At 38.1% G+C, this 117246-nt stretch overlaps 4 protein-coding genes and 1 long non-coding RNA gene across 9 annotated transcripts; 2 read left to right on the forward strand and 3 right to left on the reverse strand.

The window, feature by feature from the left end:
- Positions 1 to 16052: 16052 nt before the first annotated feature.
- LOC127974355 (uncharacterized) lies at positions 16053 to 43785 on the reverse strand. The gene is made up of 10 exons (XR_008157277.1): positions 43559 to 43785; positions 21945 to 22065; positions 19768 to 21115; positions 18280 to 18405; positions 18059 to 18193; positions 17929 to 17959; positions 17792 to 17839; positions 17597 to 17673; positions 17319 to 17372; positions 16053 to 17156 (listed from the first exon to the last, which is right to left on the reverse strand). It is a non-coding gene; the product is annotated as an uncharacterized LOC127974355 (long non-coding RNA).
- A 19396-nt stretch (positions 43786 to 63181) lies between these two features.
- Positions 63182 to 80495, reverse strand: LOC127975061 (zinc finger protein 721). Of its 4 annotated transcripts, none has more exons than XM_052578825.1 (4): positions 80381 to 80495; positions 79221 to 79436; positions 73636 to 74568; positions 63182 to 65267 (listed from the first exon to the last, which is right to left on the reverse strand). In XM_052578825.1, exons 2-4 carry the CDS (start codon positions 79279 to 79281, stop codon positions 64111 to 64113), a joined length of 2151 nt encoding a protein of 716 aa, XP_052434785.1. In that variant the 5' UTR covers positions 79282 to 79436; positions 80381 to 80495; the 3' UTR covers positions 63182 to 64110. The 4 variants fall into 4 exon arrangements, with proteins under 4 accessions (XP_052434785.1, XP_052434787.1, XP_052434784.1 ...); XM_052578827.1 differs by having other exon boundaries at positions 73636 to 74550; positions 80330 to 80469; XM_052578824.1 differs by having other exon boundaries at positions 80330 to 80469.
- Positions 80496 to 83892: 3397 nt separating this feature from the next.
- Positions 83893 to 95312, forward strand: LOC127974450 (protein lin-28 homolog A-like). Of its 2 annotated transcripts, none has more exons than XM_052577689.1 (4): positions 83893 to 84171; positions 85221 to 85396; positions 89496 to 89680; positions 92971 to 95308. In XM_052577689.1, exons 1-4 carry the CDS (start codon positions 84162 to 84164, stop codon positions 93179 to 93181), a joined length of 582 nt encoding a protein of 193 aa, XP_052433649.1. In that variant the 5' UTR covers positions 83893 to 84161; the 3' UTR covers positions 93182 to 95308. The 2 variants fall into 2 exon arrangements, with proteins under 2 accessions (XP_052433649.1, XP_052433648.1); XM_052577688.1 differs by lacking the exon at positions 83893 to 84171 and adding an exon at positions 84207 to 84496 and having other exon boundaries at positions 92971 to 95312.
- Positions 95313 to 98853: 3541 nt separating this feature from the next.
- smpdl3b (sphingomyelin phosphodiesterase acid like 3B) lies at positions 98854 to 107511 on the reverse strand. Its single transcript, XM_052577853.1, has 8 exons — positions 107286 to 107511; positions 105404 to 105617; positions 104343 to 104440; positions 104123 to 104266; positions 103822 to 103991; positions 103538 to 103718; positions 101169 to 101302; positions 98854 to 99520 (listed from the first exon to the last, which is right to left on the reverse strand). The coding sequence occupies exons 1-8, from the start codon at positions 107365 to 107367 to the stop codon at positions 99158 to 99160; spliced, it is 1386 nt and encodes a 461-aa protein (XP_052433813.1). The 5' UTR covers positions 107368 to 107511; the 3' UTR covers positions 98854 to 99157.
- Positions 107512 to 110478: 2967 nt separating this feature from the next.
- On the forward strand, positions 110479 to 113932 carry LOC127974512 (zinc-binding protein A33-like). Its single transcript, XM_052577846.1, has 6 exons — positions 110479 to 110976; positions 111824 to 111919; positions 112010 to 112240; positions 112319 to 112341; positions 112416 to 112534; positions 113130 to 113932. Exons 1-6 carry the CDS (start codon positions 110587 to 110589, stop codon positions 113672 to 113674), a joined length of 1404 nt encoding a protein of 467 aa, XP_052433806.1. The 5' UTR covers positions 110479 to 110586; the 3' UTR covers positions 113675 to 113932.
- Positions 113933 to 117246: the final 3314 nt, after the last annotated feature.

The raw sequence follows: 117246 nt of genomic DNA on the forward strand, positions 1-117246 counted from the left end.
CAGTGGTTTCCGGAGCTTGCGCAGACTAAGCCAAAACACCCGCAAATGTCACACACCAGGAAGCGTGCACCCCCTAAGCTCACTTGGACGAGGTTGTGTATAAGAGGTAAAAACGATATAAATACTGTTCGTTTTCACACACAAGCCGCTCGTTTTGTGTATTAGGCCATCAATGTGTACTTACGATGGGGAATTGTTTAATTTGGACTTATATGTGCGTGCTCTTTGAGGTGGTGACCATAGACCTGCATTATATGAGTGACAGACAAGAACGTTTTGACCTAAAAATATCAATTTAAACTACTGTGGAAACAAAGACACCTACATCTTTTATGCCCTTGAGGTAAGTTAAAACATACCAAAATTTAATTTCAAAGTGAACTATCCCTTTAATTTAACCTTGGTTCCCTGAGATACGGGAACGAGTACTGCATTGATAGCCATGCTGTAGCTGAATGACTCAGTCAAAGTAACCTGAGAATACTGTGGCGAATGCCCGCTTATATAGTGGTGAACACATCATACCTTATCCAAATCCTTAACTGGTGCAATAGTGTAAACGACGCCTCCCTCCCTCCTTCACTACCTGATAGACTATGGGACTATGGGACCTTGTGACGGCCTCTCATACTGTGATCACGGAGGTAGACTAACTGACCCTCTTTTAGTGGCAAGTGGCGGACATGCTGGTCGTGTTGTGACATGCGGTAATCTGCAGCCCCCTTCAGACGTTCACGCGCTCCCTCGAAGGCAAACTGTAATTGCATCTGATGTTCTAAGATCCAGCTGTGCACACTACCCTCACATGGCTCCGTTACCCTACCAAGCAAGAAGTCCACTGGCAGCCAAGACTCTTGGCCAAACATTAGAAGTTGGGGAGCGGTATTATAGCAAAAGGTCACTTGCGACAGGCAAGCGTTCCATTCCCTCTTGCTAGAACTTGGTAATGTCCGCAACAAGTTATGCAAGGTTCGATTAAATCATTCACACTGACGGTTACTGGCAGGGTGATAGGGGGTTGCACGCAACTTCTTAATTTGGTAAAACTCGCAAAACTGTTGAATAAGAGCCGACTCCATGTTACAGCCTTGGTCAGAGTGAATGCGTCCTGGAACTCCAAACTTATAAAACCACTTGTCAATCAACAGTCTCGGGTAACAGTCTCAGCTCGCTGATCACGTGTTGACACTGCCATTGTAAACTTGCTAAATATATCAGTCATTACCAAGATATTCCCCTGTTCCGAAGAGGAGGGCTCTAGCACCGTAAAATCATAAGCAAGGATTTCGTTGGGTCTAGAACTCAACAAGTGGCCCATTAAGCCACGAGCTGCTGGTCGAACATCCTTTGCAAGTTCACAATGGTCACACTCTTGGCACCAACCCGTGATGTCAGCCACCATACCTGGCCAATAGCATCCCTGTCGTATTAATTCACCAGGTCGCTCTATCCCCTGATGTCCATGTTGCTGGTGCAACTGCGTCAGAACCTCCTGTCTGGGCACATCAGGTAACACCATCTGAAAAACATCCTCACCTCCATCAGGATGAGAAATCCTGTGATATAGTACCCCCACTTTCAGTACCAATCGATCCCAATGCTGAAACAAAGTCAAAACTGGCTTAGCCAACTATTTATGCTCCTCATGCCCTGGATGCTTTCCTTGTTTCCAAAACTTCATCACATCCCCGTTAACTGTTTCAGCTTCCTGCAAGGAACATATATCTAACACCAAACAGCCTGGCAAAACACTCAATGTTGACACAGCTGCCAGTGCTACACAACCCACACTAATGGCCTGATGCAAAGACGCTGGAACAGCACTACCACCCACTAAAACTTTTGGAATGTCCCCAGCAACTGGATGCTGCCTGGAAAGAGCAGCCGCATTACAATTGCTCTTTCCTGACCTCACCTCAAAATCAAATGCCGCAAATTCAGCCACCCACCGTTGTTCTGTGGCCCCAATCTTGGCAGAAGCCAAATGACTGAGAGGATTGTTGTCCGTGTACACCAAACACTTGTGGCCAAGAAGGTACTCTGTAAATTTCTCAGCCATGGCCCACTTGAGCACAAGAAACTCCAATTTCATTGAGCTATAGTTGAACATATTTCGCTCAGTGAGCGTATGCTATGGGATGCACCTTACCTTGATGTCCTTGCGAAAGTATACTGCTCCCAAAACTCTGTAATTGGCATCAATCTCCAATATAAAAGTTTGAGAAAAATCAGCATAAGCTAGTACTGGAGCCCTGGTTAACTTGCTCTTTAATCCTTCAAATGCTTCCTGACACTGATCAGTCCACACTTGAGCTAGACTCTGTCCCTTCCTTCTCCCTGACTTGCCACCAGTCACTTCAGCCACCAACTTATGCAGGGATGGGGGATGCATAAGGGCTACTACTCTCCCTTATTACCTGTGATTCCAGGAGCTGATTAAAGTGGGTCTTAACCACTTCATAATCTGACGGCAGTATACGCCAGTACTGCTGCCTGACAGGGACATCATCCAACAAGGGTATATCTTGAGAAATAAGATGGGTACAGCCTAAATCTCCCCCATGAGCTGAAAACACCACTTGATATTTCTGAAGCAGAGGTCTTATATGCACTTGCTCCTCTTTTGACAAAACAGGCCAATCAAGAGACTCAATCTGCTGATCCAGCGGAGATGCTGTCTCCAAAGAAAGGGACTGAACTGTAGCAACGACTGGGATCAACTTCCACAACTCCTGTAGGTAAAATGATGACATAAGCCTCCCTCAAACTACCAATCGCAGTTGTTGGATACAATACCACATCCACAGTGCACATCCAACTCTTAGTACTCACTTGTTGACAATGTTGTAATGCTTGCAAAACACTTGGTTGTGACTCGACAGCCCAGCGGGACTAGTTTCCCGAAAGTTGTAGATTACGAGACTGCCCATTTACAATCATATTGGTGCCCGTTGAAGGTGACATATGGCGCGGGGAAAAAGCCATTAACCATCCCTTGCAAAATGTCCAGATTGTTGACAACGTCTACAGATCACAGGACCTGGACGAGGAGATCGAATCCATACATAAGGAGTCTGAAAATGCTGTGTGCTGTGGTGAACTCTCAGCTCCCGCAGTAGGCCCACCCCGCACACCATAATGAACACCATAAGCTACTGGCATAGAATGACTACGCCCCCTCGCCCCACACGGCATTCCTGAATTTCCAAAATGCAAAAACCTGGATATTTTAGGCATTATTAAAATCCTGGCTGGGACTTGCCCCATATGAACAGCGCAAATGGTCACCCTAGATTGGCCTCATTTACATTTCATCATTAAATCATGGTTTGTGAGGACAGTGCTGCTTTGTGTACAGTGCTGCAGAGGAAATCGCAATTTTTACCGCTCTAAAAGCGACACCTAGTGGCAAAGAAGGAATTTGCGCTTTCATTCAAACCAATATGAAAAGACCAATAAGTGGGCGGGCAATATGCTAATGTGTTGTGTTGACATGAAATGGCTTGGGATTCGTTTTAAAAATGACTTGTTTAAATGATTCAGAGTTGACTTCCTTTTGAGAGGCAATAACTTTATACTGGCGCCGATACAGGATGGCTGCCTCCGTGACGAGCTCTGCATATGTTTTTGTTAGTTTGTCCTGTCTTTAGTTATATTCCTGCCATCAGTTTCACCAGGGAAGAACTGCTGAACATTCGGCAGAACGCCCCAGATTTCAATTATTCAGATGTTTTAGTGAACGTTGTTATCGGAGGAGCGGTGGCGCTGATCAAGCGCTTCAGGACGCGCAGACGGGGGAAGCGAGCGGGAGCGCTCGTCAGACTCAGGAAGCGCGGATTTCGAACGCCGTTGCCTAGCATCCATCTAGCAAATCTCCGCTCTCTACCCAACAAAACGGACGAACTAAATAAGGATTTCACACACTCTGCTGCTCTGTGTTTCACGGAAACCTGGCTGAATGACACCATACCGGACAGCGCGCTCCATCTGCCGGACTTTCAGCTGTTTAGTGCGGATCGCGACGCAGAATCAACGGGGAAATCGCGTGGCGGAGGGACATGCTTTTACATCAATGAACGGTGGTGTACAGATGTAACTGTGTTAAAGAAGACGTGCTGCTCAAATCTCGAAACACTCTTCATTAACTGCAAGCCGTTCTATTCGCCGCGGGAGTTTCACTCGTTCATTCTGGTCAGTGTTTACATCCCTCCGCAAGCGCATGTGAGCTCAGCTTTAGAGAAACTCGCTGATCAGATTACAGAGACAGAACAACAACACCCGGACTCTGTTTTAATCATTCTCGGGGACTTTAATAAAGCCAATCTGTCCTGTGAACTGCCAAAATACAGACAGCATGTTACTTGTCCCACAAGAGACAGTAATATATTGGATCACTGTTACACCACAATAAAGGATGCATATCACTCTGTTCCACGAGCAGCTTTGGGACGTTCTGATCATCTTCTGGTTCATCTTATACCGTCCTACAGGCAGAAACTAAAATCAGCTAAACCTGTATCAAGGACTGTAAAAAGATGGACTAATGAAGCAGAGCAGGATTTACAATCTTGTTTTGACCTCACTGATTGGAGTGTTTTTGAAGCTGATACCACCGATCTGGACGAACTCACAGAGACCGTAACCTCATATATCAGTTTCTGTGAGGATATGTGTATTCCTACAAAGACTCAACTAATTTACAATAATGATAAACCGTGGTTCACTGCAAAACTCAGACAGCTCCGTCAGGCCAAAGAAGATGCTTACATGAAGGGGGACAATGTCTTGTATAAACAGGCTAAATACACATTGGAAAAGGATATCAAAGTGGCAAAGAGGAATTATTCTGAAAAAATAAGGACTCAGTTCACTTCCAACGACTCCACATCAGTGTGGAAAAGTCTAAAGAAGATCACCAATTACAAGACACCACCCCCCAGCACTGTGGAGAATCATCGACTGGCAGACGATCTGAACGAGTTTTACTGCAGGTTTGAAAGAGCACCCATCACCTGCCCTGAACGCCTCCCCACACAACCATTCACACCCTTCACAACTCCTGCAACCAGCCCCAAATGCCTCTCCAAACAAACGTTCACACCATTAACAGCTCCTGCAACCCATCCTGAACACCTCTCCAATCAAGCACTCTCACCATTCACACCTCCTGCATCCCCCCTCTCAGGTGGGGCACCTGCAATTCAGATCAGCGAGGATGCGGTGCGCCAGGTCTTCCAGAAGCAGAAAAGGAAAAAAGCACCAGGCCCAGATTGTGTTACACCAGCCTGTCTGAAATCCTGTGCTGACCAGCTGGCCCCCATCTTCACACAGATCTTCAACAGATCACTGGAGCTGTGCGAAGTCCCTTCATGCTTCAAACGTTCCACCATCATCCCCATCCCTAAGAAACCCAAAATTACAGGACTAAATGACTACAGGCCTGTGGCTCTAACATCTGTAGTCATGAAGTCATTTGAAAAACTGGTGCTGGCCCACCTGAAGGACATCACTGGGCCCTTGCTGGATCCTCTTCAGTTTGCCTACAGAGCAAACAGGTCTGTGGACGATGCAGTAAACATTGGACTGCATTATGTTCTGCAACACCTAGACAGACCGGGGACTTATGTGAGGATCCTGTTTGTGGACTTCAGCTCGGCCTTCAACACGATCATCCCAAACCTCCTCCTGCCCAAACTAAATCAGCTCTCCGTGACCACCTCCATCTGTCAGTGGATCAACAGCTTCCTGACAGACAGGCAGCAGCTAGTGAGGTTGGGAAAATACAAATCCAGCACCCGTACAATCAGCACCGGAGCTCCCCAAGGCTGCGTTCTCTCCCCACTGCTTTTCTCACTGTACACCAACGATTGCACATCTAAGGACCCCTCTGTCAAGCTCCTGAAGTTTGCAGACGACACCACACTCATCGGCCTCATTCAGGATGGTGACGAGTCTGCTTACAGACAGGAGGTAAAAGAGCTGGCTGTCTGGTACACTCTCAACAACCTGGAGCTTAACACGCTCAAAACAGTGGAGATGATTGTGGACTTCAGGAGAAACCCCCCTGCACTCCCCCCACCCACCATCATGAACAGCACTGTGACTGCAGTGGAGTCATTCAGGATCCTGGGAACCACCATCTCTCAGGACCTGAAGTGGGACATTCACATTGACTCCATTGTGAAAAAGGCCCAGCAAAGGTTGTACTTCCTCTGCCAGCTGAGGAAGTTTAACCTGCCACAGGAGCTGCTGAAACAGTTCTACTCCACCATCATTGAATCCATCCTCTGCACTTCAGTAACTGTCTGGTTCAGCTCAGCTTCTAAATCTGACCTCAGAAGACTACAGAGGGTAGTCCGGACTGCTGAGCGAATCATCGGTTCAACTCTCCCATCGATTCAAGAACTTTACTTATCCAGAGTGAGAAAAAGGGCTGTCAAAATCACTTTGGATCCCTCACATCCAGCACACTCCCTCTTTGAACTGTTGCCATCTGGTCGACGCTACAGAGCACTGAGCACTAGAACGACCAGACACAGGACCAGTTTCTTCCCTCAGGCAATCCATCTTATGAACAGCGGATAATAACGGCGAACACACTACACTTTATATTTATATACACATACACTTTATTTATCTAACACACATACTTAGTATACACTTAAATTTTTGCACATAATACACATGTACATACATAACTGCATTTTGTAATATACCTGCCTACAATTGTCATTTGTATATTGTCATTCACTATCTACTTATTTGTATTTTTTATTCTTTTATTATGTGTTTTGTGTTCTGTCGCTGTCATTCTGTTGTACTGCGGAGCTTCTGTCACGAAAACAAATTCCTCGTATGTGTAAACATACCTGGCAATAAAGCTTATTCTGATTCTGATTCTGATACACAGTGCACTTTCAGATTTAAAACTTTCCACAATGTTTTCATTCACTTAGAGTTGTGTTATGCACTGCATAAAGGGTCAATTTCAAAAATCCATAATAAGTGCAATTTAAAGGGGTTGTGAAATGAGAAACCAAAATTCCCTTTATTCTTTAATTGGTCCCCAGTGGAGAGAGTGCGCAGCTTCAGATACATTGGTGTACACATCTCCAAAGACCTGACCTGGACTAATCACATTCAAGTTCAAGTTAAAAAAGCAAGATGAATGTACCATCTGAGACTCCTGAGAAAATTCCATGTTTCCCCTGGAATCCTAAAACTTTCTATATCGGGGCTGTAGAAAGTATATTGTGCATTTCATTTTGGTATGGAAACAGCTCAGCCCAGGATCGTAAAGCCCTGCAGCTGAGCGCATCTCCATAACTTATCTCCCCTCTCTGAAAGACATCCACACCGGGAGATGTAATGCTGCATTCCAGGTAGGTTTTTGAGCTCGCAAATCACGACTTCAATCCATGACTCACGACTTTGTAGCGTTCCAGGCAAGTCATGCCAAACTGCATGAGTGCAAGGAATTGTAGCTAGATTATTAATTTTATTGCAATGTTATATTGTCCTAAAGTCTATTTCTCACTGTGTACCACATGCATAAACACCACATCCGTATGCAAAATTATCCATAGCAGCTGCAATTGTTGTTTTGCAGGCTATGTGACATCAGAGCTTGGAACTGGGGGTACATTGATCTATTACGAGTTTCCAGTTGCGAAGTCCCAGGTATGACTGCCGTTCCAGTGCACTTTCACTGGTATAAGGTTGGAAAAACATGGGTTATGGTTGCCTGGAACGCGGCATATATCTAGTGCTGTTTAAATCCTCAAAGACTCTGCCCAGCCTGGAAATCCACTGTTTACTCTACAGTCAGACAGACGCTTCTGCAGTCTGATGGCAAAAATGGAGCGGCTCAGGAGGAGTTTTTTCCCCTCATACTATCAGACTACCAAACATTGACATTAAACACAATGCACTTTACAGACTATGGTAGTGTCGAGTTAACCAATAACTCTCTGTACACTGCACCTTTTTGAGCTAAGCTACCTATGCAACTCATCCTCACTGCACATTGTTTAAATCTCTTCACGTCATCTGTGTAGGAGTTTCTGTGTAGCATCTTCTGTGCAGCAGAACTCACTGATGTCTTCAGACATTTTCAACATCTCACTTAGTCAGGCTGTTGTTCCTACATGTTTCAAAACTACCACTATCATTCCAGTCCTGAAAAAGCCATCTCCGTCCTGTTTCAATGAATACCATCCTGTAGCACTCACTCCCATCCCCATGAAGTGCTTTAAACGGCTAGTCAAAAACCACATCAAGTCTGCCCCACCCCGCCCCTCCCTCTTCTCTGGACCCCTTCCAGTTTACATATCGGTCCAACCGGTCCACTGCCGTCCACTCAGCACTCATACATATAGACCACTGCCGTCCACTCAGCACTCATACATATAGACAAAAAGGACTCATATGTAAGAAAGCTGTTCATAGACTTCAGTTCAGCATTCAACACAATCATCCCTCAACAGCTCATTCACAAACTGGTTGAGCTGGGGCTCAACATTTCACTGTGCAACTGGCTGTTGGACTTTCTGACTGGAAGACCTCAGGGAGTATGGGTCGGCAGCAACACATCCAGAACCATCACACTGAACACTGGGGCCGCCCAAGGATGTGTGCTGAGCCCCCTTCTCTTCATTCTGCTGACCCACAACTGCACTCCGTTACACAACTCCAACCTCTTCATCAAGTTTGAGGATGACACGACTGTGGTGGGTCTCATTAGCAAAAAGGATGAGACAAACTACAGGAGCGGGGTGAGCCACCTGGCTGGGTGTTGCAGTGACAACAATCTCTCTCTCTGAATGTGGAGAAGACAAAGGAGATTGTTGTTGACTTCAGGAGAGCTCACTCTCAGCATGTTCCTCTGACCATCAATGGTGCAACTGTGGAGAGAGTGAGCAGCACCTAGTTCCTGGGTGTGCACATCACAGAGGACCTCTCTGTGACCAACAACACTGCAGCACTGGCCAAGAAATCACAACAGTGTCTCTACTTCCTCTGCAAACTGAGGAGAACCAGAGCCCCGCCCCCCCATCGTGTACACCTTATACAGAGACACCATCTAGACCATGCTGATGAGCTGCATCACTTTGTGGTATGGCTCCTGCAACTCGTCCTGCCGGAAGACTCTTCAACGCATAGTGGGAGCAGCTGAGAAGATCATTGGTGTCCTCCCTTCAGGACATTTACAGAACCTGTTTCACCCACAAAGCCCTCTGCATTGCATCCCACCCACCCATCACACAGCTACTTCAGTCTGCTGCCATCAGGGAGGAGCAGGGCTGTATTAAGACAGTGCGGTACCTCAAAAGCCCTGCCACCCCCCCCCCCCCACATCAGGACAAGGAAAAAAACATACATATGTCACTCTGGACTATAGGGCGCTCTTTGTTTTCAGTGGTAGACTGCAGGAGTACTGAGCAGCATAGAGCACCCTCTTGCGGCTGTATACAGTAATGTTTTAACTTTAACTTCAATGGGAAACGGGGAGAGTGCAGTCAATCGCTTCTGTGTCATTGTCGTCCTGAGTCCTTTCTTTTTGCAAAACCACTCAATTGACATCGGTCCATTTTGATTCATTTTCTGTAGCCGTTAAAAAAATGACACATTTGCGTGTACTTGTTGTGGACCAACTCAAATCGGACAGATTGGGCACGGAAGGGGGTACTGATAGTGGTCATGTAATCTTTATTTATTTATAATTTATTATTATTATTATTGTTGTTAAGTTAGTGTTCATAAACGAGTTATGTATGGTCTTTCAAGAATTTCAAGTTAATAATAAAACAATTTACGAAAAATATTTTTTAAGCTTGTGTCATGTGGTGCCCGCCTAGTTGTTGTGAATGGTTGGTGCCCCTGGGCACTGGCCCAAGTATGGATAATCCGGCTCTGGGGAGGAGACTTCGGAGTCTTCATGCCAGGACCAGCAGACTGAAGGACAGCTTCATCCATCAGGCTGTCAGGAAGCTGAACTCGCATCCGAACCTGATGATGTCATTCTACCACCTCATCACTCAGTTTAAATAAAATAACTGCTCTTGAGCCCTTTGTCACTTTAATCAGACTGAATAAGCTGCTTCTTATTTTTTTTCACTAAAAATATTTTTATCTGCACTGTTTGTTCACTTAAATGGTTCACACTCTATCTGCCATGTGCCTTGCACTGCTTTATTTTTATTATGTCTTTTTTTACATTCCCTTATTTTATAGCTGTATCTTATATTTTATATTTGATCAACTGTTAGTATTATCTGTATGCACGGGGGTCTGAGAGTAACGCAATTTCGATTCTCTGTATGTATGTACTGTACATGTGGAAGAATTGACAATAAAGCAGACATGACTTGACAGAGCTGTTTCCCGTGAACTGAATGTTTATTTCTCTACCATAAGCCATCTTCAAAGGCGTTTAAGAGAATTTGGTGGTACATCCAACTGGCCTCACAACCGCAGACCACTTGTAACCACACCAGCCCAGAACCTCCACATCCAGCATCTTCACCTTCAAGATCCTCTAAAACCATCCACCCGGACAGCTGCTACAACAATCAGTTTGCATAATCAAAGAATTTCTGCACAAACTGTCAGAAACCGTCTCATTAAAAGCTGATCTGCATGCTTGTCTTCCTCATCGGGGTCTCATCAGTGCCTTTTACTGATGGCATTTTGAATGTACCGTATTTTCCGGACTATAAGTCGCACCTGAGTATAAGTCGCATCAAAGTCAAAGTCACCTTTATTTATATAGCGCTTTAAACAAAATACATTGCATCAATGCAACTGAACAACATTCATTTGGAAAACAGTGTGTCAATAATGCAAAATGATAGTTAAAGGCAGTTCATCATTGAATTCATTTATGTCATCTCTGTTCAGTTAAATAGTGCATTTATTTGCAATCAAGTCAATGATATCGCTGTAGATGAAGTGACCCCAACTAAGCAAGCCAGAGGCGACAGCAGCAAGGAACCGGAACTCCATCGGTGACAGAATGGAGAAAAAAACCTTGGGAGAAACCAGGCAGAAATCAGTTGGGGGCCAGTTCTCTTCTGACCAGACGAAACCAGTAGTTCAATTCCAGGCTGCAGCAAAGTCAGATTGTGCAGAAGAATCATCTGTTTCCTGTGGTCTTGTCCTGGTTGTCCTTTACAGGGGATCTGTATCTGGGGCTCTAGTTGTCCTGGTCTCCACTGTCTTTCAGGGCAATAGAGGTCCTTTCTAGGTGCTGATCCACCATCTGGTCTGGATACGTACTGGATCAGGGCGACTGCAGTGACCCTCTGATCTGGACACAGACCGGATCCGGTGGCCACGGTGACCTCGGAACAAGATAGAAACAGACAAATATTAGCGTAGATGCCATTCTTCTAATGATGTAGGAAGTACATAGGGTGTTATGTGAAGTGTTTCCGGTTCCGGTTTACCTAATTAATGCAGCCTAAAAATCCTTTAACGGATTTGGATATTAAAAGCATATTAGTATGTTATGTGTATGCCAGGTTAAAGAGATGGGTCTTTAATCTAGATTTAAACTGCAAGAGTGTGTCTGCCTCCCGAACAATGTTAGGTAGGTTATTCCAGAGTTTAGGCGCCAAATAGGAAAAGGATCTGCCACCCGTAGTTGATTTTGATATTCTAGGTATTATCAAATTGCCTGAGTTTTGAGAACGCAGCGGGCGTAGAGGAGTATAATGTAAAAGGAGCTCATTCAAATACTGAGGTGCTAAACCATTCAGGGCTTTATAAGTAATAAGCAATATTTTAAAATCTATACGATGTTTGATAGGGAGCCAGTGCAGCGATGACCGGACCGGTCTAATATGGTCATACTTCCTGGTTCTAGTAAGAACTCTTGCTGCTGCATTTTGTACTAGCTGTAGTTTGTTTACTAAGCGTGCAGAACAAACACCCAATAAAGCATTACAATAATCTAACCTTGAGGTCATAAATGCATGGATTAACATTTCTGCATTTGACATTGAGAGCATAGGCCGTAATTTAAATATATTTTTGAGATGGAAAAATGCAGTTTTACAAATGCTAGAAACATGGCTTTCTAAGGAAAGATTGCGATCAAATAGCACACCTAGGTTCCTAACTGATGAATGAAGAATTGACAGAGCAACCATCAAGTCTTAGGCAGTGTTCTAGGTTATTACAAGCAGAGTTTTTAGGTCCTATAATTAACACCTGTTTTTTCAGAATTTAGCAGTAAGAAATTACTCGTCATCCAGTTGTTTATATCGACTATGCATTCCATTAATTTTTCAAATTGTTGTGTTTCACTGGGCCGCGAAGAAATATAGAGCTGAGTATCATCAGCATAACAGTGAAAGCTAACACCATGTTTCCCGATGATATCTCCCAAGGGTAGCATATAAAGCGTGAAGAGTAGCAGCCCTAGTACTGAGCCTTGAGGTACTCCATACTGCACTTGTGATCGATTTGATACATCTTCATTCACTGCTACGAACTAATGGCGGTCATAGAAGTACAATTTAAACCATGCTAATGCACTTCCATTAATGCCAACAAAGTGTTCAAGTCTATGCAAAAGAATGTTGTGGTCAATTGTGTCAAACGCAGCACTAAGATCCAATAAAACTAATAGAGAGATACACCCACGATCAGATGATAAGAGCAGATCATTTGTAACTCTAAGGAGAGCAGTCTCAGTACTATGATATGGTCTAAATCCTGACTGGAAAACCTCACATATACCATTTTTCTCTAAGAAGGAATATAATTGTGAGGATACCATCTTTTCTAGTATCTTGGAAAGAAAAGGGATATTCGAGATTGGTCTATAATTAGCTAGTTCTTTGGGGTCAAGTTGTCGTTTTTTGATGAGAGGCTTAATAACAGCCAGTTTGAAGGTTTTGGGGACATATCCTAATGACAATGAGGAATTAATAATAGTCAGAAGAGGATCCATGACTTCTGGAAGCACCTCTTTTAGGAGCTTAGATGGTATAGGGTCTAACATACATGTTGTTGGTTTAGATGATTTAACAAGTTTTCACAATTCTTCCTCTCCTATATTAGAGAATGAGTGGAACTGTTCCTCAGGGGTTCTATAGTGCACTGTCTGATGTGATACTGTAGCTGACGGCTGAATGGTTGCAATTTTATCTCTAATAGTATCGATTTTAGAAGTAAAGTAGTTCATAAAGTCACTACTGCTGTGGTGTTGGGAAATGTCAACACTTGTTGAGGCTTTATTTTTCATTAATTTATCCACTGTATTGAATAAATACCTGGGGTTATGTTTGTTTTCTTCTAAAAGAGAAGAAAAATAATCAGATCTGGCAGTTTTTAATGCTTTTCTGTATGATATGTTACTCTCCCGCCAAGCAATATGAAATACCTCTAGTTTTGTTTTCCTCCAGCTGCGCTCCATTTTTCGGGCTGCTCTCTTTAGGGTGTGAGTATGCTAATTATAACATGGTGTCAAACTGTTTTCCTTAAAGGGGGTGAAATGTTCGTTTTCACTCAATATCCTGTTAATCTTGAGTACCTATAGAGTAGTACTGCATCCTTCATAACTCCAAAAAGTCTTTAGTTTTATTATATTTATAAGAGAAAGATAGTCTGTACTGTTTTTTCCCGGAAAAACATGAGCGCCTGGAGGCGTGACGTGAGGGCGGAGCTAAAGAATCACGAGCGCGAGTAGGCTTTTGCGTTGAGAGCGTTTGGAAGCTGTGACATTACCGTGAGGAAAAAACATCATCCAAAACAAACCATGGCTAACAGTCAGATTCAGAAATTTAAAAAGAGCGGCAACAACAATGTCTCTATGTGTCGTCTTTTTTTTTTTTTTTTTAAGGTGTACATGTGGAAAGTGCAGTTTGATGCCAACATCGCATTTTGTTTACCTGATGTGCTTATGCGCCGATAGCTAAGTTAACAACACAGAGATATTTGAAGAAGTTTTACTTACTCGCTCTTTTTCGTTGGGACTGCATTATCCTTAAGAAATAAACAATATGCAAATCCGGCGTCAAACTGGGCCTTGTTTGTAAAACAAGCATCTTCGAAATGCAGGGAACAAACAAAAACACTTGCACAACTCCGTTGATGCTCTGTAAAAATAAAACTCCATCCACTGGTCCCTTAATGCTATTTTTTTTTGGGTAATCTGTGCAGGGTTGTCTTGCCCTGGCAACCAAAAACACACTTCTTTTGTGACATTTCGCTCTCGCTCTGATCAGTGAATGTCTGTTGTGCTCTCAGTGCTCTGCTATACGGGAGCGCGCGCTCTTCCGGCAGAAGTGCCCTTAGGACCCATATAAGGAAATTCCGCTCCATCACACAGACCCATACTCGAAAAAAACTTTCCGAAACTTGTAACTTTGTTCCAAAAATACTCCTTCAAACGTATAACTTAATTTTTAAAAAACACAGACTTTCATTCTTTACCTAGTTACAAAGGTGAAAATAATGAATCTTGTTTGTCATTAAAATTATTACATGGTTCTTTTGCTTTAATGAGTACAGATTAAGTTTTAAAATGTAAAACAATCTTTAGGGTGTGTGAGATAGATCTAGATTCTAGAATGCATAACTGAGTATTTGAATTTTGGCTATATGAAGTTTGCACAGAACTAAATAATGATCTGAGATATTATCACGTGGCTGAATAATTTCAACACTATCAACATCAATTCCATGTGACGGTATTAAATCTAGAGTATGATTTCGACAATGAGTAGGTCCTGAAACGTGTTGTCTAACACCAATAGAGTTCAGAATGTCTATAAATGCTGATCCCAATGCATCTTTTTCATCATCGACATGGATATTAAAATCACCAACTATTACAACTTTATCAGTTATGCATTCTAGAAATCAAGCACAAATAAAAAATTTTGCAGAACTGCACATTACATTACTTTAAGCACTGTACTGAGAGAGTAGGGATTGTATAAAGAGCTACAGACACTTATCTCACAGAATAAACAAGCCTACAAGTAATAATTGTATCATATTTTACTAGCATGTTCCGAAAGTATTGTAAAAGCATCTTACCTTTGAGACAAAATGGGACATCTGTCTGCGCCGCCATAATGTTGGTGGCAACAAGGTGAAGACAGGCCGGCACTGGCAGCTCTCATGTAAGTTTGTGACACACTCTTGTAAAACACACATCCTGTTGCTTTATGATTATGGGGAAGCCACAGTTTGAGAGTACAGGTCTGAGACAGGATGTGATCTGAACAAAATGAATAGCATCCTATTCATCCTATCGGCGTATACGATTGTGTTCCAGTTCCTGCCAATATCCAGCAACTTTGCACAGCCATTGAAGAGGAGTGGACCAACATTACCCAGGCCACAATCAGCAACCTGATCAACTCTATGTGAATGACGTGTTACACTGCATGAGGCAAATGGTGGTCACTGACTGTTTTAGGACCATGTTTTTGGGTGTTGTATTTATACTACATACCTTGAGGGGGCAACAGGGAGTAATACTCTCAGGTATAAAATGGGTGTAGAGAGTAGAAGAGTTGTAATGGAGGAGAAAGCATGCCTTATGAATCCAAACAATCAATAATCCTGTTTGGGAAACTGAGAGTTTTATGCTTAATAGGAAAAGGACTTCACATTTTGTGGAATTTGGTTTTCTGTTACACATGCCTGTCTGGACCAAAACGATATGAAGTGAGTTTAGAGGCCAAGTGGCTTACTGCTGTGGATCCTGAAGTTGAATAGTACCATATATGTGATTTTGAATCAACACTAAGGTTGGCTCTGGGAAGATTTGGGATTTGTATTCTTGGACCTGAGCTTTCATGGACATTGATTTCTATAGTGTGGTCAAAGGAACTTTTGACTTCATTATCCTGGTCATTGTCATCTTCGTCATTATCAGCAATCAAAAACAGATAAGACTTTCATTTGTATGTTGCTGTTTCTTGAGTGAAAAAAACATGTAAGATATTTTGTGTTTCTATGAAAGGGTTTTGAAAGATAAAAAGATGCAATGAATAAAAAGTATTTATTTATAGTTGTCTGCATGTCACAGATTTGTTAAGATTGATAATAAACATTTCCAGTGTGTACATTAAAACAACATTTAGTTAGTGAATCCAACCCTATAAAAAATCTGATTTATAACTAAATTCTTTGTGAGGTTAAGGAAGCTGTTATAAATGGCAGCAGTGTGTAAATAATAGGTTGCTGTCACTTTAAGACCTACAGCGATAATGTGTGAATCTAATTCTGACACACTTCCAAAACAGTTTTTCCCTAAAAGTTTGTTCACTTAAAACAATCAATTGTGTTTACATGAATACGCACACATTTTGGCATTACTCTGTGTATTTGACCATTCAAGTATAAGAAGCCTAAAAACCTGAATGTCAGTCTGATGTCTGTCAGTATGATGTCAGTCACTGTCAGTTTGTCAGTCACAATGTCTTTTGTCACAAAGTTTGCTGTTAACTTTCATTTCAGTGATAACGGAACAGTGGAAAAACTGTACCCAGCAGACACAGGACATCAATATAATGGGTGTGGTGTTGGCACAGTGGATAAGACCCATACCTTAGGTTAGAGACCCAGGTTCGAATCCACTGAGACACCAATGTATCCTTGAGCAAGACACTTAACCCCTAGTTGCTCCAGAGGCATGCGACATCTGACATATATAGCAATTGTAAGTCGCTTTGGATAAAAGCATCAGCTAAAGAATAAATGTAAATGTAATAATGTCAGATAGAATTGAAAAGATGTTGCATTTGGGTTGAGAAGGGAAATCGAGTAGACGTTAGTATTTGATGCCAATTCGAGGTTGACTTTTGGTTATACAACTTAAAAAACACAAATATCATTCATCGGATATTGAACATCAAATTGACATTAAAATTTGAATTGACATTGAATTTTGGTCACCTGACGTTGCAACCGAAATGTAACCAAATACCAGTGTCTTGATGTTTTGTGCCTGCTGGGGAGGGATTGAAATGCATGAAAATAGGCCAAGTGTTAAAACAAGCTGAGACTGGTTCAGAACTAATCATGTTGTACATCACATTGACATTCAGCCTTGAGTTTGTGTACATGACTGGGATGATGATCATAATGATGACGATGATGAAGAGCATCCTCTGAACAGAAAGGGAATTAAACTGCAATGAATGAGAAAGATCAGATCAGATCTCAATCAGATTGAGGATCCCTAAAAGAAACACTTTGACTTACAGTTAATTCATAGTCTGAGCTGAAGATTCAAACGTCATCCATCTGTTTCATAAATGATCATGTGCTTCAAATTCACTTCATTCACTCACCTGTTTTCTGATTCCTCATGCTGACAGATGAATCAAGCTTGCCTCTGAAAACGCCTGACAACAGATTGACACTTATTATGAAATATTATATTTATTCAGAGATCTTGAAGTTTCGAACATCCCTTTAATCAATAAATAGGACTTTATGACAAATATAGGTTATAGTCGAATAAAAAGTATAATGATTTTTTCATCTACAGTGTCAATCTTGGTATCTTTCTAACAAACATAATTTGATCTTCCTGTCTCTCTGAAACAATTAAAGAATCATGACTCACCTTAATATATTTTTATGCATCGAGAAACAGAAATGCCAAAACAAAGAAGATCAGGATAGAAAACCACCACAACTGATCTATACAAGAGAAGAGATACAATATAAAATCAGCAAATCAATAAAAAAACAAATGGAAACCATAAAAGTGATTTTATGCAGTGTAGTGTTGCAGTGTTTTATAAGTGAATAATCAGACGTTTATCAGATGAAACTGAGTTTGGAGTCTCTGCGGTTCCATTCCTCACTGAAAAACACATTCAGAATAATTCTGATTCACAAGATTTAATTTAACACAGCTTGACCTCAACTGATGTGTTTTACTGTTTTTCTCACCTCTGAACATGATCTCATGACTGTAATGACGCTGAAATGAAGGAAAGAAGCATTAAAGCAGCATCTATAATGTTTAAGAAGGATTAAATATGAAAGCAGGTGAATGTTGAGAGAAATTGAGTTGATTTACTCCATCAGCAGAATCACAGATGATCTGATGATTCAGATTCACACAGTGAGAAGTGACGAGATGATCAGATGAGACAGAAATAACAGGATACATTAATGTTTGAGGATCTGACGGATCTGCTAGCTTAACCCCATCCTGATCAAATGAAACAGACGACAATAATATAAGTTGTGTAGGTGTGTGTGTGTAATGGTGTAGTTTGAGGACAGAAACACACTCACCTCAGAATACCAGCCCTGTTCACAGTCAGGATTGAGTGTTTGATTCAGTATAACAGGCAGAATCCCATACAGAAACCCCACTGGAGTCTGAATCTCTGCACATGTGAGGTTATGCATGATGAAGCGCTGAAAAAACAAGTGTTTTATACCACAGAACTACTTTTTTTCCATTGTTGCATGACAAAAGTTTGCTTAACAGAATTTCATATCAAATATTTCTTAAATGTTAATATTCTCTTCTTCTATAATTTATCATCTTAAAACAGTTACGTAAAATATCAAAATAATTATGATGCTTTGAAGTAATTTCTGACAAATTATTTCAATTCCAGTCCAATCCTTGACTTTGCCTTGGCATTGCTATTGTGGGTCTTGACCGCATCTTTTCTTCTTTTGTGACACATGTTCACAGGAGCACATGGTGTGAGGAGGCGGCAGTTACTACTTGCTTTAGTAATCTTATTTCAAATTATATCATTACATGATCGCTCAAAACGTTGTCTGATCTCGTGAAAAAAAATAAAATAAATACGCGAAACAACAATGACCCTATGGATAATAATGCCTACAGATGCAGTGTTTATGCAAGTGGTACAGGTTGAAAAAAACGATTTTAGGACAATGTAACGTTGCAATAAAATTAATAATCTACATTTCCTTGCGCCCAGAAAGTTTGGTGTAACTTGCATGAAAAGGTACAAAGTCGTTAGTCGTGGTTTGAAATGGTGACTTATTACAGTACTACGAGCTCAAAAAGCTGCCTGGATATGATCTGACAATAAACACAGCGTAACCAGGCATGGGACGCCCAACATAAACGAGCCAAAAGGCTTTACATGTCTTGAAATTAGGCTACATCACTAATATCATAGAATAGTATAGTTTATTATTGGTGGGGCACATTAACGCAGTGTTACACTGTGTCCATCTGCGCTGGGAATTTAAAACAGGTTCGTGTTTTCTGCTAGTTACCAAAGCATTAAAAAAGGTTAAATGGAGATTTGTTTCATTTTAAATTAATCCTTTTTTACTATGGTAAAATACATGTTCAGCGAGATCTTCAAAATATTTGTGCATTTTGGCGCACTTTTTTATCCTAATGTTGATATGGTAACTAGTAAATAGCCTACTGTCAATTTTATTATGCTGATATCATGTGTGGAAACGTAACGTTAAACCACGTGTGTTTGTGGTTTAACTTCTGTGCATTTAAGTAGGCTACTTATCTTATTGATAGTGGAATATTTAATGTAAATCGAAAATGAAAATAGTTTTTTTTTTTTTTTTCCTCTCACTCCGGGAAAGAAAAAGTTCGCACGGGTTATGTCTGGCTACATAGTTATTAGTCTATATATGTTTAGCGGGTTAATAAATGATTTTAACAACGTCACATATGCCCAATTCCCTTTAAATGTCAATGGAATATTTATATTTTCAGTAAAATACAAACACATTCCTTTTATATAAAACATATTAAACATTTCATACCTTAAGCGGATCCTTGGCAGAGTAAGAAGTGGTCGAGTGAGCTGAGAGCTGAATACTGCATTGGGCTCTGCAGAAGCAGATATCTTCACCAAGAGTGACTCATGCACTCATCATATGTACAAATGCTGCAAACAACGACATCAAAGGATTTTTTTGAGCAAGGTCTCTGTAATTTCAGATAATAGGCTACATATCACAATGCTTCTAAGAAAACAAATACAGCATAAAACACGAATAACATTATTTATAATATGTCAGGATATGGTCAAAGAACATCCTGAGAGAACAGCAGCTTATACTGAGTTTAGCCTTTTCTCTTTTTTAGTTAAGAAATTATGTTGTTTCCTCCTCCTGCTAATTAAAGATGGAGCCTGATTCACAAATAAAACTGAACAATCATGTTCGCACACATGAACACATGTAGCATACACACATACTTAAGAAATAAACACACATCACACAGACGCAAAGAAATACTGCGTTTGTTAAACTTCATTCATTGAGAAACTGGCAGACGTTTAACAGAAGAACCTCCGAGTGAAGGGTTGAAGATCCAGAGAACTTTCCGCTATAAACTTCTCAGTGGTTTCTTTCTCTGACTGAGTTTTGTGAATTAAAAATATTAACGTTTTTCTGACCTTTCTTTTTATTTCCAAACCTTTCTTTCAGCTCCTTTACTGTATGTTTCTCCACCTCAGAGAATCAAACCACTTTAAATCACAATAATGAAAGCGCGAGGTCCAGGAGAGGCGATTGCCATTTTTAAAATTAATTACTATAAATTATCATAAAGTCATGGGGCCTCATTTATAAATGAGCATCCTAAAATTGATCTTAAGATCATCTCTCAAATATGCATAGGTGTGATTTCTAAAATTAACGTACGTACAGAAAACGCAAGTACGTTCAGATGTGAAATCTATGAATCGCAATTGATCTTGAACTTTTGCGCTACTTAATGGTTTCAGCTCTCTGCTTTGGAAACGACTCTTAATGTCATTAACATGTAAAAGATCGCCAGTCCAAATCCTTTCATTTAGAACAGCTTTCATTTCCAAAAATAGGTTTCTCGAGAAAGAAAAAGTGTGTACGTCTGCTCAGCCCTGATGTGACGCCAAACACTTTTCCGTCAAAGACAGTTTTTACAAATACGAGCACAGGCGTAGATTAAGCGTTCACACAGTATAAGATCAAATCAGAGTGTATGCACGCTTTATGAATAAGGCCCAACGTTTCTGCTGATGTTTCCATTTTTCCCAGTTCCAGTTTTCCCAGCAGAACCAGTCTTATATGATCTTCTTCCCAGAAATCACATCAATCTCGTCTGGATCTTCTGCTGGGGACGCCCCTGTAACAAAACCACACACAAGAAATAAATCGCATTACTGTCTGAATACTCAATTCTGATTGACTGAAGCTGTGCATTCAAAATATAACAAACACAAAACCTATTATTTATTTTTTTCTGGTATGAAGACGTCATAATTACGAAAATATCCATCTAGGCATGATGCAGTCCCAAAAATCAAAATAATAATAAATGCATGTGTAACATCATGACAAACATTAGTGTGCCAGTATTGGCCTCGTTGTATTACTCTGAATTGTTACACATTTTTGTGTGTTTTCCTGCATTCAGACACGAGTCTGCTTCTTATATATTATCTGCGTGTAAGCGTATAACGGTTTTCTATATGAAAAAAGATTTCGCTGCTGAATGTACAGTACACTGCCAGTTCCCAAAAATAAGTTGTGTTTCAAAAGTTTGTGTAGACGTCCTCAAAAAAAAAAAAAAAAAAAAATCTGACAGACTAAAACTTATGTTTTTCAAAAAGTCAGAAATAGATTTACCAACTATGTTTACACATTTGACTTGGCGACAAAAGCTTCCAGAGTAGAAGAAAATACAAACATAGTTCAGACATAGCAGAGATCGAATATATCACAAATAAGAAAAACATTTAAAAAAAAAAAGCACTATATAGGCCTACAGATGAAGAAGTGTACAAAAACTATTGCAATTGTTTAAATGTACATAAATGTTATTTATGGGTGTGACATTTACAAATGTATACACATTTCGCATTCTATGTAGCCTATAAATATAAATATGTCCGAGGAGAGTAAACTGTGTGTGAGGGGTCCGACTCCGAAGTGATATTAGTCCTTTTCCTCACTCTGGAGATGTAAAGATCTTGCAGGCTGGGCAGAGGGCCACCGATGATCCTCTCAGCTGTCCTGACTCTCCGTTGAAGTCTCTTGATGTCTGATTTTGTAGCTGAACCAAACCAGAGATTTCTATGGATGAACACAGGACAGACTCAGTTATAGCAGAGTAGAACTATTTCAGCTGTTAAAAAATAAAAATAAAAACACATCGTCATTACTGCGCACGCGCACATCAATACCGCGTCCTTTGTCTCATGCTAAACAAGATATTTAATGTATCTGCATTACTGTAAGGGTAGGTTTAGGGTTGGGGTAGGTGTAGACTTTAATAAAAACGCAATCTAATTGGTAGAAACTAATATTTATTGTTGGTTTCCTGTAACTGTATCCCTTCTAGCTACAACCGCGAATATAACACACTGTATTTGTAGTACTGTAAGGGTATGATTAGGGTTGTGGTAGGTGTAGACATTAATAAATCATAACTTTACAGTAGCATTTTTCGTTGTACCCACTGTTTTAGTGGGAGGTAGGAAAATCTGACAGCGTAGGACAAATCGACAGACAGAACACCGGCCCATCCAACACGCGATAGCTATAGGCTACAGGTGGTTGCCTGGGCCGGGGCACCCTTTGATTTGAGGGCCCCGCGAATGATGTCATGCATTTTTAATTGTTTTATTATATCAAAACAGTCTAAATAAAAGCTGAAAAAAGATTAGAAACATATACAGCAGCACCACACTCTATTTAGCGTAACACCTCCCACAAAAGGCTATTGGGTGAACTAGAATGTCATAACGTATTCCTAGTACAGATTCCACATATTCCACTTAGCCACATATCTCTGTAAATTCCTTTATGTACTCGAGAAAGTGTCATAAATACGTCTAAAGTTATATAACGTCATAAGTCTGGTTGCTTTTTTTGATGACGTAGCCTGTTTCTAATTTATGCACTGCACATTGATGCTATTTTAATTTGAAATTAAATGGCATCCAAACGATATCTTTCCGGAGACGACAAAAGAAAGAAGAGAAAAGCAGATGAAGAAAAGCAGGCTCAAAGTAAAGGTATGTTTCCCTAAACATAATACATTATTTATAAGTGTAGTATTAATACTTGGTTTAATAAATGTGATGATGCCCATGATCACAGACATACTTGTGTGATATGTGAGAGGAAATTAGGCCACATTCAGCATGTTTCATTAAATAATCGTTTCATTAATTAATTATCCATCCCACTAATTCATGCTAAAAAAAAGGTCTCCTCCTCTTTCCAAATTTAAATCTGATTAAATATTTTTACACATGTATTACATGTTGAGTTTGTTACAGGTAATAAAAATGTATACACTTAAATATTGAAATTGTATTTTATGTGCTCTCTTCTCACTGTTTTTACACCAATTTTTTTTTAATGTGGCCTAGGGCCCCACAACCCTTTCGGGCTCGCACTGTTAAGGCAACACGTGCGATCTGCAGAAGAGACTGAATCATCTTTTTTTTTTTTTTTTTTCACTTTCAGATGCACGTCTGGCCTGTTTAAACTTGGTCACCCATTGCATTTTCTCTGATCTGTTAACCATCTGTTAACCATCTCATCTTGACCTGATATCTAATTTATAAAACTTTTCGTAGGTTTCATCCTAAAGTATCTAGGCACAAAAGCTAGATTTTGCGTACGCTCAAAGGTTTTCAGATTTATAAAACCATGCTTATACCAGAACCTGCGCAAAAATCCCTTTATAAATCAAGTCAGGGGAAGATTGTGTGCAGACTGTGTCCAGACTCCTCCCCGAAATCACCATATGGAGCTTACAACGCCTTGTTTTACTATGCATAACCTCATCTGCATATCATTGCTATGCACATTTCCATTCACGTGACACCATGTTTATTACAGTCAAATAAGATGTATGAGATACGGAGTATAAATGCAATTTGTGCCATACATATTCATTTATATTGCTAAAATATATTAATCAATTAAGAATAAGTACATTGAAATATACATAAAACTGTTTAAAATAGTTCTCAAAATTTTTTAGACGCTTTTTATTCATTTCAAATGGACTAATAATGTTTTAATTGTTTAAAAAAATATATTTATTGCAGCATAATCTGACTCTGCCAGTCATTGACAAATTATTTTAAAAAAGGAAACGTGCAAATCTTACCGTTTTCTTCAAGTTGTATGCTTCAAATAAAGTGTAGTTAAAATAGTTTATATCATAATGTTGTGGATAAATACTTGTCCGCTACAATACTGAAGATGCGCATCACTGATCTCTGTTATCGTTTCAAATATTTTATCATAACATGAGATGTGCAGTTTACTTTAAAGATAAACTATTGTACACGTCTCGTTGTCATTAAAACATAACATACCACTACAAAAATGCTTATGTCTAAAATCATATCATTTTTTATTTCACTTCTGCGTAATGACTATGTAATTTCAGTGCCTGGAGAGAGAAAAGTAATAAACAACGATTTTAAACTGTTTTCATTTCATCATATACATTTACATTAAATATTCCACTCATGGAGATAAGCACTGAAATTACATAAAGTCATTACGAAAAAGTTAAACAAAAAATTATATGAATTTAGACAGTCTATTTGTAGAGGATGCGCTTCATCACTTTTTCTGTATCATGCATAAAAAATGATTTGCGCAAAAAGAATGATTAGTTATCAAATTGAGAATTTGTTATTGATATAGGCTAGTTTAGTGAAAATAATAATATGGGCTGCGAGAAAATTATAAATAAGAGAGGGTTGCTTTGAGTGCAGGAAGTCTATGGACAGCATCATGTTTTCAACCAACATGAGCATGTCTATACAACACCTGCCCTCGAGGACAGAAATACAGACCAAACCAATGGGAAAATCCCCCCAACTTCCACTCACGGTAATTCATACATATTTTACGAAGTGGCTTACTCGTACAAATTCGTACGATTTTTGCCAAATCTTACGTATTTTGCGAGTTGCACAATTCGTTAGAATTTGTACGAATGACCTACACATAACCCCGCCCCTAAACATAACCGTCACTGGGGTTTAGACAAATCGTATAAAATCGTAGAAGTGAGGTCGTACAAATAAGCCACCTCGTAAAATACTTACGAATGGTCGTTACGTTGGCCAACCGGAGCCTGGTTAATGGTGCAACACTTTAGAAAAATATGAGATAAGAACTAGCAATGCTTTCTGGGACATCACATTGCTATTCAGTGTCCTTAAATACATATCACAAAAAGTTTTCAGAGTTCTTCAGTTGTTTTCCACTGGCAAAATAGTATTTTAAATTGAACTTTTTGAAAATAAAACTTACATATCCTTCAGTTTCCTTGAAAATATTTATTTTTAATTCAATGGTGTTTGGTTGAGCAGATGAGGGGTTCTCGTTTGTCAAGAGGTTCACTGTCAGCCAATGAACTGTTCGATCAACGAGCACGTCATGTCTGTCGATACCGTCTGTGTTCTAGCTACAGCCATCAGAAAAAGCTAAGTTTACATCAATGATCATTATCTGAGCAAAGATCTTTTGTCATAATATGTGTTTTGCTATTCAGAACGCAATTTAATGCGGAATTGTCAAGCGCCGTCCAATCCTCGCTGATTCAAAATATTAAAACGGCATACCACAGGAAATTTGTTCGAAAGCAGCACATCCACTACAAATATTCCTGTTTAAATGTATATAAAAAATGGTTGTAATTTCTGGATAATGATTCAATGAAATTTCATTGCTTAACTTAATTAGTTAGAGTGTCATTTTTAATCTAAATGTGTGTGTCAAATGTTTGAATAGAGAGAGAGAGAGAGAGAGAGAGAGAATTGTCTGCAAATCCTTTAAATTGTACAGTATTCAGAAAATAAAAAGTTAGATATCAGGAAATATAAGTACTTATAAAATTAAAGTACAAAACTATAAATACAACTATAAAATAAAAAACAAATTATAATGGCATTCGTTATAAACACATAAACTTCTAGAAAAAAGTATAGCTACGAACATTCACAAAACGGTCTGTTTCATTAAACTTGTAGTGCATCAACTTTAACGAAACAGATTTTTATTACCCCTCCTTTGTGTTAATTTGTTAATTATTTAACTGAAACATTTTGTGTAGGATTATTTTATTTCTATCATATATAATTGTATTTTATCCGGTTGTTAATGCGTAGCCTATGCAAAGCCAAACAACAAAAAAGAAAAGAACCGTTGTAATTAATTTTGAATCCATGACAGAAGCACATTCCACAAATCGTGCCATCGACTTAATAATCATTTAAGAAGACATTTTACATTTTGTCAGTTAGATTCCATTCCAAAAACGGGGAAAAAATACGCCCCAAAAATGTGATAACACAAAACATGTACAAACACACACACAAACTTTCTTTATCACTTTGGATAAAAGCCTATGCTCAATGGAATAACTGTCAAAATGTGGTTTTACCGGTGTGGTTTCTTCTTCCTGTGATTGAGAAATACAGGCATTTTGTATGTCTATTTGCTCGAGAACTAAACAGCTTATAAATCTCTCATCATAGATCAAGTAATTAACATCTTGCAGAAAAATGAAAAAAACTTGCCATTATGAAAATCTTCATCAGACTCCAGTTACTTTTTTTCTCCCCTGAACATAGATTGACATGGAAATGCAGTCATTTCACAATAAATGTATACTAATTAAAGCTGTTTCATACGCAACACATGGGTTTTTGGTTAGGTTTAAAACAAGAAAAGTGCTGTAATAAAAGACTCACAATGCTGAAAAAAAAAAAAAAAAAATTTATATATATATATATATATATATATATATATATATATATATATATATATATATATATATATATATATATATATATATAATTTTGTATATATATTATAAAATATAATAATTTTTTGAGATAGGAATATTGGGTTTTCATGAGCTGTATGCCAAAATCATCAGTATTAAAACAATAAAAGAACTGAAATATTTCAGTTGGTGTGCAATGAATCTAAAATATATGAAAGTTTAATTTTTATCATTACATTATGGAAAAAATAATGAACTCTTTCACAATATGCAATTTTTTGAGAAGGACCTGTATATACATGTCTTAACCACCCAGCACTATTTTAAGTCCTTATATCCGGGAACAACCAGGGTTTTTTTTTTTTTTTTTTGTAAAGCAGGTAATGCCATTATTATGACTCATCAAAAAAAAAAAAAAAAAAAAAAAAACATTGGCATCATCTGTATGAGCAAATAATCACTTTATCCGATGTTAAAGTGAATAAAATAACCTTGGCAGCCACAACTTTGTTCTCTGTCACTGGACTCCTGTGTGTGTGTGTGTGGGTGGGTGTGTGATGTAAAACAGGAAAGCAGGCATTTTGACCAAAGCATCCGCAAGAAAGGGGGAGACCCAAAATGTTTCAAAACTTAAAATTCATTTTTACCCCGTTTGTGTTGTTTTACTACTTACACAATTATTTAAAGTTCAAAACATTGTTATTTACAATACACAATGTGGTTTTTAATATTATTTATAGGGGGGGCAACCCTCAGATGTACTTAGTAAATCTGCCGTTCCACCACATCCTAAAGCTGCTCTATTGGACTGAGATCTGGTAACTGTGGAGGCCATTTGACTTATAATAGTTAAGTTAATTTAGTGAGAGAACGAATTATATCGTACACTAATAAGTAAAACACAGGAAGTATGTTATATATTGGGCATAATCTACTAAAAAAATCCTGTTTTTACATAACTGTTATTCTGAGACCCTCGTGCGTTTTACCTGACTGACTGATTCTGAAACCGTTCAGTGAATGCCAATGGGTCACAAGAAGTTTCATCGTTTCATGTTTCATTTCAAATTTCATTGGACAATAATGTGAGGTTCATAAATCAGTTGAAAATTACATGGACAGACGACATGTTTGTGGAGCGATCTGGATCTGCGGTGTGTCTCATTTTAGAAATCAAATTAAATAGCTGAGAAAATGGATGCTACAAGCCTACAAGCCTATTATGTGAAGTGTAGGCTGGAGAAATGTTGACAGCAAAGGATTTTATTATATTACAATTTTTTTGACAATTATGCAGCATTATGAAAGTGTCTTATGCTTAACAAGTCTGCATTTATTTGATAAAAATACAGAAAAAACTGTAATATTATGAAATATTATTACAATTTAAAATATGAGTTCTCAGATGAAGGTCAGGAATTCATGGCAGCTTTCATCGGCCAAGGCCGGCCCATGAGGCCGTTTGACCGACATGTCATACAATCAATCATTCATCATCACCTTTCCAGGCATAAAAAAAGTTATCTCCACAATAACAGACTGGTGTGTAAAACTCTGACATATTTTAAAGATTCTATGCCACAAACTTTAAATAGTTCACATACTTTTGAAAATCCAGTGTTTAGTTTATCATACACTGTAAAACAATATTTAGCAGTTTAGTTGTTTCAATTAATGTTTTTATGTTGACACAACTTGCAGTTACTCAATTTGTTCATTCAACTTAAAATTTTAAGTTTTCTCTGTCTCAGCTAGTTTGAAAGTTGACTGAACTAGATTATTTGTCCTCTCAACAAAATTTTTATTTATTTATTTTTTTTCTCTTTGGATGGGATAATCATAATATAGAACAAATAGAAAACTCCAAGGCACTCTCTTTAAGGAAAATTAAAAAGCCTTTATTTTATGGCTTGGTCATCATAAACCTATAAAAACTTTAAAGGAGTTTTTAAAAGTTTATGATGACCAAGCCATAAAGCCTTAAAGAGAGTGCCTTGGAGTTTCCTATTTGTTCTATATAAAAAAAATGTGTTGAATCAATTCAATAGCAATATCATGTTCTCAACATCACTTATCGCGAGATCCCGTCTTTCTTGTGAAGGCTGTACAGACAAAAGATGGTCGTCAGCCCCCCTGGTCAGCTTCTACACAAAGTTTGGAAGTTTTCTCAGAATTAGGGCTGGGATAAATTATTTTTTAAACGATTAATCTAGCAATTATTTTTTCAATGCATCGATTAATCTAACGATTAATTTTTTCAGACCGATTCGATTTCGATTATCTCCCCATTAATTGACTACTAACAATTTATACATGTTGATTTACATATCTGAATGAAAAAAAAAATGAATTCCTTAACATTGCAATATATGTTTATTGCTCTTAAAATTACAAAATAAAAGACTGACTAAGAATGCATTACTTTGCACTTGTATAGAGAGAGCATTTAATAAAACCTTGAAGCCTTGAAAACACATAGCTTACTGAACACATAGGGCCTAGCTTACTGAAAAAAAGTTCTTCTTTCAGAAAATAACAACAACTTTATGTCTAGCATTCAATAAAAAAGGTCACCCAAAATACTTGTTTAAAGCAATGGAAAGAATACAGTAACCAATTTAAACTTGAGGGCTTTAAGCTAATACAGAGAGTGTTTTTCCAAAAAAATAAATAGATAAAAATTAACAGTGGAGCAACCTGTCATGGAGAAAAAAAAAAATATCAGAATGCTCCACGTGACATTTTGGCGTTCAGCCCTTTTTATATCCTGTTTAATGATTTTGATTAATATGCACAAGGGAGAGAGAGAGCAAGAAGCGCTCCTGTTGTTTGAAGACTGTGAGTGCGCGCACAGCCGGGGCTCTCTTGTATGCGCCGATCACTCACCGATCAAATAAGGCTTTGACAGCCGCCAAAAAAAAAGATCAATGCAGAAAAACCCCTGGATTGGTTATATAACGTTGGACAGAATGTTGATCCGGCCATCGCATATATTCAGCGCACATAAGGTAAACGTTTTGCAAATGTTTTTAGAGAAATAAAAACAGGTCGACGAATCGATGCGCATATTTTGTTGTCCCAGCCCTACTCAGAATACAACTTTGTAGAGTAAAATATTATTGGCTTAAAGTGTAAAAATACATATGAGTCCAAGAAGAGTAAGTCTCAAAATTCAGGCAGTTCCACAGTATTTTCCATATAAACATTAAAACAAATGTTCTCCTAAGCAGTACTGAGCTGAACTAATGTGGAGATCGATAATAATACAGTTTGGTACATATTATTTGAGCCCAGAGCTGCGTTAAGAGATCGTTCAAACAGAGCGCGAGATGGAGTGCAACGGATCACTGTATGGATTTAGAACGGTGGGAATTAAAAAAAAAGGAACTTCTTAAAACTTGACAGCGTAAAGACATCTGCCAGAATATACATAGATGGAAATTTAGGGAAAAAACAAGATTACTAATTGAACAAATGAGCACCACGAGCACCTCCCTCAGTTCTTTTAGAGCGCAAAACTTAAAGGGGGGGGGGTGAACTGTTAAAGAGTTGGATTCCCAATGCTAAACATGGACAAAGTTTCACAAATTAAGTTGTAGGTTTGAAGGAGTATTTCTGTTCCAAAAATACTACTTCCGGTTTGTCACAAGTTTCGGAAAGTTTTTTTCAAGTATGGCTCTGTGTGACGTCCTGAGGCACTTCTGCCGGAAGAGCACGCGCTCCCGTATAGCACAGCACTGAGAGCACAACAGACTTCACTGATCAGAGCGAGAGCGTCGCCAAATGTCACAAAAGGAGTGTGTTTTTGGTTGCCAGGGCAAGACAACCCTGCACAGATTACCAAAAGAGAAACAGCATTAAGGGACCAGTGGATGGAGTTTATTTTTACAGAGCATTAATAGAGTTGTGCAAGTGTTTGTGTTTGTTACCCTGCATTTCAAAGATGCTTGTTTTACAAACAAGGTCCAGTTGGGGTCACGAAAAAGGGTCACGATCGTGTGTTGGAACCGCACGCGGTGAGTAAAACTGCTTCAAATATCTGTGTTATTAACTTAGCTATCAGCGTGTAAGCACATCAAGTAAACAACATGCGATGTTGTCATCAAACTGCACGAGTAAAACTGCTTCAAATATCTCTGTGTTGTTAACTTAGCTATCAAGTAAACAACATGCGATGTTGTCATGAAACTGCACTTTCCACATGTACAGCTTAAGAAAAAAAAAAAAAGACGACAAAGTGGAACTTAGTCATTTTCCAAAACCGCTAAGCAAATATATACAGTTTCAGTACATACCACATAGAGACGCCTTTGCTGATGCTGCTCTTGTTCAATTTCAGCCTCTGGATCTGATTCTGGATCATAAATATACGCTGAATCTGACTGTTAGCCGTGGTTTGTTTTGGTTGGTTTTGTTCTCAAGGTGTCACAGCTTCCAGAGGCGCTCAACCCAAAAGCCTACTGGCGCTCATGATTCTTTAGCTCCGCCCACACGTCACGCCTCCAGCCACTCGTGTTTTTCCGGGAATTACCTGGTTCATAAATAAATCACTTTTAACATATCCATTGGTCTGTCATTCTTTAATATATATTGTGTAGTTATAAACTCTTTAGACTGTAAATGATTAGTGCTTTTTTTAAGTTTGTGGGTAAGAACAGTTTAATATGTAATATTTTGTGTTTTCCCAGCCATCTGGTGAAATTAAGGATGTTGTGAAAGAAATTGTACATCCACTACCTCAAGTGCATGAAATACACCATTGAGGCTTTGCAAAAACTTGCGTAGAACAGCTGCTCCCACCATGTGCTCGCCACAGCGGCATGAATTGTAGGTGGGGGAGTGAATGTACAGCGCTATCTCCACCTTCAATACCAGGACTGAGGTGTCCTTGAGTAAGGCACCAAACTCCCAGCAGTGCCAGGATGTTTTCTATTTTTATTTTTTACTTTTTACTTCAAGTTCAGTTTAATAAGAAATAACTGAAATCACATAAATCACTGTTTACACAACTCTCTTATATTACACTGCTCATTTATATCATATTCCTCACTTACATACATTACTTAAATTACTCACTTATATTAGACCGCTCCCTATTATCCATATGCATCTTTGCTTTTTCGTGTTTTTTCACCTTCGAGAGAAGATGCATTTCAGTGACACCTGTAGTTGTCCATGCGATGTTCGTCAAGCTCTCGCCATGGAACAAAATGCAGTGGTAAATTAGCAGAATAAAGCGTCAGCTACTTGCAGACTACTTGCATTTTTCCCGCTCATACCACGTCCTCGAAAATCCTAGTTTATAAGACTTCCCGCCCTTTGTAGATACTTGTTTGATGTTTAAATTTCGTCTTGGTTGACCTAATTCTTTAATTACCAATTTATCCTTATTGCTATGTTGCTTATTGTTATTGCTTACTGCTATTGAATGAATGGTATTTCTTTAAATTTAATTTCAATTTAGGTGTGCTTTATTGGCATGACAAAAAACTGTACATTTGTATTGCCAAAGCAGTTGCAGTTGGGCTGCTTACACATAGTGCAGATATGTATTAGCAGAAAGAAAAAGAATAATAGTAATAATAAAAATATATAAAAAGTATTAACCATGTAGTGCAAAATGAATTAGTGTAAGTGTAAAAGCTAGAAATAAAATAGTGTAGAATATGGTATCAGATTTACATATTGGCCATTCGTAGCTTTGATTAAATGGTAAGTTCACCCAAAAATTTTAATTGAGCCATGTGTTACTCACCCTCAAGGTGTCCTAGGTGTATATGACTTTCTTCTTTCAGACAAATCCAATCTGAGTTCATTTAAAATTGTCCTGGCTCTTCCAAGTTATTTAATGGCAGGTAGGTCTGTTTTTTTTCAGCAGTCCAAAAATAGTCAAATAAAGTGCACCCATCCATCCATAAAATAAGTGTAATAAGTTACAGAAACTGTTAAACGCACCAACTAAACCACCGGTTGTGGTCCAAAAACCAAGCCTTCTCCAGACAAAGAGGGAACTGCTCCATCTTTAAAGAATAATCTTTGTTAGACCACGCCCCCTTTTCGTGAATTCCTGTTTAGTGACGTCATTACTGAAGGAAGTAGAGGGATGTAGTCCAAACTGGTCATTCGATATAGGCGAATTCTGTTAAATCAAATATCTCGCTTGGCATTGAACTTTGAGCTTTAGAATTTTACAGATATTATTTATACTCTAACAACAACATTACATACTAACTAAAGTTTAAAACATGGGATCACGAAGAACGGGACCTTTAAGAGGCAGCACAAACAGTCTAGAATAGTAAAAGCTAGCCTAACATTGTAAAAGAAATAAAATCCCTCCCTTTCCTTTGTGTCGTGAGTTGCCCAATCGCCCTATTGTAGAAACCACTGGGTCACCGTACTTGGATGTGTGTCACGTCACTTTCACTTTTACTTTTCAGTGTTCATGATTTGTTCAGCTTTCACAAGATAAGAAGAAGGTTTTTTTTAAAGGAAATTTAGGTTCTTTTGAGACTTTCACTACTTTTTAGAATGCATATTACAGTTTATCATGTTATGACTTGGAATATGCATGTTCTCATGAAAACATGTTTCATGTCTCATTATCTTATACAGTAATGTACACATTTTCCTTCAAACTGACAAGTGCTTTTGCTTTGCTTTTTCTGTTTCTTGTTTAATGACCACTAAATAGCATTATAATGGGGGAGAGTTTGCAACTTTCAAGATACTTCTGTTGTTAACATTTCTGTCTGGTCATGTTGCACTATGAAATGTAGAATCTGATGGTTCAGATCTTTGTGCTTCCATATGCATTCAATTTATGTTTTATTATACAGAACAACAGTACACTCATTTTTTGTAACTAAATTTGATTAATTTTGCCTTACATATAAATATAATATCTTGGTTTCTCATTTTGACCAATAACTTGAATTATGGTGGGGGGAGTGCATGTAAAATTGTGCAGGGTTAATATGCAGTGTTGAACCTTCTGCTTTTCATATTAAGGTATGAAATTAAAAATAATCCCTGTGGTTTTGATTTGAGGAATTGAAAATAAACTTTTTATGTTTCTCAATCCCATGCCAAGGTTATTATACATCACTCAGGTGTCAGTTCAAATCAAATCTTTAGACGTGTGTGTGTTTTTGTGTTTTGCTATTTTTTTTAATCGTCAGTTGATGTTTAGACAGCAAATAGTTTTTTTTATATTTAAATTTGAATGAAAGTATTTTGTCTATCATTAAATAAATGATATTTAAAGCAGGGTATATACAGCAATCCTTAAGTTAAATTTACTACTTTTTAATACCTTTTTCACTACCTTCAGAATATTTTTTAAAACCATCACGACACTGAATTGCAAGTGTTAATCAGCGACCTTTCTATTATTTACACAGATTTTGACATATATAACATACAAAAAATAATAGATTTAGAGACTGTTGTTGACAGCATATTGCACATTTATTTCACTTAGTAAATAAAAATAAAACAAATACCATAAAATGTGCAATTGAGAAAATGGATAGACCGAACAATAAGCCTGCCTGTTAGTGTTGTCACGGTACCAATATTTCAGTATTCGGTACCGATACCAGTGAAAATCCACGGTTCTCTGTACCAATTTCGGTACCAAAGCAAAACACAAAAATTTGCTAATAAAAAAAAATAACTTTTTAGCACTAAAAATAAAACCAATGCCATTCTTTATACTTATTTAGAATTGTGTTTAAAGTTTTTCTACAAGTTATATAATTATGAAAAACAGTAAACAAGTTTCACCCAAATTTAATTTGTCTTTTAATTTATCAAATTTAAACACATTTAATGTTTGGTAAATAAAGGGGATTTGCTATTAAAATTAAAACATGGGAGAAATATTGAGATTTATTTTTTTTTTTTTTATAAAGTTTTTTATTTTTTTGCAACAGTGGTAGCAGTATCACATACGTTTTACTAAATAATAGTAATATTTCTAGCACAATGCCCTTATGTAAAAATTTTCTTTTAGGCCTAATGAATGCATATTTGTCATTTTGAAATTTCTATTTGCGCATTAGCTCCGCCCACTACCGGAGAAACCGGTATGTCTTCTGCTTTTTCGAAAATGAATATGAATAATTCTAAATGAACTCCATTATTTTGACAGGAGAAGACAACAGATGCTGAAATTAATGCAAGCGTCATGCGCTTCAGTCTATGTAGTAAATAAACCTGCACGTCTCTGCCATTCATTAATTCACACAGAGACGCGCAGAACACGGATTCATATTTCAAACAACTTTTGCGGCTTAACATTTACAAATACTGGTCCATATGGAGATTTGATTTGATTAATTTATGCTTTCACAAATTCCATGACTGTCCATATTAAAATGTAAGTTTCATTTTCATGACTGGATTTTGAGATTCCGTACTCGTTTTCTGCTTCGCGGAAATCATAGCGCTGTATGCGTCAAGAACCGGGTTTGAACGGGACCTCGGTACTACCGGTCGTTAACCCAGCTATTAGAAAACTTGCATTTGTCCATGAAGACGACGATGGTTGTCCAGTCGTTGAAGATATGCCTTGAAGCAAGTCTAAAATAAAACGTAAGCCAGCCACTTCTGTTGAGCGCGAAGTGTTCTGAGATGATGCCGAACGACCACTGAATATGACGTCAGCATCAAACATACAGTGAGACGGAGACGGAAGATCTTTGATTATGTGCCCACATATGCTAAAGCCCATATAAACGAACTAACACGAACGCAGATATAATTTCAATCAGAATAAGACACCTGATAGTCTGGAAAAAAATAATACCTAATTTGGAAAAAAATAATACCTCTGAGACCACATTTAACACCTTTAATGGCCTTAAATTTGACCATTTTGATTTATCACTTTTTAATACTTTTTAAAACCCCGCGGACACCATGTAAAGAAAGTATTTTGTAAATTTTATTTACAATTTTAAGGCAGTGAGGTAACATTTTATTACGATTATTGATCCAAGTTAAAAAATAAAAATTAGGTTCACTGGACTAGAAAATAATAGTCAAGTCAACTTAAACAAATTTGTTACCTGGACTAATTCCACTCTAATGTGAAGTTGTTTCAACAAGATATATATTGTCAAGAGGCAGCAGGGTAACAAAGTATTTTAGTTGACTCAACAAATAATTTTTTACAGTGTAGGGCTGGGCGATATGGTCTAAAAAAAATCCCTGACTTTTTCACAAAAAATCTGATTTACGAATTAAGTCGATATTGTTTCCCCCTACATTCCCCCCAATGTTCAAATGACAAAGAAATTGTTCTTTACCATTTACCAGTCAAATTTAACTGAGACAAGATGATTAATAAATAATTAAATAAAAAAAGCAGTATTACTGTACCTTATTGCTGGAAAGACCTTAAAGTTTTTTTTTTTTGTTTTGTTTTTTTTTACTAGCCCATCATGCATCTAACCATCCAAGTGCATACTCTGCGTTAAAGTCCAACTGAAATTGACCATATTTACTTTGTTTGCCTAGATTGATCGTTTTTTGGTGAACAATTCATCCATGCAAAGTCAATCCACACACAAAAAAAAATTGGCTTCATAATCTTTAATCAAAATCTGAAAATGTCCTTCCCCTCTGCATTGGAGGACCTTCCCTGATGACATATGGTTTGACGGTCTGCTTAGCATCCGTAACCGTATAGGATGCATCGAATGTAATTTTCATGTGCATCTCGTCAGTAAAGGCGCTCCTGTGATTAGAAGTACATCTCCAACACGTGCGTTCAGATCAGGGTTGCCAGGTTTTCAAAACAAATCCTGCCCATTTTCTTCTCAAAACTAGTCCAAAACTAGCCCAATCACGTTTCCAGGAGGTTCCCCCTTGGTAAAAATTTTATTTTAGGGGCTAAACATCACGTTATTGGTATTTTCTGTGAACTACGGCTCTGTGTAGTAAAGGCCAACCAGTGTTGCCAAGTCTGCGGTTGTTTTTCATGTCCTCGGGTCGAAGCGACCCCAATACAAATAACGTGATGTTTAGCCCCTAAAATACAAATTCTACCATGGCAACCCTACCAAAAACGTGTATTTTAACCCCGGGACACAATTTTTATCGGGGAACCTCCTGGAAACGTGATTGGGCTAGTTATGGACAGTTAATAATGACAGCCCTGTCTTTTTTTATTGATTTTCCCCCATGTTTTTGAAAATGTTTATCTTTGTGACCATTATTTGGGGCAACACCAATATTGTACAGGTACCTGCTCATATTTTCTTTTTTCTGCATGTTGCTGTTTAAAACTAAAAAGTGTTCTATAATACAAGCATTTTCAATGGTGCTTTTCACATTGTTAAATTAATTGATGTCATAATATTTTTGTGTTCACCTGTTTAAGGCAAATAAAAGCTACTGAACGCATTAAGAATGTTCACATGAGCTAAAAATAAACCATGTTACATTTTTACATATTGTGCTGGATTTATTTGCTACAAAATATAGGCCTATGCTATAAATTTAGTTAAATCTCTGTATAACAGATTTTTTGTTGTTGTTTATTGTACGGACGAAAAATTTAATTTTACCGAATTTTCTGTTTTAATGTTGAAGGAAGTGTCTTTAAAGGTTACGGAAAATGTCCGGGTAATTTTCTGCCAGTACATTATCCGTTTTTTTTACGGATTTTTTTACAGTGTGCCAACAAATGCTTATTGCTAGAAGAAAAAAAACAATCCTTAGACATAGACCAATACTGACGTCAATCACACCGGCTCCCTCGGAATCAACTGGCCTGCCAATCTCCTGCGGCTGCTTCTCTTTCTCTCTGCTAAAATAATCTTCAAATATCCATCTTATCTGCTCAGTGAATTGAAGGATACAACGATTATAGCATTAACAGGGACCCTATGACATTTAGTATTTAGTGACAACAACATTCTATGGTGATTGATATTTTTTTTAAATATGGTTATTATAGAGATAGGTTATATTATTGGCAAAGAATAAAGAGTTGTGATTAGCTTGCGAAGTTAATAATTTATTGTATTTTGCTTGTTCACTCTAGCTAGACTACAGTTTCCATTGCAATCAAAATATCCTCTTTCCTTTACCTCAAGAAAACAAAAGGTAAGCAGGATATTAACACAACATACAATTTCACATTTACCAATCTTCCTTTCACCATTAGCGTGTGTTGGTGTTGCCTTGTTGTTGAACTTCTTTCATTGGAAAGTAGCTAAACCACGCCTGAAAAGTCGCTACATGTCACTGAATGATATCATACGCTAATTAGCATATTAATGATGTGCATTGCATTGTCTTGCCTCCCTGTGCACACGTACTGCATTTTGATGCAACCAAATTCTCAATAAAAATGTTTTAGAACTTAGAACTTAAAATGAGCTTTATTGCCAGGTATGTTTACACATACGAGGAATTTGTTTTCGTGACACAAGCTCCGCAGTACAACAGAATGACAGCGACAGAACATAAAACACATAATAAAAGAATAAAAAATACAAATAAGTAGATAGTGAATGACAATATACAAATTGACAATTGTAGGCAAGTATATTACAAAATGCAGTTATGTATGTACATGTATATTATGTGCAAAATTTAAGTGTATACTAAGTATGTGTGTTAGATAAATAAGTGTAGCAGTCCGGACCACCCTCTGTAGGGTATTTATTACTATATTTTAATGTTTCTGTTGTCAGACAGCGTAATGAATATTATAATGACTGAAATGCGGTCTTTTTTGTCTGAAAGTGCTGCTCCTGTCTGCACTCGCTGAACAGAGCAGATGCAGAGAGAGGTGTGTGCGCGCGCTGGGAGAAAGAGAGAGCTCACGCTCGTGTGGCAGTACTGAAGGGTCTCAGAGACTAAATAATGTTTGTCAAAGAAAGTCGCTAGTCAATTTTTTGGGAAAAAAGTCACTAAGGGGTCTGAAAAGTCAGTAAAACTAGTGACAAAGTCGCTAAGTTGGCAACAACTGGGCAGGAGGGTGCATAGCGAGTTCAGACCAAACTAGAGGAACGACGAGACGAGATGACCGTTACTTACAGCGCTCTGGTCTGCAGCGCTCTGAATGCTGCCAGTTCACACCACTGCAACGAGACGCTGCGGTGCATCACCTTGACAGCACAACGACTCTTTGTACTTCTGTCCAACTTCCGACTTTTAGGCTATTTTTTGTAGCTGGATGCATTTCATTTGTATCGTCTGAATATGAATGAGGATATGGTTATTGATATAATCAAATTGTTATTGACTGTTGTTCATATTATCATTTAGGGGGGTTTAGGAACATTTTGGGGGGCTTCAGCAATATGCCAAAGCATTGCAGAGCTACAGCTACAAGTGCAAGTTGGTATCTATGTTGTCGGCATAAACCATGGAATATTTTGAGACCAGTTTCTTTACAATAGGAAATTGCAATAAAAAGTAATTAGCATTTTTATAAATGTAATTATTACTAGTTAATGAATGGTTTATTACTCTTGACCAATAGGTGGCAAATTGATGAGGTATGGTTAGTGTAAAGTGACAGTGACACATACAAAGTTTGGTGCAAATATGTCAAAGCTTTGCAGAGATATATCATCAAATGCATTTTGGCACCGTGCCTAAAATTTGTAACGGTGCTGTATGAAAATGGTTATGTCAATCAACACAAAATGCTTAACGTTTTGTCAGCATTGTCTGAAGATGATCTGAATCGATTTTGTTGAAAATCAGACCAACAGTTGAGGAGGAGTTAGAAAAGGTAGGATTTTAACATAAATCAGACAGCGAGCTCAGATTTCCTACTTAAGAATTTGTATGTCTATCTTCGGCACAACCCAAGGAATCTTTTGAGATCAGTTTCATTACAATAGTGTAATAATGCAATCAAAAGTTATTAGCATTTTTGGAAATTTCATAATGGAAGGTTAATGAATGGTTCATTACTCTTGGCCAATAGGTGGCGCTGTTACCAAATTGATGTGGCATGGTCAGTGTGAGGTGACAATGACACATACAAAGATTGGTGCAAATATGTCAAAGCTTTGTTGAGATACAGCCTCAAATGCATTTTGGCATCCTTCCAGCAAATTCGTAGCTGGGCTAAATGAGAACAGTTTCGTATATCGACAAGAAATCCAAATATTTTGACAGTGGGGTCTGAAGATGATCCACATCAAATTTGGTGAAAATTGGACTAACGGTCTAGGAGGAGTTAGAAAAAGTCGATTTTCAACATTAATAAAAATGGCGGACAGGAAGTATGGCCAATTTTGGCATAATTGGTATCGATGTTCTCGGCATGACCCAAATAATATAGGGAGACCATTTTCATTTCAATAGTCTAATCTATTTCATTATAACTCTTGACCACAAGGTGGTGCTACCACCAATTTTTTGAGTACCTTCAGGGCATGGAGCCGAATATTTTAGTAATTATTTTCGTAAAGAAACAATAATGGGTTAAAAAATACAGTATTTTAAAACATAATTCAAAATGGCAGACGCCTAAAATGGCTGACATGGGAAATCTGGACATCATTCAACTCGACATGACTCACTGAATCTAAAGAAACCAGTTGTGTGATTTTTGGCAAAACTATTCAGAAGTTATAAGGGAAAATATGCATTTTTAATTTCTCCTGACCACTAGGCAGCGCTGCGTCGAAAAACTGCAGGTAGTCTCAGGTCATGGTTATTATAACACACACCAAGATTGGTCTCAAAATGCTAAACCGTTGCCGAGATATAGCCTCACATGCACTTTTGCGTGCTTTTCGTCAAATTTGTTCACGTGTCATTCAAGAATGGTTGGAAAAATCAATTTGAATTCCATAACCTTTTGTTATCTGTGTCTGAAGATGATCTGAGCCAATTTTCGGGAAAATCGGACTAACCGTCTAGGACGGGTTCCAAAGAGTAGGTTTTTTCGAAAAATGTAAAATAGCAATTTTTGAATTTTTTGGGGTTAATTCGACTTTGCATGAGCCAAGGATTCAGAGGGAAAAAAAAAATTTCATTTGAAAGAATTTTCATTTTCTTGCTTACTGTTCAAAAGTTATTAGCATAAAAATTTCGAAACTTTGGACAAGTGGTGGCGCTACAGTTTTTCTCAAATTTGCTATAGTTAAAGTTGGGACTGTCCTCTATCAGTGTGCCAAATTATACAACTTTCCCGCAAGCGGTTCTATGGGCTACCATAGACTTGCGGCGGAAGAAAAAATTATGCTAACGGATACAATAGGTGCCTTGCACCTTTGGTGCTTGGCCCCTAAAAATAAACTGAATAAGTTTTCGCAACATTCTCTGGGCGGGCAAAGCAGAGAACCGGAAGGTAACCTTTCCCCTTATGGCGACATATGGGGAAGATTCCAGATCGGCATGTCTGTGCATGTGCATACAACCGCCATCTTTGCTGTTACGGGTTTTCCTTTTATAGTTGTATTGAGGATTAAATTGTTTAATCCTTTTATTAATTAGATGCTGGTTATACTTTAATAAACTCGTGAACGAGTCATTATCTGGCTCGGCTCGGTGTTCATCTTCAGTTCTCTCTTCACATCAGTTCAGTCAGTGTACTGTTTGAGTAAATTAATTACTCCGAGATATTGGTTTGTTTTAACTCAGAGGGAGCGTCAGCCACATTAAAAAAGTTAACAGCTTAAGTCATTTGTGGATTAATGCGTATTGGAGGTGCGAACCGTTTAAAACTATTCAGTTCGATTTGGTGAACTGGTTCAAAAAGATCTGGTTACATCGAGTGATTTTTTCGCAAACCGGATATGACAAACTGCTTTGTTTTGAACTCTCTCACAACAGATACGGAAGACAAGACAATGCTAAATAAAGTCGTATTTTTTGCTATTTTTGGGCCAAAATGTATTTTCGGTGCTTCAAAATATTTTAACTGACCCTCTGATGTCACATGGACTACTTTGATTATGTTATTCTTACCTTTCTGGACATGGACAGTAGACCGTGCACACAGCTTCAATGAAGGGACTGAGAGCTCTCGGACTAAATTTAAAATATCTTAAACTGTATTCCGAAGATGAACGGAGGTCTTACGGGTTTGGAACAACACAAGGGTTAAGTTATTAATGACATAATTTTGCTATCTGGGTGAACTAACCCTTTAACCTCCTTTGTGAAACGGGCCCCTGATCTGAACGAGCCATTTTTTTCTGAGATCCTCTTCCACTGGAAATGAATGGAAACTCACAGTCGAGTTGTATCCTGCCAACACAACGCACAACGGCACACAACAATGTTCCGATCTAGGTCGCATTAGATTTTGGTATCAGCAAAAAAAATGTCCATGATTAAGATGCCAAAAACTAGATATAAGAAGAACTAGAAATGTTTGTCGCTGTTAAGTTTCGCGCCATACACAAGGTTATCGCATGGGTTAGCGTCAGATAAATACGGAACAAGAAACTGTTAGCCCAGTAGAGAGTGTAGTCGAAAACACCTCACAATTCCCACAGCATAGAGCCTATTGATGGGAAGGTCAGATCATTTTACCGACTCAGACCGTTGATTCTCGTTCATCAAAATGAGCAAATCTTTTTTTGAGTCATTTCGTTCATTTTATCAAATATAATTAAAATGCTAAGTGATACTTCTCTAACCTGTCTACTAGTACTTACACAAACGTTGATCACACTACAAACAATACAAAACTATAATGCTATAATACACCGAAAGGATCCTCAGTGTGTGATTAGCTCACCTCACCTCTTGTCTGACAGGTCTTCGGGTTTGAGTCATTCCTTCATCACGTGGCAGCCTCATAATCTTTAACCATAAACTGTATAAAAGGAGTTACCCTGGCAACAAGTCTGTGTGTATATTCTGTTTATTATATATATTTTTTGTCTTCATGATTTTAAGTGTACCGTCTTAATTTGTTTATGTCTGTATTGTTTAATAAAAAAATAATAATAAAAAAGGCTGTATAAAAGGCCACATGACATGACAGCAATTGATAGAGAAAAATAATTTACAAGCTTCCTTACAAACGGGTGCATAGTCATTATTATTATTATTATTATTATCATCATCATCATTGACATTATCATCGTTATTACAATTATTATTTACTCTTACAGTTAATGTGTTTCTGGTCTCAAATTTTAGCTTTTTACTTCTTACAGTTTATAAATGGGTGAATTTCTATCATGATAGTGAATGTTGTAACAAAGGTAATAAAGAGTTGGTTATTATTATTATTGAGTCTCTTTCCGACTCAGACCGCGTAGGTTAAAGCCATAGACTGTATAAAAACAGTTTATGGGTGTGTCACGTGACTCGAAAAACCCAAAGAATCATGAGATGATTTAATAAATTCTCTTTCCGGCTCAGACTGCCTTGACTGAAACAGGTGAACTGGACTAATTCCAGAACAGAACCTATAGAATTTTGCGCGTGTGCTATTAGCTAACAAACAGCTATCTAGTTTTACAACAACAAAACAACTTACAATCAGCATGAGGGTTCCTGCTATCACCCTTTTCACGTGTTCCATGATACATTTTCCACTACGTTAGCCTATTTTCCTTCAATTTTCTGACGTAGTTTCTTCCATTTGACTTTTCAATGAAACAATGAATAATGTATGTATGCAGATCCTGCAGTGAACAGAATCATAATGCATAGCCTAACATTACTACCTAGCCAATAAACAGGATTGCTAAAATAAAATAAAATACATTAAAATTCTGTAATGATTGTCAAACGTCAGGCTAACTTTACTGCCGTCATTTATCAGTTTTCTCCAGAGGAACAGTGAGCTGAACTGACCTGAGACCTGCTGAACATCAGAGACCATCTGCTCTTTCATCATCTTCAGCTTTCTCTTTATTCTGCTTGCCACCGATCTGAGTTTTAACCTCACACGCTTCAGACTCGTTCTTCGGTTGTACGTCAACGATATCCCTGGCAAAGCACAATAATTCTGTCGGAAGTTCAGAGTAGAATTCGCTAAAAATCTTCTCGAGTCTCTCCGTAAAGGCGCGCTTGTTATTCAAACGTTAGGAAACGGGTCACCGCATTGACCGCGAAGGGCGAAAGCACGCAAAAGCCATGACAGTAACCAATGAGCTGTCATGATGCTTCCTGAGTCGGCAATTTAAAAAAAAATATATAAATATTTATATTTAAAAATAGTGCGAGATTTGACTAATCATAAAAAACCAAGCATTTTTTACTTCCTGAAGTTGATAATCATGTTTTACTAAGCTAGAGAGCTGTACTAACAAAATGGCAAGAATTATGGGAGGAAGAAACAAAGAAAAGACATTTATCTAACAATAAGCACTAATACAGGAACGGAAGGATGCATCCTCTGAAAGCATTACATCTCGGCTTCCACGCCATCAAACGTCGCTGAAGGCCATCTCAATCGGAAGGGAAGCTTTTGATGTATCCCCGCGACCTTCAACCGCCCACATTATTTACTCTGTAGCCTACCCGTTCCATTTCATGAAAATAAACGAACGAAAAATTATTCAGTGCTGAGCTTGTCTGAATTTATCATACAAAAATAATAATGTTTTCGTACATAAAAGTAGGCTATAGATGTTAATTTTTTTGTTTTGGTGTAAATTACTCACTAAACTGCCAGTAATGTAGCTAAGCCACTGGGAGACTGAACACTGACAGCTGTGATTCAGTGTACTGCATTAATAGAAAGTCAAATAAAATAATGATTTGTAATACAAAGTATTTTTACAAAACTAAGTTCCCTCTCATAGGTTCACTTCAACGCTGCGGTGACGTCATCGCTATGGGAGCACATCAGGTGTGACGTACGTCTGAAGCCCTTATTCAACAAGTATAGGTCTCTGCAGGAAAGTAATAGGAGTTACCAGATCAGGGTGTTTTTACACCACGAAACCTGATTGGTTGATTTCATAGTGATGTTAGGTTTAGGGGTGGGGTTGGGTAAGGGGGGTCATTTTGATTGCATGATTTAGAAACAACCAGCAGTTTGAAAAAAACCCACAAGGTGATAAATGCCCACTTTTGATCTGCAGAGACCTAAGTCTCTTATTCATTGGCCAAACAGGCTTATCATCACCCGGCATCTATGTAGACAAGCTATATCATTTAATTTTCATTTTCACTGTCAGGAAGTGAATTGTATGCATGATGATGATCTGTATCTTCATACTGGAAGCCGGAGGGCGCCCTTGTGCAGAAACTCCATATTTGCATAGTAGAGGTAATACTCCAGGAAATCACCAGGGGACAAGGAACTCAACCGGAAGTTGAAGTCGGGTGGGGGCTGCCATCTTTTAGCAGAACTTCACTTGCGTTAGCATTCCCATTGACTCCCATTCATTTTGGCGTCACTTTGACAGCGAATAACTTTACATCTGAGGCGTTTAAAGACTCCGTTTGTCCATTATTTATTTCTAAAGATACATGACAATGTATAAAGGGCTCCATTACCTTCTATGTTACATTATGGCCCCGTATAAACAGTTTTTGTAAAAAATAGGCTAACGATTGCGTCATAACCACTCGTCTCTCTGTCGCATTACCGTACAGACAGGAGGAGAAGCTCGCAGGCAATTAACTTAATATGGCGTACTGGCGTTACATTTTATAATACTATACAAAATAATTAATCAGAATACTTACTCCTGCTCACTCACGACAAAGAACTCCCCGCTCAAGCTCGCTGTCTCTGCAAGATTAACGATGGCAGTTTGCACACACAGCCACAAGATTTACATCTGTCAGACAGGTTGCTGACGTCGTCAAGCTTCGTTTGAGTCTGCGCATCAGAAACGGAAGTGCTAAAAAAACGCTAAAAATGGCCTTCACTTGTCTCAATTGAGTTCCAATGGGGTCGCTGTGTCCATTTCTTTTACTGTCTATGGAAATCACTAATATGGACAGAGGTATCCGGTGATCTCTGTAGCTGAATAAAACACATATAATACTGTTGTCAAAGACACCATTTGAAGCTAAACGCAGATGTTTAAACAGACAGACTATGGATGAAACCTGGTATGATTACCCCATTTTAAAACATACATTTTATTTAAACAATAGGTCTACATAGTATCCATATAGGGGACATACAATATTGTATTAGTTGAAATTACAGTTTCAACATTACAGTTGAAATACATGCATGAAAAACTATTTAAGTCTATAACATTTTACATAACATTTACCTATTTTGTCTAACAATTCTGACTTGTTTTCTTGCAAATGCAAGTTTATATCTCCTAGTTCGGACTGCTGATTTTGCCACGGGTTCCAAAATGGCTGAATGCGGCTATGTGATGACGCCGACTGTAGAAAAAACTATTGCGGTATATTTCGCGCCAAACTCGGCTATATCTTGGAAGTCATGATTATGTCCACTTTGGTCGGAAAATCTTACATGGCCACATGGCCACTGTACAGTCAAGCAAGCATTAAGGTGCTAGATGAAGGGGGAGGCCTGACCCCGAAGGCTGTTAAAGAGCTCAGGTGAACTATGGACTTCACGCTTGGCACACGGCTCGAGCAGTGGGCAGGTCTATGGCAAGTCTGGTATCAGTTGGCTCACTCTCACTGACATTAAGGAAAAGGACAGAACCTTTCTTTTGGATGCCATCTAACAGTGGCCTCCCAGCTCAAATCTTAATGGTCCCACCACATACTGTGCCAGTGATGCACTAGTCAATGTATTAATAACTAGCACCCGAACAACGTTTTCAACTAACCCGCCCGCAACTTGGACCGCAAAAAAAGGAAATACTGTACCCGACTGCTTCCTGCCCCGCATTTTTTAAAAGCAGTAAATGCTTGTAAGGGAAACAGGTCAATTTAGCTCAAAGGGAATCATTTAAGATTTTAAAGGGAATTTGAAAAGAAACACTGTTTCACGGCTGATCACGGAGTCGCCCTGCGAGTCACTGAACGAGCCGTTTAACATCAAATCTGCGCTGGATATTAATATCCAAACTATAGTGAAAACACTATCAATTAGCACAATAACAAGATCGGCAGTTTGAGGCAGGGTTAGTTGGTTAGTTAGCTAGTAAGCACAAAACACAAGATACTTATTTTTTCAATATGAATAAGGCTTTATTAGATACATCTAAGACATAAACTAATCTAACACATAAACGCACGCTCTCACACATTCACACAAGTTGCAGGAAGATCGAAAGTTAGGGAAAGATGAGTTTAAGAGAATGGAATTGTGTAATCCCAAGTTTACAGCAATTCGTGAAATTGTATCGACATGAACAATCATCAGTCACTTAATTAACCCTCTCATTGAGTTCCTCAATGAGGCTAAAATTATATTAGATACACCAGTTCAGTAGTCGCTGAAGTGACATCTTGGGGAGCCCGTGGTTGGGCGTTTGCTTAAGACACAGAGTTGTGTGGGCTGGTTGAAAGTTGAACGGGCACTCGAGGTCAGACGTTGGAGACTCAATGTTACAAAACACAAAACTCTCAAACGGAAAAGAAAAGAAGTAAAGTTTGACGAGACTAGTTTCTTCTTCTCAAAGAATGCTAAAAGTGATGACTAAAAGCATGGCTAGTAGCAAAAGCTAAGAAGCAAAGCTACAAGCTAACAGCAAACTAAACGCATACATGACTAATAGCAGAAGCAAAGCTAGAAGCTACAAGCTAAAAGCAGACATGACTGATAGCAAAAGCTAAACGCAAGCTAAAAGCAGACATGACTGATAGCAAAAGCTAAACGCAAGCTAAAAGCTAAAAGCAAGATTTTATGGTGTCCTAAGTATTTAAACTGGCCTGTTGGCCACACCTCAAATGTTGTCTTGACCAATCAGATATTGTCTTGGCTCAGGGGTATCATAAATCATATGTTATCTTATCAAGCACGTGGTCCGAATTTTTCCACTCTTGCTGGGTATAATTTTGGACATGATTCCTATAACAAGAATACAATACATTTGACAAATAACTTATGGTCAGGACTAGTATTGTCAAAAGACCCGGTACTTCGGTACCAAGTCGGTACTAAAAAAATGTAAATGTGACAGTACCAGGTTTCTTTAAGTACCGGTAGTACCGAGGTCCTGTTCAAACCCGGTTCAGCGCTATAATTTCCGCGAAGCAGAAAACGAGTACGGAATCTCAAAATCCAGTCATGAAAATTCAACTTACATTTTAATATGGACATTAATGGAATTTGTCAAAGTTACCATAAATTAATCAAATCAAATCTCAATATTGACCAGTATCTGTAAATGTTAAGCCGCGAAACTTGTTTGAAATATGAATCGGTGTTCTGCAGGTCTCTGTGTGAATTAATGAATGGCAGAGATGTGCGGGTTTGTTTACTACATAGACTGAAGCACATGACGCTTGCATTAATTTCAGCATCTGAGCTTCAGAGTTCTCTCTCCATCAAGCGATCTGAACTTTTCAGTTCATCTCAATGGACACACATCTCTGTAAACTCTTTGTGATGGCGCACGACTCACCGTCGCTTTACTGATAGCGCTGTTTCTCACACATGCAAAGAGAGAGAGAGCGAGAGTCTTACCTCACTGAATCGACACACTATATGTAAACTATTCTTTGTTGTCTTCTCCTGTCAAGATAATGGAGTTCATTTAGAATTATTTATATTAATTTTAGAACAAGCAGAAGACATACCGGTTTCTCCTGTAGTGGGCGGAGCTTCTTCTTCTTCTTCTTCTTCTTCAGTGAATTTTATTGGCAGTTTGCAATCTTTGTGCATTATCGCCATCTACTGGATTGAGGTGTGATCACATTGGGAAGTCAGAAATAAATGAATATAAAAAAAAAGGATAACAGAGCCCAAGCTTCAGTTAGCGCTGCGTGTTCAGCTCCTCCAGCTTCAACTTCAGCTCAAACCCCCTATTCAGCTGGCGCTGAATAGTACCATCCCTGTTTTGATTTCAGCAAATCAGTTTGACCGAACGCAGACAACGTGATTAATATTTGTGAACCCAGCAGCTCATCAATTCATAGTTCATTGTATATATATATATATATATATATATATATATATATATATATATATTAGTATGGTAGTAGAATTAATAGTAGTATTATCTTTTAATAATAATTAATATGATCTATTACTATTTTTTTACAGAAACCCTCAATGACCAAAAATATCTTAAGCATCACCACCAGTCTTAAGTTCAGTTAAAATGACAATGCATTCATTAGGCCTAAAAGTTAATTTTTACATAAAGGCATTGTGTTAGAAATATTACTATTATTTAGTAAAATGTATGTGATACTGCTACTAATGTTGAAAAAATTTATAAAACTTTATTTTTTAAAGAAATAAAATCACAATCTTTCTTCCTTGTTTTAATTTTAATAGCAAATCCTCTTTATTTACCAAAAATAAAATTTAAATTTCATAAATTAAAAGACAAATTAAATTTGGGTGAAACTTGTTTACAGTTTTTCATAATTATATATCTTGTAGAAAAACTTTAAACACAATTGTAAATAAGTATAAAGAATGGTATTGGTTTTATTTTTAGTGCTAAAAAGTTATATTTTTTTAATTAGCATATTTTTGTGTTTTGCTTTGGTACCCAGAACCGTGGATTTTCACTGGTATCGGTACCGAATGCTGAAATTTTGGTACCGTGACAACACTAGTCAGGACTGTTTGATACTTCGTTAGACACTCTGCACATTCCAGACTTCACAGTTCAAAAGATATCCCAAGGGTCATGCGAACATGGTCCGTTTATGACAGCCTTCAAAGCCCCTAATTTTGGAATGATGGTCTGGACGTTTTCCTGTTATAGAGTTTCACGCCACTCAGGTGGTTCAGGGCCATATGCAGGAAAATCATGTGAAGATTTCATCAAGTGTGGTTGCCCCACATATGCTACCTGTTTTTGCAGATGCCAGTGGCTCTCCAATCAGACGACTCATTTTCAGCCCTGGAGTTTCATGCCTTTCATACCCACTTGTTGTTGTTGTTTTTTTTGGACTGGCCTTTTCAGTGCCACCTTTGTGCTTTCTAATATATATTGTTTTAATCTATAATTTTTTTACCTGCATATCTCCAACATTTAACAGTTACTTTTTTTTTTGAATAAGGGGCCCACTGTCAGGGTAGTCAAAAGATAATTATGTCATCATTGCCAATTAACCTTAGAAATGGAAAATAAGGGATAATTTTAATCCTTTATCTTATTCTTAAAGAAATATAGTTTATTCTTGCATTCTTGTAGAAAATAATTGTTTATTCTTTAAGAAAATAAGAATAAGTCAGACTAAGGATGCTCCAAATATTTACCATGCTGTGGTCCTTAGTCTCTGCCTGCAGTTAAAAAGTTCTCAGAAATAAAAACAATCGTTTTGTTCAATCCATTTATGTACAGTTTTTTATGTTAATAAAAATTAATACAAGTAATTTGTTAATTTTAATGTCATACAAAAAAATTCATCTGCCTGAGTAAATTGTACCTTATGACTATGACTATGACTTTACATGTGTAATTTAGGAGGCGAACATACAGTGAAATTACAAATGGCATGAAACTTTAAAGTATAACTGAAGGTCAATGAAATGTCAATCAAGCATTTAAAAAAAAATAACAGTGGCACTTAAAAGTTTCGGACTAAAATATTATTGCAACTATAGAATTCATGAAAATGCATAGGACTATTTTTCAATTAAATAAAACTTAGAGTGACTATGGGCTGCTTCTGGTGCTTGGATTTTTATTTCAATAATGAGGTCTAAATTTAAGAATGACCTACAAAGGTTTTTTTTGTTTGTTTTTTTGATAATGCATTTTTTTTTCTATATTTAACAGCATCAACTTACAATGAACGACATGTTCCTTCAAGTAGATTAAATGTTTTCTTGCAATGCTGGATGTTGGGCTTGTGAGTCGTGATCAATAAATTGTTTGCATTTGCCCAAACTGATTTTGAAAAAAAAAAAAAAACAGATGGTAAAGGGTGCCCTTATCATGAGCCTCACTAGCTCTGAAGCAGGAGCAGCCAGCAGAGGATTCCACTTGGTCTTAAAGCCTTCGCCAAAGCTAATGTTCACAAATAAAATGAAATAAAATGATTTGTGCAAAAAGAATGATTAGTTGATTAGTGCTGATATGGTCTGGTGACAATAATAATATGGGCAGCAAGAAAATAATAAATAAAAAAAGAGTGAGGCTACCATGAGTACAGTCAGCCTAGAAACAGCCTAGTTCAACACAGTGGCATGACAACAACTGCCCTCATGGCCAAAAAACAGACAGGCCCCTCTCGTAGCTCCAGGTAAGCCAGTCCGGGCCTGGTTGGTGGTAATAGCAGAGTTTCTGTTGAAACCAAACAGTGAATGTCACATTGGATAGTGGAGCCCATCTCTCTAGCCTATGAGCACATAGCTTAGGGGTGTGTGCTCATTCTACAAGAACAGTGGCTTCTTCTCAGGCCTTCTTCAAAGGGTCCTAAATAAAAGACATTTGTGCTGCAACAGGATAGTCTTCTCCTAGCACCTTCTTCAAGATCTACAATCTGGGTGTAAGGATGGCTCCTGGCTCCTGGGTCTTATCCGCTTGAGCAGATTCTTTCCTTGGTCTTCCAGCTATCTAAAGGTACATAATGAGTTATGGTATAGCGTTCCCATAGCAATGACGTCTTCGCAACATTGAAGTGAACCTATGAGAGGAAACATCTCAATTACATATGTAACCTCTTCTTACATATTAGATTAGATTAGATCCAACTTTATTGTCAGTACACATGTAGGTACAAGGCAACAAAATGTTGTTAACATCTAACCAGAAGTGCAATAAGCAGTAAGTACAGAATATACAAGGTCTATAATATGTACAATAACGATACAGATAAGTATTATGGACATAATTTACAGATATTAAATACTATTAGCATGATATACAGATAGGTGTACTATGAACATACTATACAGATGGATTATGTAAAAGTGTATATACACTATAGGCAGAACTATGAACATAATTTACAGTATTGCAATGGACAGTAAAGTGCATCGAAAATATTTCAGTGTGCAAACAGATTATACAGTGTTCCTGGATGAACAGACAGTAGTGCAAGTATAACAAGTTACAGTTTTTTTTTTGCTTGTTGGGAATAAAAAAATAAATCAGTCAGAGTGTTGAAGAGAGGGAAGAGTCAATGTGTGTGGTGTGTGTGTGTGTGTGGGGGGGGGGGGTTGCTGAGGGGTGTCAGAGGGCAGAGTTCAGCAAGGAGACAGCTTTAGGGAAAAACTTTGTGGTCCTTGTCCGGAGGCTCCTGAAACACCTCCTGGAGGGCAGGAGGTTAAACAGTCCATGGTCAGGGTGAGAGGAGGCCTTGAGAATGCTGCGAGCTCGGCATAGACAGCGTTTTCTCTTGATGTCCTCAAGAGCAGGAAGTGGTGTCCCTGTGATGCGTTGGGCAGTTTTCACCACCCTCTGCAGTGCCTTGCGGTCAGCCACTGAAGAGTTCCCATACCAGACTGTGATGCAACTGGTCAGGATGCTCTCGATCGCACACCGGTAAAAGTTCACCAGGATGGATGAAGACATCTGGTTCCTCTTCAGTGTCCTGAGGAAGAAAAGGCGTTGGTGAGCCTTCTTGACCAGGCTGGAGGTGTTTGTGGCCCAGGACAGTTCCTCCAAGATGGTGGTTCCCAGGAACTTGAAGCTGGAGACACATTCAACAACCATCCCGTTAATGTGGATGGGGTCATGAGTGCTTCCTTTCTTCTTCCTGAAGTCCACAATGAGCTCCTTGGTCTTATTGGTGTTAAGGAGAAGGTTATTGTCAGCGCACCATGTGGCCAGGTGCTGTACCTCTTCGCTGTAGGCAGTCTCATCGTTGTCTGTAATGAGGCCAATCACCGTGGTGTTGTCTGCAAACTTAATGATGGAGTTGGATCCATGCACAGGCTTGCAGTCGTGGGTGTAAAGGGAGTAAAGGAATGGGCTCAGCACACAGCCCTGTGGTACGCCAGTGTTAAGTGTGATTGTGGTGGAGTGGTTGTGGCCTGACCGAGCATGCTGAGGCCTGTTGGTCAGAAAGTCCATAATCCAGTTGCAGAGGGAGGTGTTAATGTCAAGGTCTCCAAGCTTGGAGGGAATGACAGTGTTAAATGTTGAACTGAAGTCAACAAACAACATCCTAACATACGTGTTGTTATGGTCCAGGTGTGTGAGTGCAGAGTGCTGCACTGTGCATACTGCATCCTCTGTGCTCCTATTTCTGCAGTAGGCAAATTGGTGTGGGTCCAGTGTAGGTGGGAGGCAGTCTTTGAGGTGTGCTAGGACCAGTCACTCGAAGCACTTCATAATGATGGGTGTGAGTGCTACGGGGCGATAGTCATTGAGGCACGTTGGGGAGGAGTGCTTCGGTACTGGCACAATGGATGTGGACTTAAAACATGTTGGCACAGTTGCTTGGGCGAGGGACAGGTTGAAAATGTCTGTGAAGACCACTACAAGCTGCTCTGCACATGCCCTAAGCACATGTCCAGGAATGCCATCAGGGCCAGCAGCCGTGCATTGATCCGGCTCAGTGCAGTATGGACATCTGTGGATGTGAGTTTGAGAGGTTGGCGGTCTGCTGAGGCTGAGATTTTGGTGGCCGTCTCCTTGCTGTCGCTGTTGAAGCGAGCATAAAAATCATTTAGCTCGTTAAGGAAGGAGACGTCCATGACCGTTGGAGTGGAGTTGCTTGACTTGTAGTCACTGATGATCTGGATGCCATGCCATATGCGTCGGGGGTCAGAGTTGGAAAAGTGTTCCTCTACCTTCAGCTTGTAGCAGTACTTGGCCTTTTTGATGCCCCTTTTCAGGTTAGCCCTGGATTTACTGTAGGCCTGTGCGTCATCTGACCTGAAGGCAGTGTTGCGGGCTTTCAGCAGAAGTCGCACCTCCTTGTTCATCCATGGCTTCTGATTAGGGTATGTTGTTATCTGTTTTTCTGTTCTTACAGTGTCAATGGTGGAGTTGATGTGATCCAGTACAGAGGAGGCGTAGACATCAATGCCCGTGTGAGAGCCACAGGCAGCCTGAGAAGCAAACATACTCCAGTCAGTGTGTTGAAACCGGTCTTGAAGTAAAGAGTCTGCTCCAGTTGGCCACACTTTGATGGTCCTCACTGATGGCTTTACACGTTTGATGAGGGGTGAATACTTAGGGGTGAGAAACAAAGAAAGGTGATCAGACTGTCCGAGGTGGGGGACTGTCCAAGGTCGCGATGTAAGCTCCATTAATGTTTGTATAAACATGATCCAAAGTTTTATCTCCTCTGGTCTGGCAGGAAACATGCTGGTGAAATTTGGGGAGCACTGTCTTTAATTTGCAGTGATTAAAATCACCCGTGACAATAAAAGCAGCCTCCGGGTGAGCAGTCAGTTGTTTACTAATGGCTGCATTAAGTTTGTTCAAAACAAGCTTGGCATTAGCATCCGGGGGAATATAGACTGCGGTTATTATGGTGGAAGTGAACTCCCGTGGCAGATAAAAAGGTCTGCATTTAACCATGAGAAACTCTAGGTTAGCTGAGCAGCATCTCCCAACAATGACAGTGTTCGTACACCAAGCTTTGTTGACATAAATGCACAATCCACCACCTCTTGTCTTGCCGGAGTCATCTGCCGTTCTATCTGCCTGGAACGTGTAGCGTCCGGCTAGCTCAATAGCTATGTTGGGTACGTCACTGTGTAGCCATGTTTCTGTGAAAACCATGACATTGCAGTCCAGAAGTCTCTTACTGTGAGTGATGCGGAGTCGTAACTCATCCATTTTGTTCACCAGTGACCGCACATTAGTGAGGAAAATGCTGGGCAAAGAGAGCCGGAACGGTGTTAGCTTTAGCTTGACTCTTAGACCTCCGCGCTTCCCCCACCTTTGTTTACGATCTCGACGCCGCCTGCGAGCACTTCCGCCCCACCGGGTAGAGAGCGTAGCCTCGGGTGTTCTACCGATCTCAGGGATGAGTCGAAGATTGGTGATAAAACTGCTGGTAAAGTCCTCACCGATATCCAAAAGCTCCTGTCGGGTGTATGATGTTAAAGCAATGCTGTTCAGTACAAACAGACCCGAGATGAGCAGGAATAATACTACAAAATTGCAAAAACTGGAGAGACGCTGAGCCTCGCGATGTGTTCGCGCCGACATCTTGGTCATATGTAACCTCTTCTTGTATTGCTGCTGATATGGCTGCACTCAGGGGCATAATTTAAACATAATTTCTATCTATCTATCTATCTTAAAGTAACTGATGCCTGACTCAATATGTTTTGTAGAGGTGGCCATGAATGGGTCAGCAACAAGTCTGGTGGCACAGAAATCTTATTTCAATATAAAAATGTGTTTCACTATAAAGTACTGGACTGTTTTAGTCCCTAAAACACAACTAAGTACAATTAATTTGTAATTGGCATTACTTGATCTGATTCACAACTCAATTACAATTAAGTAAATGTATAAAACATTTTGTATTATCCCTCACCTCCAGGTATTTTAATAATAATAATACAAAATTATATATTAACATTAAAACACTAGCTTTATTGTTCAGTCAGCTTGCTTCAGGTTCTCAACACCCCTAAAATCCTGCTCTCCATCACTGCATCTTTGCTTACTCATGGATAAGACATGCAGCTAATTAAAAGGCCAGAATCACATAAGATGTCCTTTGGTGTTCTGTGCATAAATAACTCATGTGCCATGATACATTTTATTTAAAATGACTATACAGGTGTATTATATTAATATTCCTAACAAAGGCATTACTTGGCTCTTTAGATATATCCGCCAAGAGACACCCTTGGGGGAAAGGGTACTGTCACAGATTCACCACCACACCAGCCACCTGCACCCATTCACAATAACCTGAGTACTAATTATGAGCACCTGATGTCACGTACCTGTACTATGCATGCACCTCAGTATTTCACTGACTGGTCTCAAGGTTGCATACCTTATCTTATGCCTCTCCACATCACTCTGGATCGCCATGGCTCTGTGTCTCCCTGTAGAAAATTTTTGATTGTTTGTTTAGTTTAAAGGATTGTGTTTTGATATGATATATTGATTTCTAGTTCTGTTTAACAGTTTGTTGATATTATACTAATTTGATTGCTACAGCTGATTTCAGATGAATGATTTAAGTATGATTTGTAATTGTGTTTGTATTCATTAATGGTCTTGTTTATGGGTTTTTAGAAACCAACAATTACCATCACTGCCATCTGTGAAATGTCTACTCCTATATGTCACAACCAATAAACTGGGAAATGTACTTGATGGCTGAATTAATTTTAATGGACCCACCATTCCAGTAGCAACAGCCAAATCAGCCTACACTTTCTTCTAAATTTCTACATGGACCTTCGAGTCCGATTTAGGCTGCTGGAATGGAGACTGAAGATGACTGTGTGAAACCTAAACGTTCATCAAGAGTTGTAAAACCTCCAAGATGGCACAAAGATTATCTGATGACTCCTTTAATCCATCCAGTTGGACAATTGTCACACCAGTCAGAAGATTTGAGCCATTTGGTTGCATCACAAGGAGCTTCCATTACCACCACTCAAAATGAGGTTAAGTCTTTGTCTGAGGAGATTAAACAAATGAAAGGAATGTTGTTGGCTGTAGGACACATGATGAAGGATATGCAAAGGAAAGGAAGTTCTTCATTTTCTACTAGTTCTGAATGCAGTTCTATTCAATTATCCCCTGCTCATATCCCAATACAACCAGACCAGCAAGATGAGATGAACTTTCTGATCCATGTCCACCTATTAGGCTCTCAGGTCCTCTCCCAGATAACCTCAGATCACAACCTTTAATGCATCCCAATGTAATGGGTGAAGGCTTAACTCAGCAACAACGTGATGGTCTTTCATCTTCAGTCAGTCATCTTCAAATGAATCCCAGATTTTATCCTAGTGATCAACAAGTAGGAAGGGATCAAAGCTTTTGGCCGTCTGATCAAATGCAAGGAAATGCATTTTGTATGCCTTGTCTTCCATGGTTGCCTCCACGTTGGCCAACCTTCCCTCCAAATGGGGGATTGTAAAGGCCCCCATATCTACCTGATTTTTCTTATCCAGTATTATATCCATCTCATATCCAGAATATTCAGCCAGTTCATTCCAGGGTTGCAACATTGCCTCTTAGACCTTTATCAGCTGGACTTACTTATGCTTCTCTTGGTCATTCACATCAAACTTCTTTAGAACAGCAGACAACTAGAACTGTGCCGCAGCAAGATAATCCTTCCATCATGTTTCATCAGGATCCTTTGATACCCAGAGTTATAACCACTGCATCAGCACTTCAGGGGCAGCAAAGAGATGTGAATCTAATACCTCACTTTCCCCAACTGGAATGCAAATGATGGTACCTAACCAGCATATGTCTATTCATTCACCTGTGAATGTGTCCCAAACAAGTATGCCAGCTTTACATTCTTCAAGGTCAGCCTGGATTGAAAGACTTGCTGAATATGGCTTAGGCCCATCATTCCCAGCCTTATACTACTGCCTTAAAAGCTCTTCAGAAAAGGTATTGGCAACCCCACCAGTTGGTGCTGCGAGAAATTGCTACAATTGAGAACTTACCCTCTGTACATTCAGGAGATTCTGTTGGATCCAGCGACTTTGCTGTACGAGTTCAAGCTCTTGTGGGAATGCTTCAATCCTGGGATCACGAAGAAGGAGCAAAGGAATTATCTTGTGAATCACATGTCCATCAGAAGAAGTACAAGGTAAGAAAAGCAAGGCCTACCAAGTCCCAATATCACACAGCTACATTTCTTCTTGGCGTAAGTCAAGAGGTTAGTCCCACTCAAAGAAAGAACACTGAAACTGCAAACCACGAAATTCAGCGACACGGCAAGAAGGAGGGCTTTAGACCATTATGTGCAAGCTGTGGCAGTAATGATCATCATCTCAGTCATTGTCCTGAATTTCAGAGTTTCAATATGGTAGCCAAACGGAAATGGATTGTGGACCATAATCGTTGTTGGAGATGTGGTTGGGCATATAGATCATCTTGATCAAGTGGTTTGAACTCGGTTCTTTTGAAAATTGTGAAGGTAGTTCTAGACGACGGTTCGGAAAGAACCATGCTGATGTCTTCTGCAGCAGAGAGTTTAGGTCTTCATGGGGAGGCAGAATCATTGGTTCTTCGAACCATACGGCAAGACACAGAGAAAACTGAAGGTGCAACAGTTTCCTTCACCATATCTTCAGCTTCTCATAAGCAATGTAAATACCAGATACAAGGTGCTCAAATGATTGACTTACCTGAACAGACTTATCCTGTGCAAATCCTACAGAGACGCTACTAACATCTAAGAGGCCTTCTTCTGGAGGAGTTTCAGAAAGTTAAACCTTTGCTACTAGTGGGAACTGATCATCCTCACCTTCTTGGCTCCAAAGAGCGTGTACGTTTTGGTCCTCCCGGAAGTCCAGTTGCTTTGCATACTTGATTGGGATGGGCATTACATGGACCTACTTCCTTGGGTGAGAAGACTAATTCCACAGCTCAGTGTTTCTTCCAGGCATCCCTATCCATGGATCAGTTGCATAAAGATGTGGAGAAGTTATGGCAAGTTGACATAATTCCTTTCTCTCAAACTCCAAAGCATGCTCTGTGGTCTAAACAAGATTAGAAAGCTCTCGAGTGTCTGGACGAAAAAACAAAGCTTGAAGAAATTAACGGAATCAAAAGATATGTGACTCCTTTACTTTGAGTTGAGAATGCACCAGTCCTTAAAGCGCCTCAAGAGGCTGTAATGCCGGCTAAGGATCCAGCTCAAGCAGCTATTTATGAGCAAGAGATTCAGAAACAATGGCAAGCATCGTGTGGTATTTAATTGTTCCTATCAGTATCAAGGAGATAGTTTGAATGCCTATTTGTTACCTGGACCGGTTCTAGGCCCTTCCTTGATTGGAGTTCTTCTTCGGTTTAGAGAGCATCAAGTTGTTATAAGTGGAGACATTAGATCAATGTTCCATCAAGTTTGTCTCCTGGCTTCTCATTCTTCTTTGCTATGCTTCTTGTGGCGAAATATGAGAAGAAATGATCCAGTCGATGTCTATGAATGGCAGGTTTTGCCTTTTGGTGCTACATGTAGTCCCTGTTTTGCCATATATGCTCTGCAGAAATGTGTTCAAACCCTTCCTGTCAAATTTCAAGATGTGCAGTCTTCAGTCTTGCATTCCTTTTATGTGGATAATTGTCTACAAAGTTTTCCAACTACTAAAGAGGCCAAGGAGATGGTTATGAAATTGCCTTCTTCCTTGGCTGAAGGAGGTTTTGAGATTTGACAGTGGGCCAGTAACCATGTCTCTGTGACTGACCACTTACCAGCCGAAGCTTGTACAGTAGATACTGACCTGTGGTTAAGTCATGACTTCACAGATCCATGAGGAAACTCTTGGACTAAGTCGGCATTGCTTGCAGGATACTTTGAGATACAAGCACCGTCTAGTGGAGTAAACTGTCCTAACATCGGGTACTTGCTCGTCAGTACGACCCTCTGGGTTTTATTATTCCATTCACGACACATGCTAAAATTCTTCTGCAACAACTATAGATGAAACCTCATAGAGGATGGGATAATCCAGATATCACAGAGGGGATCAAGGCAGCTTGGAAGGCATGGGAAGGAGAGTTGCCAGAATTGGTCAAGCTCCAAGTACCTTGATGGTATGGTCCAAGAACAAACTAGGAAGATCCAGTCATTAAAGAGCTTCACATATTCTGTGATGCATCTGAAAAGGCCTATGGTTCAGTTGCCTATTTGTGTCTGGTAAATGGAAATGGTGAGATTTCTATATCTCTGGTTATGGCTCGTTCAAGGCTAGCACCAAAGACGACCATTTCTATTCCTCGTTTGGAACTATATGCTGCTCTGATCGGGGCTCAGCTGGTGAACTTGTTGCAAAAGGAACTCACCTTGGATGTTGAAAGGGTGACACTGTGGTCTGATTCCACAACTCTGTTGACCTGGATCCAGTCTTAATCATGTCGGTACAAGATCTTCGTGGCAAATCGCATTACGTAGATCCTTGAGTATACTAGACCGGTTCAGTGGAGATATGTTGACACTTTAAATAATCCAGCAGATGACATCACTCGAGACAAGAGACTTAATCAATTTTCCGCAACTAGTTCTTGGTTTCAAGGACCTTCCTTGCTATATTTGCCCTATCAGCAATGGCCAAAATCTCCAGTCCTAAGAACAGAGGAGGTTGGGACAGAGCTGAGAAAACCTTTGTTTTGTGGACTTAATCAAGCCTCAGTAAAGTATGATGCAACTCAATTCAATATCTGGTCAGAGTTGATTGCAGCAACTGTTGAGAACCTCTCTTTGGACTTAAGAGCTGAAACTAAACCTTCTCAAACACAAGCAAAATTATGTATTTTGCGTCAAGCCCAGATGGAAGATTTCCCTGAGGAATATAAACTGCTTAAATGTGGTCATGGAGTTCCCTCACACAGCCGTTTAGTTGGTTTGGCACCAGAGTATGACCCCGTTACAGAGCTGATAAGAGTGGGTGGACGGCTTCGTCAGAGTGAGGATTTGGATCTTGAAGCTATTAATCCAATTGTTTTAGATCCTGAGAATCATGTTACCAAACTTTTGGTTGCTGATTATGACTCCACTCTGTGCCATCCAGGACCGCAAAGAGTTTTTGCTCAGCTTCGTCAGAAATACTGGGTTCTTAGAGGGCAACCGTTAATAAAGAAAATCCGGAGATCATGTATTGAATGTAGGAAGTGGAAAGGTGTGCCTTCAGTTCCTAGAATGGCCGATCTACCAGTTTCCAGCCTTCGCCTGTATGAGCCCTCCTCTTGGTCGATGGGTATAGATTGTTTTGGACCTTTAACCATCAAAGTAGGTCGCTGACAGACGACACGGTGTCTTCATTTCCAATAAACTGGGAAAAGTATTTGATGACTGAATGAGTTTTAATGGACCCACCATTCCAGTAGCAACAGCCAAATCAGCCTAGAATTTTTGCTAAATTTCTACACTCCCATTTTATTGCTGGATCTTCTTAAAGAGGATTAAGATAAGGACTGTTTCCATTCAGTTTCAATAGCTAAAGTGAGGTTGTAGTTTTAAAACTTACTGTGTGAAGCTATGCTTCAGTTTGTGTAAATAAAGAAGCCCTGAATTGTTCTTCCTGTCATGCCTCTCTATCCAGACGTGTTGGATACATTTTCTAGAACTTTTTTTTTTAGTTTTGTGTAAGAGGATGCATGTTACTTTGCTATGTCTCATGCACTCATCATTAAATTTGATTTATAGTTGAATTTTGTCAAATCATAAAATTAAAAAAAATCCAATTAATATTTTGTTAAATAAGAGATTACTTAATTTGAGTGTATTCATAATTTTGCAATAAAAACTATTTAATACAGAAGAGTTTGTCAATATCCCTTAAATGGTTGTCGTAATCCAGAAGTGATTCGAATATGGTATTTTCAAAATATGTAAATTTAAATATTGCTAATTATTTTCGTCATGTCCACCATAGCATTCATCTGTAGTTAAAATCGCTAAAAACTAAAATGAAGGGTGGTTGGGTGTAATCAAAAAATATCAGGTGAAAAGTCAGTCATAAAATGAAAAACAAAACACTGTTTATCACTGTCAATCATTTTAATATCAGCAGAGACTAATGGAACAATAATTTAGCGGATTCACTCTTGTATTCAGATGCGGTTGTCACTGCTGAGACTGTGCAGCATGTAGTGCTTTATCAGCATGAAAAACATCACATTTTATTGAAACAGTGAATGGATATTGTGTGACCCTAGAGCACAAAACCAATCTTAAGTAGCACGGGTATATTTGTAACAATAGCCAACAATACATTGTATGGGTAAAAATTATATATTTTTCTTTTATGGCCAAAAATGATTAGGATATAAAGTAAAGGTCATGTTCCATGAAGATATTTTGTAACTTTCCTTCCGCAAATATATCAAAGCCTAATTTCCGATAATACAGTACAGTATGATAATACTGTAAAAAAAAAAAAAAGCATAATTTCTGATAATACAATACAGTATGCATTTCTAAGGACTTAATTTGAACAACTTTTTTCAGTGCTTTTGCACCCTCAGATTGCAGATATTCACAAAGATGTGTCTCGGTCAGATGTTGTCCTATCCTAAAAAAACATATATTAATGGAAATATTATTTATTCACAGCTTGTTAATGTATAATGATTGGTTTTTGTGGTCCATGGTCACATATACAGAATGCTTGCAAAGTGTACTCTCTTTCATCACTAAAGCTGTGCATAACAAACACAAATATGAACGAGACTGTTTGAATGTAGCTGCCTTTCAGTGCAAATCTAATTAAGAAAGACTGGTAATGTCACATCTTTATAATTTACACTTTTTTGAAGACTACACTACCACTACACTGAGGCAAAGGGATAACAATGCTCTCACAAGATTCCCTATTCTTCTAAAAACAATACCAAGACCAAATCAAAGTGGATAGGGTGTTTGCTAGCATGGAAAATTGAGTGTTGCAAAATGTTATTTCTAATGATAGGATGTAATTAAAACTATGTAATTTTGTCATGATAATATCATGGATTATCCATTTATCTTTGTGCCCTCCTCCCTTAGGGCACCTGTTACTTAGTTCCTCTATTTCCCCCAATCTTTCCTTTGATCGTGTTCTGCTTTATCTCTGATAAGAGAAATCAGAAAGCCGACTGCATGGTGCCTCTTACAAAGCTTAATACACTTTTAACAATGTTTTTATTATCAAGCAGTTGAAAGCTTTTTATGACCAACACTAACCGTATGGATGTTAAGTGTGGAACAAAAAGCAATATGAAAGAATGGAAGATTTGCTAAATTAAATGCAGCACAATAACTGCTTTTCGATAAACTTCTCGAAAGCCAGACTTGAAATCGAAAATAAATTTAGATTAATCTCACAGACTTACAATGCAATAACGAAAGTACATCATAGATGAATGTCTTGATATTATCATATACAGAAATGGTTGCAGTTAGCTTGATAATGTTCATGTACCAATAATACATTGTATGTAGTGAATGCAGAACCAATAACATCAGAGCTTATCAATACTATGGTCTTTCGTAATTAAGCACCATCCTTACTTACAAGAGAAGCACAGAAGTTACAAAGGCTACGTTCACACTGCAGGGCTTTATGCTCAGTTCAGATTTTTTTTAAAAATGTGATTTTTTTTTGCAAGGCCGTTCACATTTCCAATTAAATACGACCTTTTGTGATCTCCTGTGTGAACGTGAAATGACCCAGAAGTGACCCGCATGCGCAGAAGAGTACTCAACGGTGAATGACGTCACTCGTTGTTTGGGGAAGTAGCTAACATTAAACATGGATGTTTGTATTTGGCTCGGAGGCTTTTTATTTTTCACTGGCATTGGAGCCAGGATCATCTGTAACCACGCTCGGCCATTTCGCTGGAGCCCTCGAGTTTGGCCTGAATAGAACAGTCACCCCAAATATTAATTAAATCTGTGACCTCGCTTCCCTTCCATTGACTGGTCTGCATGGTTGTTGTTTATCTTCTCGTTCCCGCCTACTTTGACGCAGAATTATGACGTTTGTAGCGTATCAATGACGTGCAGGTCGGATACATGTGGCCTGGCCGTTCAGATGGAGGTCACATTTCAAAAGATCGGATAAGTATCGGATTCAGGACCACATACCCAAGTCGGATCTGTGTCGTTCAGACTGTCATGAAAAGATCAGATACAGGTCGCATAGGGGCAAAAAAAATTAGAATTGGGCCGTTTCAGCCTGCAGTGTGAACGTAGCCATTTCAAAAGATCGGATACGTATCGGATTCATGACCACATACCCAAGTCGGATCTGTGTCGTTCAAACTGTCATGAAAAGATCAGATACAGGTCGCATAGGGGCAAAAAAAATCGCAATTGGGTCGTTTCAGCCTGCAGTGTGAACGTAGCCATAGCTACATGAGAGTGTATCTTGCATCTGTGTTTTCTAAATATGTCATTGAAGGAGAATAACTAGTGGTTTAAAAACCAACAAATACAAATTATTCCCAGTTTCTTTAAAGGTTTTATAGGATCTTCTTCAGCTTCCTGAACAAGAACGGTTGGTCAACTTCTATATTTCTTCACAAAACAGTAAGCAAACTACAAGTGACACATGCATTTTAAGACAACTGAAAACAATATTAAACTTAATAGGAACTCCATCTTTGAGTTGATCTGAATCTCATTGTTGAATCTGTTGGTTTTGAAGATTATTCACAATCAAAACTTTAGATAATGTTTCTGTGATTTATCCTGATGATATGATTTTTTTTTTGGTCGATGCATTACCATGTCACATTTGATGAGGATGCAGCATCAGACCTGAAAGTCCTGGATCTATTACTGTGAATGCTTTTTGTATGATTGTATAGAGATGATGATTGACTGAAACTCTTCCCACATGCAGTGCAGTGATACGGTTTCTCTCCAGTGTGTATCCTCTCGTGTGCTTTCAGGATTCCTGACTGATTGAATCTCTTGTCACAGTGTGAACACTTATAAGGTTTCTCTCCAGTGTGGATCCTCTCATGCAGTTTTAAACAGTAAGCCGAAATAAATGTTTTTTCACACTCGAAGCACATGTACTCTTTCACACCAGTATGTGTTTTCTGATGCTCTTTTAAATGATGTAGAAGTGAAAAATGCTTTCCACACAAAGAACATGAATGTGGCTTTTCCTTTGTATGAACGTTCAGGTGTTTCTTCAGGACTGAAGCCCACAAAAATGTTTTGCCGCACTGATCACATGGGTAGAGTTTCTCTCCAGTGTGGATATTCACATGCTCCCGAAGTCTGACAGATTGAGCGAAACTCTTTCCACACTGATCACAAGTGAATGGTTTCTCTCCAGTATGAACGCTCTTATGTGCAGTAAGGTGTCCTTTTAGTCTGAAACTCTTCCCGCACAGATCACATGTGTACGGTTTCTCTCCAGTGTGAATCCTCTCGTGTCTGCTCACATGTCCTGACCGACTGAATCTCTTGTCACAGTGTGAACACTTGTACGGTTTCTCTCCAGTGTGGATCCTCTGGTGCTGTTTTAAACACTTCGCTGAAGTAAAAGTCTTTTCACACTCGAAGCACATGTACTCTCTCACACCAGTATGTTTTTTCTGATGTTCTTTTAAATGTTGTAGACATGAACAACTCTTTCCACACAAAGAACGTGAATGTGGCTTCTCCTTTGTATGAACATTCAAGTGCTTCTTCAGGTCTGAAGCCCACAAAAATGTTTTGCCGCACTGATCACATGCATACAGCTTCCCTCCAGTATGAACTCTCATGTGAAGCTCAAGATGACGTTTTTTTGTCAACCTCTTCCCACACTGAGTGCAGGTGAAAGATTTATTGCCTCTTCTTAAGGGTTTTTCTCCAGTTTTAACAAGACTTTCCTCCTCAAAATCATTCAATTCTTCTTTATCCTTGTTTTCTTCAATCAACTCTGAAAGAAAAGTAAAAACAGTTTATTTTTAAGAAAAAAAGAGAAGTGAAAGGATATAAAAAATTAACCTTGATATAAAAATTTTGGTCATTTTGATGCATTTTCATAAATTATACATTGTCGAAACTTTGCAAGAATGAGATACATTGATCTTAAAATTATTATTTTTAAAACATTATATGCACAAAATCCCACATCAGTTACACAATTATCTAACAAGTTTTATTAAAAAAAAAAAAAAGACCAAGTTCATAGAAAGCATCTCTACACACCAGCTTGTGTTGATCCAAAATGAGCGAGTGCCTGCGGTCACAAGTCTTCCAAAAATATTTGTAATGATATTCGGGTCGCGGTCGGTCGGGTCGTTTGAAATGAAGATGCCAATTAAAAGCGTTAGTCGATAGGCTGAGTTTTACGTCAATCAAACTGTTGACTGGTGCACGAACGCCTCCTCAACAATATCGAATTGGAGTGCGCGCGCTGTTCGGTCAGGTTAAGCTGTCATGGCCAGTGTGGCCACGAAAAAGAGAAGATGCACTTTTAATAGCGAATGGACCGCAACATACTCTTGGTTAAGACCTGTAGATGGCGAAGCAGAGAGAAGTTTTTTGATTTAATCAAAAGCAGTTTTTCTGTGGGACATGGTGGAGAATACGACGTGAGCAACATGGTGCATGTGAGTACCACGAATAAAAAAGCACATCATCAAGAAACAAGCAAATCAGTGCAATCGTTTTTCAATAAACTAAATGACCCACAGGCTAACAAAGTTTCGGCAGCAAAGTGACGAGCATTTAACAAGTTAGCCCCAGTCATTTTTCCAGATTCTGATATAGCTCAGAAAAAATCTGTAGAAACTTTGGGAGGTATTATGGGTCAGGTAGTGTCTTAATCTTTTAGTCGTTTTAGGCGGGTTAGTTGAAAACAACTGTTGGGTGTAGGTTGTTTATACACTGACCCACGCATCACTGGTACACACAGTTTCAATGGAGAGACTGAGAGCTCTAGGACTAAATCTAAAATATCTTAAACTGTGTTCCGAAGATAAACGGAGGTCACACTGGTTTGGAACGACACGAGGGTGAGTTATTAATTACATAATTTTGATTATTGGGTGAACTATTCCTTTAATGCCTCTTGTTTCCTTCTGGAGCATCAGTGAACGTTTGAACCTTTTTTAATAGTTGTGTTTGAGGGCCTTAATTGTCCTCAGTTTGAAAAAATGTAAACTTGCAAACATTTCTTTGAGTAATATGACCATTAATATGAACTCACAATTTAATGTAACATAAAACAAATTATAAATTTTTGTTAAAATCTTTATTTATGCCAAAAAAGCTTACATTTATGTGTCTTTTTGTTCGCTGTAACAGCCATGTTGCCGAGATAATTCATACCCCTTCGTTTGAAGTGTTGTCCCGAAAAATCTTCGTTTGAAGGGCTATCTGACCCTTCCCCATCCCCCTACCCCTCCAACCAAAAGAGAATCGAGACACCCCTAACCCTTCACGTGAATGGAAAGGGGAAGGGCTAAGGGGTAGAATTAGGATTGGGCTTTAATGTTGCAACTAGAGGAATCTACTCTACAGAGCAAGCAGCACCACAGGGGTAGAAACAATATTTACTTCAGGCAGTTACCAAACATGTCAGACTCGGTCAGGTTCTGAAAGTCCCAAGCACTAATGTTAAACAATCTGTGTGAACACCACCACCATGGAACATGCTACACAGAGAACCGCAATAACTAAACCATAAAAAAAACTAGCGCACATACAATAAATAGGCAAAAGCTATGAAACACATATCACCCCCGCAGGACACGGCACACAACCTTCACACCCAGGACGCCATCAGACTGCCACGTAAGAGTTCAATTCATCATAACCCTCCCACCCCATCATGAAATGGCTATACTGATAGATTTAAAATTACACACACACACACACACACACACACACACGCACACAAACAGTTAAAAACTTAACTCTCCCAGGATGCGAGACCCTCCCCGGGGTCTAAGCTTTGGCACTGGCTGGTAGAGGGAAGAAAGCAGACACCAGTCCAGCGCTCGCGAGGCATCCAACTATAGTGGAAACAGAGAACCCCTTTTCTGAGAAGCTGTGCCTCGCAACGCACTCTTATACCCGGCCTATTTTACAGGTTAGCCCGCTAAGCTATCTTCGCTGTCGGCAGCCATAAACAGCATGCAAACGGCACCCACCCCCCAACCCCTGCAGCTCGGCGTTTAGCGAAGACACTGCTTCCCAGAGCCCCGCACGCTTCGCTGTGCCTCTCTATTTATCGTTCTCTCTCCTCCTTCACGCTCATCAATGATCAGGTGCAACAATTATTTAACTCAACCCCCTCTTCCCTCAAATCCCCCCCACCACCACACACACACACAGCAGTCATAATGCATTTTTCCCACGCCACTTCATTACAAATGGATTGCCTGGGGGAAGAAACTATTCCTGTGTCTGGTCATTCTGGTTCTCAGTGCTGTGTAGCGTCAAGCAGAAGGCAACAGTCCAAACAGGAAGTGTGCTGGATGTGATGGGTCCAGAGTGATTTTGCCAGCACTTTTTCCTCACTCTGGATGAGTACAATTCTTGAATAGAAGGAAGGGTTGTACCGATGATTCGCTGTGCAGTCCGGACTACCCTCTGTAGTTTTCTGAGGTCAGATTTGGTAGCTGAGCTTAACCAGAGAGTTATTGAAACGCAGAGGACAGATTAAATGATGGCAGAGTAGAAATGTTTCAGCAGCTCTTGTGGCAGGTTGAACTTCCTCTGCTGGGCCTATTTCACAATAAGTCAATGTAAATGTCCCACTTCAGGTCCTGAGAGATAGTAGTACCCAGGAACTTGAATGACTCCTCTGCAGTCACAGTGCGGTCCATGATGGTGAGTGGGGGGAGTGAAGGGGGGTTTCTCCTGAAGTCCATGATCATCTCCACAGTTTTGAGCATGTTGAGCTCCACATTGTTGAGACTGCACCAGACAGCCAGCTTTAACTTCCTGTTTGTAAGCAGACTAATCACCATCCTGAATGAGGCTGGTGAGTGTGGTGTCATCTGCAAATTTCAGGAGCTTGACAGAGGGGTCTTTAGATGTGCAATCATTGGTGTACAGGGAGAAGAACAGTGGGCAGAGAACGCAGCCCTGAGGAGCTCCACTGCTGATTATATGGTGCTGGATGTGTATTTTCCCAGCCTCACTAGCTGCTGCCTGTCTTTTAGGAAGCTGTTGATCCACTGACAGACAGGAGGTGGGCACGGAGAGCTGAGTTAGTTTGGGCAGGAGGAGGTTTGGGATGATCATGTTAAAGGCCAAGCTGAAGTCCACAAACAGGATCTTCACATAAGTCCCTGGTCTGTCTAGATGTTGCAGAACATAGTGCAGTCCCATGTTTACAGCATCATCCACAGACCTGTTTGCTCTCTATGCAAACTGAAGAGGATCCAGCAAGGGTCCAGTTATGTTCTTCAGGTGGGCCAGTACCAGTTTTTTAAATGACTTCATGACTACAGATGTTAGAGCCACAGGCCTGTAGTCATTTATTTTTGTAATTTTGGATTTCTTTGGGATGGGGATGATGGTGGAGCATTTGAAGCATGCTTGAAGCAACAGATCCAGTGATCTGTTGAAGATCTGTGTGAAGATGGGGGCCAGCTGGTCAGCACAGGATTTCAGACAGGCTGGGGTAACACAATCTGGGCCTGGTGCTTTTTTCCTTTTCTGCTTCCAGAAGACCTGGCGCACCTCAACCTCGCTGATGTGAATTGCAGGTGTGGGGGAGAGAGGCTTGCAGGAGATGTGAATGGTTGTGTGGAGAGGTGTTCAGGATGGGTGTGAGCTGTTTTTTCAAACCTGCAGAAAAACTCTTTCAGATAATTTGACAGATGTTCATTCTTCATAGTGCTGGGGGATGGTGTCTTGTATTTGGTGATCTCCTTCAGACTGTTCTACACTGATGCTGAGTTGCTAGAAGAGTCCTTATTTTTTTCAGAACAATTTGTCTTTGCCCCTCTGATCTCCTTTTCCAGTGTGTATTTAGCCTGTTTATACAAGACATGTCCCCCTTCCTGGAAGCATCTTCTTTGGCCTGACTGAGCTGTCCGAGTTTTGCAGTGAACCATGGTTTGTCATTGTTGTAAGTTAATTAAGTTCTGGTAGGAATGCACATCTTCACAGAAATTGATATATGACATTACAGTCTCTGTGAGCTTGTCCAGATCAATGGCAGCAGCTTCAGAAACACTCCAATCAGGGAGGTCAAAAAAAGCTTGTAAATACTGCTCTGCTTCATTAGTCCATCTTTTTACAGTCCTTAATACAGGTTTAGCTGATTTTAGTTTCTGCCTTTAGGTTGGTATAAGATGAACCAAACAGTGACCAGAGCGTCCAAAAGCTACTCATGGAACAGAGTGATATGCATCCTTTATAGTGGTGTAACAGTGATCCAATATATTACTGTCTCTGGTGGGACATGTGATGTCCTGTCTGTATTCTGTCAGTTCATTTGAGAGTTTTGCTTTATTAAAGTCCCCAAGAATGATTAGAACAGAGTCCGGGTGTTGTTGTTCTGTCTCTGTGATCTGATCAACGAGTTTCTGTAAAGCTGAGCTTATGTGCGCTTGCGGTGGGATGTAAATACTCACAAGAATGAATGAGTGAAACTCCCACAGAGTGCGAGAAATCCTTATTTGTCTGGGAGAGCAGAAGGAGTTCATCCGTCTTGTTGGGTAGAAAGTGGAGATTCGCCAGATGGATACTAGGCAATGGCATTCAAAATCCAGCTTCATGAGGGCTCTCTTCCCCCATCTGCACATCCTGAAGCGTGTGATTAACACAGCTGCTGTGCCGACAAAAATGTCCAGCAAAAACCGGTAATATATTGGGTGATGTGTTGTGTGGAATGTCCAGCCATTTGTCTCTGGTGAAACGGATTGCTGGAATATAACTAAAGACAGGACAAACTAACAAATACACAAAAACAACTGTAGAGCATGCCACAGAGGCCACCATCTTCATTGGCACCAGAACGAGAATGTGATAATATTTCATCACTGAAGCGGTTCATAACAAACACAAATATGTATGGTACTGTTTGAAATCTAGTTAAGAAAGACTGGTAATGTCACATCTTTACAATGTATGAACAGTAGTTTTTTGACAGCACCACTACTCTGAGGCAAAGGCATTACACTGCTCTCACAAGGTTCACTATTCTTCTAAAAACAATACCAAGACCAAACCAAGGTGGATGGGGTACTGATAACATGAACACCCTGCCAGGCTAAAAACAGTCCTCTTTTTAACAAAATGCATGATATTAAAACTATGTAATTCTGCCAAGATAATATTATGGATCATCTAAATTTTATGTTTATCTGCTTATCCCCAGGGCATCAAAGATGTAGCTGACTTTGTTTCTTTAGCAGAAAACAAACGGAGATATTTAACTCAAAACATTGCAGTCTTTTAGTCATAAGCCCCTTTCACACTGAAATTCTGAAAAAAAAACCCCGGCAATTGTTCCCAGATCCCCTTTCACACTGCCAGTGATTACCCGTAATATGTGCGTGCATTCACAAAAAACCCGTAAAGGTCCCGTAAAGACACGTGACATTTAAATGTGACTTGTAATGTACAAGTTTAAAACGCTAGGCACGTTAACTTTCACAAAAGCTTTTCAAAAAAAGAACAATCTCAGCTTCAGCGCAGAAAGTGAGGGACTAATTGATCACTGCTTCATTACAGTTTTCAAATATTTTTTTGTCGCGAACATTGATCTACCTTCAAAACACCTGGCTTGATGACAATCAAAATATTTGCGTCACTACCACAGAAGATTTCTCTACCCTACACCTGTGAGTTGTTTTTTTTCCCATTGTGACAAGATCAACTGGAAGAAACGCCCCATGCCGAGTGAACCTAATGGTCAGCTGCCCACCAAGAAAGTGATTTTGTTATAATGATCACGAGCAGTGTGTTCATGACAACACAATAATAACAATAAAGGGGATACACGGAGCCCCTATTCACATAATAGTGTCACTACTAAGGTTATATTACATTAGCATGGCACTGTTACAGTATGGCTAATGTTAGTCATCTCAAAACATAACGGAACACTTACCGCAGCAACAGGTGATCCAATTTGTCCTGTTTTTATTATCGATGGCATGGCTGTATCCTTTAACCCACGTTTCATGGTCCGTGCGGCAACTTGCATTTTTTCTAAATAGTCGTCTACAGTAAAATGTTCAGAGCAAACGAAATACTTCGTGATGTTGTTTACAGGTGTGTCTGGATCTATTTCCAGAGCAAGTAGCCATCGATTCATCGGTTCAGCGTTTTGGGTTGGATCACGAGTCACGTCTAGCTAGTCACTTGTTTTGTTTACGGAACCATCAACCATCAAGGCGTCTCGTGTGCTGCGCTAATCACTCCGCCCAAGTAGCCAATCCGCCCAAGTAACGTTAGCTGTGCTCCTACACCTAGTGAGAATATAGTTCCCAGTATTTATACGATTAAAAATGGTCTCTGTCTCATTGAGCCTTGTTATTTGTACACGCTGTGACTATACAGATCACAACATGTAAATAGGAAAATGTCTGCATTATTTTGTCACTTATTGGGATTACTATGCTAACAGTATCCATTTACATCCAGTCTTTGTGCTAAGCTAGGCTAGCGGTGGGTGCGTCAAATAACACTTATAGAACGCACAGAAATGAAAAAGGTATGTATGGACTTATCTAACTCTGGGGGATACTGTGAATAAGCTAAAGTCCCAAAAAGTCGGAGTGTTCCTTTAAGAGAAGGACTACATGAGAACCACTATGGATGATGAGTTTGCTCTGCCTCCCTTATTATTTTGTCTTTACTTTGTAACACCAAGAAAGAGTTAATCTCTCATGTATGAGAAGAGCGCGCCAGGAACCTGAATGACTTTAACCAGCCATTAAATGTGTGGGACACCAACTCCTCGTTTTCTATCTCTTTCATTTAATGGATTTAATAAGTTATCTGAGTCAAAGCATTACAACATCACAGACTACAGGCTCTAATCCTCTTTCGCACCCCTGTGTGTGTGTGTGAGAGAGAAATGCGGTGCTGAAGTGAAATAGCTGGGCAGTTTGATAGCCAAATTATAATAGGCCAACTAATAAAAATAATCATAGTTATTATTATTATTATTTAATACATTAATAGTAGAATGAGCCTAATATCATCTTGACTATTGACGGAGACATCTGCTTTCGTCGATATCTCTGACTATCGTTGGTACACGATTCTATCGTCTATCTGCACAACCCTACGACATGGCATTAGTTCTGGCTTTTGTTCACGCAGCGCTTGTTCCAGGACTGAACCCAGAAATGTTACTAGGTCCCCAACCTGGAATCAATTCCGGGACTTGTTTGCGTTCACACAGAAGGCGACCCGGCAATGTTCTGGCAATTTTCCGGATCCAACGTGCAGTGTGAAAGGGGCTATATAATAAAAAGTGGATGGGAATCACAAAAAACAAAACCAAATTAAACCCTGTGGCTCGTGATACATTGATACATTGATGTGTAAAGACACAAAACGGTCAGTCTATGCAAGAAACTGAACAGTATTTATATTGTTTTTACTTCTGATGCACTGGAATGGCTGAACTGTACGAGCGCCTCAAAACACAGCCTGCACGTGAGGCGTCTTTTTTTTTGCTTTATGGCAGATCACAGACTTGTAAGTGTATTACTGCAACCTACATCTCAAATTGACCATTGATGCTCGATTTACAATCTCAATTAGTACTGTCAATGGTCCATTTGAGAGATAGGTGGCAGTAATGCATTTATATCTGTGATACGCCATAAATCAAGAAGAAGATGCCTCACACAGGCTGTGTTTCGAGGAGGTGCTCCTACAGTTCTGACAGTTCAGTCATTGCAGTGCATCAGATGTAAAAAAAAAACAAAAAAAAAACAATGTAAATACTAACAAATAAAAATAATTCCCAGTCTCTCTTAAAAGTTTAATAGGCTCTTCTTAAGCTTCCTGAACAAAAACGGTTGGTCAACTTCTACATTTCTTCACGAAACAGTAAGCAAACTACAAGGGACGCATATGCATTTTAAGACAACTGAAAACAATATGAAACTTCAAAGTTATTTGGGGAGGAAATTCAGTCTTTAAGTTGATCTGAATCTCACTGTTGAATCGGTTGGTTTTGAAGATTAACCTTATTTGCGATCAAAACTTTAGATAATGTTTCTGTGATTTATCCTGATATGTTTTTTTTGGTCGATGCATTACTGTGTCACATTTGATGAGGATGCAGCATCAGACCTGAAAGTCCTGGATCTACTTACTGTGAATGCTTTTTGTATGATTGTATAGAGATGATGATTGACTGAAACTCTTCCCACATGCAGTGCAGTGATACGGTTTCTCTCCAGTGTGTATCCTCTCGTGTGCTTTCAGGATTCCTGACTGATTGAATCTCTTGTCACAGTGTGAACACTTATAAGGTTTCTCTCCAGTGTGGATCCTCTCATGAAGTTTTAAACAGTAAGCCGAAATAAATGTTTTTTCACACTCGAAGCACATGTACTCTTTCACACCAGTATGTGTTTTCTGATGCTCTTTTAAATGATGTAGAAGTGAAAAATGCTTTCCACACAAAGAACATGAATGTGGCTTTTCCTTTGTATGAACGTTCAGGTGTTTCTTCAGGACTGAAGCCCACAAAAATGTTTTGCCGCACTGATCACATGGGTAGAGTTTCTCTCCAGTGTGGATATTCACGTGCTCCCGAAGTCTGACAGATTGAGCGAAACTCTTTCCACACTGATCACAAGTGAATGGTTTCTCTCCAGTATGAACGCTCTTATGTGCAGTAAGGTGTCCTTTTAGTCTGAAACTCTTCCCGCACAGATCACATGTGTACGGTTTCTCTCCAGTGTGAATCCTCTCGTGTCTGCTCACATGTCCTGACCGACTGAATCTCTTGTCACAGTGTGAACACTTGTACGGTTTCTCTCCAGTGTGGATCCTCTGGTGCTGTTTTAAACACTTCGCTGAAGTAAAAGTCTTTTCACACTCAAAACACATGTACTCTCTCACACTCGTATGTTTTTTCTGATGTTCTTTTACATGTTGTAGACATGAACAACTCTTCCCACACAAAGAACGTGAATGTGGTTTCTCCTTTTTATGAACATTCAGGTGCTTCTTCAGGTCTTCCTCAGTCAATTCTTCTTTCTTCTCGTTTTCTTCAATCAACTCTGAAATAGAAGTAAAAACTGTTTATTTGTGAGCGACTAGTTAAAAGAAATAAAAAGAGACATGAGAAAGGACATACAAATTAAACTTGATATAACAATTTTGCTGCATTTTCATAAATTATGTGTTGTCAAAACAAGAAGGAGGCACATTGGTCTTCAAATTATTATTTTTAAAACATTATAGGCACAAATCCCAAAATTATCTAACAAGTTTTATTGAAAAAAAGACCCAGTTCATAGAACGCACCTCTTATTATTTGCTTCTTCATCAGCTCTAAAGCTGTTTCATATCCACGTATTCAATTATATTATTTCGTAATATTCATGCTTCTTATATTAATCCTCATGGTATATTCATGTATTTCTCATTAATGTTACTCATTTATATTTATCTTTTGTTTTGTTAGATGCTTATATGTAATATTTGTAGTATTCGCTAAACAATTTCCACTGTAAATATATCAAAATGTTATTTTTGATTAGTAATACGCATTGCTAAGAACTTCATTTGGACAACTTTAAAGGCCATTTTCTCAGAATTTTGAATTTTTTTTTTTTGCACTCTCAGATTCCAGATTTTTTATAATTGTATCTCAGACAAATATTGTCCTTACAAACTTACATCAATGGAAAGTGTATTTATTCAGCTTTCATGTGATGTAAAAAATCTGTTCAAAATTGTTTTTACCTTGTGACTGGTTTGGTGGTCCAGGGTCACAAAGATATGTCATCTTTATTTACTGAACATCTTCAACTACTGCCTGAAGTAAAAATGTTTCTTAGAATTAATGGTACTAGATACTCTTTCCAGAAACTGTGTTTTTGTAATATGTAAAATATGATATTTGAAAGTAGAGTTGTTCTGAGCTGATTAAGCTACATTTGTTTTTAATGCATTTTTTCAGCAAGCAGACAGACAATGGTTTCATTTTTTGTGTGTGTTTGCCTGTTTGAGAAGTTGCAGTGACAGAAACAGTGACATTAGTTAGAGTTAAAGCCCATTTTTAAGATATTAAGAAAGTGTAAACAGGCTAATCTTGCCAAAGAAGAATTTTAAAATGTAAAATTAAATGTTCATTAAATGTTCAAATTTAAATGATTTATTATTAACAAGGTTCAGGAGGAGCACAATCAGATGGTCCACCAATTCAGCACGAGTGGAGCTTGTTTAGTTATTCATGTTAATCAGCACGAGATGTGCGTGCGTTCGTTCTAGGGATGTCAACGATTAATCGATGATCGATTAATTGTCGATAAGAGATGCAATCGATTAAGGCTATGGATGGTCGGTTAACCGATTCAATGTTGGGCTGCGTGCGGCTCATGCGCACTCAACACGTGCGAGCGGCTGTGAGTGACGGTGACGATATATAAAAGCATCATCATTCATTCACAATGTACAAATTAAGTTTTTAATGTGATTTAAACTTTAAAGTACACTAAAATAGAAACAACATAAAAGTTCTTCAACATTAAATGCAATAGAAATGTAGTTACTAATCATTTCATCAGATAACTGTTTTATATCGTGCGCTTTGCAGGGCTGCGGGACACAGTGACAGGACAGGTAGTCTATTCATTCCTACAACTTGTTAATTCATTCCTACGAATTATTAATGTGGCAATTGTCCATGTTTCATTAATTTTGTTCCCTAAATAACCCATGATTTAAGTGAAATAAGGGAACAAATTAATAAATCGAACGAATTCTTAATTCATGAAATCTTTAATTTCCCTTCCCATGTTTACCACAGTAAGAGATGCGAAAACAGTTATTAAAAGCGAAAGATAATAAAATAAACCTGGGAAATTAGAGGGTTAGACTATTTAGATTTAGGAAAAGAAACAATGCTTAAATATACTGAATTTGTGGAAATTCGTGACCAACCGGCAAACCAGAACAAATGTAGGCCCAACATAAAAATAACAATTTGTTTTCATGTTTTTTTGTTTGTTTTTTTTTATTTTATTTTTTTAAATAGGCTATGCGAAATATATCCGACTTAAATAGGCTAATTAAGATTAACGGATTTAAAACAGAAGTGTGGGCGCTCCATAAGTTCACAAAAAAAAAAAAAAAGGATGACAACGCATTCTGTTTGTTTGCTTTATTTTACAAGAGCACAAATCTTCTGTTTTTATTGTGAGTGTGCACAAATGAAAGTAAACACTTTTGCGGAAAATATATATATTTTTTTAATGTCTCAGCTGTTTCGATCGCCCCGGAGCCTGCTGCACACGTATATTCTAGCGATTCAAACTTACATCGCAGTCTGTTCACTATCAAAATAAAATGTCAACTAAACATTAAAAGGTTACACTGGTCAGTTTAAATAGACCGTAGTATACCGGTCCACTCTGCTGTTATGCCAAGGACGTTTTTGCTCATATGAAGAGGATCATCTTTTCCGTCTATATGCGAATGCGTGTTAAGTACAAGCCTAGTACTAAACATTCAAATACATTGCGAATATGGAAACATTTCGATTTGTGCCGAATGAGACATGAGCAATAACCTCCAAATAAATCTAGCCAAAGCCGCGCTCGCTCATCATCCTCGTCTGCACGCATGCACTGTCACGATCTAATGCGCTGTATGCCGGATTTTTAAAAATCTGACATTTTCTAGGACAGAATCCAGCAGGATCAAATTAATGTGAGCAACTGTGTTTTGGTGCAGCAGCGCCGATGTAGTTCACTTAATGTGCAGCGCAGTCACACGCGCTCCACATTTCGGATAATTTTATACAATAATGTCAGTTGAAAACATTGCAATTGTGCTTTAAAATACAACAACGAGCACCACAAAACCATTTCAAGAGGTGCGTTCAGCGTTCTCCGTGCGGGATTGGAAACTGTCAACAAAGTAAAATGACCTCAAAAGTATGGCGCGCTCTCTTCATTTTATCAAATGATCATAATCGCATCTATTCATTTTATAATCCTGCTACTAGCATTTTATTCAGACTAAAACCTCTTTAATTCAAGTGAGAAAGCGTTTTGTGTGTGTGTGTGGCTTTTGCACATCCTGTCATACCGCTGACTGCGTGCCTGCAATAGACGCATTTTGCAGTATTATGGTTAACGATTAATCGATTAATTGATCGTTAATTTAAACGACGATCGATCATGGAAATAATCGAAATTTGACATCCCTAGTTCGTTCATATATATATATAATTATATATGAACACATACACATACATACATACATACATACATACATACATACAGGTGCTGGTCATATAATTAGAATATCATCAAAACATTTATTTATTTCATTAATTCCATTCAAAAAGTCTAACTTGTATATTATATTTATTCATTACACACAGACTGTGTTTCTACCAAATCTTTTCCTTCCCTTCGCCTCTCTATTAATGTGCTATGACACAGAGCTCTGTGAACAGCCAGCCTCTTTTGCAGTGACCTTTTGTGTCATGCCCTCCTTGTGCAAGGTGTCAATCTTCCCCATGATTGTGTAGCCTACAGAACTAGACTGAGAGACCATTTAAAGGCTTTGCAGGTGTTTTGAGTTAATTAGCTGATTAGAGTGTGACACCAGGTGTCTTCAATATTGAACCTTTTCACAATATTCTAATTTTCTGAGATACTGATATTTGGGATTTTCCTTAGCTGTCAGTAATAAACATCAAAATTAAAAGAAATAAACATTTGAAATATATCAGTCTGTGTGTAATGAATAAATATATTTTTAATGGAATTAGTGAAATAAATCAACTTTTTGATTCTAATTATATGACCAGCACCTATATATACATATATATATAGACACACACACACACACACACACTTACAGCCAACTTACCTCTCTGTCCCACAACAGTTTACTGGAATCCCTCCTCCACCTGAACTCCTCACATTAACTATTCTTATCCCAGATTAGGGATAAAGGGAGTTCTCTGGGTTCATGCTATATTCCTGGCTCAGAACAACCCCCCCATCCCCCCACTACCACCACCACGACAGCAAGCCAAGTATGCTTACTATCTGCTTAATCCAATTATATGTTAGTGCAAAGCAGCCTACGATCAGCGTATTAGGTTAACGTTATCCTTTATGGCTCCAACAAGGTTTTGTTCCGTCTTCCATGTGGTGCCAACATACACCATGAGCAAAGCAACTCGATTCAACTTGATTCCTTGATTCCCTTGATATTTTATGGGGGGGGTTCTACCTATCTAGTTATGAATGACAAAAATAAAAGGCATGCAGCTGTTTTTAAGCAGTTAAAAATACATAAATTATCTTATTATGTGCAGCTTTGGAGTCGATCAAAATAAGACTAGGAGCATATCTTTAGCAAAGCAGCACAGAAAACTACTTCTCAACACTTCTGAAATGAGCGCGGTGCGGCTGGTATAAACACAAGCCAAAGTATACTTGAGAATTTATATCGTAAATTCAAAAAAAATTTGACCAATCAGATTATTCGGTCAAAACATTAGGATACCTGCCTCTCAATGTACGTATTTGCATTTTTCTGCGCACCTTTCACGCAGACAAGATATGTTATAATTTATTATGTTATTGCAGACTGATCAAGAAAAGAATGAATTATTGTTTTAATACTATGTGCTTTGTACTGTAATGTTTTCTCACCAGTGAATTTCACATGAGGTTAGTCTCTCTCACTAGTAAATACCAACCTGTTTGTTCTTCAGTTTCTTCCGTGGGTTTCATTCTGCAGGGTTCTTGATCTCTCATCATCTCTCTTTCCTCTTTAATAAACTCAACCTTTGCAGATTTCAGCTCTTCCTGATGCTTTCTTCTGCACTTGTAAATTGATGGGAATATTCCAGCATTTATTGGTGAATTGCTCAATGTGTGATTGTTGTGGAAGGAGCTTCGCTGAACATGAATTTCTGTGTGGAAGAAGCAGATTTTCCAAAATCATCAATACATCAGTTACTTGGTGTTTTTATTATTATTATTATTATTATTATTATTATTATTATTATTAATAATAATATTACACATTTAAGCATTTATGTGAGTGCAATATTTGTTAATTTATTATGTCTGACTTCCAGTACAATTTTATAATTTGCTGTACTTGGTTATACTTCTCAATTTGTCCCTGTAGCAGGTAATGAATAAGAAGTCTCTCACATTTGTAGAAATCAGCTTGCTTCTGCATTAGAAAATAACGTGGATAACAGCTAAAGGTTGTTTTATTATTGGGAGATTGGAAAAAGCATAATTGCTAACTTGGATCATGTAAAGCACCTCATACAATACAAAGTTAATCATACAATGGCCTCTGGTCTCCTGAATGTCAAATTTTTTCCAAGTATAAGCCTAATTAACATGACATTTAACAAAATATAATTTAAAAACACACACGCTTGAAGTAGGTTCATAGTGAAAAGAATGACTTAATATAATAGGTATACTGTTCTCCCTTCATGTTTAACTTTTCCAAAGTCTGACAGCAAGCTGAATTCGAGAAATGAAAGATTCAGTTTCAGCATTTATTGCATCCGTACAATAGACCAGCCACCAATGGATCTCTAGTTAGTCTCATGACTAAACGTGTCCAAATAACTCGAATGACAATATACAGGTTACAAGAATGTTGTTCTTATCACACACATTTGCATACTAAAATAGATTTCTATATATCTCCAAAAACATTTAGGATTAGCATTGAAAAGGATTAAGAGAACATGCTATGCGTCAAATGACAACGTCTTGTCCACGTTACACATTAATATCAAAAATACGTCACCCAAATCTAGTAGAGAAGGAAACTTACAGCTATTGCTCTTTAAAAGCAAGGCTTGATGACGATTATCCAAAAACGTACCTCATCTGAACGACACACACCAGCGTGTTGTTCAGCTTTAGGATGGTTGCCAGGTTTTCACAACAAACAATTTCTTCTTCTTCTTCTTCTTCTGGTGTTTAATGGCGGATTGGCAGACCAACATAAATGGTGCATTTCCGCCACCTACTGATCTGGAGTGTGGAGTGTACTTGGCTTTGGAAGAAACAAAAAAATTAAATTCTATTTACTATTCCTGTTTTATTTAGATATTTAAATAATAATTCATGAATTTTTGATTGTCTTGTCCCATTTCCTAGTAATAATTTTATTGAAATTGTATCAACTCCCATCCTTCCTAACTCTTGACTTAACTGTTGTCTCTCCCTTTCATATGCAGCACATTCTAAAATATTTTATTTTATTTATTTTTTTGACATTTAGGAATTACAACTGCAGTCAGGGGGTACAAAAAGTAAAGCAAATAAACAGACATAAAAATACATATACAAATTCAGAAAAAAATTTAAAGGCTAAAGATGTGAAAATGTTTACAGATTAAAACGCATTTTGCAGCTTTGTTATTTTTCAGCCCCACTATTGTATTTAGGTATTGCAAAATTTCTGCTTTTAAAATAAAAAATAAAGGCTTATTTCCTCCAAATTTACATGAATGAATACTAAATTTAGCTAACAGAAGAAGCAGATTAATTAAATAATATTCCTTATGGTAAAATTTGTCATAAGAGAAAAAACCAAATAATACATTTTTAAAGCACAGTTGAAAGCTGGACATGATATGAGCCTTAATAAAGGAATTCTAAAAGAATATGCTGCACAAACAATTTCTTCTTCGTCGTCGTCTTTTTCTTCTTCTTCTTGGCTTTTGCAACTTGTAATTATTGCATATCGCCACCTACTGTACAGGAGTGTGTATAGGGACTTGCCATATACTTCACATTGCTTTGAGTTTATTGCCATCACTCGTTCCCTTAGAACGTAATGTAATTACAATAAAATGTCATTCATAAAAATCAATAAAGTAGAAATGTTTCAAAACATACAGTTAGAGAGTATTTTATTAGTCTATTAGTACCTCATACCTTGTGATATGATACTGGTAAAGTATGCATCATTTCAAATAATAAAGACTATGCATTCTGTCCCCCAAAGAGAAGAGAAGTTGTTAATTAATTAAACAGCCCTAGAGTGATTCATGATTAGCACAGTTATGTTTGCTTATTCGTTCATAAAAAAGCATATTATAGAGAAACCATAAACTAGCCTTTTGTATATCTAAACAAAAATATATAATATATTTTTAGAGACCTTTGTGAACAAAACTGAAGTATATTAATCATATAAAGTTTCAAGATATTAATGATTACAAATATGCCAGTGATTTTGTAGCATTTAGTTAATTTTAATGGTCTTTTTATTGCATTTACATGCATTTAACCAGCAGATGTCCTCACAATCAACCATTTGCTCCTACAAATAAATACATGTTTGTTTATTTATAAAAGGGATTAGCTCTATATGAGCAGTGACATACAGCCTGAGTAATCTTTACATGAAGCATTCTGAACACATCAGATTGTTAGCCACTTTAACTTTCACTTCTGTACTGGTAATAGATGTGGACTTCGATAAAAACAATGGCCAAACAGTTCCAGAACCATGTTTATTATATGCAAATATTAATTGTTATCAAGGTTGCTTTCTTTTACATAGATTAGATAGAATTATAAAAAGTAATGAAATTCATTGTAACATTAGGAAAGGTTGAAATTGGACTTCATAAGTGACTTTCACTGAGAATGACAAACATTTCCATTGTATATGTTTGTGTACAAATGCATATGAATAGAAGACTTAGACTTCTAATCAGTTACTTTTTAAAGAGTTATTTGTACATAAAAATATGTGAAAGATGTGATAAAGTGTGTAGTCTTTCTATTGTAATAAATAGAAATTGAGGGTTTTCCACACAGAGAAATGCTCGAGTTGATAAATACTGCATGACAAACACAGCTATAATTAGTTTGTTCTGCTGTTGTTAATTTATCAGTTATAGAAGAACTCTTTATATATATATATATATTAGCATCAACTGATACTGTGGCTCTTTATAACATGCAATCATGACCAGCTAAACAAACAATTCCCCACACTATGTTCAAAGCCCTGATGGAAAATGTACTTTTTGCTGTTAAAAATCTTCAAATATCTGTGCCTAAAAAAATTAAATGTAACTAATGGTAGATGCAGAAACATTTTAATTTTGATTGATTATTTCTAGTTTCATCAACAAAATACAGTGTTTCAACATATTCCTTTCACCAAAAATGTCATCTTTGTCTGCACCTTTCAGATAGCTAATTCTGAACTGCTCCACTACTGCTTCTTTAAACAAGAAATCTTCACAAAAGCAAGAATCGTTTTAGTTCATGATTTAAAGAGCAGAAATATCTCTTCTCAGACCCTTTAGATGTGATGTATATGCAGCTTAATGTCTGTACAAATGTAATTTGAATTAGGGGTTATTGATAGAAAGGTTAATTTCTGCATCACCATAGCAACAATGCATTGATCAATCGGCATGCTGGTTTGATTATTGATTGTTTGGATGGGGGAGGGCATCTCTGATCACAGAATGATGATGGATGAAACGAACGCCTTTTCTAACAAACACGGTTAAAACAGGTCCAGAAACGCGTCAGTACTTAGAGCTCGCATCTGTCCTCATTCAGAGCATCACTGTGTGTCTGCTGTCCCTGGCCTTTCTCTTCAATACTCATCTGATAGTTATTCCATATTCAAGAGGAATTTTAACACCATGATTTTATAGTATAACTGGTGAAAGAACAATAACATCTAGCTAAATATTCTACAGAAAAGTGTGAGCTGTACGCGCGCAGTTATAACTTCGAGGTTAATTTTTTATACGTAGCCTATCTTTAGTTTCGTATGCTATAATAATAAATACTTAAATTCTAATAATAAACGGTAATAATAATAATAATAATAATAAACTGCAATAATGTCAAATAAAAAGCTATCTGTGTCGAATCAAAAGATCGATTACATTTTTCCTGATCACAGATTTATGTTTATAATAATGAATGTGTAAAATTAAATCATGTTGAATAAATAAAGTCGGACTCTGTATAAACTAGGCTACGTTAAACAACAAATTGATTTATCATTACACTGGCCGGAATTTATTCCATAATAAATGAATGTAGTTTGTAGTTTACGCTTTGAAGCTGAATATGTTTCAAACATATTTTAATGGTCAATATGATCAGAACACATGCCGCTTATTTGAGCAGAGTGTTTACTCTCCTTTTGAGCATAACTTGAGACCGTTTCATTTAGAAACATATAAAAAAAGATATTTTGATTAAAACAAAATTTGAATTTAACAGTTCAGTAACCGATTAGCTACATGCTGAGGACCACTTAATTAAACAATAATGCAAATTTCGATGGTGTAGGTTCGCGTCATACAAACAAACATCTAATGTGGGCTTTTGGTCACCTTTTGGGGGCCGGGCGTTTGCGTGTGTGATTGGCCTGTTTTGGACAAAGGGGGGCATCCATTGAGGAATTGGTGTTGGTCATCCTCGAGGGGAGAGTGACTGGGAATCACGTGGACTTGACCGAAACAGTGAGAGAGAGGGGGTCGAGCGTGAGAATCATCATCAGTTCAGAGCAGCCACCGAAACACAGAGAGATCACCTGGAGAACCCAGATTTAACACAAACACCCCACACTGGGCAGCAGGAGAAGAGCATAGAGCAGGCGAAGAGAGGAACCCATGGCAGAGGGTATGTCAATTGTTTTTGGAAGTTCTGGTCCTCTTCCTGAAGGTAGCCCACATCAAGGTGTTGCTTGTTCAGGAGACGCGGGGGTTGGGGTCCACGCATTGTCTTCAGGTTTCTTCTTCTCCGTGTCTGACCCCCACTCCCTCGTGTGCGCGTGTTAGTGAGGGTTTCGTGGAGTTCCTCTTTGTTTTACTCGCGTTCCTCCGAGGACTCTGTTGTGAGGGTGTTTTCATGAGACTTGAGGAAGGTTTTAGGCCCTCGCTGGTCGCAGAAGGGAAGGATTTCATTCAGCTCAACATGGGCTCAGTTTTACACCAGGACTATCAAGGTGAAGCAGCAGAAAGTACGAGTGTGTTCTGCGACGGGATCTGGAAAAGTCTCAATCACTTTGCATGGGTTGCCATTGAGACAAGTTAAATTAATTGATTTTGTTAAAGCCTATTAATAAGGCTATTCCCAGCTTTGCGTTATGTTCTGATATTTATTTGTTGGAGGGAAAAAACGAATATTAAAATTTTGTGTACTGTTTTAAAAAAAACATAATAATAAGTTAAAGAATGTATCAACACAATATCAAGGCATTTCGTAGCCGTGTTACGTTTAGGTGAATTGGTTGCCTCTTTTTTCAATTAAAAAAATAATAATTTAAACAATACTGCAAACACATGGAGAGTGTGGTAAATACTCTGTTACATTGCTTTCCAAGCTTCAATACAGGCTAAAACGCTTTAATTATAAATATGCACAAATGTGTATTAAAACCGTTTTAATTGTAGGCTAGTTGTTTGCTACAAAACTGCAAGAGACGACTAGCCAGATATTTATTCTATTTAAAACATGAAATAAAGTTAAAGTGAAACGTTGGCGCGGATTTATTGTGTAAATAATTTAAAACAACATCTCATGTTTGGCGGCAAATATTTTAAAATTCAAGTTTCGAATGTATGTTTCTGTTACATTCGGATTTTTAAATTTCACCTTTGAATACATGCCTGCATGCATATTATTTTCTCTTGTAAAACCAATGATGGTAAATGTAGATGGTTTTGCAGGAGGCTGTACGAAAGCAGAGGAGGAGGAGGGGCAGGCGGCGGAGGAAGACCCCCAGTCCTACCACGGCGTGGGTGTGTGCAAGTGGTTCAATGTTCGCATGGGTTTCGGATTCCTGTCCATGAGCACAAGAGATGGTGTGCCTTTAGAAACTCCAGTCGACGTGTTTGTTCATCAGGTATGTGTAGTGTTGAATATCAAGTCATTTCGAGGAAAATCTGGATTTTGGATCATTACAGGAAAACAAGCTCTGTGACCAACAAAAGATTCTTACACACAATTTTTTTTTCATTATTTATCATAACAAATGAACACAACCTAAATAGATAGATTATAAACACAATGAATATGTAGTCCTATGTAGCTGTTAAGAGTCATTTTATAAGGATGTATTTTATTTCATAGAATAAAAAATCAGAATCAGAAAGAGCTTTATTGCTCTGTTAACACACACACACACACACACACACAAAGGAATTTGTGTTAGGAGCTTATATAGGCTATACAGAAAATATAAACAAAGTGCTGACACACATGAAAAGAGAGAATATACAATAAATTATAAATAACAATAGTAATAAATACACAGAAAACATCTTGAGCTTGAGGGTTTCTGCAGGTTTTAAAAAGGTCTTTAAAAGTTTGAATTCACACTTCCACAAATGAAGACTTTAAATTCATCAGAGCAGCAAATCTTAAATTGATAAAGTCCTGGCAATGTTGCATGCATTGATGAAGTTAATATCCTCCTTCATATTTTTTTCTTGTTTTCAAATGGAAATTGAAAAAATATATATATCTGTAACTTGGTATATGGAAACTTATTTTCCTTTGAATTAAGTTGTTTTAAATAAAAGTCTGTTGGTGGACATTTGTTGTTCCAAATGTATACCAATTAAATCATCTTTAGACATCAAGACAAATACATAAAGAAAGAATGTAAAAAAAATTTTTTATTTTTTTTTTTGCTGCTTGATAACTGTAAAACTTTTGATAACTTTTTTTTTTTTGACTAATCATTATCCATAGGAAGTTGTTTTTTGTCAAATTTTAAGGTGTTTATAAATTGATGTATTTCAATTTATTCCTTGAAATTTGAGCTTTAAAAGGTCTTTAAAAAGTCATACATTAACACCGAAGCACACCACAGACCTCAGTTCAGGCGTTTTATCAAAACTTATTCAAAAAACAATTGAATGATGGATGATGGTTCCAACTTTTATTTGCATTTACCTCTTTTCCATTTAGAAAGCCCACGTCTTAAAGCAAAAATTGCTTAGTTAGCTCTTAAATGGCTGAAACAATTTTTTATGAATGTCCAAACACAAGTCAATCTCTGGTGTGGTTAGTAGTTCTCCCCTTTACCTCTTAATTCCATGTAAGTGTCATGTCTTTAAACATTAGTCTGGCCTGTCAACCCTTGCACCTTCAAGGAAGATGCCTTTAATCTCGTTTCCTGTCATAAAGTCATTAGCAAGATACGTAAATGCTATTGAAGCAGCATTTAGGAGCTGGTTTTTGTTGAGGTGACCAACTGGGTAGCCATTTGTGTCTCAGAAACCTACTAAAATTGCAACTCCATGTACTATAGTTTGGCACATAGAGTAGAGTAGTACTGGGCATGAAGTACATTTTTGGTGCAGTTGTTGGTCTGTCAGTGAGCACTGAACAAACTAAAGAGTTTGTAAAGTGGTCAATTGGGGTTTTCCATAGCCAAAGCCAATGTAAGATGGCTGTTATAATACCATTATTTTTGGAATACATAATTGTTCATATACAAAATTGAGGTTAAATGAACATTTATTTAACACTTTTTTACTAAACTCAATTAAAACCCCAATATATATATATATATATATATATATATATATATATATATATATATATATATATATATATATATTTATATATATATATATATTTAAATTACATTGACAAGCTAGGAACCGTCCCAATGGGGAGTGATCAGTTCTGTCAAAATAGTTGGATATTGTCCAGGCCTATACATTCATTAATGATCCACGTGCTGCACACACGTTCGGTCGTGACAGCGGGCCTCAGCTACACAACATTAACTCTGCTGCTCTTTGTGAGAGCAGACAAAAGGAAAAGAGCGTGACAGATCCTTTCTTTCTTTGTGGTCTTTTGCTTCCTATTATGTCACAACCTGCTTGCTTGAGATTTCTCCATCACCTGTGTGACTGTCACAAAAGGATCATGCATGTCCATACAGTACAGATCCTGTGAACTTGCTCACTTCATAGGGGTTTTACTGTAGGGAGAGCTTTAAAACATGCCTCGGAGCATCAGGGGGACATCGGTGGGAGGAAGGGAAGTTGGGGGTTGTGGGGGGTCACACGTGTCTAGGGAAATGGGTTAACGGTCACTTTGACCGACACACAATGGAAGTACTTGAAAGGGAACACTGCATCTGCCACAACATAGTTGTAACCAATGATGTTTCCACAAAACATACACAACTACAGATCCTCTTCGGCTCCTGCGGGGCCTTTTACATCACTTCAGTAAGAAGATCTGTCATACTAGTCTTCTGAGGCCATACCCACACCTGATGATCCACAGAGAGTGTACTTGATACATTGGTCTTATTTCTTTAAATCATATATAAAACATTCAGAAGAAGTGGAATAATAAAGATTTCTCCTTCATTTTCAGTTTACATCAGAATGTTGACAATAAGCTTTGTGCTGCATAAACTCCAACTAATATACAACATCAGTTCAATTACAACACCTAATACAGATGTAGCCTACATCATATTTTCTGCATTATAGTAAAGAAAATGGTATGTTTGCATAACTGTAGGCTACTTACAACTGGAGGAGGGAGATAGAAATGTTGTGTGTTAACCATTTTATCCAAAAGTAAAAACTGTCATTTACCCAACTCATCCTGCTCCAAACATATGATTATCTTTTTTTTGTTGAACACAAAAGGTGAATTTTCTGAGGACTATGCTAGTCTCACTATTCAATGAATGCAATGACAATAAATATGGACTGAGGCTTACAAAATATAAAAAAGAACGTAAACGAGTACATGCTAATCTTTCCAGGCCACATGATAGCCTTGTGTGATAAACTCAACTCGATTTTGTGAGGAAATCATTCAGACCAGTTTTGTGAACCTGGTGAGCAAATAAATAGAAAATATCTGACTTTCTGATAAATAAAAAAAATAAAAAAAAACGTAATTAGCTACTTTTCTCATTAACTAATTATATACTTTTACATTTATGCATTCAGCATACATTTCTATCCCAAGCGACTTACATTGCATTAAAGGTATACAGTACATTTTAAGCAGTTCATGCATTTCCAAGCAATCAAACCCATGACAGATGAATATAAAAAAAGAAATAAAAAAAGCATGCATGGATGAATCGATCACAATATAAACAATAACATGAATCTAAACAGAAAACAGTTGATGATCAGACAAGATTTTCAGTTGAGGCTGACTTTAATAATTCCTTGTGTTATTGTTCATAGAAAAGAAAGGCATTTTGCGGCAAGAGTGTGAGTAAATGATAGGTGAGCTATTCCTTTAAATAATTAGTTCAGGTGCTCATTTACACTCTGCTACGGGAGCTAATTCTTCACAGGGGAAAATGTTCACCCTCAGGATACACTAAAGCCAAGCAACCATGTGAAGAATTTTTCTGGACCCCACAGCATCTTCCCAGTGTTCAGTGTGGGGGATTAAGAGACCTGTGTGTGATGTGGGGGATGTGTGTGTGTGTGTGTGTGTGTGTGAATCAGGAATGCTGTAACCTGGGTCGGGGGATGGTAAGGCCTGGGTTTTTCACACATAAATCACTCGCTTTCTCTTTCATATCCCGTAAGAACATACATCATCACATACTCAGCTAGTTAAAGGAGTAGTTTAGCCAAAAAAGAAAATTTGCTGCGAATGTACTACCCCTCAGGCCATCCGAGATTTCGATGAACAGATTTGGAGAAATGTTGAATTGTATCACTGTCTCAGCAATAAATCCTCTGCAGTGAATGGGTGCCGTCAGAATGAGTCCAAACAGCTGATAAAAACATCACAATAATCCACACATTGCTTTAATGCTGTGATCCTCTGGGACCTGTTCTACAGCAACACAAACACTGATGAGACCATACCACAATGAAGTTTTATATTTCAAACCCAACTGCAGTTTCTTTCCTTGTGCATGTTCCTATATGAATGTGGAATCTGTCTAGTGGCCTTACTGAGAATGTTTTTCTGTCCTTGTCTGCCTCTCTCAGAGTAAACTGCACATGGAGGGTTTCCGCAGTCTGAAGGAGGGTGAGGCTGTTGAATTCACCTTCAAGAAGTCCTCCAAGGGTCTCGAGTCTCTGCGGGTGACGGGTCCTGGAGGAGCTCACTGTCTGGGCAGTGAGAGGAGACCCAAAGGCAAGAGTGTCCAGAAACGGCGGGCCAAAGGAGACAGGTGAGTCATCTCACAGCTATACACTCTTTGTTTTCACACTGATGTCGTAGAAGAACCATTTTGGGTTCCCCAGTCGACCTTTCAGTGATCGGAGAAGAACATTTGAATAATCTGAAGGACACTTTTCCACTATTAAGAGCCATTTGTACAATGGAAAGTTTCTTTGGATGTTAAACTTTCTTCATTGAACCCATCAATGTCATTTCAAAATATATCATTTAGTATTTTTACGACTGGGGCAATTGGCAAAAGGCTAGTTTCCTCTTCATTACTAAAACTCCAGGATCTTTCTTAACTTATCAACAAAAATCCAGCAGATTTATTTTAGGTTTTGTGCCATTGGAATGCCTTGTTTGGCTGGTCAACCCTGTTTCATGTCATATTCATGTTAAATTAAAACAATTATATATTTTATTATGACATCATAGAGCAGTTAGATGTCCTATTTTGTCTAATTTTGACATGGAATCTTTAATTGTAAAACTAAATTCTGAACTTCAAATATTTAATAGAAATGTCACTGGGGCAGAACCTTTTTAAGAGAAAATAAAATTAATGCATTTATCAGACACTTTTATCCAAAGCGACTTACAGTGTATTCAGGCTAACATTTTTTACGTAACATGTGTTCCCTGGGAATCGAACCCACAACCCTAAAGGCTACATATCGTTAAGTGTACATACTATTACCAAAATGGTGCATATAATTAAATGGTAGCAACCCAGTGATATCTATTGTAAAAAAAATTCTTAGAGTGTAACAACTTAATTACTAAAACACACCGTGAGTTTAATGTCCAATTGAAACTGTCAAACTGATATTTGTAATTTGGAGTTCATTAATTTAGCTAGAGGTGGCAGAATGCAGTTTAAGACTTTTTGTGGGCCTTTCTTCAGCATCAGTGTGTAGCGCTATAAGCTGTATGTTTTATCAGCCCACAGGGGGAGCTTGAAACCCTCACTCTTCAGAAATGTGGTTTGGTCACCTCTACCCTTTCACCAGTTCCTCCCTTCCCCCTCCTCTGACCTGGGTTAGGGCTGCGTGGACTGTCGATGTGACCCAGATCAATAACTGTTTAAAACGCCTGGTCACTGATGCATTTATACCTGATGGATATCCCCCAATCGGCTGTTGTTTAGAAAGAGGACTCCGTGTTAACATCCAAAAGTCACTTTAAATATTAACTGCAAGGATGCAGTTTTAGATTAGATTTGTAAAGAGTAAAACATTATGCCAGAATTATGGTACATTTGATTAAAGAATGTTCTGTTGAGTTTATTTTATGCAATTTTTTGGTACCAAAACTAACCTTTCTCAGCTCTCCGTGCGATTGGAAGTTAGAGGCGTATCATGTGGCCCATCAGTCCGTCCGTTCTGATCACTGTGAGAGACACTGTGTTGACAGTATCAGATCGTTGTATCCTCAAAGGGTCTCAGGCTTGCGTTCGATACATCCCTGGAGCATGTTAGCCCTTTAAGAAAACCACATCTGTCCATCATGGTTATTCATTCAGTTGAGTGGACGCTCTGCATTGAACTTCAATGTTTTACGGAAGCAGTCTTTGTGAAAAAGAAGTACACTGTTGCAATCTTTTAAAAAATACTGATTATTACAGGAATGGAATACGTACTTTAAAAGAATGCACTTAAGAAACAATATAATGTTTAGGCACTTAATAGCATGCTATATAAAATTAAATGACCATACATTTTAGTTGAAACTTATATTACATGCAATTAGTGTAAAAAAATTATATTGAAACATGTATGTCATGTATTTAACTTTATTTGTAATAACACATTTATAATGATGAAGTTGCATTTCAACACATTTAAAAAGTATTCATTTTAAATATAACATCAAATAAATCCCTACATGTGCTTTAGTATGTGAATCAACACATCAAAATAAGTGTACTTCTTTAAAGCATGACAACAGTTTATTAAAACATAATGTACACAAAGTAAAACTTTTCATTTGATTTTATTACGAAGTGCACTTTTTAAAAAGTGACCATACGTGATGTAAATGAATAAGAACATTTATAATTTAAAGTACACTTAAGTGTCGTTTTATTTCTTTAATGTTATCTGCAAGCTTTTGAAAAAAACATTTAAAACTTGAAGAACACTACAAGTGCACATTCAGTACAATTAAACACACTCCTTTTTTTCACAAGGGAGTGCAGAATGCAGAGGAAAAAACGCTGCAGTGTATTTAATTGATAACAGATGAAGGTGCCCGAGAGAGGTCAGGGGTCAGGATTGCCATGGAAACTGCATGTGTTTAGGGACTGGGTGGGGTGTTTGGGGGTTAGGATGGCAAGAGGTCACAGTTCATAGGTTGCTGCTGCAGCTTTTTTCAAACAAAGGCCATCATTGCCTTCTGCCTGCTTGGCCTGCTGTCCGTCTGTGCTGTGTGACGAAGGCCTTGGGTCAGTGTCTATAAACCAGAAGAAGCCACTATAGTGTCCCTCAAAAGTCCCCTGTGCCCTGCGGTCACCCACATGACCTCAGCTGAGTGGACATCAATGCAGCAGCCACTGCCCCATACCAGGCACCCATATGCCCCTGGGAGCTCCGCACATGGCCCTCCTTAAATAACTGTGTTCACTCTGACAGCCTGGGCATGAATGGACATTCAGGAAAACCTGGTGCAAAATACAATTGGTTAGATAAAAAGAAATGAAAGTTTATTTTAATTGGAACATTTGCTCACACTGATGGCAAACATTAACCCTATAAAGCCTACAGGTCCTATTTAATACAAGATGGACACTTACTGGAATTACCTGATTGTCTATACAATTTTTTTTTAGAACAATCATGTTCAAATGCGATTCTCAAATATGATCATCATCAGGCTTTTGAGGAAAATGTATTTGTTCATCTTTGTCATCACTGCATTGCATAAAACTTTGATCATAATACTAGTCATATAAATATCATCTTACTAAGACATTATTGGGAGATGACAACTGAGTGACAGATATATGCATTTTACATAAGAAGTCTTAGTTTTTCTGTTATAAAGTGTTAAAAATATGCATTTTCAGTCCCCAAAACGCCGTTGTCGTGTAAACGTCAAAGTTTTCAGTTTTTGGCTGAAAACGTTGTCGTGAAAACTGCCCCTTAATCACTATTTTATATTCCCAAAACTATTCTAAAAGTCAGAGTTTTATAAATCCAGGATTTTAACAGGATTTGAGTTAAACCTTACTGTAAGACACTTAAGTGATTTTGTTCATAGTGGTGATTAAGAAAACTTCTTATTATAATTGTCCCGCAGGTGTTATAATTGTGGTGGTCTGGACCACCATGCCAAAGAGTGCAAGTTGCCTCCCCAACCCAAAAGATGCCATTTCTGCCAAAGTGTCGCGCACATGGTCGCCAACTGCCCCGCCAAAACCCAGCAGTCATCTCCGGGGTCTCAGGAAAAGTCTAGTGGTGTCAAAGAAGAGAAAGCGGAGCACAGTCATTCCCCACCACCCACCGACTGAGACAGCAGAGGACGGTGGGACCACGCTTGAAAACCAATCATATCACTATACTAAAAAAATGCTAATGCTGCTGTTGGAGCTCCCTCAGGTCTATAGAAGCAACAGATGAGAAGAATGTAACTTTTTTTATTGGTTTAACTCTCAGGAATAGAGCTGCTCTCAGGAATTTCAGTACAATGTTTGGTGTACAGAAGTAGTTATCTCATATCTCACTAAGGGGACGTTTACACGACAATGATGGACTAAAAACGGGAAATGTTTTCCTTTGCGTTTATTTATTTATTTTTTTTAAGTTGTGAATTCAAACGTAGTCAAAATGATCCCCGGTTACACTAATCTAGATAAAAGACTGAAAATGCTGTATTATATATGCCAGGCCAGTAGTTGGCAATGCCCCTTTGTAAAGAAACACTATGCACACATGCATTCTTACATTCTCACGCATTCCTACAGATCGAAAACATGTTATAAAATTTCTGAAAAAAAAAATCACGTACCACAACAATGGTATCGTTTTACAAACATTTCAATTTTCAGTCCTTTTTTTAATGAATGCCCAAAACGCATTAATTGTTTTCCATTTTTAGTTGAAAACCTCATCGTGTAAATGGCCCCTAGGTGATTTTTAAAAGTGTTTTCTCTACTGTCTACAGCTTGTCTAGAGTTGAATATACTCTTATTCTTACAGATTACTGTCTGATCGATGCATTTGAATGTTTGTTGTATTTCGTGATGCTTTTATGAAAATGTTTTGGTAGTGTTTTAGGGTGGGTTTGACTTGGGGATTTGGCAACTGCCAGTTTTGCTCTAGACTCTCCTGATCACTAGGGACCAAATGAATGTTAAACCTGGTTCTCTCAGCCAGCGGCTCATTTTACACGTGTCCAAATCTGTCATTAGTGATCTGCGGTTATCTTCAAACAATAACTCAATCTATTAGACATGAAAGTACATAATCAATCACACTTTTATCTCTAAACTTCAGTCTACAGTCAAATCTCGGCTTGGTGTTTGCTATCTTGTCTTAAATGCTGCTGATCTGTGTGTCTGCTAGCAATATATTTTGTTATTTGTCTTTGACAATTGGTCTCAGGGGTTTCTTGGAGCAAGATAGAGAGAAATAAGTTATTCTTTTGAACAAATGTTGCCCATTCCTACGTCGATGGTGAAGACATTGGCTCCTTTCTCTAGCTGCCTGTATTGATTGGAATGTATTTAACAGCCTTTTACTCCCATTTTACAGGAGAGCTGAAAGACTTGACATATTTAATATATATACATATATATATATATATATATATACATACTGCTTATGAAAACCTTGTATTAGCATTTACTCATAGTATTTATTTATAGCAACGTGTTCTGCATCTTCTCCACAATGTAAAAGAGACTCAGGCTCAAGTATCTCAGAATTATTTCCTACAATACCTCAGCCGTAATGTGCCACGAATCGGTTGACATTGATGATTTGATTTGTGTGTGTTTGTGTTTCATTGCAATGGTTTCGTTAGATCATGGATCATTGTGATTTCTCTCTGTCTGTGTTGAAGTCTGCACTGCTCTCTGCCTCGTCTTACAGATTTATGCTTTATTTTTCAGTCGCTATTTGACCTATAAATGCCTTTAACTTCAGTGTTGAATCATGACTGAACTCAGGAATGTCAGATCTCAAGGAGTGTGAGGAAGACACGATTTGTGACACGAATTGTATTCTTTTATTATACTTTCATACCATTATAATCATTCTAATAATTGACTTTTTGATATGTGTGGATCAAACAGGAATGTATATCCTATCTAGATATGTTGTGGTTGCCTCTTACATAAACTGGAAACATTTCCGATATCTAATCGATTCCTTTATGCAATAATATTTAAGTTCATGTTTTGTTGTATTTAATAAAGAAGGAATCATACAAGGTTTCGCACCATTTAGATGTGTTCATGTTCATGATGTTTTTGACTATCCTTTTGAGCTTGGAAATCACTTTTTGAACATTTGAATGTAATGTGAGGTTTTGCAATGGTTTTGTCATCTAATAAATTTAGTGGGATATAAGAAAAAGACAGGCTATGACGACTTCTTTCTACATTTTATTAATGGGTAAATTTCCAGTCCTTAAACTGCCATGAAAATTAATAATCTTTTAAAGTTATAGAAATAAACAAATCGTTTTTCTTAGTACCTACAATCTTCATAATAATCTTATATATATAAAACTAAAAAAAAATCGCAAGTGCGTATATATTGCCAACTTGATGGTAAATGTACGAATTCAAGTCTAGCGCAAGTCTAACTCATGAATATCAGTTATGGAACGTGACGTTCCGCCCAGGAGGCTTACCTGATTGGCTAGAATTCAGGCGTTGGTGGGTGGGCGCTGGTCAGTCTGGCCAATGAACGAATTTTGGGTTCCTAAAAAAGGTAATAAGGGGCTATGGTTATGATTGGACCGTCAGCAACGCTGCAAGACTGTGACATTTTGATATTGGACATATCACAACTTCAAAATGAACGCGAGTCACAGTCCTCCTTAAAAACAGCTATTCTGTTTCTGCAGTCAGAGACAGCGCTACACTTTGGTAAAGATACCACGGCGAGCCCTCTCAAAGCATGTCATAACCATAGATAATATGTTGACAGTTTTATAAAGTTAACACCGTTTTCTGCAATACTGGCAGGTTGGAGTCATTTGTTCTACCACAAACTGGACCTGAAAGTGTCCTGAAGAAAATACTGTCGGCTCTCATCAACCCCTCTGATTTAAATATGACTGAAGGCATGAGCAAATAATTTAAAGGTGCACTGTGTAATTTTTAGCGGCATCTAGCGGTGAAGTTGCGAAATGGCTCAGTCCCCCGCTCACCCCTCCCTTTTGCAGAAGCTAAGGTATATGAATACGGTATTTATATATATGAGCAATGACCATTAGTGGACAAATGCAAGCCTCTGACAGTAAGCACATTGTTACATTTCTCCCCCAAATCAAATGAGAAAATGTGAAATTACATTTTGTTTAAAGACGTTTTGACATTTATGCATTGTGCTATTATTTTAACAACGTCCCCCACATCTACATTACCATTACATGTCTGAATTGTCTGGATAACTTATCAGTTCAGGTTTTTTTGTCAATATGATGTTTCAACAACTTAGGTTGGCCTCTGAAATGATTTTAAGAGCATGCAGTTATTTAATCTTCTGTTAAATTCTCAAAATCTATGTAATTAAATATAATAAAAATGATGTAAAAATGAAAACAAGCAGCCTTGTCATGATTACAGCAGAAATAGAGGAAATATCTTCTTAATAATCTTTCTTATAATCTTAATTATAATTCGTATAATAGGAAACCCTTGAATATTTTGTTAGATGTAGAGATGGTATGAATATTTTCTGTCATGATTAATATGATTTAAATTATTATGGTTGTCTGCATTACTATGGTTAAAATCTGCTGGAAATTTTCAAAAAGTACCGATGAACACATTTAAATTATATCAACAGGTTTACAATTTTAAACCAACACTATGAACTTTGTGTAATAAAATTAACATTTTGACAAAAGTTTTAGAAAATGATAAAACTTACATTTTAGCATTTAAAATGTTTTTTTTTTTTATAAATAAAATGTTAAATTATCAAAATTAAGAATGATTTCAGCTATTATTATTTATTTGAACAGCTCAGACTCTGCATTCCACATTACCCAGTTTTTCATCAATCACTTTAAATTTACAAAACTGTGTTAAAAGTCGGTCCAAAAGACAGATAGACTGAAAAAAAAGAAAATTTGCTATTTTGGTCCTCTGTTTTCTGCAGTGTTTTCACAAAAATCAGAACCGACGTTGCATGCTTGTCTGTGGAGACTCTTGCTAACTTTGCTTAATGCTGGGCAGTATTTAGCATGAAATTATGAATCGTGCTAAGTATAGTTTTTAATGCTAGTTCAAATGTGAAAACTGGAAACCGTTGTATCCGTAGTTGAAAGTTTCTTCCGCTGTTCTGAAGCATGAACCAAACCAGCCAGCGGCACAACATTACAAACTTTGATTTGATCAGTTAGGGCCCGTGATAAGCTCTGTGTATGAGGTCTGTGAATGAACGAGAAAGGTGTCTGTGTTCCTCAGAAGAGACTGGTGAGTTTGACTGTGCACTGCATCAACCTTGATATCTGAACTGGATCATAGTGGAAGATCCATAAAGTCATGATGTTCCTCTAATATGGTGCACCTTGCACTTACACAAATATGATGTTGTCTTTAGAGTACGCTGATCTTCAAAGATGTGAAAATAAGAGATTTTTGAGTGACCCACTGGAAAAGAGACAACAAACATGGTGAGTGTGTCCAGTCTTGTGCATTCATTGCTGTTCTTTGAGAATCAATGGAGTTTAATCTATAATACTCCTGACTTTTGGGACAGATGAAGGCACCTTGCGTAACATGCTGGATGAACTCTGTCTCCTGATTCGTCCTGGGAAGCTGTCGGCTCCAGCTTGCACTTAAGTGTGCCTTCAAGACTTCAGAAAGGCTCTGGAGAATGCCATGAAGCCGCATGTCTCCACCAAACAAGTTTTTGTCATGTGACATCATTTGCACAAGATCTGCGTTATCGAATCCAGTTAGCTTTATCAGCTGTTTTGACTTTGATTTTGAATGCATTGACATTTATTGTATACTTGGTATTTATGAGCATCATAAGGATTGTCAGTCCATCAGACGTCACTCTACATTTATACAGACTACATACAGATAACCTGATAATGTGCAGAGAGTATGAGTTTGATTAGTTGCCAAGAAAGCCTGAGCATTTGTTTCATCTCAAGCAGTAGTGTTGTTTTATCACATGGAGTCAAACACAAAAAACTTCAAATGGGGCTTATGTTAAAAACAGATATTCATGTCATTTAAAAGGCCCTGTAACAGACTGAATAATGAGAAATAATGACACGTTAAAAAGATGAACAACATTTCTTCGAGGTGTACAATGTTTTAGTTCTGTAAGAAAGCGTGCACTTAAACTCTGATGGAAACACATTTGTCAGTTCAATTCCTGGATGCCTCAACTGATGTGATGCAGAGAATTTATTTAGTAGGAAAAAGAGTCTCAGACTTCCCCAGTTGCAGCAATTATTCATTTTTTATTTTATTATTGATACTTTGCACCTGTTGCAAAAGTGATTTTGTTCCCTTGAACACATGAGATGAATTTTATTTGCAGATGTTTTATGCAGTATTCAAATTTTCCCCCCACACAAGTTTAATTTGAAACTTTACATGCAAATCAAAGGCTGATGTATTATACTGTTTTGTGACTACTGTACTGTATTGTTGGTTATAGTTAGTGTTCGTTCTGCTGCATGTCCTAATTACTGCTGGACTCTACAACTGTAGCATTGATATAATGTTGCGTGGGGGAAAAAATGACATCATGCTGATGAATGAATTTATACATAAATTGCAGGAGTGCATAATTCATCATTATGCATTATTTATCATTATCATTATCAAACCATCTTTCATGCAAAAATAAAATAAAAATAATTGTATACAAACAGAGACAAATCAGTGTAAGCTTGTTTCTGACGTAGGATAAAAAATAAATAAAAAAATATTACATGCAACTTTTTATCTTAAAATAAAGACTCTTTCATAAACACAGTATGTCTCAGTAAAGAAGACAAGACAACTGCAATCTTTATTTACCTACACATCACTCCAAATTTTTGTGGAACACAAATTATGTTTTGTTGTTGTAGTTGTTTTTAATGTTTGGGACCCCCCAAAAACATTTTCATTTTGGGCTGAACTACAGTAGACAGTTCAGTAAATATAAAGAAATCATGACAGATCAAGTTTATGAACAGCGCGTTAAAATTTTAAATACTTTAAATACTGAGAAGATGTCATTCACACTCATGCACTGAAGGGATCACGTGACAATGTTGCCGAAACGCTGCTGTTCTGTGATCAGCTCGTGCACAGCAGGCTCAGCATCAGCGCCAGCAGCAGAGTAAACAGCACTGGAGCCGTGCACGAGCCTCCCTCCTTCACCACGCACTTCTCATAGGCCTCAAAGTCCACTTCCCTCATCGCGCACACGTGGTCGACGCGGCAGTCAGCTCGGCACTCCGTCAGGTCATAATTCACAGAGTTGAACTCATAGTACTTCTGCAGATAACACTTGTCGCTGGATATCCGCTCCATCACGCGGTGCATGGAGGCGGGAGAGGCGTCCGGCACACGAAACGCCTCCGTCAGCCGGTACTCTTTCTCCCAGCGCTCATGTACCTTATTTGAGTATGTCAGGTTCATATAGTAGGTGATTATATCCTTCAGAAACACAAAGCAGTAAGAATAGAAATGTGTAAATCAGGGCAATATATTATAGCAGTATGTAACTTTTTAACCTTAATTTGCAACAGTAAGTGATTTCACTAGATGTTGACGTATGTCATTCTTTGTGTGGTTAAGTCACGTCCATAAACAGAAAGAAGATCCCGCTATTAAAAGTTTTGTGTGGAGCGTTTGTAGCTTGTTCTTGCAACAGTTGCTTAGAATTTAAACTTGTCTTCTAGATGTCTGTTTTAATCTAAGTTCTAAACGGAAATAAATTAAAATTAAATTTATGCATAGTAGCTTTTATCCAAAGCGACTTACAGTGGCATTCAGGCTATCAATTATTACCTATCATGTGTTCCCGGGGAATTTAACCCCCAACCTTGATAGCGCAATGCTCTACCAATTGAGCTACAGGAACACTAATAAATAACTGATAAATCTAATTGTTAAAGGGTTAGTTCACACAAAAATGGTCTGTTATTAATTACTCACCCATATCGTTCCAAGCCATAAGACTTAAGTTAATCTTCGGAACACAAATTAAGATATTTTTGATGAAATCCGAGAGCTCTCTGACCCTGCATAGACAGCTAGGGTCCTACCACGATCATGGCACAGTATATACTAAGGATGTTGTTAAAATGGTCCATGTGTAATCTGTAGTTTAACCGTAATTTTACAAAACTCAGTTAATACTTATTTTGCGCAAAGAAAAGGGCCAGAATGCTCTGGGATTTCATCAAAAATATATTTTAATTTGTGTTCTGAAGATGAATGAAGTTCTTATGGGTTTATTACAACATGAGGGTGAGTAATTAATGAAAGAATTTTCATTCTTTGGGTGAACTATCCTTTTAACATCTGGGGAACCTGTTTACAAAACTAAGAAACCTCAAACGGTGCAGGGTCTGCAGCTAAAAACAAAAAGCGACAAAAAACTGTGCTTAAACAAAGGAAAATGAACAACACTGAGTTTGTTTTCCCTGCTGAAGAGGTAACAAATTTAATCTTTAGAACACTTATTAGCTTGATTCAGATGGGTATGAAGCTACTTATTTTTTTAATTAATTATTTTTTGTTTGTTTTTATATTATTGTTATTTTATTTTATTTTATTTAGGTAAATTTCACTTATCTTCTTGAAGCTATGTGTGAGAGAGAGTACTGTTTGATCAGATCTGAATGAGCAGTATAGATATTTTGATTACTTGTTCAAATGATTTATGATGATATATGTGATGTTGACCACAGATTCATCTATGCACAGAAGCAGTGTCAAAGCACAACCCAAGTAAAATGAAATAAATACAAAAGAAATAATAAATAACCCATAGCGTGTCTTGCATTTTATGTTTTAAACATAGACAGCGATAGAGAGGCAAAAGTTATGTGCTGCAGCTTTAATTAAAACTAAAGCACCAAAAATATATAAAACTTTTATAAAATCAGTATAGACATATATATAAAAAATGTGAAAAATCACAGACTTAAACTAAAGTAAAATTAAAAAGATAAAATAAAATCTAATTCAAAACATTAACAAAAACTATAACAGGCCAAGTGATGCTAAAACAACACTAGTATAAAACGTACAAAGTTTGCAATAAAAATACAAATTTCTTCATGCAGATGGGTCTTACCTTGATCAAAAGTGTTTTGGTGTCATACTGAAACATGCGAATTCCAGGATTATTTCCACCATCTATGACACCAGGTAATGTTGTTATCCAAGGCGTCACTCCTGGGGTCAGGAACATTGCACTTATGGGAGATCCTGTAAAAGGGTATTAACGGCTTCCGTTTTACAAACCATTTGTGAACGTAATCTTCACTATCAGAAAAAAAGCCATCACTGGGTGGTACCCTTTCAAAAGGAAGGTGCAACCCATTTAGTTTCTAAAATGTACCATTGAAGTGCTAATATGCACCTTTTTAGTAATGTGTATACTAGCTTACTAGCTACTGGTGTGTACAGTATATATAGTGTTGTTTGGTGTGACTTCAGTTTGTGAGTGCTGCTCATCTCAAATTTTGTAAGGCAAAGTTTTCTGTTATTAATAAGCTTGCAATCAGTAGTGTTCCTGTGGCTCAAGTGGTAAAGCATTGCGTTAGCATTGCAAGGTTGAGGGTTTGATTCCCAGGAAACACATGTTAGGTTAAAATTTTACTGGTCACACAAGTGCAGGTTGATTCAACACTTCTCCATCTTTAATACCTTTGATATGGTAAACTACAATGAAGTGTCACTATAACATGACTTGCATGTGTTGTCATTCCAATTATTTAACTGCTCCCGTCCTCAAACTCAAATTCTAAATATCAAACATGTTATGATAAAGCATTAATAATAACAATTGATAAACACAAATGTCCCTTTTCCCCGTGGTGTGCCTCAAGGGTCTGGTCTTGGCCCACTTCTATTTCTTATTTATACGCTTCCTCCCTATCAGATACTTCTGTGCCATGTTTTTACATTTTTAGAGTTACACTGAGGATATGCAAATTTATTGCATATTTATAATCCAATTCTATTTTTCTCCCTCTTCTTTAACATCTTGCCTACACGATCTTAAAGTATGGATGGCTTAAATATCTTTGAATATTGAATACAGAAAAAAACAGAACAATAAATTATATGATCTCTGTTTGTTCTACTTGCTTGATCATGTGACTATATTGTATATATTTGTGTTATCTATATTGTGTTATCTATTATCCATATCAACCTTATGCAATGTGTCCTTGGATTCTTGGAAGGTGCTATATTAATAATGTATTATTATTATTATTATTGCCCTTTAGGTACAAAGGTGTACCTTTCCAGGTACCATCCCAGTGACAGCTTTTGTACATTGTTTTCTGAAATTGTTGTAAATCTTTGAGAAATACATTAAATGTATTGCCAAAAGAAGATACTTGAGCATTAATTTATTATCTCTGATTCTATAGCATTTTCTAGTAGTATGTAGTTTTTTTTTCAGTTTTAGTTTAAAGGGGTCATATGATGTGATTTCAAATTTTCCTTTTTCTTTGGAGTGTAACAAGCTCTGGTGCATAAAGAAGATCTGTAAAATTTCCAAGACTAAAGTCTCAAACCCACTCTGCCATGCCTCATTCAAACACGCCCCCACATGTCTACGTCACTTTGTGGAAATGGCGCCCAAATGTTGACGCAAAGAAAGAAGGTGAAGTTTCAGTAACACAGTTAGTTTTGAAGCGGTCACGTCAGGGAGATGCTGTGTGTGTCTAGGAGAAAGAAAAAGCACTTTATCTGGCCTTCTGAAAGTAGATGCATTTAGAAATCTTTAAGATTACTAACAACAGAACAGAAAAGTATTTTATGGACAACCGTATGTTACTATTGACTGTTCTGAGAGAGAGAGAGAGAGAGAGAGAGAGAGATTGAGAGACAGGGTCACACAGTGGAGTCAGCTGTCTTAACCGTCAGTATCTTGTGTACTGCAAACACATACGAGCTTCATCACTGTGTCTGTTACGTGACTCTGTTCTCCTTTGGGGCTTGAACTGATGGTAAAACTAAGGACATTATTAACTGTCTTTACATTTATTTAGAAAGATGTAACTTGCGATTATGGAAAGGGTGTTACATTTCCAACGAGTGCTTGCAGTGTTCAGCCAATCACAATGCACTGGGTCAGTTGGCCAATCAGAGCAGACTGTGCTTGTCAGAAGGAGGGACTTTGTAGAAAACGAGGCATTTAAGAGAGGCGTGTCATAGAGGACTCATATTCTGTTACACCAAATACACAAAATGATCATCTTTAAAAAGCATCATATGACCCCTTTAAAACATTGTTGCTGTGAAAAGTTTCAATGTTGCCTTGACATATAGATAAAATACTAGATTGTAGACAACTTTTGTAGACAACTAGATTGTCTACAATAACCCTTCTCATAAATAGGTTTTCCACATTTCTAATTTTAAGGGTAATTCTAATGCCAAAAGATGCACCAAATGTGACAGAATTAGCAGCAGAATTGAAATGACCTTTAGAGCTGTAGAACATGCGGAAACTGTCAGTGTGATGATGACCGAAGAACTGGCCCTGTATAACAGCGCTGTGCTTCTGTATGAGATCCATATAGCGCTTATTAAACTCTTTTCTGAACCAGGCTTTATCTCGCTTCTTCTCAAAAAACCCTGGAGGGACGTGGCCAATAATGTAAACCTGGGTAAAACAGAAAAAAGCTTCTTTATGAGTTATAATAATAACACATGGATAAACTGACAAAACTGAAGGTTTCACTTGCTCGCTGTAAGTCACTACTAACCTTCTCATTATTTTTAGCTGCATCCTGAAGCACTTTATCAGCCCAACTGAACTGATCTGCAGGGTCTTTGACTTTCTCTGTGAGTTTGTTCTGATCGTAATAGAGGTTCGTATTAAGGACCACGACTCTGAAGCCAGTTTGATTAAGCAACTTCTCTGTGTAATATCCACCTGTGAAAGAGATTAATGAAAGTTATATGGCAGTAGTTTAAGCTTTATTACATAAATGATGAATTTTATAAAATAGTAAAAAAAATTGTGTCAGTGTATTGTTGTTAATGATGAGCTACTTTAGTTTATACCTATTTTAAAGGTTTCTTTTGACGCCGCATGTAGCCAGTCATGCCACATATTCGCGGTTTGTTCATAAATGTTGTTTTTTTCTGGAGGCATTTGGTTCTTTGGATGGTAGTCATGATTTCCCATTGCAGAATACACCTTGGTATCTAAAGAAATACAAATGTGAAATAAATTTCATAGACAAAGAAAACAAGCAGTCAGCAGCTCATATGAAACACATACTAGGAAAAGTGGTTTTTATGATGTAGGTGAGATTGCTGATTATACGTAGGACAGGTTCGACTCCCAGCTGCTCGTCGGGCACATGAGGAGTATCATCTCTGTGGATAAGAGGTGAATTATATTCAATTATATAATCAATTATTTAAGAAATATATGACTTTAGACAGCTCACCTATCTGCAGTACAGGCCAAATGCTTTTCACACACCAACTCATTCTTTATGATTATCTTTATGACTGCAAGCACCACTTATACTATACTGGACACTTGTTGGCTAATTTTTTCTCACTATTCAATTTTATATGAATGCACATTTTATACTGCTTACAAAACATGTTTCAAGCATTTAAGTAAAAGCCTTTAGCAGTTTTTAAGATTATGGAATAATAAATTCTTTTTTAACTGGCAGTGTAGTTGAAAATCTGTTGTGCTCCTTTAAAACAAGTACAAATTTCACAGCCTCATTGTGTTTATAATCAGCTACTCTAACTCAAAAAGACTGACAGATTTGTTGGCGCTTAATGGTGATGATGTTGAAGTCTATTGTGTAGTTATTTTAAATCATTTGGCTTTTAGTACTGCAAAATTGGGTAGCACTTTATTTTACAGTCCTGTTCCTCATGTATATACTATGTACTTATTATAGTAATTACAATAACTATGTTATAACTAGGTACTAACCCTGAACCTACCCCTAAACCTACCCCTACCCCATGTAGTTACCTTGTATTACCAGAACTTTCTTAGATAAATACACTGTAAGTACACTATAAGTACATGTTAATACACGTACTGTAAAATAAAGTGCAACCCAAAATTGTATTTAGTCTTCAAAATTCTGGTCAATCATGAAGAGTATCATGATGAACAAATGTTCAAGAACCATAATCTTTTGTTGGTCACAGAGCACATCCAAAAGCCAATTGTAAAAGCCTACTAGGTTTTTGTCAGGTGAAGTACGTTTGGTTTTGACAAAAATCAAGACTGCAGCACTCTACTGAATTCACTTTAAACTTCAGACTAGGACAGTCTTATGAGCTGAGAGGGCACTTGGCACAAACCCGGTCCAGATGATGAAGTCCGGGTCAGGCAGGATCCTTCTCATGGCACTCAATGTCGAGTTTATCAGAGTCCATGGGGAGTCACAGGAATAATCTCCAAATCTGCCTGCGTTTGGGGTCGGACGGTTTCCACTGGAGGCACATTTTGATGCAGCGTTACCCCCTACATCATAAGAAGGATCCCAGTGGAGGTCTGAGATGTGCCAGAAATAACCTGTAGTGGAGAACAACTGTGATCAGCCTGGCCATATACTGAGCATGATATATCTCAAGACTACTGAGCTATTACAGACTAAAATGATAATGTATAGTCCACTCAATACTTAAAATTTAACCATGAATCAGCATCTATCTATAGTGTCCATGTATAAATTGTCCTAAAGGGGTGGTTGACTGGGTTTTTTCTAGGGCTTGATTGTGTTTATGGGGTATGTGTTCATGCTTTGTTTAAAAAAAAAACACACACATTGTTTTTCACATAATTACTTCTCTTTATTCCACACAGATATGTCAACTTCTCTGAGAAATGCCTCAATTTATTTCCTGTTATTAGGAAGCCCCTCCCTCAGAAATACGCTGGGCTGAGATTGGTCAGCTGGCTCAGTGTGTTGTGATTGGCTAAACCACCTCGAGTGCGTCTGAACATCCCGCCCCTCTCAAGCTCAGTATGTGCTCCGGTTGTACTGTAAACAATGACATCTTCTATAGTGCTCATTAATTTGAGCACGACTGAGACACAGAGAATATTAACAAAGAGAATGAGAACCTTTGCAAGCCCGGCTCTTAATGGAATGTTTGATTGTTTGTTGTTGTCTTCTACTTTTAGATATGCTGTTGTTTGTAAATGCTACTGCTTCTTTTAGCTTTTAAAATACGGTTTTATTCGGATTAAAGCATTAATATAGCACAGCAACTGTACATGCGTCCATGTATAATGCTTCTCATAGCATAGTGAAAATAAGTGTATAAATGGTACAGTTTGTTGGAACTGATCTGACAATCTGAAAGAGAGAGAGAAAGAGGGAGAGAGAGAAAGAGGGAGAGAGAGAGAGCGATACAGAGCAGCGCGATGAGAGGAACAGGATTGAGAACCGCTGCTTTAGAACATTATTTTTGAAACTTGTGAATCCATTAGAAACGTTAGAAGACAGAATTGCGATTCATATGTAACAGATTTTTAATTGCACCCCTAGTTTTCTCTTCCTCTTCTCTAAAGCAGCACAACATGGCCTTGCCCCTTTTGTTGTGTGTTCCCGGGGGCGGGGTTTATCTGGGTTCATGAAGTAACGGACCCGGGAAGAAGCTTGTCCCTTACCAGCTGTTTTTTTTTTGTTACTATTAAACTGCCAGAATTTTAAAAGATGATATCTCTGTTAGTATTGAAATTTCAGTGCTGCAACTTTGCAGATATTGTTTATGCTCAAACAGCAACATTACACACTAACTAATGTTAAAAAAAGGTAAAATCGCAATCAACCACCCTTTTAATTTATGTGTGTATTACTCCACTAATAAAATAAGCATTTTAAGATTCACAGTTCAAATGAGATCAAACAAGATTACATGATTTTTTTACTTTTTCAGACCAGTTGCTCTGCAACCAGTTCCTAAGCTTTAAGTCACTTTGTATAAAAAAAAAATCATAAATGTAAATTGGAAAACAATTTTGAATACTATTACTAATACATTATTTCGTTTCATTTCATACAGCTTTATGCCTTCCATGTTAAAAACGACACATTCTCAAGCTCTAATGAGTTCATTAGGTGATACACTGCTGAAAGTCTCTGCTCTTCAATCTACTTTATATTGCTTTTTAAAAGTTGTGCAGTATACATTCGTTTATCTTATCCGAAACAACTCAAAGCGTTTAAGGACATACCTTTCATCATGCTACTTTTAGCAGAGAGGATGAAAATGTTGAGAAGAATAATTTTCCAAACACCTGCCATTGTCAGATTCATCCAATGTGTGTGAGAGATCCAGAGACTCTGACCTGACTGCTGTTATCCTACATCAAGACATTCATTCCACAGCCGTCAATAAACTGACAGATAAGATAAGTCAGCTGAAGCAAATAAACTTGCAGGACGGGAACCTTGTTCAAACATGGTTCTCCAGCTGTTAATACGTGTAAGGAGAACTAAATCTGTTGCACATTTGTATCAGTCATTTACGATGCAGTCAGCTTTCTATTTTAGTGTGCTACTATTTCTAAGGCATGCCTGTAATGTTCATACAGTAGTGACCTGATTTTAAAATGAAATCTGAAGTCTAATGTGTGAAGCAGTTTCCGTGGCGAATGCTTTACTATTATAAACCAAATCTTTTAACATTACCTTTTAAGATTTTTAATTTATTTTTTTAACTGTCCACAAAGCAACCAAAAATCAGTGTTAAATCCTTTTAGGAGATTAGCAGCATTAATATATAGTTATAATTTAAGTACAGTTACTCAACTTTACAACCATGATAAAGATTACTGCAATTTATCTGGGGTGTAAAGTACTTGAGTAACTGTACTCAAATCAGATCGCTTTACAAACCTAAGAAATAAAAGATTATTAAGTATGATTAAAGGTGGCATATTCATATTTCATCTAATTCATATTTTCATGATCCATATACCGCAATAGAGGATGGGATCAGTAGCTAAGTTTTGTTTTTAGATAGATTAAAGTATGCATGAAATCAAAATAGACTTTATTTACTTTAATAGCGCTGATTGTCTTGATGAAAACAATTATTCCGTGCAAGTTAATCCACTGAAAAATATAGTTCGTCTTCCTAATCTTTAATCAAAATCTGGGCATTTAGTTCTGCTCTGGAAAGGCATTCCTGTTCTAATGTCTTGGGCAGAATATCCTTAAACACACCCTCCATTCGTGAGATTGCTATGAGTGAGAGGAGGAGCACAAACATAAAACCATGCCCTCTATTCAGTATTCCGTTTCAGATGTATTTATGTACATATGAATACACACACATGCATTTATATATTTAAGAAAAATATGTTACGTTTATATATTAAATATATTTATATATGATATAAATGATATGATTAAATATATACACTTATGAAATTTTTTCAAAATATATACATGCATGTGTGTGTATTTTTTCAATTCAAGTTGATTCAAGTTTATTTGTATAGCAAATATTTACTATACAATCCTTGCAAAGCAACTTTACAGAAAATTAAGTTTCTACAATATTTAGTAGTAGCTTATCAGTGGTGACTGTCAGTTTATATACATAGGGCAGAAACGTATGGGAAAAAAATCAATTAAAGACGTAATCAAACAGATGATGAACATTATTAACATATGTTATTATATGATGCAATCAAACATATAGCAAAATTTGGTAGTTGTGTATATTGTTTCAAGGTTGGCAGCATCTCTTCTCAGGTGTTCTGGATCCAGACTGGAGCTTGTCTAAATCCTAGTTACCACGGGATGTAAAAGCCAGCAGTTCAGAGAAACAAATAGAGATATATAGCATAGCTGATGTTCCAAATAAGTAAAATTAATTAGTTTAACCCAAGCTAAATAATAATGCACATTTGATCAGATATAACTGCAGTCCAGGATTATGAGATGCATTATTGGAATGCTTGGCGAAAGAGATGCGTTTTTAATCTAGATTTAAACATAGAGAGTGTGTATGAACCCCGAACATTAGCAGGAAGGCTATTGCTATACGCAATTTCAACTGTAACCCCCTCAGGATTTTAAGCAAAGTGTATTTTGAATGCAGCTTCCAAAAGACCAAAAGTGGCTGAATATTTTATATATATATATATATATATATATATATATATATATATATATATATATATATATATATATATATATATATATCCCTGTCTCTGTCTCCGAATTATTTTAAATTATTGGTCATTCAATCTTTTACATTTTTAACACACTTTGTTATCTTAGATAATTTATACGTTTCATCTGGTATCAATGAGATATATATAGTTGAGTGTCATCAGCATAACAGTGGAAACTAATCCGGCATTTTCGAATAATATTACCTTACCAAGGGATAACATGTATATTGAAAATAGCAGAGGACCTAGGACAGATCCTTGTGGCACTCCATATTTTAATGAGATTACTTTAAATAAACAAAGTTGTAGCGATTGGACAGGTAGGATCTAAATCATCTCAAATCCTGTCCTTGACTACCTGTATAGTTTTGGAATCGATGTACATAACAAATATACACAATACACATACATATATTATGTTAACACAAACTTTTATTTTGGATGTGATTAATTGTGATTAATCATTTGACAGCACTAATTACAATAAATGACATTCCACTGAAATTCAGTGACTGAATTTACAAACATGCTATTATTCAGCAAGGATGCATTACATTGATCAAAAGTGACAATAAAAACATGTATAATGTTACAAAACACATTTTAAATAAATGTTTTTTTCTTTTGAACTTTCTGTTCATCAAAGCATCAATGAAACTGTTTTCAACACTGATGATAATCAGAAACATTTCTTGAGCAGCAAATCAGTACATTAGAATGATTTCTGAAGATCATGTGACACTGAACACTGGAGGAATGATGCTGACAATTCAGCTTTGACCATGGAATAAATTATATCTTTACATATTACAATAAAAAATATTCATTTTAAAATGCAAAAATATTTCACAATATTACTGTTTTTTTTTCTGTATTTATGATCAAATATTTGCAGCCTTAGTAAGCAGAAAAAAACTTATTTGAAGGACATTAAAATAAATCATACTGATCCTAAAAGGCAGTGTATTTTTATGTATTTCTAACTATTCCATTGTATTATACTACTATAAAACAAATCAGTATGCATATAAATTACATTTTACTTGTATGGCTATTACATATTTTCAGTTCTTTGTGTGAATAAATTAACTGAGAATGTTAAGAGCTATAATGAAACCTAAGTCTTAAAGAAATATTTCATGCTTGCTTTCCTTTACCCCGAGGGCTGAGAGTCAGATTGCCTTTGTACAAGTCCTCTGAAGTAATCATTAACCTGTAATGTTGATAGTGATCAGCACATTATTACATATTAAACATGTGCCATAGAGGCTATACCTCAGAATTGAACAGCAGACATCTTGTGACGATAAAAGCTTTTAGTTTTTTAGGCGTAACTATAGGGTAGAAAATGAGTTCTCAGAGTCAAATTTCAGAGGAGGATCTGCTGTGTCCTGTTTGCTATGATATCTTCACTGATCCTGTGCTTCAGTTATGTAGTCACAGTGTCTGTAGAGCTTGTTTGGAAGAGTTCTGGAGCTCCAGAGGATTTCAGGAATGTCCAGTCTGCAGGAAAAGGTTCACAGGAAGTCAAACACCTACTAATCTTGCTCTGCGGAACGTGTGCGAGTCGTTCTTGCAGAAGAGAGGTTCGTCTGAGGTGTTCTGCGACGTGCACGGAGAGAAACTCAAACTCTTCTGTCTGGATGATAATCATCCTGTGTGTCTGGTGTGCAGAGACTCAGAGAAACACCTGAATCACACATTCAGACCCGTTGATGAAGTTGCCCCGCTTCTAAAGGTAAACTGTGTGGAAGTTGTAGTATTTGTTACAAGATTTTTTTTTTTATTCAAATGACGTCATTTCTTTGTTAAAAAAATGTTTTCTTAACTTGTAGTTCCATTTATAGAGATGTTCACCAAATATATACATTTTTGTGCTTTACACGTGCAATTGCTCTGGGTTCTTGTTTAAGAGTAAGAGCATCTGACTTCCTTATTACCTATTATTTGCATTGGGTGGAATATGTTATTGCCTTGCCATCTGTGATGTATAAATAGGGGCAGTGATGTGCTTCTATATCCGGGTACTAAATATTTAGTTTCACCAAACAGTCTGAGAAGTAAGTCTGAATGAAAGATTTGATATCTCATGATATGCTCCATTTGGGGCCACAAGATTTCGTTGAAGTAATTAATTATTTTAATAAAAACTTAAAACGTTAACTTAAAATCTATTTCTTTTTCTGCCCTATAACTGTTATTTTTTATTTAAAACATTAAAACTTTAGTGCTGTCTCAAACAATTAATCGCATCTAAAATACAAGTTTTTGTTTGCATAATATTGTGTGTGTACTGAGTATATTTACATATAAATACACATGCATGTATATATTTAAGAAAAATGTTATGTTTATTAAATATATTTATATATGATATAAATTATATGAATATAAACATATAAATGTAAATACAGGTGAATATTTTCAAAATATATGCTGTATGTTAGTATTTATATATACAGAATAAATATACACAATACACACAGATATATTATGTAAACGAAAACTTTTATTTTGGATGTGATTAATTGTTTGACAGCACTAATTACACTGATTTAACAAATCAACTGATTATTCAATTTCAGGAGGAAATGAAGACTTCATTGAAAAAGTTACAAGAAAAACTCCAGAGCTTTAAAGAAATAAAACAAACATTTGATGATGCATCACAGCACATTAAGGTGAGAACTATATAGTATAATATTTTAGATTAAAGCAGTTTTAGAAAGATTGGGGTAGAAGGGATGCGAAAATCTTTGTTTTTGATACAGGCTCAGACTCAGCAGACCATGAGATGCTTGCAGGAGGAGTTTGAGCGGCTTCATCAGTTTCTGCGAGATGAAGAGATGATCAGAATATCTGCACTGATAGAGGAAGAGAAGCAGAGGAGTCAGATGATGAAGGAGGCGATTGAACAAATAGACAGAGAGATCGAATCTCTTTCAAACAATATTGGAACCATAGAAAAGGATTTAGATGCTGCCGACATGCCCTTTCTACAAGTAAGAAATAACCTGTATTTTTAATGAAATGTTGAGGGTGTTCACATGTAGCTTATTTCCTCCTTTTGTGTTTTGCAGAACTTCAGGTTCTCAAAAGAACGGTAAGCTGTTTTCTTGCGGTCGTCTCTCTGCGTTGCAGTTCCTCCATCTTTCTAACTCCTGGATGTTATCACAGAGCCCAGGTCACACTGACGGATCCAGTGATGCCTGCGGGAGCCTTGATGAATGTGGGACAACACTTGGGGAACCTGAAGTTTGAAGTCTGGAAGAAGATGATGCAGATAGTTCAATTCGGTGGGTTTAACATTCATCCAACTTTTCATTCAGTCACAATTAAATTATTTCTTTAGCCTAGACAAAGTGAAATTAAATACTGTCCTAATGACAATACTAGGCTTAAACTCTATTTAACCATCTCACTAAATAAAGTTATTTTTGCTGCAGAATTTACTGGGATTTTTGTGTGTGCATGTTTTTTTTTTTCACCATTTGTACGTCAAAAGTTAATTGTTTTAAGCATGTCGAAAAATGCAGATAATTATCAATTCAGTTAATTTGTAACACCTGCATGGTGTAGACCTGTTCTGGATTTGTCTACATTAGGACAGCTTTATTTGTAATATTTTATTTGGTGTGCGGGTGATTAGACATGTAATAAATGTGCATTCTTCTAATATTAGAAAATTATTTAACACACAAAATGTATGGCATTTAAATACACAGACGGACACACATACATACATATACTGTATATATAGCATCGGAAAAGTTATGAAAGTACAACACACACACACACACACACAAAACAACAACATATAAACAGCTAATTGCACATTATGTTGCCCAACAAATTTCTGAGGCAGCTGCATGAAATGTGTTCTCTCCTCAGCTCCTGTCACACTGGACCCCAACACTGCACATCCTCTGCTGTTCCTGACTGATGATCTGACCCAGGTGAAATCCAGTGCTGATGGTCAGCAGTATCCAGACAATCCAGAGAGATTTGACTATTATCACTGTGTGCTGGGATCTGAGGCCTTAAACTCCGGAACACACTTCTGGGATGTGGAGGTCCAAAACAACACATGCTGGTCTGTTGGAGTAACCACAGCATCTAACCAGAGAAAAGGAGGCATTTTCTTTGACACTGGAGTGTGGCGTGTGCGTTACATGGCTGGTCAGTACATGTCACAGTCACCGTTCATGCCCCCCATGCATATAACTGTTGAAAAGCAGCTGAAGGTGATCAGAGTGCAGCTGGACTGGCACGGAGGGAAGATTTCATTCTCTTATCCTCTTACTAACACACGTCTGTGCACGTTCACCAGTACATTCAAGAGAGCGATCTATCCGTTTCTATATAACTGCTGTACAGATGTCCCACTCAGAATCTTACCCATGGGACTCAGTATCAATGTGAAGCCTCTTCATTGAGGGGGAGTTTCCTTATTCTATTGTTTGTGTTTTCTGCTTTTGCAACACCATTTGGATGTTACTTGTCAATTAAAGTGACATGTAAATTACTTTAAGCATGTAGTAAATACTAGAAATCAGAAATTCAGTTAATTCGTAACAAGTTTTCTGTTCTGGGTTTAGGCAAATATTTTGGAATATTTTATGTGGCAATAAAGTAATAATACATCAAATAAATGTGTGTCCTTCTGAGAAAACAGCATCATGTTTTATTTATTTGTAAAGGATACAGCTGAATTTGCAAGAAATTGCATTCTGCCTTCTGAGAGTTTCAGCCAAACCAAATACTTCCATTTACATTTCAGCCGTGCCACAAGGATTTGTATGAACACAAATATTTGTAAAAAACAAGTTCCCTGTCAAGGGAACTTCGAACTGCTTCCTCTGAAGGGACACTATGGGGAACACCTCGTCGTGACCCATGTCTGAAGCATACTTTGAAAAACGCCAACGTGTTGGCCGGCGACAGCCTCTGACGTCGCTACCGGCGCGACTATAAATACGCGCCCATAGGACCCTTCACTTATCTTCTTCTTCTTCATTGACTGTTTTGTTTGAAGCGTGCATTTGAGAAACGACAAGAACGGTAAAAGCGATCTCTTATTGTTATCATGACATCCACTAGCAAGGCGTTTAAACAGTGTGTGCATCCATGTCAGGGTTATTTGACACCTGATGACACACGCAGTCTTTGCATCTCTTGTTTGGGCGAAGAGCACGCGCGCGATGTCCTTGAGGGGGCAATCTGCGCGCACTGCGAGCGTTTTTCTGTGAAAAAGCTCCGCTCTCGTTTGTCTCAAGAGGGACATCCATCTGGATATCGCGGCTCAGGACCCGCCATTGCAGAGGCACGGAGGAGAATGAGCTTGTGGGGATCACAGGTTGATCTCACTGAGGAGTGTAGAGAGGGACTTTTCCTCTCACACTCTCCGGCGGCAAACGAGAGCGAACTTCGGGAGGAAGATGCGTTGTCATTAATCCATTCTGACACTGAAGTTAGTGCTCTGCTGGGTTCTACCCAGAAAGAGCAGGAGATATTTGAGAGTGGTGAAGAAGCTGAGGCTGAGCCGCTCATTTCTCCTGTTCTGCGTATGGGGAGCTGTTAAAGGTTATGGATCGTGCCACAGCAAAAAAAAAAAAAAAAACTTGCCATGGAAGTGGGCCAGGAAGGTAACATCGCGAGGTAGCCTCGATGAGCGTTATTTATCTGACCATAACCCGCCAGCCCAGGTGAGCCTCCCATTCTGAGGATCGAAGACGGGCGCAGAAGGCTAGTGTCGCGGCTCGTGCTCCTCCCCCGCCTGAGGGCAGGGGCAAGAGGAATCGCGGGCCACGAAGAGGTAAGCAGGGTCTGAGGGATGTGATTCAGATTCAGACATTCTCGTCCGGATCGCAGTGATACCTAGGAGTTAGTCACTTCCTTTTGGATGTTTTTAACTTCTGTTTTATTTCTCCCCTGCCTAATTCCCCTGTAGACACCAGCGCTCGACCTGATCGGGGTTAGGTGGAAATTTTCTCACATAACAGTCTCCTATCCTGGACCTGTTATGTTTTGGTTGGTCCTATTTTCATAGCGACCACCTTACTGACAGTCCGGACTGAAAGGGGGCGCCCCGTAAAGCGGGACTCCAGTACAGGAGGGTGGGTGAGTATGTAACCCTTTCTGCTTATGGGTGTTATGTGGCTGGTGGTTATATGTCTACTACCAAACTCTGTGAGTTTCCTTTACAGTGCTCATCAACATGATTTCATCAACATGGGGGGCTCCCAACGAGCTCCCACGGTTTGTGGTTGTCAGGTAGTAGGCTTCACCAGGCCTCCCTGGAGTCGAGTTCCATTACCTTCCACTGAGGTGGTTATCTGGTAACAGGTAGTAGGCCTCTCTAGGCCTCTCTATAGGTGAACTCCCACATATTGTGGTTATCAGATAGCAGGCTTTACAGGTCTCTCTGAAGGTGAGCTCCCACATACAGTGGTTGTCAGGTAACTTTTCAGTACACACGCTAAGCCTGTGTACTTTCTCAAAACCACATGGTGGTCAGTGTGCACGTTAACACTTTGCGCACTGTCTGAAATCCACATAAGTGGTAAGTGTGCACGCAAGGCTCTGCGCACTTTCTGGAATCCTGTACGGTAAGTGTTACGCGCTGCGCTTCGTTCCCTTTCTTAAGATGATTAGCCCCGGGGTTTCTTGGGCTTCATTCAACCAGTGTATATTTTTTATACACCTCAAGCACTGCCCCTCAACATGGGGGGCTGTGTGAGCAATTCTCGCTGTAGTTTAGCAGCGCTCCCCTTTTAAAAAAGGCTCGCCTATGAGCATGCTGCTTGGAGCTCGGAGTCCTCCTCTCATGGGAGACTGAATTCTCGTTTTTTTCATCAGAGCGATCCAGTACTACATACTGTTTTGAGACGCACTGTGAGAGCAGACATCCTACTGAGGCAGGGGCTGAGGCTCGGGGAATGGCGCCTTCGCACCAAGGTGTTGAAGCAGAGTTAGAGAGGTTGGCCAGACCTGGGTGGATCGGTTTTGCGGCTCAAGAGAGTGTCGCACTATCCCCTCTGGCTTCCTCTGACTCATCCAGCTCCATGGTACAGGCATGGCCGAGGCTTCATCTGTACGTTCCGTCCTCCAATTGCTCTGCTCCCGGGCCATTCCATCTACGAGCTGCTCTATCAGAGTGCCACGAGAGCCCCTCCTTTGTGACAGGCAAGACTTGGTAATAAACAGTGCTAGGTTCTTAGCCGTATCCCTTTAAAGGAATCTTTCGTGATTCCAAGCCTTCAGCTCTACCCCGGGCCGAGGCCCTTCAGGTAAGTTGGGTATGTAGCTTAGGCCTTTAGCCAAAAGGGATAATGTCATGGACAGCCGTCGAACCGTCCCAGAGGCGACTCCTGGTGAAATGATAGAGTTGGTACTTAGTGTTTGCCATGATTCTGGCCTGCACTCCCCTCAGCATGGCGGCATGGGTATACTGTTCCCCACAGTGTCCCTTCAGAGGACGCAGTTCGAAGTTCCCTTGACAGGGAACGTCTCAGGTTACGAATGTAACCATGGTTCCCTGAGAGGGAACGAGACACTGCGTACTCTAGCTCCCTGCCATGCTTCGGACGCAAGCTTCACAAAGAAGATAAGTGGCGGGTCCTAACGGGTGCATATTTATAGTCGTGCCGGTAGCGACGTCAGAGGCTGTCGCCGGCCAACACGTTGGCGTTTTTCAAAGTATGCTTCAGACACGGGTCACAACGAGGTGTTCCCCATAGTATCCCTTCAGAGGACGCAGTGTCTCATTCCCTCTCAGGGAACCATGGTTACATGGTTTTCTATGTGAAATTACACTTATATTTGAAAGAAACCAGCGCATCCTTGTGTCCCGGCTGAAACAGAATAGCGTACGCAGTTTGCGTTCAGCAGGTGTTCTCCAAAATGGCACGACGATGATGTGGAAAGACACAGAGGAGACAACTTTTTTCTTCTCGTACAAAAAGTTTTCTCATCGCTTCATAACGTTATGGTTGAAGCAGTGATGTCA

This window comes from Carassius gibelio, chromosome B16 (assembly GCF_023724105.1).
Source record: "Carassius gibelio isolate Cgi1373 ecotype wild population from Czech Republic chromosome B16, carGib1.2-hapl.c, whole genome shotgun sequence".
NCBI lineage: Eukaryota > Metazoa > Chordata > Actinopteri > Cypriniformes > Cyprinidae > Carassius > Carassius gibelio.

Bases quoted from the DNA above. Each gene is read 5' to 3' on its own strand.
- LOC127975061 (XM_052578825.1), bottom strand. From the start codon at position 79,281: ATGATGAGAGATCAAGAACCCTGCAGAATGAAACCCACGGAAGAAACT. The intron at 74,569-79,220 runs GTTGGTATTTAC...ACAAATAAACAG, and splicing joins AGAAACTGAAGAACAAACAG to TTTTTACTTCTATTTCAGAG. The intron at 65,268-73,635 runs GTAAGTAGATCC...CTTTTCTTTCAG, and splicing joins TCATACAAAAAGCATTCACA to AGTTGATTGAAGAAAACAAG.
- LOC127974450 (XM_052577688.1), top strand. From the start codon at position 84,400: ATGAGACTTGAGGAAGGTTTTAGGCCCTCGCTGGTCGCAGAAGGGAAG. The intron at 84,497-85,220 runs GTGAAGCAGCAG...ATGGTTTTGCAG, and splicing joins TTTACACCAGGACTATCAAG to GAGGCTGTACGAAAGCAGAG. The intron at 85,397-89,495 runs GTATGTGTAGTG...TGCCTCTCTCAG, and splicing joins TCGACGTGTTTGTTCATCAG to AGTAAACTGCACATGGAGGG.
- smpdl3b (XM_052577853.1), bottom strand. From the start codon at position 107,367: ATGAATCTGACAATGGCAGGTGTTTGGAAAATTATTCTTCTCAACATT. The intron at 104,267-104,342 runs GTATGTGTTTCA...GTATTTCTTTAG, and splicing joins CATAAAAACCACTTTTCCTA to ATACCAAGGTGTATTCTGCA. The intron at 101,303-103,537 runs GTCATTTCAATT...ACCCTTTTACAG, and splicing joins CATGTTCTACAGCTCTAAAG to GATCTCCCATAAGTGCAATG.
- LOC127974512 (XM_052577846.1), top strand. From the start codon at position 110,587: ATGAGTTCTCAGAGTCAAATTTCAGAGGAGGATCTGCTGTGTCCTGTT. The intron at 112,241-112,318 runs GTAAGAAATAAC...TGTGTTTTGCAG, and splicing joins CCGACATGCCCTTTCTACAA to AACTTCAGGTTCTCAAAAGA. The intron at 112,342-112,415 runs GTAAGCTGTTTT...ATGTTATCACAG, and splicing joins TTCAGGTTCTCAAAAGAACG to AGCCCAGGTCACACTGACGG.